The sequence below is a fragment of the Lissotriton vulgaris genome, chromosome 11 (genome assembly GCF_964263255.1).
Source record: "Lissotriton vulgaris chromosome 11, aLisVul1.2, whole genome shotgun sequence".
Taxonomy (NCBI): Eukaryota; Metazoa; Chordata; class Amphibia; order Caudata; family Salamandridae; genus Lissotriton; species Lissotriton vulgaris.
In genome coordinates, this window is record NC_141699.1 from 324359800 (window position 1) to 324503978 (window position 144179).

Here is a 144179-nt window from a genome sequence, read left to right on the forward strand (position 1 = left end):
GCAGGGGTAGCCACCCCCTTTAAATTGAACACAGTCTCACCAATGTAGACTCTCCATCCATTCACGGAAAGAAAAAATACAGGAGCTGTGGCCTCGGTATTTGGTGCAGTTTTAATCAACGTCCTACGCATTTCGGAGTGTAGCTCACTCCTTCTTCACGGGCAAGAATGTGCGTTACAAAACAACTAATAAAGTAAAGTAAAACATCACGTTATAGTTGACATAAACAAAATACATAGACAATTTTGTCTTTACTTTCATTTCAGTACGTTTGATGTCATCAATAAATTATTATTAGCATGAATCTGCTTGCATATTATTATCAACTCGGGAATATATTTCCATATTAACTGTACGGTAAGGAAGAGACACGTTCTACAACTAGTTTAAGCTCCTCACCACTGTATTTGAAAACAGCCTCTTGGATAACACAAATAATGTTTGCAATTCACGTTGTGAACTTTAAGCTATTAGTCAATCAAATTGTGACAAAACTTCCCAAAACATTATTGGACAATATTGAAACGGTTTATCTGGGGCGCGAACACTCCATCCCAAGAGAAAATTCTCTGTGGCATTACCACATTGTGCTAGGCTGGTTTATAGACGTAACGTGGTCAGTAATTCATAATACTCTTGTACTGACTGTAATTGATCACTGTGCATTACACATTTCACCAAAATGAAAAAACGAAAAAAACAACAATATTGCCCAAGTGGGCTAAGTATTAAAGTTATCATTTGTTGTATCACAGTGTTAGTTTTGGAGGGCTAGAACAGAGTCTTGTTTTTTTTGGGGTATTGCCCAAGTGGGCTTATTGTTATAAGGACTATTCCCATCTTGTTCTTAAACGGAGTCGGTTAACAATCTTCCCTGTACTCATATCTGTAGAGGATTAGAGATGAAAGACAAAATAATATATTAAAATCTCTCTCCAACCTTACGTAGAAGGATATTCATAAAGTTTGAACACACTAATTCTAAAAACAGCATTAGGATGATACGCAGATAAAATACATTTGATTCGCTACTATTTTGTCACATTATAGCTGTACAGACAGTTCCTCGTCCATATTCAACCCATGAGGTGCCTTGGTGTTGAACCTAATGATAAATTTGGACTTCAATTTTCTGAGTTCAACCACTCTGTTGCCTCCTCGTATATTTGGTGTAATGCAGTAGATGACTGCAAATGTAACCAAATTGGGATTACTTTTGTGGTACTCCTGAAAGTGCCTGGCTACCAGGTAGGTTTTATCATTTTTGTTTATAGCCCTAAGATGTTCCAAATCTCGTTTTTTGCCTTTGTGGATAGTACTCCCAATATAATATTTCAGGCATGGACATCTAAGGGTATAAATCGCATACTCTGTATTACAGTTTAAATGTTTTTGAATAATCCAGGGAGCCTCATTGTTGCTAATTTTCAAAGATTTGACATTCCCACTGAATTTACAGGCTTTACATTGATTACAGGTAAAAAAAAAACTTTTATATCTGTAATCTTTTTAGGATTTTGGATCATATTACTGCACAAATGATCACACAAAGATTTTGGTTTGCGAAAGGTAAGTGAGGGATGTTCACCAATATATTCCTTCAGTTCATCATCCGTCTTCAAAACCTCCCAGAATTTTTTAAGGCTTCTTTTCACTTCCCAAGCCTGTGTATTGTATGTGGTTATGAATCTTATCGATTCTTTGGGCTTAATCTGGTGTTGTTCATCTTTGGGAAAGATAAGGTTATGTCATTAAAGAGTATCAACTTTTGTGATAGCCTCCTTGATACTCTTGGAGCTGTAGCCCCGTGTCAGGAATCTTTCTGTCATGATTTCTTTTTCTCTCTCAAATTTCTCATCCGTGCTGCAATTTCTGCGAATGCGCAATAGTTCCCCAAACGGTATGCTATGTATCAATCTGCGCAGATGGCAACTGCCTGCATAGAGCAAGCTATTGCCAGCCGTGCTTTTTCTGTACAGGGAACTCTCAGTTCTATTGTTTTTCACCTCTAATTTGAGATCCAGGAATTCTATTGTGTCTTTATTGATCTGATGTGTGAATTGGAGGTTCATGTCATTTTTATTAAGAGTGTCCACAAATTTGTTTGCATGGCACTAGGTCGAAGGCCGTCTTAAGATCTATAAACGCCAGGTAAAGGCTGCCTTTCCCGATGGTCACGATCTTCCAATATACAGCAAAAAATCGGAATACCTGGTCTATCGTGCCCACCTTCTGTCTGAAACCCGCTTGAAAATGGGAAATGATGCTCTCCTCTTCTATCCATGTCCCTACCCTAGAGATGATGACCCTGCCAACCACCTTCTGGACCACGTCAATCAGACTGATCGGTCTGTAGTTGGCAGGGTCATCTCTCACACCTTTTTTATACACTGTTACCACCTCAGCTCCCTCCCACGAGTCTGGGACCGGGTAGCCCCTTGAAATCAGATTCATTATTAGGGAGATGAGGTTGGCTCCGGTTGCAGGGTCGTTTAGGAGGAGATCCCCAAGGAGCCCATCGGGGCCTTCCGCCTTTCCCGGGGACAAATTCTTAATAGCCGTTTGTACCTCAGTGATGGAAAAGGGTTCTTCAGGAACCAGTGGTTCTATACCATCACTGCCAGGAACAGAAGGTGGGGGACAGGGCTCGTCCACTCCACAATATAAATCGTGAAAATGTGAGTACCATTGTTGTACCGTTATATGATTAGTGATTGGTTCAGCTCTCCTTCTCTTAGGTTTGTTAATTAAATCCCAAAATAGGGTAGAGTCAGTCCTCTGTGATGCAAATTTAAGGTCCTGCCAGTGTTGTTCCTCCCATTCGCGTTTTGCTAGCACTGTTGACCTAGCATAATCCTTTCTAGTCGCTCTTACTAATGATGGATCCATTTTAAGCAGAGCTGCGGTGAGCGCCTTCCTTTTGTCCCTACAATGAACCGTATACCAAGGGTTGCTTGATTTTGTCCACAACTGGTTCTGAGTGCTGTTACCCTGAATAATAAAATATTGACCCACTTTCTCTATTGTATTTTTATATACTTTGGTCAAGGAGTGGCCCTGGGGATTTTCTGTAGCACCAACAAGTTGCTCAACCTCAGCAATCATCTGGGCTAAATACTCACTAATCTTATTTAGATTCCCTTCCTGTGGTTTAACCCTTTTCCATTTCAGCCACCGGTTGCAATTTGAAGGGACAACCTCCTTGGTTTGCATTAACGGGGCCTAAATTCTGCTTCCATTATTTATTCCCCACCTTAATTTCATGCACAAAGGATTATGATCACTGTCCTGGGACGGTATTACCTCCATATCAATTAAATCACTCCACAGGCTAATATCCAATAAGATATAATCTATCCGTGACGGGCCATTAAGCCTATTAAAGGTATTGGCCCCATCTGGATCAGAACTTGTCCTACCATTTAGTGCTCTCAAGTTGTGCTCCAGAGTTAGGGCATTGATCTGAAGTGCCCTGGGGGACCACTTCCTAATAGGTGCCAACAACAAGGAAGGTATAGGCCATTTAATGTCTTCCTCTGCAATTCCCAGGAAATCTTCCCTTCTTAAAAGTTCGAAGTTGCAGTTAAGATCTCCCACTACGATGGTTTTGGAAAGCGGGGGACTATGAGCTATTTCTAGCTCTAGGGCTGCTATTGTAGTGGACAGTTGGGCCCCAGCAGACCCTCTTGCATAAACATTATGAAGGTCTATCTTGCTGCCCTTTTCATGCCCCTTGATAGTAAGGTGTGAGATGTCCTCTGTCAACGGGTTATGGGTGGTGATATCCCTATTTAGTGCAATCTTGATCCAGATATGGAGGCCCCCTGCTGGCCGACCCTTCCCAGAACTTGTCGCTGGTGTGTAAAATGTGGAGTACACAGATTTGTATACAGGGAGCGTACTCCAGGTCTCTTGGAACAAGCAGACATCAAACTTATCGATAAAATTATTCCATTCTGGTATGGCTAGGTTTTTTTTTAGTCCTGCTATGTTCCATGAGAGCAATTGTAGCACCCTCTGGTTTGATACAGGGGCAGCTACCTTATCATCCTTGCTCCCACTCTTACCATCCCCCCTACAGAGGTTTGGCTCTACTCTGTGTACACTTACTGAGCTCTCTCCTTCCCCGCCCAACTATGTATCTAGCAAATGGGGCCAATAAGGGGTCTCATCCAGTCAATCCACAATATTCAGGTTGGATTAGTTCAGCTCTCTGTCTGTAGACCAGAGGGGCAGATGCCTGATTTGGATATCTGAATGTTTGAGGGGTGAGGTGCGATACTCCAAGGCCACTAAATTCTCCGCCAGTTCTGCGTTAGTTAGCTGTAGCTCAATACAATCTGTCAGGGAACTGTATAAGAAAACCCTTTTTACCCTTACCATATCCTCCCTTATGATTGACCTGCAGCCCCTAACATTCCGTAGCCAATGCATCGCTTTGTTGTGGATGGCCTCAGCACTTTCATACCCAGAGTTACTACCTAATTTTGAAACTTTAGTCATATAGACTTTTGTATCCGGGATTCTTACAGGGGAGCTAGTTGAGCTCAATCCTGGTTGTCTATATATCCCACTGGATGCATTTTGGTGATCTGGCTAGGTAGAGGATGGATCCAGCTGCTTAATTCCAACGCCCTGACTTCTTCTCAAGGGGCCTACACTTGATCTATTTGGATCTATTGAAGGCAACAATGGACAAGGCCCCTTCAGCATATTGTCATCCAACCTTGTTCCCCCTGCCCCTTTCACTAGGGTTGGTACAGTCTGAACCATGGGTGCTTTACATGTTTTCACAGCAGGTAAGGGTATGGGGCTAGTAATACTCCTCGTCAAACCCGTTTTACTAATTAGTTCTGCCATCATCTCTTATCATGCCTATCTCCTTCCCAAGCATATTCATTCTTTGTAGTAACAACGCATTATTGTTATTGCAGCTGGGACATAGTTGAGGGGCACCATTTGGGGAATCTGTGGCCCTGTTTACACATGATCGATCTTCTACTAGATTCCCAGATAGCCTTTCTAATTCTGCAAATCTGTTTGAACAAAAAATACTATCCCCAATATTATCACCAAATAGTGCCACATCCTTAGGACCCACTACTTCTTTATTGGGGTATTCATCAAGGGGTTTACCTCACATAGCCCTTCTACTGGGCTATGGACCTCACAAATAGGGAGGCTAGTGGTTACTTTTTTGCTAAACATAGCAGGGATCGCCCTTTTCCTACCCTGTATCAAGCACTCAACAGTTTGATCATCACTAGACACTATATTGCTATCTGTTCTCCCGGCTAATGCTTCAGCACATTCATCCACAAAGGCTGCAATGCTGTTTTTTTGGCCTTTTTCCCTTTTTTCGTGGAAATGGTTGCCACCACTCCCTCCATGGTTTTCCTTTTCCCCATTATACACTCCCTTTGCCCTTCTAGCCACCTGATCCACCACACTACCTCATGTTCTTCTGTATCACTTGCAAAGTATTAAGGGGGTATCCCTGTTCTGTCTCTTCCTGTCGCGCTGGCGAAGGGCGTCTGATTGATTTATGTGCCTCCGGGCACTCTGATGACGCCGATGGAATGTCCCCCCGCAGCCTGGGAGTTGTGGACCCCAGGGGCGGCCGGCGCAGAAGGCAGGAAGCATGGGTTCAGGGCTTTCGCCGCACTCCGCGCCGTTAATGACAAATAGCAGACCCCCCGACAACAACCCCGGTCCAGGCAAGTGCTCAGGTCAGTTTTAACAGTGTCAAGGGTCTCCAACATTTGGAACTCTAAGTTGGTGACAAATTTGATTCTGTTCAGGAATTTTTTCCATCAAGTCCTAATTGTGTGGCATTCAGAAAATATTCAGAGGTATCCAGATTCTTCTTATCTCTACCTCTAACATACCAAAATGTTCTTTGAGGTGACTCAAATAGACTTTCAGGAGTTACCTCAGGGAACTGGACAGCTAAGAGGTCCAGCCCAGCGCAAAAGAATGGCGACTGCGTCTCCTGGCCCGGTAATCAGGCAAGGCAATGTGGGCTCTGAAGTCCTGTGAAGCGGTTCCCCAAGTCAGTGCCGGCTGATGTCCAGCCGTGGCGAGGATTGATGACAGGGGGTTTTTGTTGCTTGGTCTGCAGACTGTGTTCCACAGTGAGGGATGCAGGGAGATCTCGTAGGTCGCAGGCAGCCCCCGCCTCAAACTAGACCCAGAGAAGCACTGCGGGAACTTTCTCTGCCTTTCACAGTTTTTGCCACACTGTAAGCAGGGGGGGAGCGCCAGGGCACAAAGTGCGGGGGTGACACGTTGCGAGGCTGGCAGCGGGATTGACAGGGTTGGCAGGTGAGGGCAGAAGCCACGGGAGACCTCAGAAAGCCTCCCAGCATCTGCCACACCACACGTTCACCGCTCACCCCTCACAACTGCTCGATGCTGCCGATGGCCAGGCAGTGGAAAGCAGGCGCCTTGATCACCTGGCAGCTTGGCCGCCCTTCACAGTTCACAACTTCAGGCTCAGCTTCAGGCAGGAAAGAAGCAAAAACACAGACCTCCTACAGCGCCCCCCGCAGCTCCCACGTTTCCCACGGATCCAGCAGACTCGGGGCTGTAGTCCCCTGGCGTCCAAAGGGGATAGCGGCGCTCTCTAATATAAATACTATTATCTAATAACATTCCATTAGTAGAGTTTTAGTCCTTTGAAAAGTTATATAAATATAATTACTTATAAGGATATCCTGTTCTTAGCTTTTTTGCTTTTCTTAAATTTTGAAACAAGTCACTCCTTATGACTATAGGAAAAGACTCTGGCTGTTATAGTAAAATACACGACTAAAAAATGTAGATATGTCTATTCACCTTACCCATTCCAAAATACTAAATATGTTCTACTAAAATTCAAAAGATACTATTCATTGTCCAGAATAACACTGTATCTGTGTATATTTAGACATCATTATCACACTACTTTGTGAATACTTCAAGTGTTTACTCTATCTCTATTCCTCATCTATAACTTAGTCTAACCCTACTAATTACCTACCCCTTCGACTTTCAAACTAGCCTCACCTCTAATATTTATCTGCAACCTTGAAGCTTGCGGTTCTCTATTTTTCTCACTGCTTATAACCTATAATTACCTAAGATTCATTAACCTAGCCCTCTCAGTTTCTTGTCTAATTTGTATACTATTAATTTCCTTGTGTTCTTCTACTAACCTTTCTTTATGCAGTTGCTTGTTATCTATTCTATCAATCCTTGAATATCTTGTGTTTTTCACTAATGTCTGTCTAGTATTCCTTACTCAATGTGCTCTTTTCTCTTAATACCTTGCTTAACATGAATGGTATTGTTTCTTGTTTTAAGTTATAGAAAATACATTGACTGAATACATTCAATATAGTCTATAATGTCAGGTAAGTTTACTTACTCACAACGTTCTTTAACTCTGTCAGAAATATTTGCACTTTCTCTTCAGGAATGTCTAAGGAGCAATTAAAAACAAGGCTGAACTCCGGAACGTCTTCGAAGAAGTGCGCACTCGTAAGTGAGCGCGCGACTCACCAAGGATTCCCCACAAGTCTATGGTAAATGACTAGATTGCTACAGCGTCTTTCAGCCACGGCCCGTGGAGGGAGTTGCAGTGGGGCAGGCAGGCAGGGCGGGGGAGGGGCACGGTGGGGGTTGATAAACAATGGAATCTGGATGATTGCAGGTAAGTAAACAATTCAATTAATAAAACACATTTCGTTCCGTGCACTTCATCAAAGGCTCAACAAAGACAATCAAAGATTTTGACCTTGGGGATCATTGTAAATCCCCCTAAGCAGTCCTACGGGATCAGGAAGTCCTATAGTAAATAGCATACTTTTACGATCAATCTACACACTCAATCTACACACATATACAAATAAATAAAAAATCACAATTATTCCCACATTAAATTAGAATAGAAACACAGTCAGAATATCTTTATTCGGCTTATTTAAAAGCCATACAAAGAGGAGAAAAAGATAAAAACATTTCATACAAGGTTTTTCCTTTTTACACAAAAAACATTAGATGTGAACGACGAGTTTAAAAAATGTTACAAACAGTTAAAAAGTATTACGTTCAAACATAGACATAAGTGATAAAACATTTGCTCTAAGGCGGATCCTGACAGACAGCTTTCACCCTTGAAGCGGCTACCAGAAAATTAGCTATGCAAAAAGTAATGTGGGGATTGGGCAGTAATTGTAGAAAGAGCAGAGCCGGTCTCACTTGAGTGAAGCCGGCCTCTTTAAGAATAGGCAACAGATATTTTTTTCTTGGCTCTGAGTACAACCCGCAAAACATGACAAAATCATTGTGTCTTGTACAGAAAACTGGTCGCAGCTACAGGGCAGGGCTAGTTCTGGCTTCTGCCAGTTATTAAAAGAGCCTAAATAAAAATGTAACAAATTAAATCTGAATTTGGTTAAAAGGAACCTATGGAAGGGGATTGTGACAAAACCAAGATAAGGTGCTAGTGATAACGAGTTAACAAGTAAACAATGATCCCTCACTGCCGGTTTTGCCAGTTCGCGTTCTTCACGGCATGCTTCCTTCCTTCCCATAAAGGACTTTTTCACAAAGTCAATGTCTTGAATCCTAATATTCTCAGGGGAGGTAAAAAGCTCCGGGCGTCCTAGGTCAGAAAATGCCTTGGCCAAATAAGCCAGCCAAGGAATCTTATTGAATTTATCCAGGGACAGAACGTCAGACATGATCTTGTGATTTAATGGGAGTTCTTCATTCATCCACATTTTTAGCCAAAAAATCAAGGGGGCCATACTCAGCATGTCAGACAAAAAATGTAGGCCCACTTCTTTATGAATGGAATAGGTTGGGGTCGACTGGGGTACAGAAAGCAGGGTTCTGATGAATCTATTCTCTGCTCTCTGAATTGGTTCCACATTTACATAACCCCACAATGCGGAACCACATAGTGCGATAGCCATGGATTTACTCTTATAGATTTTTAACAGGGCTTCCATAGGCCTAGCCCCTAGCCTACCAGCAAAGCCCAAGAGTGCTGATGATGATCTAATAACAGCCAGCCTTTTGGCTCTTACACACTTTTATATTGCTTGGACTTTTGCGCCCTTTTCAACTGACAAAACATTCAACTCTTCCCCCATTCCACAATCTGCCAGTTACCATAGAAACACTTCAGGTGAAAAGTTCATCATACATTGTTGCAAGTTAAAACAGCAAGTATGCTTGACTTGAGAATATACCAGCTTATCTTATGTAACATTCTGTTCTATCAGTTTTTCTTAACCAATTAAAATAAGGCTTTTAAAAAACAGAAACATGCACCCTAGTTTTCTGTAAAATGTTGTCAAGCAACCAATCATTTCTTTTCTTTTTTCAAAACAGCATGTTGTCCACCATTTTAGAAAAAAATTACTTTTCAAACTGCTATTTCACTTACAGAGACCATCAGAGTGCATCCAGACCTCTCTTCAAAATGCTTACAGTGTGGATTGTGGGACACAGCTATATTTTCTGGAGTCAAAGGTACGCACAACAGAAAATAATTCACAAAGACCTACTTTTACCAAATGTAGACATTAAATGGATTGGACAGAGAGGATTAAAGTGGCATCAATTGATGCCATTGGTGAAATCCTTTTTACATCTCCAATACCCTGACCTCATAATTGTACACTGTGGTGGCAATGACCTAGGCACTTTGACTGGGGTAGGTCTGGAAATGCTTATGAAGGACACCTTTAGAGAATTGATGGCACTTTTCCCCCAAACTGCCTTTGTCTATTCTAATATATGCCAAGGGCAGAAATGGAACTGGTCCAACCACTATTGTCAGATTGAAAAAGCTAGGAAGCATGTGAATACATCTGTTTCTGCCTTTCTCTGAGACTATCAAATGGGGTCCATCTACCACAACAATCTGCGTTTCAATATGCAGGAACAGAGTCTTCCTCATAAACTTAAGACTCTGCATCGGTACTTACTTGTAGGTACTAAATTCTCCCAATAAACACAAGGGCTCTTTTTAGAGCCACACAACACATAAAGAAATTCACTTCATAAATATCTAAAATCATTTTTATTTTTCTTGCTTACGTACGCTTACTGAACGACTACCAATATTCCAGCTGCACGTCGTCCATACGTGCTTGGTACGTGTACGATAAATCTACCATATAAAAAAATAGCCTTTATCACTAATTTTCTATAATTCCCGAGGACCCCATCCCCCGGGGCTCAAATCTAATGTTGCGGACTGTGGAAACAGCCCCAAGGCCTCCACAATCCCAGCCAGCTCCCCACTTCCTGCGGAAGCCGGCATTACTATTTCTCACAGAGAGCATCTTACATGCTTCTATTCTAATTTCAAACATGATTTCAACAGTTTCTTATTTATAAAATAATATAGTACTGCATGCTAAAGCAAAAAAAATGCACAATGATGATAGAATACAAAATAGAAAAAAATATATTTATACACTATATACACTCAACAAAGTGTGATTATTAATATAATACAAAAGTACAGCAACGAATGACACGCATGACCCAGGAAAAGAAAGCGGCAAATTTAGTACCTGAAATAAGGAAAGGTTTGCTTGTTGAATTTGAAGAAAAAGAAAAAAATGTGGGCTTCGAAACGAGGCTGTGCATGCGTAGAGAGTACAACTGCTGCACAAAAAACACTATCATAGAAATATACCTCTTTTTTTGACCAGTAAACTTTGGTGCATATTATCAAGGATCGGTGTTAAAATTATCGCCATTTTATCGGCAGGAAACTGCAGATAAAACGGCGATAATGAGCTTGATAAAACAGCCTTGGTATTTCCCATAGAAGCCCATGTTAACACCAGAACACAAGCTTCTATGGGAATTAACAAGGACGTATTATCAAGCCCATTATCGCTGTTTTATCGGCAGTTTCATGCCGATAAAACGGCAGTAATTTTATCAGCGGTCCTTGATAATATGCCCCCTAGTTCTCAAAAAAAACATGAGCATTATTATCAAGCAAAGGCGATACATTATCGCTGCTTTTATCGGCATTAAACTGCAGCTAAAGCGGCAATAATGGGCTTGTTAATACGCCCTTGTGAATTCCCATAGAAGCCCAGGTTATGGTGTTAACCTGGGTTTCTATGGGAATTCACAATGCCCCCAGGATCCCAAACGGCTCCCCACGTCCTACCAATCTCCTTTCCTACTTGAAAGAGAGAGCAGATTAACTTGCTCTCTCTTTCAAATAAAAAAAGGTTTACTGTGTTAAAGTGGGAGCAGCGACGGTACCGCCCTACCATACCAACAGCAGTGTCCCGGGAGTACGCACCCCGACACACTGCAAGAGCCGGCCCTGAGAAATGGTGCTCCCCAGGACCATCAAGGGTTCCAGTAAGGGGAACGCGCAACGCCCTCCCAACACTAATAAAAAAACCCAGACAGTGCAGGTACCCGGAGCTGGAAGGTAATTTTACATATTACTGTGTACGGGGAGAGAGGGAGGGAGAGCTCAAAACATATATTTTTTTAAAAATCCCCGAGGGGTGCCGCTCCCCGAGACTGTGGAGAATAGGACCGTAACCCCCTGCATACTTCTAAATAAAACCTGACGAGTGGCGTTCCCCAATGCTTGGGGCACCTTACAAGCCCCCCATTATGGAAAGAAAATGCCCACGTAATTTTCCCCCCCGGGACTTAATGAATAAAACAGATTTCTAGTTTTATTTCACCTTTTCCACAGTGTACGAGTACTGCACGAGTACCCCATCATTTTTTATTTAAAAAAAATTAAATAATTGAGCCTAAAGATCCATTTGCCACCCCCTTAGCAAGCCTATAGGGTCAGAATGTTTCTACCCTGCCCCCTTTCCTAATTTCTCAACTTTGTTTTACTGTTTTCTTGTGACTCGGTTCTCGCGACAAACAAGATGGCTGCCAACACTTCTTGGTTTGGAGTGTTTACAGCCAATCAGCTTGTGCTTGTAATTGTACGGATTTCTGTACGCGTACGCCGCGATTTTTCTTTAAAAAAATAAATTATAAATAGAGCCTAAACATCCATGTACGACCCCCTGAGCAAGCCTAGAGGGTAAGAAGGTTTCTAGCCTGCCCCCTTCCCTTATTTCTCAACTTTGTTTTACTGTTTTCTTGCGCCTCGGTTCTACCGAGGCACAAGATGGCCACCAACACTTCCTGGTTTCGAGTGTTGACAGACACTGGACAGCCAATCAGCATGCAGCTCGCGCTCGTAATTGAACGGATCTCAGTCCACGTGCAGAACTCTGTCTCTAGATATCGCTATGATTTTACTTGTAATTTTCTTAGAAACTACTGAACCGATTTACACCATTTAACAAAAAGCACAATCTGCGAACCAAACTCTACCTCTCTGCTAAATTTGGTGTAATTCCGTTCAGCTGTTCTAGCTGTAGCCCTGGCTAAAGGTCCCTATGGAAAATTGCATGGGGAAAACAAGTTTTGGGATCCCCTTTTTTCTCGGCCCTCACTTCACAAATCACTGCCAAACTTTCAGGGAAGGAGCGGAGCAGAGCAGGCCATTTTCTTGGAGAATTTCTCGAAGATTCGTCGACCGGCGCTAAAGTTATTCCAAATAGAATGTTGCGGATTCCCTATGGAAACTAGGTCCTAACTATAACTACCTACTGGCGACCGCCAGTAGGTAATATATATATATATATATATATATATATATATATATATATATATGCATATAGCAAGTCATGAACCACTAAGGGGCTCATCAACTGGTCATAATCCGCGTTGCGAGACACCGTACTGCAGAGACACAGATCCTGGGCCCAGTCGAAATCGCAGCTCAGGCAATGGAACACAGTTTGAACGCATGTGAAAAAGGTGAATCGAAACGATAATCCATAAGCTGCACTCAACGTTGCAAGAGGCAGCGCTCCATAGTAACTAAGCATTCGGTTGTGGAGCACCAACAGGCGAGACATATTATCGTCTGCTGCAGGATGTGCATCCATATTTATGTAAACAAACTAATAAAAGCACACCGGCAACTAATGCGAGTATTAAGCGCAATCCACCAAAGATGCTGAAAAAAATCGAATGAAAAAATCCAAAAAAACACCAAATATATTTTTTACAGAAGTCACAAGGCCACTGCTTCTAACTTTAAAAAAGTAAGGTAACCACGTAGTCAAGGACACATTAAAGATACTCTAAATTAACTCCCCAAAATTCAAGAGCACGTCTGTATTTAATAAATCATGCACTTCTGTGCCGGTGTTTGCTACATAAAGGACAAATGTTTCTGTACCAGATATAAGAGTAACCTCTTTTTGAGACAATAGCGCTCTTATACGACTCATTTGGTTGACTCTGCTTTCAAGGTCGAAATCGACCGCCAGATGGAAACATCCAGCTTCCCATGCAGAGGAGTAAACACAACTTTTTTTTACTCAAACCACACACTCAGTTACCGTAATCATGTAAGTGATGCCTGCTAACATTGAACAACAATATCCATCATTTCAAAGTAAATAACTCCAGTTTCCAGTAAACTGAACATTGTTATGATAGCAGGTGTCGGACTACCTTTCAAATCTCAGTCCAAATCAGGCGCATCTTCTATACAAGAGCCATGCAATTGAATGTGTCTACAAATTAAGTGATGTGGTACTATTGTGCAATCCTCGCCATTCACATAGACTTCTTTTCCCTCCCTCAGATACCTATATGTAAATGATAATAACCAAGCTTCATGGACTGCCAAAACATCCATATCTGCCTATAGCATAGTATTTCATGTAAACCTCAAACTTAACGAGGTTAAAAAATAACGTTATTATACTGTGGATAAGCCACACATCCGAATTGGATCTCCAATGAGTGACTACTTCTAACCATTCTCACAGCGCGCCCTGTGCTCTGATTCGACAGTGAGAGAGTGATCGCACCATAGTTTATACTGCTAATCATTTTCAGCATATGCTACGAATATGCTTCGAGGTTACGCTTCGAGGTTACGCGTCACATCAAAGCCTCCGTGTGACGTCATGTACGGCGCCCCGTACAAAAAAGACGCAAATGTTTTTAATTGTTTAAAAACATATATTCATGTATTTATTTAACATACTAACAGAAGACTTAATCTAGGATAATTATGTAATAATTATTTTTTTACTTTTAAAAATCCTATATTACTTCTATATTGTATGAGTGCAGCTGGTTCTCCTCCTCTTGGTACACTAAACTCCACCACGCCCAGACCCGGTTCATAAACACGCGTGATCGCTACCACAAAACCATTAGCACGCAAATCGCTTTTCCACACATGCTTTTACAACTAGTATGCATTTACCACACATGATAAATGCATAATCTTAACGATGTTTTTTTGTTGATCAACACGTGTTGTAATGCCTGTGCCTTACGTCCTTCAAATTAGTTTCTAGGTATACATGTGACCAACTCTCATAAGATCAGAGGCCAAGGACAAACACCGTGGTATCTGTGGCACCAAATCTCATCGATCACAGAGAAAATATACGCAGGGTAAAATGAACGTTACAGGTATAATAAAAATAATGAAGGAAAACTACTAAAATTGCGGTTGGACGGAGTATGTAATCAACGTTTGGCGCCTCAACACTACATTTCAAATAAATATATATACGGTATGTTTATTAATATATTACAAAAGTATAGCACCAGATAACACACATGATCCAGGAAAACAAAGCGGCAAATTTAATATCTAAAATCAGGAAAGGTTTGCTTGGTGAACTTGAAGAAAAAGAAAAAAAAGTGCAATTGCAAACAAGGCTGCACATGCGTAGACAGTACAACTGATGCAGCAAAAAAAATTACGGAAAGTTTTACCTACTGTCATAGAAAAATTGCTCTAAAAATTGCCCCGTAATTCCCCCCCCCCCCCCCCCCCCCGGGACCTAATAAACAAAACAGACTTCTAGTTTCTTTTCCACCTTTTCCACCGCGTACAAGTACTACACAAGTACTCCCCATTTTATTTATTTTTTAAATAAAAATTGAGCCTAAAGATCCATGTACCACCCCCCTGACCAAGACTATAGGGTCAGAATGTTTCTACCCTGCCTCCTTTCCTTATATCTCAACCTTATTTTACTGTTTTCTTGTGATTCGGCTCTCGTGACAAACAAGATGGCTGCCAACATTTCCTATTTTGGAGTATTGACAACCAATTAGCATGCAGCTCTTGCTCATAATTGTACGTCTTTCCAAACGCGTACGCCTCGATTTTCCTTTAAAAAAGTTAACATTAAAAATTAGAGACTAAACATCCATGTACGACCCCCTGAGCAAGCCTAGAGCGTCAAAATGTTTCTAGTCTACCCCCTTCCCTTATTGAACGGATTTACACCATTTAACAAAAAGCATAATCTGCAAACAGAACTCTACCTCTCTCCCAAATTTCGTGTAGTTCCGTTCAGCCGTTCGGGCTGTAGCCCTGGCTAAAAGTCCCTATGGAAAATTGCATGGGGATAACACGTTTTGGGTCCCCCCTTTTTTCTCGGCCCCCGCTTGACGAATCATCCCCAAACTTTTCAGCTAAGGAGCGGAAACAAGCAGGCCATTTTCTTGGAGAGATTCGTCCACCGGTGCCAAAGTTATTCCAAATAGAATGTTGTGGATTTCCTATTGAAAGTAGGTCCTAACTATAACTACCTACTGGCGAACTTCAGTAGGTAATATATATCTAATATATATATATATATATATATATATATATATATATATATATATATATATATATATATATATATAAATATATATATATATATATATATATATATATATATATATATATATATATATATATATATATATACATATATATATATATATATATATACATATACATATATATATATAAATACACACTAATATTATCCCTTTGTAAACAGCACTGCTGGTTTTTTATAGTGCCCTCCAGTGTGCCCCGTAAAATTTACTTTTAAAGGCGCTGTCAATATGTGCTATTTTATAAAATAGATCAATGCATGATTCATCTTCAGCTTTCTAATGCGTATTGTCTCAGATCCACTTGTTTAGAATATGAAAGGATTAATTGTGCAAAATGAAACAATAATTTTTCATTCTAAACAGGCTGTAAACACTCCTTTGTGCTCTAAAAGCATAGATAGTTCACAATCTCACTTTCATATCATGGAATGCATGTTCAACAGGTAAAAGTGCTCATTAGCTGGCTCTTAACAGATGCTTACTCTGCCAATGTTTTCAGTTGAATTGTCTCAATGGTTTAGAAGTCTAGCTTTAGGGATGCACTTGTGTGCCTTCAGAAAGAAGTGATACCTCAGCTTCAGGCTCCGCCCACAGCCCCAGAGAAGACAGCCATCTGCTGCAGGGACTGAATAGATTTGACGCTGCATTATTACCATGTCTTTGAAGATACTCCCATAGAATACATTGCATCTTATTGTTAACATAGTGGTATTGCTGAAGAAAAGATGCAGATTAAATTGTAATGATGGTCACATTTCTAGTCAACATCATGGTTGCACGGTAAGTAAAGACTTCGTGAACATCTTGTGGATGTGCCTTAAGTAGAACTCAAAGTTTAAGTGCAATAAAATAGTCTATGTGCACTGAATTAATAACCTACATCCATTTGATCATTGCAGTATATAGCTCCCCTTGTAACCTTTTTAGGCACTTATTTATAGGAAAGTCGCAAGACAAATGAAGCAAAACAGCACATGAAAACAATTAAATAGAAGAAAAAGAACAGGATGATGGGGAAAGAAAGAGTAATGATATAACAAGGTTTAGTCAGGGGTTGAAGTATTAGGGCATAGGAAGGGACATTTTCTGTGGCACATGTAGAGGTAAAATTAATAGGGCGGAGGCAAAGTTAGAGATACCAGGGTAGGAGTATAAGTTTTAAGGTATAGACAGGGGTAGAGATACTAGGAATAAAAAAACTGGTGAGTGCGATGCAGCCGCAGATGAGGTTCTGGAGTATAAGTAAAAGGGTTGAGGCATGGTAGATTTACAAGCATATAGTTAAGGTTGGAGGTATTGTGATGTAAGTCACTGTAGTGTTACCTGGAAATAGGCAAGATCCAAGGCAGTATGATATAGGAAGGCTGAAAGGTATTAAGATAAAGGTAGAGATAGATTTGCATGGGTAAAAATAGAGGAACTATCATATAGGCAGGAGTACAGTACTATGGTAATAAATTACATAGTTGACAGTAGCGAGTAGGAAGATATAGAGAGAAGTATAAAGAAGGGAGAGGGATGTGGAGACTAATCTCCACTAAAAGGAAAGAGAGCTATACAGGGAGGAGAAGGAATTGAGTAGGGTGGGTTTCTGTCCATATAATGAAAACATGATTTTCTAGGGAAAAAGGCTATAGAAAATTGTTTCAACATTAAGAACATTCAATAGGATACATTCAACATCATATGTATATAATTCATCCAGAAAGTTTGTATGGGAAGTTCCTCCAGGTTTCACGCTTCCATATGTTGGTTTTTCTCTAGAATCACATGGACATATCTCAACTCAACACTTTGGCTAAACCATCTTGTGTTCATTATTTGGCTTCCTTTGAAAGACTTACGGGGATATTCTCAAGAGCGTGTGATAATCAGCGCAAAATAAACATAACACAACATTGAACATCGCAGTCTATCATGTGAATACAACGCTGGGTTAACAGCGTATTCACAACACGGTGGTACCATGCAATAGGCTCACGATAATGCATCAAATGTTCGTGTTAAAACCAATGTGACGCCGAAAAAACACCAAAGCGAAAATAGCAGCGATTCAAGCATCAGCGACAACCAGCGACAGGCCTGCGATTCCCACACGTCATGCGGGAAAATGCTCCATAAATGCAGATTGAAAAAACATTGAGGTGACAACGTACGAGCACAACCCCACAGCCGTCACGTACAACAAATGACCATTGTCCAACATCAGATAGGCTTCTCCTCACAAACAGGCACAATGTACATTGACATGCATTCTGTATGCAACCTACGCCAAAGGGGAAACATACATCACACTGTGAAACCACATCTCCTCCTCACATTGCAGAGGGACAATCAACATCCCCTGCACACACGTGCCATATCCATAACAATAATGAAAGCATGGACTAATGTAGGGGCAGTGACTCCCCCTTACTCACATGTTGCCCATGTCGTGGCACTTGAGTCACAGGGTGCATCCCTGCCTCACGGCTGCACATATCAGAGCCAAAAAAATGCCCTGTTGTCCCTTGTAGGCCACAAATAACAGCCAACATGGAATGAATTGGGACTCATGTGAAACGCCGAAGTGTGGCATACCATACCAATTGTGACAAACGGAACTGGCAGTTCGAATATGTGACGCCCTAAACAGCATCACTGCACAGAGGTGACACATCCAACATCTTAAACAAATTCCAAAATTGCTAGCACTACATGTCACACCCACTTGTCTGTGTTGGGCGCCTGTACAGATGAGTGACATGCACACGGGGAATGAGTCTTAGAATGCATTTATTTGCACATGATGTGCCTGTGGTCATTCATCGTACTGCCCCATGATGGCTAAGTACTGTCACAGTGTGATGTCAACATGAGAAGAAATTGTCAATGATGGTGTTCCTACGGGATATTCCTGCTGTGGCTGCAGTGAGTTGAGTCCACCTGCCTCATCTTCATCATCATTGTCCGGTGCATTTGGCACTCGTATCCATGGGGCATTGCTGCGTACACATATGTTATGCAACACACAAAATGCAACGATCATCTCGCACACGATGTCTGGGATGTACAGGAGCCTTCCCCCTGTGACGTCCAGGCACCTTAAACATGACTTCAACACTCCAAATGTGCACTCCACGATGCCCCTGGTGCGTTTCTGGGCCAACTTTCATCCAAGCGCAGAGTGCATATCCTTGGTCACATGTGACAGTGGACAGAGACATGAGTCAAACCTACGTACTGCATGATGGCAGGCTTACTGGTTCATTGGTTTGTAATATGAGTGATTTAGTGTAGAGATGTCTTAGTTGGCATTATGCCATGGTTTCTGTTGCTTAGTGATATAATAGAATTCTATTACTGAAGGTTTCTGGGAGGGACAGTTGATGGAGAGCACTGTTGCTGGAAGATGCTACTCTGATGCCGGGATGCTGTAAGAACAATAAATCTTAGGAATATTGTTAAGAAACCTGTGAAGGCTGATCATTTCATGGCAATGAGGACCTGCACAAGGGGCAGGTAGCAGCATGTTTACCCTTTAATAAAGAAAATGTTCAAGGTTATATATGGGACTCTTTAAATTGTAAGTACAAGATACTGAATTTTTTTCCGACAATTGCGCCTCTTCTACAAGTCTCTTTTGGACTACATTCGTGTTTTAGTTCCATATCGCGGGTAAATAAGCATTCATTTTTTGACTAAATGAGAAATTCTACCCAAAGATTTACGTGGAAGTGTTACGACGGTTTCATTAGCAAGAGGACGCTTGAGGAATTCTGCGCGCGTCCATCTACTAGCAACGCTTTAAGCGAGAGCTGGCTCGTGTGTTGTGCATCCCGTAGTTTTTGCAAGCATTTAGGTTTAAAGTATTTTATTCGACATAACATGTTGGGACAAGACATATCAGTAAGCAGCAATACGATAAGCCGGGGACAACCCACAAAGCTCAGGTGCCCTCTCAGCCAAGGTGTCATGACGGGTTACGCCCCCACAGAATTATACATCATGTTTCGTCACAGCATGAAATTACTTTCCTTGCACAACCCTACCCCGAACCCCAACTACCAAACTCCCTTCCCCCAACCCCCCTTCCCCCCATCCCCACCCCCGTCCAGTGCACAGTCCCTAACCAGAAGAAAAAGAAAAAAAAACAGTAGCTATGCCTCATTTGGAGAAAAAGATCAGTAACAAATCACTGGGCAGGCTCCACCGGGCCTGGAAGCCGCAGAAGGCGGAGGTCCCTAGGGCAAGTGATTTCTCTAAATTCCGTAAGCAATAGGGAGTGAAATGGCTGCCAGAACTCCCTGAACTGTTCCACATCCCCTGCCACCGTGAGGGATATTCTCTCCATCCCCAATACATGCCACAGCCTATGGAGCCAACCGGTGGTGGAGGGAATCGTAGCAGTGTGCCAGTGTATTAGGATGTTTTGGACTGCAGAGCCCAGAGCTATCGCTATCTGTCTGCCCCTACGGGATCTAAGGGGGTACATCAATCCGTTAGGCAGCCCTAGAAAGGTGTAAGCAGGAAAGCGTGGTAATTCAATGTTGAAGTGTGTATCAATAGCGTCCAACACTTCCTTCCAGTAAGGCTCCAGCAACGGGCAGTCCCATAGAATGTGCGTGAGTGTCCCCCGGTGCCCGCACCCCCTCCAACATGTGTCCTCCTTGCTATGATCAAATTTGTGGACTCGTTCAGGCGTGTAATACCAGTAGGTGGAGACCTTGGTCAGAGTATCAGTGAGCCCCATGTGGTATGCCGAGTGCCTTGCCCTATAAGAGATGTGCTCCCATTACTTAGGGCTCAGTGTCCTCCCCAACTCCCTCTCCCAGCGCTCCCTCCCAGGGTGATAACTATGTGTTGCAGGCGGTTGCAGAAGCTTGTAAAGATCTGTGATCAATTTGGCATCCGAGGTGCGCGACAAGAGCCACTTTTCGTAGGGAAGAAGAAGCCTATCGGCTGACTCCCTCACCTGCGGCTGGAGGGCCCAGTGGCGAGCCTGCATGCAGCGGTGTTGGTCGCTCTCCGGCATCGAAAAGTCCTGACGGAGTTGGGAGAAGGGGACTACCCCTTCAGGGCTGTAAAAACGGCACAGGGCTCTACACCCCGCCAGCCTCCAATGCGTGAACGCCCCTTTCTCCAATCCCGGTGTGAAATCTGGATTGTCCACTAGCGGTGTGAGCAGGGACGGGAACGTGGTGAAGCCGTGTGGAAGGTTAGTAGCATCCCATACCCGTAGGGGGACCCTCGTGATAAAGGAGGCGTAGAGGTTTTTGGGCCTATGGGGACAATGCAGGAAAGGAATCTCCTGCAAAGGTCTCCCCGTCACCGCTTGGTCTTGGAAGAGCCAATGTTTATCAGACTCCCATCTACTCCATTCCACTAGATAATGGAGCTGCGCAGCCTGGAAGTATGTGCGGAAATCAGGTATCCCCAAGCCGCCCGCTTCGGGGGCCAGCAGCGAAAGGGTTCTACGCATTCCAAGCTTCTTACCCTGCCAAACAAAGCGTGAAACATCTGCTTGTAGTTGCGGTATCCACCCAACCGGCGGCTGGAGCGGCAAGGCCCGGAAAAGATAAAGTACTTATGGCAAAATCGTCATTTTGACAGCAGCTATCCTGCCCAACCAAGAGAGTGTCCCGCGATTCCAGCGCCCCAGTTCCTCCCTAAGTTTTGCTCCCAGGGCTTGATAATTGTCCGACACCAGGGCCGGCAAAGTGGCAGCGATCTGAATTCCCAGGTAAGGCACCGCACCCGAAGACCAAAGCATGGGAAACCTGTGTTGCAGATAGGCCCTGGTAGCCGGCCTGAGGGAGATGTCCAAAGCCACCGACTTTCCCATATTCATTTTAAACCCCGCTACCGTGCCAAAGGAGTCCAGTTCCTCTATGCACGCCGGAAGGGCCGTCCGGGGGTCATCAATGGACAGGATGACATCGTCTGCATAAAGGCTGATAGCGCGCGTGAAACCCCCCATCCGGATTCCGGTCACCGCAGGGTTATCGCGCACCCGTTGAGCGAACGGCTCCATATAAAGAGCATAGAGTAAGGGCGAGAGCGGGCAGCCCTGCCGGGTACCGCGTTCGATGTCAAAGGTCGCAGACGTAAACCTGTTAACCCGGACTACAGCAGATGGTTGCTTGTAACAGTTAAGAATCATGGATCGGAACTTATCCCCTATCCCCGCTTTCATTAAAACACGCTCTAGAAAGGGCCAGTGGACTCGGTCAAAAGCCTTCTCGGCGTCTACCGCCAGCATCATTCGTTCCCCCGGAATCCGGGAAGCCTTCTCTAAAAGGTGGACAATCCGTTTCGTATTGTCCACTGTCTGTCTCCCAGGGACAAAACCCACCTGGTCAGAGTCAATGAGGCCGGGTAAGTGAAGAGCTAGGCACGCGGCTAGAATCCCAGTGTACAGCTTCAAGTCAATATTTCAGAGAGAAATCGGTCGGTAGGACCTGCAATGTTTCGGATCCTTCCCAGGCTTAGGGATAACCGTTACAGAGGCCCGAAGTAGATCAGGTGTTATAGCACCAGATTCAGCAAAGGAATTAAAGAGATGCATGAGCATGGGGGCGAGAGACGTGCAGAAGGTCTTATAACAGAGGGCCGTGAAGCCATCCGGGCCGTGCGCCTTGCCGTGTTTAAGTCTGGCAATAGCAGAGATCACCTCCTCTATCCGGATGTCTCTATCCAAATACTCCGCCTGCAAAGGATCCAGGGACGGCAACGTAACCGAATCCAAATAGGCAGCCATAGCTACCTCGTCCGGGGGTTCTCCAGTGTAGAGGCCCTTGTAGAAATCGCGGAAAACGGCCGCGATCCTAGCGTCCTCTGTCTCCACGCTCCCAGCCTGATCAGAAATTTCCTTAACTAGTTGGTTCTGATGTGTCACCCGGAGCTTGTGTGCCAGCAATTTACCGCAGCGGTCTCCTCCAGTATAGAAGGTGTGACGCAGCCGGAGTGCCGCATACTCCGCCTGATCGAAATCTAAGGCTGCTAGAAGCTTCCTCGCTTCCTTAAGCTGCCTCCAAATCCAGGGAGCCCCAGTCCTACGATGAATCTGCTCAAGTTCTTTAACCCGACCCGTGAGTTCATCTCTCTTGGCCTGCCGTTCTTTATTGTCAACCGCGGAAATTGCCAAGAATTCCCAGCGAATCACCGCCTTTAGCGCCGCCCATTGCGTGGCCCGGCTAGTGTCGGCGTTGTCAATATGGGTTGATAGTCCCGGATCGCCTCTTCAATACGGGCTACCACTTCCTTCCTATGTAACAGCGTGTCACGTAGATGCCATGTTCTGGGCCGAGAAACGGCCGGTGGCAAACATAACGTAGCCTCAACTGGGGCGTGGTCCGAGAGGGAGATCACACCCATCTCCGACCCCGAGGTCAGCGCCTGCACCGGGGTGGTAACCAAGAGATGGTTCAATCTCGCGTACATCTTGTGCGCATGGGAATAATATGAGTAGTCCCTGTCTGTGGGGTGCATGTGTCGCCACAGATCAAGGAGGTCAACCTCCGCCAGCTGAGCCCTACGGTCCACGGAGAATTCCCCTACCTGCGGGGAGCGTTGCGCCGATCTATCCATTGCAGAGTTAAAGACCATGTTGAAATCACCTCCGAGTATAATATAACGGTCCTGGGAAGAAGTGATATCCTCAATTGCGGTCTGCAAGAAACGGTCCTGCCGTTCATTTAGGCTATATAGGGATCCAATCGTAAACAGGAGGCCCCCTATCTTGAACCGATATGCTAGGAGCCTACCCGTTTGTTCAGTGAACTTGTGGAGGACCTCTCCCCTAAAGTGTCTGGCTACTAGTATCGCCACCCCAGCCGTTTTATTAGTACAAGAGGAAAAGAACTGCGAGGGGAACTTATGAGAACGGAGTCCTTGCGTGTCTTGCGGTAGTAGGTGCGTCTCCTGGAGAAGACAAATGTTTGCCTGGGAATTCTCTAGAAGTGAGAGCACAGCCCGTCTCTTGACTGGATTATTCAGCCCCGGACATTCAGAGTCACTACCTTGCAAGTGTCAGGAGGCATTCAAAGGGGTGTAGTAGAAAGCAATGGGGCCCCTCATTACCAGGGTAACAAGGGCATGTATGTTGCCGAGTGATATAGGTGACACAATAGGGAATAGAGTACTAGCATGTGTGAAGCAGAAGTGATCAATCAAAACCAGAGGCCCAACCAATGTCTGGATAGCCATAGGCCACAACAAGCACTGGACAACCCACCCCGCCCCCCCCCCCTCCTCTCCAGCAAATCAAATAGAAAGTCAAAACTGTGATTGCGGCAGTCAATTCTAAGCAAACCAAGAAGCACGTGCATTGTCTGAATAACAAGGAACCCCATTGTGCACTGGACGACCCTCCCCCACCCCCGCCAACACCCGGATCCCTCCCCCACACCTGCCTCCCCCCCTTCCGGTCCCCTCAAGAACTGTGTCCCCCCCTTCCAACTCCCAAACTGACCCCAGTCCCCACCTGCAACTGGGACTGTCCCAACAACCCCGACCCCACCCTCCAGATCCCCCAACAACCCACCAGAAACCATTGTCCAAGTCCGGTCCTCAGCGGACAAGCCTGTGGAAAGTCAAAAAGTGGACGTCCAGCCACCACGCCCTACCCCTTCCCCCCGGCCCCCGAACCCCCAAACCTGCGTTACAGTCATGGCGATGTCGATCTCCCCCCGGAGTTCATTCAAGCAGTCATCGCAACTTCATTTGTTGCTGCATCGGTGGCCACAGCTCGAGGTGCATCATCCAGGTCCGCAGCTGCAGTAGGCGAGCTCGGTCTCGTTGAGGGGGCCGAGGACCGCCGGCCAGGGATCGTCCGCCAGCCATCCCTGGTGATACGGCGCTGGCTAGGTGTGAATGTTCCGTCGTCCGTAGCAGTGATGCCCAGCACCCCGCACGTATCCTGAAGGGAACACAGCTGGTGTAGAGTCCCGTTCCATCGGAAAATAAGGCGGAAAGGGTGCCCCCAGGAGTATTGAGTGCCATGTTCCCGAAGAAAATCAGTCGCAATTTTAAAGGCCTTGCGTTTCTGCAGGGTGGATGCTGCGAGATCCTGGTAGAGTGCCACACGGTGACCCCTAAAGACCAAGGACGACCTTTTCCGAGCCTCGCGGAGTATTCGCTCTTTCAGGGGATAGTCCGGTAGGAAGGCCAAGATGTCCGGAGGAGGCGCCGAGGCCCGACACTGTAGGCCCACTCTGTGCGCCCTATCGATACGAATAGGGAAATCAGCCGATTCCCCCAGCACCTCTCTGAATAGGTCCCGTAGGTATGCAGCCACATCCTCCCCCGCTTCTCGGGACGGAACTCCACGGACTCGGATGTTGTTCCTCCGGGAACGGTTTTCAAGGTCCTCGGTATGTGACTGAAGATCAAGGTTCTGGTCCCGGAGCCTTATAACCTCTTGCTGCAACTGCGTAATCTCCTCGTCCCGGGCATGGCCAGAGCCCTCCACCATTGCCACTCTCTCTCCCAGGCCATCCACCTCTCGTCGTATCTCCCGGACCTCACCCGCCACCTCCTGCTTGAGGGTCTGGAAGTCGTCCCGCAACGTGCCGAAGAGGGACTCAAGGAAGGATCTTGTGACCAGGGGCTCCCCTCCAGTCGCTCCCTGGGAGCCACCCGGAAGACTCGGAGATGGCTGCCCCCTATCCTGGCTCGCGGCATTCCTGCCCAACATGTCCGGCAGGGTGCGATCCCCCTTCTTGGACCCCTTGTTGTTCGCCATTAAGACTACTAGGGCGCCTTCCGGAACGTTCGGCGAGCCCTCGACAAAGCCGCTAGTCGAGTCTCCAGCCAGGCCGCTACCGCTGCGTGCCCCACTTCCAATAGCCACGGGGGTGTCTGTCCACACCGCCAGCAAGTCTCATCCGACAAGCAATGGGGCGGCCCATGATCCGTTCAACTCGGGGACCGGCGTCCCACCCGAGTCTCCAGGCTCGACCAGCCCGGCCCTGTTCCCTCGTCCACCACCGCCGACACCACTGGCAAAAGTCCCGACCACTCCTCAGATGGCCCCCTTCAATTCTGTCTGGCAAATTCTTCTCAGGCACCACAGCGCGGGGGGGCCGCGTTAATCTCCAACGTACCACCTCTTCGCTACCAGTCAATACCGGGCAGTACACACCAAACGCCCTCCTCTCCAGCCTCTCGAAGGCGATAAATCGGCGTCGATCCGCTGATTCCTCCACAAGTGCGCCTCCGGGGCTTCCGGACAGGTAGGCCGCAGTCTCTGCGCCACGTGCGTGCTCCTCCTAGGCCGCAGTACAAAGTCTCTCGACCCCCTTCTCGATACTTTCAGATCCGAGAAGGTAGTCTCGGACCCAGAGGGTCTCTCCGACGGGCTATTGGGCGAGCGCAGCGCCTCGCACCTCCTGGCGCCGTCGCGGTCCGGGGGTATAGGCCAAAGCCACGGCCTCACGCAACGTCCGGCCCCGCGGCACCTTCAGTCGATGCCCTGCCTCCGGACACCAAGCCACTCAGCTCCTCGGGGTCCGCCTCAGGGTAGGGTGCCGTGTTGAAAATCGAAGCCCGACGAGAAGCAGTGGCGGCACCTCAGCAGTCACCAAGGCGGGCGGTCTCCCAAAACCAGGCCCCAGCTCAGCCTCCGCCCCGTGCCAAAGGCCTTCTCCGTTCCCGGCAAGGACTCCGGGACCGTTCAACCTCCAATTCCGGCAATTTCGGCCGTCACAGCCTCCACACCAACCTCCAGCGTCTATATCTCGTGAATGCAGGGTCCCGGGGGGAAGACCAGTGCTAAATTAGTAGGTAAAGGGCTCGGGTCCGGCGGAGCTCACAGCGAGTGCGACCGCTCGGCCCGCCATCTTGGCCACGCCCCCTTTTGCAAGCATTTAAACAAGCAGCCAACTGAACCACATTGTTTCTTTTCAGAGAATGCAAACCACGAAGTCCAATAATTCCTACGTTGTTCCACGAACCACCGTTCTGCCATTACAAAGAATATGAGCAATATTTCCACAATATGCGACAAAGTCAATAATTTCTTCATTGCTCCAAGAATCACCAGTCTGCCACTACAAAGAATACAAATGTTCCTACCTTTCTGAATTGCCCGTTCCTTCCACCACCTCATCACAGCTTAGTCTTTTCATAGATCGTGAGAAAAGTGTAGAAATAATAATAGAACTATTGAACAACAAAGAACAGCTACTAGAATGGAGTAAAAACAATTAGAGGACTACTTGAGCAAGAGAAACAATCAAAAAATTTAAAGGACTACTAGAAGGAAGTGGAAACAGTAGAAAGACTACCCAAATGACAAGAACAATTGAAACACTGCTCAGACAACTAGGAGAAAATGTAAAAAATTACTTCAAGCAACAAAGAAAATAGATTTCTACAAGAATTAATAGAATAAGAACACTATATGCAAGAAATATTTTATTGTTTTGACTTGTTACTTTAATTTCATGTTTTAGATTTTTATTTAAAAATGTTATTTTCATTTCCTTTACAGGTACCATGTCTGATCACTCTGTCATTCCCACCACCTTTCTTAACATCCCCAGGAGAACCAATAATACCTTGGGTACAGTGGAAAATATTTTTCTTGACATATCTTTCAGCCATTCGGGGAGATAAGTATGGTCCAGTTAGGTGACAAGCAATTATTTTACATCATTTGGAGTTGAAGGGAGAAGAGTTTATGAAGAAATACCAGAGATTTCTCTGGGTAAGGGTGATGGACAACCCAGCAATATTTGTGATATGTCGATTCAGATGTTGGAATTTCATTTTACTCCTAAAACAAATGCTGTGCTTGAACGCCATAAACTCTTCACTAGTAACCAAAAGGATGGCGAAGATATTACTTCTTATCTTTCTACCTTGAGAGGTTTAACCTTAACATGTAAATTTGAACAGTTAAATGATTCATTAATAAGAGATCAAATAGTATGTTGTACTAGTATTAAGAAAATAAAGGAAAAGCTGTTAATGATGGAGTATACCTTAGATGAAGCAATTTAAATCTCAAAAAGAATGGAACATACTGTCATGTTGCTTAAAGAGATGGAAAGTTCTGTCACTACCACTAAACAAGAAAAGGTTGAAGTTATTAAAAAAAACGATAGAAAAACAGAGGAAAAATTAAATGTTGATTTAAAAAAACTACAAACTGAGAGAGGGAATTACCTATTCAGAGATGTCAGAGATGTTAAGTGTTTTAGATGTGGGTCCCCGGGACACATAGCTTCAAGCCTTAATTGCATGGCTAGAGGTATATTGTGTGGAAGTGGTGGAAAGAGGGGAAATTTTTCTAAAATGTGCCGTACAAAAGTAGTTGGGAAAAGTAAAGTTCAAGAAGTAGAAGATATTTGTGAATATGTTGGCGATGTTCTTTTGATGATTGATGGAGATCAAACGAATTTTGAGATTGTAAAGAATGATGAGTTGTGCACTCTCCATAATGTAAAAATGGAAAGTACAGGTAAGCTAGAAAAGCCACAATGCAATGTTTTATTTAACGAAAGAGAGATAAAAGTGTTGGCTGATTCTGGAAGTTTATATATTCTTATACCCAACAGATCTTTTGAAAATAATTGGTCTAAAGAAGATGTTCCAGTTATGCATAATCTTGATATTCGTGCAGTTGGATATGTGTTGGATGACTTTAACATTTAAAAGTGAAGCAGTTAGCGGAAGAGTATATGTTACAGATGTTGGGTCTGATCTTCGGGGATGGCGCCACCAGAAAGATTTGAACAACATTATTGACCTTAATGCTTAAGAACCTGTAATGGCTCTAGAGAAGGCGTTTGTTCAAGATGTGTGTGATAATAATTAATTATTTGGAAAATATCCTAAAGTCTTTGACTCAAGGTTGAGTTTGTTGAAAGGTTTCTTCCATAAAATAATTTTAAAGGAAAATGCTAAACCCGTTGTCCACAAAATAAGAAATGTTCCAAATTTAATGTTAGAACCTTTACAGAAAGAAATTGAGAATTTGCTAAAATAGGAGATCATTGAACCAATTGAAGTGTCTGAATGGTTGGCTCCAATTGTAATTGCTCCAAAAGATAGTGGCAAAATGTGTCTTTGTATTGACTTGCATGATCTCAATAGGAATATTTGGGTGGATAGAGAACCACTACCTAACATATCAGAGATGTTGTCAACCATGGGTGATGGACATATTTTCTGTGTTATAAATATCTCCGCTGCATATCATCAAATTAAATTGCATGAATCATCTAGACACTTGACTTCATTTGCCATTCCTCATGGTGCATTCAAGTATAAGAGGATGCCTTTTGGTTTGGCATCAGCTTCGGCTGTTTTTCAGAGAGCCATGAAAACATTTTTAGGGACATGAAAAGCGTTTGGTGTTTTAGATATGTCCGCTGCGTATCATCAAATTAAGTTGCGTGAATCATCTAGTCATTTGACTTCATTCGCCATTCCTCATGGTGTAGTGAGGTATAAGAGGATGCCTTTTGGTTTGGCATCGGCTTTGACCACGAAAAACATTTTTGGGGACATGAAAAGGGTTTGGTGTTTCCAAGATGTTATCTTGATTGCTGGGAGAGATTTTTCTGATCATGATATGTTATTTAGAGAAGTCATGGCAAGACTTGAGAAGCATAATCTAACCATAAAAAAAGAGAAGTGTCAGTTAAGGAAAGAAAAAGTGGAGTATTTGGGACATGAAGTGAGTTCAGAAGGTATAAGACCCAAGAAAATGATCATACAAGCAGTAACTATGGCTCCAGAACCATCAAATAAAGATGAACTCCGATCTTTTTTAGGATTAGCGGAGTATTGTGCTAAATATGTGGGGAGTTTTTCTGAACTTGTTGAACCTTTGAGGATGATCATGAAAAAGAATGTTGTGTTTAAATGGTCTGATGAATGTAAGAGGGCTATTGAACTCATAAAAAATATCTCTGAAGCACCTACATAAGGACGTTTTGAAGTTACTGACAAAACTTATTTAACTACAGATGCTAGTGGGGTCGGAATTTGATCTGTGTTGTCACAAGTGGTCAATGATGAAGAACAAATTATTGGTTTTGCTTCTAGGCGATTAAAGGGTGCGGAAAGATTGTACTCAGTGATAGAAAGGGAAGCATTAGCTTGCTGTTGGGGGATATGCCATTTTAAGTTTTAATTATCTGGACTTCCTTTAAAAGTCAGTACCGATCAGCAACCATTACTATTCATTTTTAAAGGTGGAAGAGGGTTAAAAGGAAATGTAACGCCTAGAATTTCCAGATAATTATCTGTCATGGAGTTCAATTTTGAAGTTGAATATGTCAAAGGAAAGAAAAATGTGATTGCTGATTTTTTATCGAAGATACCTTTGGCTGAAGATTCTTATGAGATTTGAGGTGACATTGATGGTGATGTTGCTCCTAATAAGGGAGTTATGGCTTTGTCAATAAAGGAGCAGGAATAAGGCTAACGAGTGTGAATCTGTGCTATTGAGAGTTGAATCAAAGATTGTTCAAGGATGGGAGCTTGATGATAGTAAGGATGCTGAATTGTAGGCATTTTTCAAAGTAAGAGATGAGTTGAGCTTGAGCAAAAGCTATGAGGAGGTAGCAGATTGTACCTCCTGGAGGAGTACGGAAACGTGTCCTTGAGATTATTCATGACGGTCATCCTGGTCAAGGGATGTCTAAAGGTCTAAACAAAGAGAATTATTTTGGTGGCCTGGAGTTGACAGTGATGTTGAGGCTTTAGCCAAGAATTGTCATTTTTGTTTAAACAGTGATGAGTCCAAACTTTTGCGACAACCTCCTTTGAATGCACAAGATTTTCGGCCAGACCCTGGGAGAGGTTATCCATAAATTTCATTGGTCCACTCGGTAAGTTAGGAATAATAGATATATTTGTTCTTGTATTGGTGGACTATCATTCCAAATGGTTTGTAGTAGAAACCATGGGTGAGATCAACACTGCCAATGTTATAAGATTTTTAGAAAAAAAAAATTGGGAAGAAGTAAGACCTGCTTCTTCAGTGACTGACAATGGAATACAATTTGTTTCAAAAGAGATGGCAGATTATCTTAAAAGAATGAGCATTGTTCATGAGAGAGTTGCTCTTTTTCGACCCCAGGCAAATGGTCTAGTAGAAAGGGTTAAGCGGATCATAATAGAGAACATTCAATTGTCTCTTGCTAATGGACTATCTTGGAAACAAGAGTTAGGAAAAATGATATGGACACATAGGGTTACTCCACACTCTACTACTGATGTGGCTCTCTTTGTATCTCTTAAAGGTAGAGAACCAGGGAAGGAACTGATGTAGTTCATTCGTTTTTTATACTTTAGAAACCCCCGAAGAAGGGATGAATTCCCGAAATGCATTGGGTGATTGATATTAAAAACGTAGCATGTGGAAACCAACACTGCTCCTGTGTTTTTGAACAAGCAAAACAATGAGTATAATGGATTGAACTGACTAAAGTACAAAGGAGAAAAAAATAATGGTTAAACTGAAGAAAAAATGTATATGGTGGAAAACGAATTTAATTCATTAAATTCATGAAAAATAGGCTGTGCAGCTAAATGGGGACCGCAACGTGGTTTCCTTTTGTGTTCTTACTTATTTTCAACGCAAAATGGGCGGAGCGTGGAGAGCGATCACGCCGACAATTGTTTAAAGTGGATTAAGTAAAAGGAACAGGTTAATATAAAGGAGTACAGTTAAGGTGTGCATCTCTATCTTATAGTTGTTATTCACAACATTTTCGCCCTCCAGAGATTGCACCCAGGATAAAGAGGCACATGTTGAAGATTAAAAGAAATAGTGTGAAAGCACAACGTGAATACAGGAGTTGGTGGCCCCCGGTCACATGACTAGAACAACGGAACGAGTGAATGGACTTTACGCAGCATTCAGAGACTTTGTATAAATTATTGGGACATGCAATGTTTACTTAATTGACAAGCGTGGATTCTTATTTCAGTACTAGGAATCATGAGTGGGGAGTTGCTTATGTAGCGCACGAGTGATTGTCTGCCGCCAAGGTGGGGAGCTGAAGATGTAGTTCAGGTCAAATGCAACTTTCTGGGAAATGTAGTTTTAGAGGAAGAACAGAGGCAGATTTATTGACTGAATCTTTGCTACAGCTGGTCAGTTAAAAGAAGGAGTTAATCACCACGTGACAGTAGGAGCTAATAATACGTGACAACGTAGCTGCAGGCATTACAAGTGGACTACGCACTAACGCGGTTTTCATTTAAGCATTTCCATTTAAAGAAGGGAAGAAGAATGCATCTGCACCACAATCAGTGTAATCTGGCAGCTAAAAATGATTTTTGGCTCAACGAGTAATTTTAACAAACGCAGGCCATGGTAAGTGCGTTCTGCAGTTTAGTTTGACTCAGATTAACGAAGGGTTACAAGGGTGAATATCAGCATGAAGCTATGGATTAACGCGCGTTACAGTGGGCAGTTTCATTAGTTTGGGAGTGCGGGTTTAGATTTCTAGCACAGGACACGCGCGCAATGAGGAAAGATATAATTAATCAGGTTAGGAATGTTTCCTTGGAAAGTCTCTTCAGTTTCACTGATAATGATAATACTCTGTTTGTTTCTGATGTAATTAAGTTGAAGGGACTGATGTAGTTCATTCGTTTTTTGTACTTTAGAAACCCCCGAAGAAGGGATGAATTTCCGAAATGCATTGGGTGATTGATATTAAAAACGAGGCATGTGGAAACCAACGCTGCTCCTGTGTTTTTAAACTGAAGAAAAAATGTATATGGTGGAAAACGGATTTAATTCATTAAATTCATGAAAAATAGGCTGTGCAGCTAAATGGGGACTGCAACGTGGTTTTCTTTTGTGTTCTTAGTTGGCATTATGCCATGGTTTCTGTTGCTTAGTGATATAATAGAATTCTGTTAGTGTAGGTTCCTGGGAGGGACAGTTGATGGAGAGCACTGTTGATTGAAGATGCTACTCTGATATTGGGATGCTGTAAGAACAATACATCTAAGGAATAGTGTTAAGAAACCTGTGAATTCTCATCATTTCACTTAGTGATTCCTGTATGACATGAACTACTTGTTGCAAATGAGCGCCATCAATATGTATTATGTAGCCTCACTACTGTTCCTCCCTCCCACGAGCATAGTCACTAGTGTGTGCAGCGCAGTTGCATCACTTGCAGTCATGCCTGTCTGCACATGTCCACAAGCCTGACTACGGCATAGTGATGATGTGTGCTAAAGGTGGCTGGCCACATGTGTGTAAGCCCATTGCAAGGACAGAGATGGCACAGATGTAGAGCACCTGCCTGGCTGCACTCGCCATGCGGTTGAGGGTAGACATTTGGCGTATGCTGCGCTAATAGCGACACACACAGCAGTTGGCATGTGTGATCCCTGACCCTGAGCGGACGTGCCTTCCCTCATGTACACCTTCGACAGAGCCTGCACGCCGGAGGTATGCCACATAAAAACATTGTCCATTGCAGAACAGGTGCCTTAGAAACTATAACAGAGACATGCGCATTACTCACTTCCTTGGCAAGGCCTAAACTTGACCACACCCAGATGCACAAGTGGAAGAGCCACACTCCTACGCTGTACTGTTGTACACCTGTCCACTCCGCTTACGCTCACAGGGAGGTATGACATGGCTACATGTCCCAGGTCTACCCCACTGCCTGCAGTGTCATGGTTGAGCCCGCACAATGTAATGTGGTATGGCCCGACGCACTCATGCATTCATAATAACCACACAGACACACTGAGTGAGTTTGTGGAACTGGCTCCGGGCATGTGCGCCCGGACCCTTTTCTTGCCATGGTCACATGTCCAGTGATGCCTGTGCTGGATGGGTGTTGAGTACTGTAAGCCATACATCAGGGGTTGGTTGGTTGGTGCTGGCAACAACCACAACAGTGATCAGACAATCGTCAGTACAAGGTTCAAACAGCAAGGGTCCATGACCTGAGCTGCACAGAGTTATTGGCCCTGGATGCACTGTGGCCAGCACAGGCACACAGCTACGGGACGGTGACTTGTGCTGCACTGAGGTAGGGCCCCGTGAGCTGAGCGGGTTCTCGTCGATGTCCAAGGTGAATGTCATGGAGGGTTGCGGGGGACAGTGGAAGGTGTCCTTCCAAGGCATGATGCAGAGGGCAGAAGCAAGCATAAATAGGCGGAATTGAATGCTACAGAATCATCTTTACCACCATGTCAGTATCAGCTACATTATGATGAAGACAACCCCCAGCCCATGGACTCAGACGCCAAGACACTTCAAGCAGAGAATGCCCATGACTTTCGGGGCACATACTTAGTGGCACCAGAGGCGAAAGGGGATGCAGTCTTCGATGAGGCCTGTACAAGGACATAAACTCTGCAATGAAGAGAGCAAGACTCAGTTCCAATTCTGTGACCTACTCCACCGCAGTGTGTGCTGGAGGCAGCGGTCAGCAGTTGCCCACAGCCTCGAGTTGTAGGTCTGTAATGCACAGAGTTAGTGGCACCAGTGGAGCTGTTGCTAGTGTCCCATCACCTCCGTAACGGAGAGCCTTTTCCCCTCCGGAATGAAGCGTGTCTTTCTCTTACTCCTCTCCTTGTGTACTGTGACATGAACACTGCCATAAAGTAATCAAGACAGTGTAGGCCAGAGGCAGCGGTCAGCATGGGTCAACCGCTGTCTACCAGTCTGTAGGGAATCCCTGGGTATAACTTTCACACAGAGGAGTGGATCCTCTATTACAGCTAACGATACAATACCCTCCCCATATTGCTAAATACTAATACAGGGAAAGAGGGAAAAGGAGCAATTTCCACACTAAAATAGAATGTTCACAGTCTTTTTATTCAACGAGAAAAAGTTTTTTTAACAGGAAATTAATACATACACAAATTGGTTAAAATATCAAAGCAAGAAAAAGTTTCAATTCATATATTTAAAATCAACAGTTTAGAAACAATTCAATAGAAGCAATACACAAACACAAATTAATTTATCACAGTTCATATATTACAATAAACAATTAAAAAACATATTAAAAAACAGGTATATCGGACAACAGTACTAGATAATAATGTAAACCCCCTACACTGTGGCCTCCAGATTTCTGTGCCACTACAATATCTAGATCCAATGGTCTTTTGTCTATTAGTACAGGTCCTCCTGGGCCCCAGCAGCAGCATGTCCCGCAGGCTTTTGGATCAGGTACAGAACATTTTCATGGGGTCACAGCCCCTATATGTATATCAGCATTTCCACTTGTGTCACAGCACAGGGCTTGGGTATACGAGTCAGAACTGGTTATGGGGAGATTTGGAGCACGTTGTTTTGGAAGCTCCTCTTCCCCTTTGACAGGTGGAGGCTCGCCATCACTCCCACCACAGGGGGGCAGAGTCAGCATTGTACAGCCTGGGCACAGTCCTATTCAGAGTCAGGGGATTTCTCCTCCCACTACTCTCAGCCCAAGTGTCCCATTCAGCCTAGCTGACTCACAGGGAATTTCTCCTCCCAAGACTCTCAGCCCAGGTGTCCCATTCAGCCTAGCTGACTCACCCTGCCTCTCCTGGAGCCGCCCACACCTCTCACCCATTGTCACTCGCAAGCCAGACATGCAATTCACATCAGGCAGGCAGACATATAGCACACAGAAATGCCAACTTCTATAAGTGGCATTTCTCCACCAGTCACTATAAATCTGTGCACACCATCGCGCAGCATTTATCCTCACGAGTTCATATATACTAAACTCAACCCTGCACTCCCCTCATACCAGGAATTACCATAGACACACTCATCCTAAGGTAAGCATGGGCGAATTTTGCGAATCTGGCGTTCGCGAATTTGCGTATTTGCGAACTCGCAATCCGCAAACTCCGCGAATTTGCTGATTTTTTTGTTTTTATAGTGTTCGCAAGGGTTTCTGCTAGTTCGCGAGGATTTTGTACCAGTTCGCAATTGCGAACTTACTTGTCGGCACGCAATGGTCGCGACTATGTTGTTTCTACGTCTGGTTCATCATCACAGGTTCACAGCACCCTCTGTTTCAACACTGCCACCCTCTGTTTCACCCATGCCACCCTCTGGTACATCAATGCCACCCTCTAGTTCATCATCATCACTGTAGATTATGGGGGGGGAAAGCAAGCACACCTGCCCTGCTTCAACTGACATGAATTAATTTGGGGTTGGTTTATTAATGTGCCACTGTTTTAAAATTCCCGTCTGGCACCTGCTTCCTTATCTGGCATTTGCTTTCTGTTGCAGTGCAATTTCTTTTTCCAGGACCTTTGTGGCCTACTTGTAGCTATTCTATGATCCAGCTGTGAGGGTCAGAGCAGGGTCATACAATTGTTGCAACTAGCAACTGAACTCTGGAGGGGCCCCAGTCAGGAAGCACTACAGGGAATGGTTACTAATGATGAATTTGAACTTTTGCACCTGCTGAGTGCTTTCAGTTTAGCAAAACTCGTTTTTCTGCAGAACAGCAAATGTAATGCCCCAAACAAACTTACTTGTGAAAGTTGATTTCTAATCCAAAAGTGATCTAAAGAAAGTCAAAAGGCCTCAAATTCAAAAAAGGGCAGGCAAATGTCAACCTGAGGAGTTATTCTGATAAAAATCATCATTTTCAGAAGGTCTATGCTGCTTGCTAGTGGATTTCTTGTGCAGAATTGCAAATTTTGTAATTTCGCGAGTGCGAGATTGTTGCTACCCGCTGCACCTACATGTTCGCAAATGCGAACTTACGCCACACGCCGCAAAATTGTATCGCCAAGAAAAAAAATCCGCTGCGTGCGAATTTGTGGATTTTCGGTAAATTCGCGAGCGTTCACTGATCGCGAATTTACCAAAAATCCACAAAATCCGCAAGCGGAACGGATTTTCCGCCCATGCTTAACTCATCCTCCATGCATTCCTATGGGAGGGCAGGCCAATCTTACTAAATGCACTCAGAGAGCGTACACACTTCACACTGGGCCACAGTGCTGAAGTGCCCAGAGGCCTAAAACCACTACCAACATGTCAGAGGTTAAGGCAAAAAAGTTCAGGGGTGAACCTACCAAAAAGGGCCAAGTCCCACAGTTGTGCTGTCATGTCTGGTGGGTGGACATGTTGTATGTGACATTGTGACATGTGCATTCCCAGAGTTGTGAATTGCATGATTGTGGATTTGAGGTGTGTGGTGTGTTCATTTGGTACTTACCAACGAGCAGTGCATTTCCGTAGGTGCCAAGGGCTGGTTGATGATGGACTGTCGGAAAATGTAGAAATCATGCACGCTACCTGGGTAGTTGGCGACGACATTGGTGAAGAGTCCCCAGTTGTCCACTATTGCCTGCACATTGATGGTATGCGTGTGCTTTCTGTTGCAGTAATTGTGTGCAGTGTTGGCAGGGGGCACGAGTAGGATATGTGTGAAGTCAATTGCCCCCAAGACGTGCGGGAAGCCAGCTATGGCGTAGAAGCCTTGCTAGGTCTCCAGCTGTTCCTGAGCAGTGTGGGGGAAGTATAGATACTGGGGTACCAAGCTGATGATGGCATCCAGGACAGGTTTGCAGAACTTTGATAGGGATGACTGTGAGACTCCTCTGACTATGGCGGTCGTTGGTTGGAAGATACCAGAGGCCAACAGGTGCAGCACAGCCAGCAGCTTTGTCTGTGGTGGGATGTTGGTTATCCACTGTGTTGGTACCGTCAGCCTGTGGGCAATGATGTTCAAGATGCAGATGATGGTTTTCCTTTTGAGCCTGTAGTGGGCAATTACATACTCTGCTGTTAAGTCTGTGAGGCTGGTGCATTTTCGGGAGGTCCGCTGTCTCTGTGGTGGTCCTGGCGAAAACGGGGGGTCCAGGAGGGGGGTGGCAGTGGGTGTTGTGGCCCTATTGGGGCTCCAAGCTGCATGATCAGTAGCTCCATGGCTTCTGTTTGTCTTCAGGTGTGGCTCTGGGCTGGGCTCCCTTTTCTGGTGCATGCTGTCATCCAACTTTACACCAGGTCAGAGCAGGTGTTAATTTCTTGGTGCTAACACGCCTTATTACCTGTTTTGGGATCTTATCGCCGATCTGGCTGGTCATTGAGAATGTTGCGGAGGGGTGTTGTCGTGGCTTTTGGCACGGGAACGCCTACTCTGCATCTTGTTAGCGATAGTTGCCGGGCCCATCCGTGGCGATGTTTTTTTGTGGCTGCTATTGCAGGTAAACTGGTGATATGGAATGTTATCACCAGCTTGTGAATGGGGCAATAGTTTTATCACCAGTTTGGCTGTGATGAAGTGCTGTTAACTCAGTGATACATCCTTGAGAATATGCCCCTTACTATACTATCTTTTTGGAAGTGGCATACATCAGTACTCTTTTATTACAAATAAAGAACAAAAGAGTTGGTATAATTTTTTATAATCCATCTACAATTCATATACGTTGTGTAACGTGGGGCAGAGAGTGCTAGATAGACAGAGGGATAGATAGATAGATAGGTAGATAGATAGATAGATATGCCCATATAGCATGAGAGTGCAATTAGGGAATTATGGCACAATTTGATGTCAAACATATTTTTTTTGGGTGAGTCTACTAGTCTAGTGCAATACACTTTCCCTATTCATCCATCAGAATCTAAGAAGATGTAATGTTTGCTCCAAAAAAGCCATAAACTTGTGTCATAATATGAATATAAGTGCAATTCCTTTTACTAATTAGTGAAGCAACAAAGATGCCACAGGGCCTGATCTCTGGCTTGGCATTAATATCCGTACTGAAGCCCTGCAGTGGTAAGGGATGGGCAGCTTTGACCAACCTGAAATAGCAGTGGTGATGACATCGTTTACTAACTGGAGCCATCATCTGGAATCATATGTAGTAATATGTAATATCTTTAACTGAATTCGGCATGGCTAATTTTTTTAAGCTCACCTAGAGGCACATGTTATTAGTACTATTAGTACTATTGTTGCCACAAACAAAAACTTGTTCTTCAAATAAAATGAGTTTCATTGAGTTCTGGCAATATTGGTAGTAGTTGCCCACTTGTGTCATGCAAGATAGAATTGTTTCATTTGGTTATTACATCTCCTCCACATTTACATGTAAGCGACTGCACCATTTTGATGGTATATAGCTGCCTATGATGATCATCCTGTTTTAGGCAAGACTGCGTGAACACTTCTGCGCCTTGTTGTGTCTCACGTTACTATTGTATCTGCATCACAATCTTCCAGCAGTTTATTTCAATCTCCAAAAGATTTAGCAAGTCTCCTACAATAGGTGATACATTCTTTGTCTTTGCAAGCATAGACTCATAGGGCCAACCAAATATGGATATTGTTTGAAACTAGTGCTAGTAAGATTAGTAAAACATACAAAGGACTAGTACGCCAGGCACATACATGGCAGAATCAAAGAGCTTTAGATTCCAATACGGTTAGCTGAGATATTCTGAAGAGTTGTCTCTGTCATTAAGTAGAAAGTGGCAAAAGCCACATAAGAACACACATTTGTGATTTTTCCCAACTGTTTCAAAAAATGTAAAAACGTTCAAGAGAATAAATGAGCTTACAAGAAGGCACACAGTGTGAAACTACAGTCTTGTCAAACACTGGTATCTGCCAACAGGTATCATGTCGCAGAAGGGACTTTTCAGTGATTGGTATTGACCTGGGGCAGGTTATGCGTGGATATTCATTATAGTGTGTGTCTGTAGTTCTACTGAAGGTCTCTGCTGCTTACACACTATTACAAACTAGAGGTGATATCTAACCTAAAATACAGGATCAGTCCACTTAGGCCTACAGGGTCCAGCTGGGTACCAACATAGTAACAAAGCTGTGAAGCACACTCTCTGCTGTTCATGTAGGAACCTTCATAAGAAAGTTGAATGTACAAGCAGGTACTTTCAAATTCTTCTGTTTATTTTCAGCACAATTATATGGCCGGGATACCCGTCACCCCCTCCCAACACAATCCCCAAGGATGGGAAGACGGACACAGTTCTTGAACTTTTTGGAAGGCGGGAGGGAGTTACCCTCCCGGCCGTATTTATTAAAATATGAAACAAAATTAAAACATTAAAATAACAGTTTCATATCATGTACAATTTTTCACTTATACATTCCGATGTTTATTGGCTAACCTTAACACATCCCTAATACAAAGGTTCTCCTAGCCGAGTCTAAAACATCCTGCAAATGCATATTCTCAAAATCAAAAATTGTACATCCTAACATTACGGGCCAACGGCAAGGTCGTAACCGGTGTCAGATCCCTAATACCAGAACTCCCCCCTCACTTGTGAGGGGCGGGCGCACAGAGGACTGTACCTCTGTGCCAACTTCCAATTTCCCTTGTCTTAACGGGGGCCCCATATTTACTCGACGCCATCTTAGTGGTCATCCGAGGACTCGTGTGAGGTGTCTAGAAGGTAGCGTAGACCCCCCCTCCCACCCCACACTGCTTACCACATCCGCCGTCGCGGATGTCCTGGCCCCGGGAAATTCGTAGGAGGGGCCCGTAGCCCCTCCTCCCCTGGGAGGGGCCTATGACCGCCTTCCCTTTGTGGCGGCCCCATCCTTAGAGGGTGCCGCCTCCCCGTGTGAGGGGCCAATGGCCGCCTCCCCCCGGGCGCTCCCATCCATAATGGGTGGCGCCCTACCTCTAGGGATCTTCAAATTACTGCTCACCGATCATGACCTTACCGCCCGACCAAATAAATACGACATTTTTAACCTAATGAGGAGCGGAAAAAACAGTTATACTGGACATTTTCGCAATATAAACCTTTATTTACACATGTAACACATCTTTCAAACCAGACTGTGATACCCCGCTTAAAAACATGCTAAAAAAGCAAATCATTTTATTGTCATAAAAAACAATCCAAACTTTATTAAAACAACCTGTAAAAAGAAATATTATCACCGCAAATCGACTTAATTGCAAGACTAATCGCTGCCATAAGGGGCTGGTGGGTGGGTCAAAATTGGCTCCTTGTTCCGTCTAGGGCTCACGTGCAACGCGGAGGTGCAGCTTCCAAGCACAGGAACAAGAGGATGCTTCCTTGGATTGTTGCTCCTTTTATTCTTCCTCGGGAGGGCGTGTACCCTCCTCCGATCCGCCTACGGGGCGTGGCCAGTGGTGTAAGTGTCTAGGACAACCCCTCTTGGGCGGGAAAAAGGCGCGCCCCGGCTACGCCGCTTCGGGCATACCAGCCGAGACACGCCTCCGGCCCAAAATGGTTTCCCGGGGGGGTCAGGGCACCCTACCATACGTTCGGGGGGACCGAGTGGTCGCCCCTTTCCATATGGCCGGGATACCCGTCACCCCCTCCCAACACAATCCCCAAGGATGGGAAGACGGACACAGTTCTTGAACTTTTTGGAAGGCGGGAGGGAGTTACCCTCCCGGCCGTATTTATTAAAATATTAAACAAAATTAAAACATTAAAATAACAGTTTCATATCATGTACAATTTTTCACTTATACATTCCAAAAATTGTACATCCTAACATTACGGGCCAACGGCAAGGTCGTAACAGGTGTCAGATCCCTAATACCAGAACTCCCCCCTCACTTGTGAGGGGCGGGCGCACAGAGGACTGTACCTCTGTGCCAACTTCCAATTTCCCTTGTCTTAACGGGGGCCCCATATTTACTCGACGCCATCTTAGTGGTCGTCCGAGGACTCGTGTGAGGTGTCTAGAAGGTAGCGTAGACCCCCCTCCCACCCCACACTGCTTACCACATCCGCCGTCGCGGATGTCCTGGCCCCGGGAAATTCGTAGGAGGGGCCCGTAGCCCCTCCTCCCCTGGGAGGGGCCTATGACCGCCTTCCCTTTTTGGCGGCCCCATCCTTAGAGGGTGCCGCCTCCCCGTGTGAGGGGCCAATGGCCGCCCCCCCCCGGGCACTCCCATCCATAATGGGTGGCGCCCTACCTCTAGGGATCTTCAAATTACTGCTCACCGATCATGACCTTACCGCCACAGGCCGGATAGTTGACCGGCTATCTGGACCCCCCACAAACTCCTACTAAAGGTCATGGCTACATAAACTCTTTAACCAAGCTATGAAGTCCCCTATGAGTAAGACATTCCCCTCCCGGGACAAATGGACCCCATCTTCAAGATACATGTGGTCCCCCCGAATACATCCATGTGGGATTCAATGCAACTGGCCTGCACGAAACAACCTACTAAGTTTGTTATTAACTTTCTTTACCGACTGATTCAAAGCTGACACAGAGAGGGCCCCCCGCCACACCCTCCGAGGAATCATGTGTGACCATGCAATCGTGCACCCTGGAACCCTTCTTGCCAACCAACTCACTGTGGATAAAATTAACTCGAAGTACTCGTCGAACAATGGTCACCAAATCATTGCCCCCAAGATGTACTATGATTACAGACGGCGGTGACCTCGTCCGCCCTAACAGTCCCTCAAGAAAACTTTGAAAATGGTCAATACAGATCCCGCCCCTTCCGTGGAAGGTCACCCTGTACCCGTATTCCCCAGCCACGTGAATCATGTCACCTGCTTTGAATACGTCCGCGGCACGCCTCACGTATGAGTGGCCAACGACCCACAGCACTCTTTCCTTAGCCGGTGATCTTTGACCGCTGGTCCCCGGGTGTCGGGTCAACTCCATAGTCCGCCCCGCAAAGCCTGCTCGCGAAACTGTAAACCAAACAGAAAACAAGAAGCGTGAGTGTATGACATTAGCTTCACAACATGTGCAACCGCACATACCTTTTATAACAATTCGAGGACCAACGCCCCAACTGTTTCACCTTTTCAACACTCAGACCCCTGGCTGTAGCCTCGGTAGCAGCCCCTATCCGGAAGGAATGGGTCCCAAAATCGCTCGGGTTCAAGCCCGCTGCCTCGATTGCCATTGTTAACACCCGCTGAAACTGAAACCTAGTCAGTGGGGTGGCGTTGGTGTGTCTCAGCAAGCTTCCCCCCCATGATGCCGCCCTCTGCGCTAAATATTCCTCCACGCATTTTACCGGGCACATGGGAGACCCTGGAATGCGCTGGACTACCACACTGTCCCCGATCGCTCCCTGATCGGTTTTGGACCTGGCTATTGTGACTACCATCGTGTCACCCTTAATTTGAATGTGTTCTCGACACAGACCTCCCCCCGTATCCTGCTTGTTCCTCGCTACCAGTTCGCTTACCCGCATAGCCCCATGGAATGCTAATGCAAAAGCGGCCCGGAACAGCACTGTCTCTGACTGGGATGAACATGTCGCAGGGAGTACGGACATTAACAGGGACAACCTTGCTAGCCCTATCGGGCGCCTCTCGTCCACACTACCACCCTCAAGGCGTTGCCACCCACGCAGTGCCTTCCTTACGAGAAAGGACGATGTGGGGTCCTGGATGCCATGAGCCTGCGCCATGAAGGCAATGGCGGCCCGGTGCCTATTGGCTGTTGCCACTGATCGGCCTGCCTGATGTAGTGATACCAGAAATTTCAGGACATACTCCTCCTGCCCCCAATGCTCCCCCCTAGCTGAACCCAAAAATGACCAATAGGAACGGAACGCTCCTTCATATGCCTTCCTTGTCCTGGGTGCTAGACTCTCTCCCACGAGGTTTTGTAATCCGGGGCACCGAGAGACCAGAGAGCTTCGGGAAATGGTGCCGCCACCAAGTCCGCTGAGGGCAGATAACCCCGGAAGGCCTGCATGTGGGAACGAGAGAGTGTATCAGCCGCCTGGTTCAGTACCCCAGGCACGTGTCTTGCCCTAAAGTGGACGTTTAGTCTCATACACAGCAGGACAATTTCTTTCAGCAATCTCAAAATCCATCTACAGCGTGCTGCCTGATTATTGATACATTCAACCACGGTCATATTATCAGACCAGAACACCACTGTGCGATCACGAAACCCCTCTGGCCATGTTTTCAAGGCCACTAGAATGGGGAACCGCTCAAGAAACCCAATGTTACCTGTGAGCCCACTATCGTGCCACCACGTCGGCCATGTTCGTGCCGACCATTGATTACCAAAGATGGCGCCAAAACCCACACTCCCTGCGGAGTCGGTCCACAACCCCAGCTCCTCGGAGGAAGCTGGTGGCTTGTTCCACACGATGCGACCGTTGAAATCCGCGAGAAATGCCAACCATATGCGCATATCCTGGCGAACCTCTGCTGACAGTCTTGTGCGGTGGTGCCCTTCTTTGAGGCCAACCATGGCTTGTGCAATAGAGCGGGAAAAGGGGCGAGCCATTGGTATCACTCTAAGGGCAAAGTTAAGCTGACCCACTGCTTGTTGCAACTGATGGAGAGTTACTTTTTTCTCGCCGATGCATATTTCGAGCGAGGCCTTAAATTTCATTACCTTCTCCTTGGGCAAACGGAAGCAACCCTCCACAGAGTCGAGCTCAATTCCCAGAAACTCGAGTGAAGTAGATGGCCCCACTGTCTTTCCTGGTGCCAGTGGCACGCCAAATCGTCTCATGAGATTACAAAATTCCATCAAAGCCTGTGCACATTCCGTGTCCCCGGCTGCCCCCAGAAACAGAAAATCATCAAGGTAATGCATAACCTGCGTAAAGCCCGTGGCTCTGGTGAACGCCCATTGCAAAAAACTACTGAACTTCTCAAAATACGCACAAGAGATGGAGCAACCCATTGGCATACATTTATCCATGTAGTAGCGCCCTTGAAACACAAAACCTAAGAGACGCTGATCCTGTGGGTGTACCGGGAGCAACCGGAACGCTGACTCGATATCTGATTTAGCCATCAGCGCTCCGGGCCCCAGGCGATTCAACATGGCGACTGCCTCATCAAAGGATGCATACCGCACCGAACAAACTCTTGGGTCAATCGCATCGTTCACCGAAAGACCCCTAGGAGCGGACAAATTATGGATTAACCTAAACTCACCTGGGTCCTTCTTGGGGACTACTCCCAACGGTGAACAAATAAAGTTAATAACTGGCGGGTTCCCATATGGTCCCGCAACCCGACCTCGGGCCACCTCCTTTGCAATCTTTGCCTGTACCACCGCCGTATTTTGTTGAACCGACAGTTGGTTCTTACACTGTGCTTCCCCCCGAAAATCCCCCGCCGGGATGCGGAAACCATATGAGAAACCGTCTCGCAACACCCCGGCGGAGACATGATCAGGGTATTCGTTCAGCCAAGGGATCATTGCCATGATGTCGCCGGAAGTAGGTAGCGGTGCCCCTCGGCCGATATTAGACCTGTTTGGCCCCTCCTCTACCCCCTGTATCACCATTCTTGGCTCTGCACGAACTCTTGGGGTGTGAAGTCTGTCCGCACCCTGCACACTCATGCCGGAACTTGCATGTCCCTTGTGGCCTAGTGCACTTGCCCCTGTTGAAGCTCCAACATACCCCTTTCCTACCCGAGTTCCCATTACTCCTTGTGTGTTGATCACTGCTGGCGCCCGCTCGAAAGGGCGCCGCCGAATAATGGCGGGAAGGCTCCGCCCCATTCCCGCCAAACGAAGACGACTTTGTCGTGCTCGGCATGACCTGCTTCTGCCAGGAAATGGAGTCGAAACAATCCCACGTCAGAGATGAGTCGTGCTCCTTGGCCTTACGAAACTTGTTATCATAACCCATCCATTGATTGCCTTCATACGTTTCATAAAATTCCATTATACGTGTCTGGTAACAAGCCAATTCCGGCAATACTTCGGGCCTACGTTCCCCCATGATTGCAGTGAACATTCCAAACGCCCTGGCCCAATTAGCGATCGTCTCATCTACTCTGAAACCCGCCATTTTTGCACGCCATACACTCGGATGCAACAACTCCTTCTGACTTTTAACGTGCTCTATCTCATGGTGGTCGGTCAACAGCGAAAACATGTTCACATATTTATCAGCCCAGATCATTTCTTTCGTGGCCATCGGGATATGTTGGACCACCTTATCCCTCCTTGAGGGTAACGACCCCTCCCTCGCCATTGGCAACGGCTGCTTACCCGAATCAGTAGCTGGACCTGTTGTTGCTGTTGTTCCAACGCCCGACGCCGGTTGTTCCGAGGGAACCTGAGGGGAAACAAGAGGACAAGGTGCCTTCGCAGCATCTCTCGATTGCCGCAACTGCTTCATTATTAACCTGGCCTCCTCGGCCGTGTCTCCCGGTGCCACGGCACCCTCGTTGCTCTTGCCGAACCACGCCGCCAACTGGGCGGCCAACTCGGGAGGCATATCCCCCTCGTTAACGGGTGTAACTACAACAGGGATCGGCTGTCCCGCGTTCGGGATCGGAACTGGGGCCTCCACTGGACTGACCGGGCTCGCCGGAGGTGACTCGGGAACCGGGGCCTCCCCCCCTGTCGCCCTATTCCTGGCCCTTTTACCTCTCCCGGCAATGCTGGTCCGATGACTTTCTTCGGTCTGCCCGTACCATTCATTGCCGCCATCTGCTTCTTCATGTTTGCCATGTCTTTCACCAGCATGCGAAGCATTTGTTCGGTCCCAACCTTCTTTCCGACCCTTTTGCCAGGCATCGTTCTCGGATATTCGACACGAGGTCCTGGATCCAAAGATTTGGAATCACTGAAAAGAGAAACACAAAAATTACAAGTTCCCAAAATTGGCTCCTTGTTCCGTCTAGGGCTCACGTGCAACGCGGAGGTGCAGCTTCCAAGCACAGGTACAAGAGGATGCTTCCTTGGATTGTTGCTCCTTTTATTCTTCCTCGGGAGGGCGTGTACCCTCCTCCGATCTGCCTACGGGGCGTGGCCAGCGGTGTAAGTGTCTAGGACAACCCCTCTTGGGCGGGAAAAAGGTGCGCCCCGGCTACGCCGCTTCGGGCATACCAGCCGAGACACGCCTCCCGCCCAAAATGGTTTCCCGGGGGGGTCAGGGCACCCTACCATATGTTCGGGGGGACCGAGTGGTCGCCCCTTTCCATGTACATTGCATGAATGTACAGAACCATGGCACCAAGTATAGAACTGTATTGTGAATAAACAGAAGAATTTGAAATTACCTGCTTATACATCCGACTTTCTAATCAAAGATCCTACATGAACACCAGAGTGTGTGCTTTGGTGCTAGGTTTTGCTGGACTATGACACAGTATGACAGCTCAGTCAGCTTGGGGGTTCCCAGAGGATCTCTTTTCACAAAGCACTTGAAGTTGCCATATTGGTTTGCCCCTGGATGCTGTGCAGGAGTGTTGGAAGAGTGGTGGATTAGTGATTCGGCACCCTTGGATTAGCCAGGGGTGCCTGGTTGCCAGAGCTTTCCATACCCACTTAAAAGCCCTTGCACAAGGGAGAAACAGTTGAGAAGTCACTAGACCTGGGCTCAGGAACATGGCGGTGGGCTGACGCCGGTCGTGGGAGCTCTGGGAACAGCAAGGCACACATCATCAATTCAATTCAATAGAGACTTTATTCGGTTATATTTCACACCATAAAAGTGCACATATATACAATGCGAATAAAAACATTACTCATACTATTACAATAATTCATAGTCACATACAAAAATCATATTACACGTAGCCCATTGTCAATAAAATGATCCAGATACATGGTAAAGTGCAGATAGTAAGTACAACATCATTGGTCTAGGCAATTCCTTAATTTGATGGTTAATTTTAAAAATTCTTTAACCTGTAAAACACTATCGCTGTAGAAAAGCTGTAAGTAAAAAAAGGCAGGTTGGATTTGGTTAAAATTAAGTTTCCTTAAGAGTGCAACAAGATAACGTTTGCGGGGATATTCATAAAACCTACATAAAAACATAAAATGCAGCATATCCTGAGGAGACTTCCCGTCGCAGCCACAGGGTGCTGTAACCTTATTAAAAATGTCTGACTTCGGTCGAATTAAAAGATGATGGAAGATGTCAAATCTAAACCTAGTCAACAAGAATTTCTCATGAGAGGTGAAATTACTCATTAAATATGGCTCCATGCTTTCACAGGTTTTTAACATCACATATTTCCTAATTCTTGGCTTCATAAGCTCCTCACTTTCCCTTTGAGCCAACTTGTCCTTATAGAAGGCTTGTTTGATTGCTAATATATCCCCTTTAACAATTCCGCTAGGATTTTCAAACAAATTCAGGCGGCCTAGCCTGGAAAAGCAAGTTTTCAGATATTTTAACCAGGGGACACGCATGTGTTTGTCCTGAGATACAAGATCTCTTACAATCAAATGGGTAAGGGGTATGTCCTGATTTATCCACAGTTTCACCCAACAAATCAGAGGCCTTAAGGAAAAAATATCACTTAGATACTGGATTCCCAGTTCTTCATGTACTGTCAGGTTGGGTGTACTGGTGGAGACACAAAGTAGACGTTTTAGGAAATTGTTTTCGACAACCTGCAACTGTTCTCCAGTTACATATCCCCAAAGTTCGCTACCATATGCAGCTGTAGCAACAGATTTGGCATTGCAAAGCTTAATCATTGCGTTTGTTGGCTTCTTGCCCAGTTTTGGCCCAAAGTTAAAAACAGAAGCATTAGCCCTTGTCAGTTCACCTTTCTTTTTGGCCAGGTGTGGACCCCAGTTAAGCTTGGTATCAAACAGGACACCAAGATATGAGAATGTTTCTGTGACTGGTATTGGGACATCATCCAATTTAAAAATAAAATTCTTTTTGGGTTTATGGCCAACATGCATTATGTATGATTTGGAGTTGTTGACCAATAGATTTCGGTCAGACATAAAAGTATTAAAAGCATTTAAAAGGGCCTGGAGTCCCTTCTCCGTTCTTGAGATTAAAACCGCATCATCTGCGTATAAAAGAACTGGAATACCCCGCCTGCCGTCTCTAGGGCAATCTGCCTGTACATTCTGTAGATAATCATCTAAATCATTATTGTACAAATTAAAAAGGAAGGGGGCAAGAATGCAACCCTGACGCACTCCCTTCTTTATGTCAAAATTACCAGTGGTGTCCCTGTTTACAGAATATCTGACATTAGCACTGGTATTACTGTGCATATCCACCAGAAAGTCGACTAACCCTGGATCCACACCTTTCTCCCTCATGGACCTCCACAGCCCCCCCCTGTTAACACAGTCGAAGGCTGGAGAGAGGTCCATGAAGGCATGATGGACAGTTCCCCTCTGTACAGTGGTGTATTTGCTCAATACAAGGAAGAGGTTAAGGCACTGGGTTATGGTGGAGCGCCCCCCACAGAAACCATACTGAGAAATCGACATGGTGTTATTTGCGGTCGCCCAGCATGTTATTCTCTGTAGTAGAATTCTCCCCATAATTTTGACCATGGGGTCAGGTTTTAATGTCTTTATTTCGATAATAAAATCATAAAAGACAAAATTAAGAAACATTACAAAACATGTCAACCACTATACAATATATTGAAAGGAAAAAACATTAACCATGTTATTATATTTACACTAAAGTCACAGCTAAAACTAATTATTAAACCATGAAAATTTACAAAGACATAATTAAACCTGGAGCTAAAAAAACTAAATTTACACATTATACGCAATTTACAGAATTTAATGGGAACTTACATAATATAGTTAAAGTGAGTTCCTTCTGGCCATTATTGCCCATGCCCAGCCTAAAAATGTAGCCAAGCATATCACAAAAATTTCCGAGGTATTAGTTTTTAAAACCCAAATCGCCTCAGAGGACCTTTTACAAGAGAGGCGCTTGAACAGGGGTTTTAACTATGTGATACGGGGTTCCGAGTACTGCGGGCAGGCAAACAATAGATGACCCTCTATTTCCTTTTGACCTGTGCACCAACAGCAAGAACTTTAGGATGTTTTGCCCCAAGATGATGTGAATGAATTCAACGGTAGGGCACCCACTCGAAACTGGTGATAGTTTCTTGTCCAGTGGTCTGGTAATGATGTCCCAGTAAGTCTCACGGGAAGAGTCCAGCTTGAAGCTTAAGAATCTTCCCGTGAGGCTGCCAGAACTGGAAGCGATTACCAAGGAGTGGCGAGTTGAGGCCCAGAATAGTTCTTTGAATTCTTTTTTGGATGGAAAAGTGTTGGTGCCTGGAGAATCCCACAGATGTTTTAAACCCATATCATGCAGACTCTTTTTCACCAAACGAAGCCAGGGGATTCTTTCAGAGCCCCCCATCGACCTCACTTCCGCTAACTCCTTAGCAAAGAGTGTCAGATCCGGGGAAGTCCACAAACGCCTCCAGAGAGCCACTACTCTGAATCTTGCCATATCATTAATTGGTGGGCAGCCCATATCATGGCAAAGGGGTATCGATGGAGAGGATTGAGGTAACCCTACCAAGTTCCGAAGGAATTTGCACTGGGTTCTATAGAGACTAGAGAGGTCCATAAATCCCCTTAGGTCAGCCCCGTAGAGTATGGCAGCATTTATTTTAGTATCATAAATTTTCATGGCAGGGATAACCCGTTTGGTAATTGATCTCTTCTGCTCGCGCAAAAGACAGTCGGTTAGTTGAGCAAATTTCAGCTGTTGGGCCGCGATTTGCTCTTTCCATGAAAAACGGCGGTCCAAGGTGACCCCCAGATAAGTCATGGTTTCAACTTGCTCCAAGTTGACCCCACTCAATTGTACGTTATTACGTATGATGTTATTCCTGGTTAAAACCATAAACTTGGTTTTACCACATTTACCTGGAGGTCATTTTCCACACAAAACTCCTCAAAACGGTACAAGGCCCGCTGTAGGCCTATCCGTGTCTTGGATAGGAGTAGGGTGTCGTCAGCGAAGATAAGCATGGGAAATTTGGTCCCTGCTAGTGATGGGGCATCAGTATGGGTGGCCGTGAAGAATTTTACTACTTGGTCTATGGAGAGCAGGAAGAGAGTGGGCGCAAGGACACACCCCTGGCGAACTCCACGGGTAACTGGGAAAGAGTCTGTGTATTGTCCTTGTCCTCCCCACCTTACCCTTGCGTAGTTCTCTTCATGCATTCTAATGATCAACTCTAGTAATTCTCCAGGTAAGCGCAGGTCCCTCAATACCTGCCACAATTTACCCCTAGGTACTAAATCGAAGGCTGACTTCAGGTCTATAAATGCGGCAAAAATGGTACCACCTCCTAGCGTAACCACCTTCCAGAAAATCATACAAAATCGGAACACCTGATCGATAGTGCTCGTCCCGGATCTGAAGCCTGCCTGCAGGGGAGACAATATATTTTCTGAGTCCATCCACCCTTGCACTCTTGCCAAGATCATTCGGGCAATAACCTTTTGGAGGCAGTCAATTAAACTAATCGGGCGATAATTGCCCGGATTAGACCTGTCTCCTTTTTTGTATATAGGAAGGATCTCAGCCCCCTTCCATGTTTTAGGGATGCATGCACCATTTGCTATAGCATTAGCTCTTTTGGTTATGTATGGCACCCAGACATCTGTATTTGTTTTAAACAAATCCGCTGGTATTTGGTCCAACCCTGGTGCTTTCCCCCGCTGAGTCAAACCAAGGGCCAACTCAGCCTCAATATTAGTGTAGGTCAGAGTTTCTCCACAGGTTGGCGTTACATATAGCTTGTCCAGCATGGGAGGGGGGACAATGCCCGATGAAATAAATTGGGATGAATAGTGGGTTATCCAGGCTTCTGGGGACACATGGTTGGTTGGAGTTCGGGAATCACCATCCTTCCCCCATTTTACTATGTCCCAAAATTTGGTCTGGTTGTTTGTCTTGGTGACATCTAGGAGATCTGCCCAATAACCATCCTCCCATGCTCTTTTAGCTTCCCGCTGTACTCTTTTGTACCGTTTCCTGGCCTCCTTTACAGCACACATATTCCTAGATTTATCTTTTTCAACTAGATTACTGTGGGCCTCCCTGCCATCTTTGTTGTACCACTTTGCCCTGATAGCATGCGGTCGCCCAACACCCTTTTGACAAGGTTTAGTAAGGAGTAACTTAAGCTCGGCAAAACACTGTTCATGTAGGTCCATGATTTTGTTTGGTTCTATGGTACCTCTCCCTATGTCCTCTGGCAGCATTTTGTTTGATGCAAGCATGACCACTTTCTCTATATTAGTCTGTAAGGATTCATCTACTGAAATGTTGGACCATTTCAACCTCCTACGATCATTGGAAAGCATTACAACCCCTTGCCCCGTGGGAACTGGATCTTCCAGTCTTACCAAGCTGTGCCTCCTTAATTTCAATGACAGAGGGTTGTGATCACTTTCTGGGCGGGGGACGACTTCCATATCAACCATCAGTGCCCAGAATTCCATTTTTATCCTCATAGCTGCTATTACACATTCCTCCCCAGTGCTGCGCTGTCCATTAGAACTAGTGCTGAATGGACGTTCAAGGTCGTGCGCAGCACTGGGGAGGTAGCGCTGCTGACGACCATTGGCCGTCAGCAGCACTTAAGGGGTTAAAAGGATATAGTCTATGCGGCTTTTACTCAATCCATTATCAAAAGTAAAGTTGGCACCGAGATCGGAATGAGTGCGTCCATTTGCTGCCCTTAACCCCCAGGTGAGACAAAGTGCAGTCCAGTTCAAGGCAGCCTCAGTAGATTTAACAGGTTTGCTGGATAATAGGTCCGGTATATTCCATGTTGCATCCTCTGCAGACCCCCAGCTGTCCCCTGCAACGTAGAGCGGCTCAATAGTACAGTTTAAATCGCCAGCTAAAAGGATCAGGGTTCCTTTGTTCCAACCCGCTAAAAGGCTATCCAGGGCATCCACCATCGGGGGACATCGTCCACCAGAGAGGCCACGAGAGTAGATGTTAATGATGAGCATGTCCTGGCCGCCTTCCTTGCTCAACTTAATAGCCAATAGGTCGGGGTTGTCCTCATAAAGTTCTGTGATTTTAAATCCCCATACCTGTTTGACTCACGTTGTCAATCACCCTGATGCTCGCCCTTTATTACTCTTGAGTGCAGGTTTGGAAAAATTTAAAAAGCCAACTTTATGTATAGGTTCAGTTGCCCAGGTCTCTTGTAATAGCACAACATCATATTTGTCGATAAACTCCAACCAATCCTCAGAGTCCATACGAGCCTTCACTCCCGCAACATTCCAGGACACAATATTAAATGTTGCTATTGTGGTCGCTGCAGAGTTATTACCTAGGTTGGGAGGGGGGGGGGAATTTATTGGGGTGGTGCAAGTGGACACATTTCTAACCACTGTTGCTCCTAAGTTACTTTTTTGCAGACTTTTCCCTTTAACCGTGGCCACTATATCCTCCTTTATGTCTGGTATAAGCTGATTGCCTGATGCAGGTGTTAGTAGGATTTGGTGTAGGGTTTGAGCTTCTTCCCCGCTAACATCATTGGGATTATTCATCAAACTGGGTGAACACAATCTACCAGCTCCAGGTCGGACAAGGGTCCAAAGTGATTGAAGAGTAGGGGGTACTGTGGTAAATGGGGTGTTCTTGGCCCTTTATACCTCCCATCGCTCATTCTCCACTGACTTGGGCCCATGGGAAGGTTGCTGTGTGTATGAGGGTAGAAGTAAGCAAGATCTAAAGATTGGACATCGCCCTGGCGAGCAAATCTAGCTTTTCGTCGTATAAGGTCTACCACCCAAGGGTCTTTAAATGAAATCAGAATGCAGTCCCCTTCCAGATCTTTGGTGCCATTACCCACCCAGTCTACTCTCCTTGCATAAAGAATTTCTGTTTGGGATGATGGTGGTAGGGGGCGATTTTTGTTTAGCCAGTAAATTGATTTGTTGCGCAATTCCCCTTGTGTCTCCTTGATACCATCTCTTAAGGGAGCAACACCAGTTAAGACTATAGTATATTGAGTCGCTTCTGGGGGTAGGTTAACTCGGGGTGAGGGGCGCATCTTTTGTTTACCCACAACCGGCGACCTGGAGGAATGGGGATTGATTTTCTCCCTACTAGATGTTTGGGCTGGTGCACTATTAGATTGTTTTCTCATGCCTTTTGACATAGACGGGTTTGCCTTATCTAAATAGGTTTAGGTGGGTGTTTTTTTCCTGGTACGTTGGTTGGGGAACCTCCACTAGTGGTGGAAGGTGTATCAACGGACCTTGCCCCTGCTATCAATTTGTTAATGGCTACCCCTGATGGGACGGGCTTAGTTACCTGGGTCACTGTGGGATTACTAACTATTTGTGTTTTGCCCAGTGTCGGATTACGAGTCCCCACCATAGAACTGGGCTTAGATAGTTTTTGCAGTATGCCCAAGTTAGTGTTTACTACGGTTTCCAGTGCATCAATTTTGGCGGTCATCAGCCTTGTTCTCTCCAAAACCGGAAGCAAAATGGTTTTTAGCATGGCCTCTATTTTGACTAACAGAATGTCATCACTGTTGAGGCATGTTGGGCAAGGATTGGATGACCCCAAGGGGGCGAGTGATGGGCAATACACATTTGGGAAACCAAGGGGTGGTTGTGAAGCTGGTAAATTCGCGTTACGAATATCATTCAATTTGGGCTGTTTTTGGTCTTTCTCACCCTGTGGGCTCGAGACATGTTTTCTCTTACGGGATGTCGGTTTCGGGGTCGTTTGAGTCAGCTCAATCAAATTAAGTAGTGTAGAATCAGTAGATTAAGGTGAATTAACCAGGTTGTGTTCATCTTCCCCTATTATCTGACCTTCGTCCCCATCCTTTGACTGGTTAACATTAAGTTTCTGGGCCCTGGTGTCTGGGGATGGGGGTAGAATCACCCCCTCTCCATCCACATGGACTATTGCCTCTGTCTCAAGTGAATAAATGCAGTTGGATGCTGCATGGGAGGCAGGACTTTTGGGTAATGCTAATCCACCCATTGAGGAGCGCTTTCCAGTGACTAGGTCTAGGGACAGCCTTTTTTCTACCATTTCTATTTCTTTTTCCAGAATCCCAGTGGCTCTGGTGATGAAGGCCATCACCAGATGTTGAGGTGATGGGGGCCAGAGACTACACCCTTAGATGTTTGTAGCTGAACTAGACGTTCTTTCCCTGATCTCAATGTCATGGTGGATTTTAGTTTATTTGATTAGATTATTCCTTAGTGCTTTTTATACTATATGTCGCCTTCCCTTGCAATAACAAACAGTGGTGATGTACCTTTAGGTCCCGCACTGGTAGTGTAAAGTTATATCTGGTGGCAATTTTGACAGGGGTCCGGGCCCAACCCAACCTCGTTCGGCCACAGACGGTCCCACCCTTGTCCCGGGCTTCTCCCGGCGCGCTCCTGCGCAGCGGGGTCTCGTCTACCTTTAAATAACAGTTGTGATTGGCGGGTGGGCGGGGCCGGCAGGGAGAGCAGCCCAGCTGGTCTGAATAGGGCGCGCAGGGACTTCTGGTCCTTGGAGTCCCTGCTGGTGCTCGCAGCCCTGCAGGTCAGAGGAAGACTGCCCCCTTGTAGATGGTGCTCCCGCGGTATCTACCGCGCTGCGGGACCCGCGAAGCGGGTCCGGCGAGTCGTTGCCGGGGAAAGATGCAGGCTCCAAGAGAAAATGCTGGGCTGTGTCGGCGACCAGGTAAAGATCCCCATGGAGTCAATTAATGAGATTGGCCGGTAGCAATGAGGACTGCCCTCATCTCCTTTTTTTAAAAACGGTAACAATCGTTGATAGTCCCCAGGAGGTAGGACAGCCCACTTTGGCAGCTGCGTTAAATACTGCAGCCAGGATGGGCGCCCAAAAGTGTGGGTCAGACTTATACAAGTCTGGGGGGCTTTCTGGCAGTAAGTCCTTCAATAGCCACCATAACTTCATCATTAGTGAACCTAATAGCACCTCCCCTAGCATCAAGCAATTTCTCAGTTGTAACAGGTAACCCAGAAGGGTATAGTTGTTTGAAGTGAAGTTCCCACTCTTCCTTGGTAATAAAACAGTCCAGACCATTACCCGGGTCTTCTACCAGGAATGGTTTTTTAATTATTGTCCAAAATCTGGTGCTGGATTTTAAGGTAGAGGGATCAAGTAACTCATTCCACGCTTCTACTCTTAGCGACTCCTTATGGGATTTAAGAATAGACTTATATTCTCTACGGCACAGTTTGACATTTTCCTGCACTCTCGGAATAGCTGCCAGTGCTAGCCTAAGGTTACGAGCAGCTTTGGAGCAATCATGATTGAACCATCTTGGCCCACATTTTTCCACACTCATCTTTGCTGGAACCGACATCAGTTCTGACACCTTCTCCGACAGATTTTGATAAGCAGTGAGAACCCGTCGTGGGTCAGCCCCCACCTGAGTGCAGTTCACAATATCCTCAGTACATGTGTCTATAATGTTTTTGTACAGTAAATCTGGGGTCACCATTGACCATTTAAGTCGCCGCCTCCCATCTGTAGTGCCCAGCCTCCCGGTGTTACATATCTGTCTTTCCTTAGTAAACCAAGGTCCCTTCAGGCGAATTGTTAAAGGATTATGGTCACTAAATTCGCTTGGTACAATATCAAACAAATCTAAAAAAGGCAGCAGTGTCGCTGACAACAGCATGTGATCAATAAAGGTACCCCTCCCATGCCCCTTAAAGGTGGGAGTATCAAAACATTTCAATGGATCCCTGAGTGTCATGGCCAGGGAGAGGTCCAGGTTATCAAGGAGAGCATTGCATAGTTCCCCAGCCATTGTGTGATCCAGGTGGAGTCCCTCCATGCGCTCACAACTTAAATCATTTATGCATTTGTGCAGAGGATCTCCACACAGGTGTACATTGAGATCCCCCACAATCATGAGGCTATGATTAAAATCCTTTAGAGAGGAAGTGACAAAAGCATGCAGGACAGATACGGGGTTAGATACTGAGGTGACATTGGCAGCATTATAAAAATTCACTAAACATACTCGGCAGTGTTCCCCATTTAAAACCAAACCCAACATACCAGGATCATTTGCATCAATTCTACTGATTTTACAGGTAACCAGGATAGAAACAAAAATCACCAGTCCACCCTTAGGTTTGCCTCTTAATGATGGTGTGGCCGGGACATCGAAGGCCTTGGACCCTTCTAAAAAAAGATCACAATCAACCAGCCATGTCTCTTGTAAACAGATAACTTTAAATTGCTTAATGTAGTTGACCCAATTTATGTCTGCCATTTTTGCAGCCAACCCCGCAATGTTCCACGATACAATATTGCTTCCACAATTTTTATCCTGTGAGTTCAGAATAGGTACCAGTTCATCTGAGATTGAGATGCCCTGACCCACAGGGGTCTCATGTCAGTCACACATGTCCAGTCAAGATAAAAGATCGTATCTGTTCTGTGTGTTGATGTTAGCCCCAAAATTAGGTTGGGCCACAAAATTGGGTCTATTCTGTGTGTTGGTAATGTTTCCAAATCCCCTCGGGTTAACAATATTATACTGGAAGCAGGTGTCCATGACCTGGGTCTGAGTTTCAGCCACTGGACTAAACAACCTTTGTTGGGGGGAGTTATGACAAAGATGAGCATAGAAGTACCCCAGAGGTCGGACACATATACTGCTCTCATTATATATCAGTGACCAAGCTCTTAAGAGAGCGGTGGCCACATGTTGGGGATGTTTGAAGTTCACAACAATGCAGTCTCCGCTTTCCATTTTTTTCGATGGGCCCACCCAGTTCACCCGTCTGACTGCCACTATCTGATCAGAATATGCAATTGGAAAGCCACAATTTTTATTAAGCCATGACACTGTTTTGTTTTTAAGTGAGGCATGAGACTCGTCATAGGGTGAGGCAGGGTGAGTACCGCAGGGTGGGACATTAGTTAGGACTACCACAAATGGCGTACAGTCAGGTGGTAGGTTAAGATAGCGTTTACTCCTGTGCGGCCTGCTATCTGTTCCCTGTCTTGAAACAGGGTTAGATTGAATCTGTGGATCCATTATTACTTGGGTAGATGGTGTGGTTGCTTTTGATGGTGCCCCACTCACGGTGGTAGGTACTGCCGTCATATTAATGGAATTTGACTGAGTTTTTCCCCGCACCATCCCTGCCTGTCTACCTTCCCCGGAGTTGTCCTTAATCCAGTAACTGCAGCCTGGTACGAAGATACCAGGCCACCAAGCCTGGATACCTCAGCTGTTAGAGTGTCTATCTTGGTGGTTAAAGGTCTGATAGCCTCCTCTACCTTAGATTCCAGTTTAGACTCGAGGTTTTTTACGAGGGCAACCAGTTGTGCAATGTTAGCATTTAAGTTATTCTCCTTGTTCTCCTTGTTTCCAGTAAACACAAAGGGGTTATTAAGTGGGACATTAACAATAGCAGAATCTACAGTAGTAGTTTTTTTCTTCTATTTACCACCCCCTTTTATCTGTGTTCGCCTACAGTTGCGTACCGACCTTATGGTTGGTGGAACTTCCTCCAAATCCTCACTAGAAGTATCATGGTGTTCCAGATGGACCTCAGCCCTAACCACAGTTGGTGTAACCAGGTTTTCTCTAGCGGCACCATTGACGCTGGCCTCTCCCTCAGCGACCATCGCTATCAGAGGCGGCGTCTCACCCAGTGATGTAGCAGGGGGCCCTTTCCCTAGAGATGCCCGACGGTCACTGTTGATCTGAGTGACTTTTTTTACCATGTAATTGTCAATGGTACTATGGCCCGTAGCAATTTTATCATTTTTAGCCTTAGACATCCTAAATAGAAACAATACGTGAATAAGTAGCAATGCAACTATACATAAATGTTAAAAAGGATTAAAAGATTAAAGTCTCACTTGTTACTTAAAAAAAGAGGGGTCAGTGCAAGTAAACCAGGGTCTCGGGCCCAGACCAGTCTCTTCAGGCCTTTGAGGGCCACAGAGGGCCCGCCCTTGTCCCGGGCTTCTCCCGGGCGTGCCCGCGCATGTCCCGCGGGACCAGGGAAGCCTTTAAGCGCCTCCTTGCACCTTCAGTTCGTCGTCAGTGGCGTCCTTGATGCCCTGGGGCTGCTGGGGTTTGTAGTTTAGCAACGGCCCGACGGAGCCAAGCCCGGCCAGACCCAGAGCGGAGCTAAGCCCGGCTCGCAAATCACGGAGGAGAACAGGAAGCACAGCGGAGCCAAGCCCGGCCGTCAGCAGCACTCCCAAACAGCTGCAGGTGGTTCCCCCTGGACTCGGCACCAGGGAAGCCTTTAAGCGCCTCCTTGCGCCTTCAGTTCGTCGTCTAAACCAACAATGGTGGCTGGGCCCAATGGGAGAGAGGGTAGGCAGGGCCACACTAACGTGAGTAAAAAAGATTTGCCTATGCCTCCAAGTTTATGAATTAAGCACTGAATGATTTGGATAAACAACACTTTTATTAGTTTACCCAGACAATAACTTTTTGTCGTTAAGTCAATACTTAGTTGAACAATTTTTCATTATACAAAAACAGACAATGAATCACCATCAACTTCATTTCTAGCCATATGTGATTCAAAAAACAATTTGTGCATATATACAGTGCAAGGGTTCAAGTAAAAAAACATTTAGAGAAGAAAAAACATTTAGTCATACATATACAGTTTATGCATGGACACAATAAATCAAGGACAAAGTGAGAAAACCTAATCAACAATTCACAATAGAAAATGACAAATGTAAAGAGGAGAGGGAGGAAATATTTTTCAAAGATCGACTCCCAACTCATGAACTAAATTCATTTTTCTAGTTCTCTAGTGTTCAGAAAAAAAGCCCATTTTAAACATAACTGACAAGGACCACTAATGTCAAGTCAAATGCCGACGCGTTTCGAATCCTGTTGCTTTATTTGCAGGATTCTCATCAGGGCGGTGTGATTCTAGTCCATGGGAACTGTTTGTGAAAAGAAATGAGAAATGTTTGTTTAACAAACTTAGTCCTCTAGCCAATTCTACTCATGAGCTATACACGCATCATGGTGCGGCATACCTTTTAGTTAATTGCCCCAAGTGGCTTCTGTTTGAAAATATTGTCTATAGCAGGCGGGTCTGGGCTGCAACAGAGCAAGATTGGTATCAGTAAATCATTGTGCCGGGTTAGTACTCACAGGGACTGAAGAACATGGGTTTGAAAGTTACCTTCAGTCTTCACAACCCTAAGGCTGGTGTGCCGGTAACGGAAATTACTTTTCAATGCTGGCGCATTATTTTCTTCTAGGAGAAAGATCGGAAACAAGGGGTTGGAATCGATCTCAATTAAAACGACATGCACGGAGGCAAGAACGCCTCGCAGGGGAAACTTACTTTTAAACGGTTCAACACGGGCAGGAAGGTCCTCACCGGTATTGGGAACAGCAGGGTGCCCGTTCTATGAGGCAAGGAGAAAGGCAGGTGTCACTACTGTTTACTGCGCTGCGCTTTCAGTAAAAACTGCATAATAGACGCGAGTCACAGTGTTTAGGGGTCATATTCTTACCATAAATCAACGCGGAAAGCTCCGCTGGTACATCCTGCTTCCAACCGGCACACTCTGTATTTGGTTGTCCGAGGCAGCGCCGGTGTTCACAAAAATAAAGACATGTGATCCGCTCTCGTCCAATCAGAGCCACACTGGTTGCCGGTGCCTTATGGGAATTGAAGTCCAGGATATGGGTTTACGCCCGATTAATCTCACTAAGAGTGTTAAGACCCTTATTCACACTGTCAAATCTTAGTATTAGATATGCCTCCTTGCGAAGTAACATGGTTTCAACATCTGGATAGCGTTTGGGGTCTATCCAAACTAGTGTTGTCCATTTAAAATCATTTTCAGTATGGTTGTTGTTTAAAAAATGTTCCACCATTGGTGCAGTCATAACTTTTTTCTTAATGCGAGAACGATGTTGTGTTATTCTGGCATTAATGGCTTGATTTGTTTTTCCAATGTATACTCTGTCGCATGGACAAACCACTGCATAGACGATATTTCGGGTTCTGCAATTCGTAAAGGCATCGTGTTTCCACTTGATGCCATGATTGGTGAAGGTGTCTCCTTCTATTGTTGTAGAACATGATACACAGTTACCACATTTGTGGTGCCCACTTACAGGTTTCAAGTTCCACTGAGCTATAAGGTCACTTTTAGGTGGAGGAATGTGACTGTCCGCTTTGATAAGGTGTTGTGCGATGCTCGTGTTTTTCCGCATTGCAAAGATGGGTTTGGACAGGGGATACTCAAGTGTTTCCAATAAATGCCAATTATTTCTTATGATGTTTTTAAATTGGTTTGTGTGTTGACCAAAGGTTGTCACACACACCAGTTTGTCCAATTCCTTTTTCTCTTTTACCTGCAGAAGTGTATCTCTCGGGGTAAATTTGGCCCTGTTTTTTGCATGTTTCAACAATTTTTTGGGGTATCCTCTGTCAGCCATCTCACTGCAGAATCTTGTTGCGTGTGAGTCAAAGTCGTTCAGACTTGTGCAATTGCGTCTAATTCTAAGCAGTTGACCATATGGTAAATTATCCTTAAGGCTTTGTGGGTGTGAGCTGGTATAGTGAAGGATTGTATTCCTGTCTGTTTTCTTCTTGTGCAAAGAGGCTGTCAGCCTAGAACTGCTGGTGCCTACTGTGACGTCAAGGAAAGTCATTTCTTTAGAACTGGAGTTCAACGTGAATTTAATATCAGGGTGTCTGAAATTAAGCCATGCATAGAATTGATCAAGTTCCGTCTGGCTCCCCTGCCACAGGAGCCAGACGTCATCTATATATCTCAACCATTGAATAATATGGTGTGAGTAGGGGTTGTCCTTGTAGATGAATCTTTCTTCATATTGTGCCATGTAAAGAACCGCCAACTCCGGCGCATAAGGACAGCCCATGGCTGTCCCCTTGATTTGTATGAAAAAATCACTCTCGAATTTGAAATAGTTGCTCCGAAGAGTTATTTCAGCCAATGCTACAATAAATGTAGAGGGTACCCGGTGGGGTCTTTCGCGTTGTTCTAGATAAAATTCAATGACCTCAAGAGCCTCGTCCTGCGGTATTTGCGTGTATAACGAAGCGACATCCAATGTCACCATCAACTCCGTTAATTCATTGAATGCGCGTCCCTCAATTCGAGTGATGAAGTCAGTGGTGTCCCTCGGGTGCGATTTCACTTGTTCTATACATGGTTTTAAAAAGAAATCAATGTATTTGGATATCGGTTCTAGCACCGAATCGCATCCGGACACTATGGGTCTCCCAGGTGGTACCCTGTCGTTTTTATGAATCTTGGGTAAGAAATAGAGGATTGGCGTTCTTGGTGACTTTTTATTTAGGAATTCATGCTCTTTAGGTCCTAAATAGCCTTCTTCTAAGGCTCTCTGTGTGATTTTGGCTATTTTGTCCTGAATGGCAAGGACAGGATCTTCCTTAGAAGGTCTGTACCAATCCCTATTATTCACAGGGATTAATAAAGAGCATGAATTCCTAAATAAAAAGTCACCAAGAACGCCAATCCTCTATTTCTTACCCAAGATTCATAAAAACGACAGGGTACCACCTGGGAGACCCATAGTGTCCGGATGCAATTCGGTGCTAGAACCGATATCCAATTACATTGATTTCTTTTTAAAACCATGTATAGAACAAGTGAAATCGCACCTGAGGGACACCACTGACTTCATCACTCGAATTGAGGGGCGCGCATTCAATGAATTAACGGAGTTGATGGTGACATTGGATGTCGCTTCGTTCTACACGCAAATACCGCAGGACGAGGCTCTTGAGGTCATTGAATTTTATCTAGAACAACGAGAAAGACCCCACCGGGTACCCCCTACATTTATTGTAGCATTGGCTGAAATAACTCTTCGGAGCAACTATTTCAAATTCGAGAGTGATTTTTTCATACAAATCAAGGGGACAGCCATGGGCTGTCCTTATGCGCCGGAGTTGGCGGTGCTTTACATGGCACAATATGAAGAAAGATTCATCTACAAGGACAACCCCTACTCACACCATATTATTCAATGGTTGAGATATATAGATGACGTCTGGCTCCTGTGGCAGGGGAGCCAGACGGAACTTGATCAATTCTATGCATGGCTTAATTTCAGACACCCTGATATTAAATTCACGTTGAACTGCAGTTCTAAAGAAATGACTTTCCTTGACGTCACAGTAGGCACCAGCAGTTCTAGGCTGAAAAGCCTCTTTGCACAAGAAGAAAACAGACAGGAATACAATCCTTCACTATACCAGCTCACACCCACAAAGCCTTAAGGATAATTTACCATATGGTCAACTGCTTAGACGCAATTGCACAAGTCTGAACGATTTTGACTCACACGCAACAAGATTCTGCAGTGAGATGGCTGACAGAGGATACCCCAAAAAATTGTTGAAACATGCAAAAAACAGGGCCAAATTTACCCCGAGAGATACACTTCTGCAGGTAAAAGAGAAAAAGGAATTGGACAAACTGGTGTGTGTGACAACCTTTGGTCAACACACAAACCAATTTAAAAACATCATAAGAAATAATTGGCATTTATTGGAAACACTTGAGTACCCCCTGTCCAAACCCATCTTTGCAATGCGGAAAAACACGAGCATCGGACAACACCTTATCAAAGCGGACAGTCACATTCCTCCCCCTAAAAGTGACCTTATAGCTCAGTGGAACTTGAAACCTGTAAGTGGGCACCACAAATGTGGTAACTGTGTATCATGTTCTACAACAATAGAAGGAGACACCTTCACCAATCATGGCATCAAGTGGAAACACGATGCCTTTACGAATTGCAGAACCCGAAATATCGTCTATGCAGTGGTTTGTCCATGCGACAGAGTATACATTGGAAAAACAAATCAAGCCATTAATGCCAGAATAACACAACATCGTTCTCGCATTAAGAAAAAAGTTATGACTGCACCAATGGTGGAACATTTTTTAAACAACAACCATACTGAAAATGATTTTAAATGGACAACACTAGTTTGGATAGACCCCAAACGCTATCCAGATGTTGAAACCATGTTACTTCGCAAGGAGGCATATCTAATACTAAGATTTGACAGTGTGAATAAGGGTCTTAACACTCTTAGTGAGATTAATCGGGCGTAAACCCATATCCTGGACTTCAATTCCCATAAGGCACCAGCAACCAGTGTGGCTCTGATTGGACGAGAGCGGATCACATGTCTTTATTTTTGTGAACACCGGCGCTGCCTCGGACAACCAAATACAGAGTGTGCCGGTTGGAAGCAGGATGTACCAGCGGAGCTTTCCGCGTTGATTTATGGTAAGAATATGACCCCTAAACACTGACTCGCGTCTACTATGCAGTTTTTACTGAAAGCGCAGCGCAGTAAACAGTAGTGACACCTGCCTTTCTCCTTGCCTCATAGAACGGGCACCGTGCTGTTCCCAATACCGGTGAGGACCTTCCCGCCCGTTTTGAACTGTTTAAAAGTAAGTTTCTCCTGCGAGGCGTTCTTGCCTCCGTGCATGTCGTTTTAATTGAGATCGATTCCAACCCCTTGTTTCCGATCTTTCTCCTAGAAGAAAATAATGCGCCAGCATTGAAAAGTAATTTCCGTTACCGGCACACCAGCCTTAGGGTTGTGAAGACTGAAGGTAACTTTCAAACCCATGTTCTTCAGTCCCTGTGAGTACTAACCCGGCACAATGATATACTGATACCAATCTTGCTCTGTTGCAGCGCAGACCCGCCTGCTATAGACGATATTTTCAAACAGAAGCCACTTGGGGCAATTAACTAAAAGGTATGCCGCACCATGATGCGTGTATAGCTCATGAGTAGAATTGGCTAGAGGACTAAGTTTGTTAAACAAACATTTCTCATTTCTTTTCACAAACAGTTCCCATGGACTAGAATCACACCGCCCTGATGAGAATCCTGCAAATAAAGCAACAGGATTCGAAACGCGTCGGCATTTGACTTGACATTAGTGGTCCTTGTCAGTTATGTTTAAAATGGGCTTTTTTTCTGAACACTAGAGAACTAGAAAAATGAATTTAGTTCATGAGTTGGGAGTCGATCTTTGAAAAATATTTCCTCCCTCTCCTCTTTACATTTGTGATTTTCTATTGTGAATTGTTGATTAGGTTTTCTCACTTTGTCCTTGATTTATTGTGTCCATGCATAAACTGTATATGTATGACTAAATGTTTTTTCTTCTCTAAATGTTTTTTTACTTGAACCCTTGCACTGTATATATGCACAAATTGTTTTTTGAATCACATATGGCTAGAAATGAAGTTGATGGTGATTCATTGTCTGTTTTTGTATAATGAAAAATTGTTCAACTAAGTATTGACTTAACGACAAAAAGTTATTGTCTGGGTAAACTAATAAAAGTGTTGTTTATCCAAATCATTCAGTGCTTAATTCATAAACTTGGAGGCATAGGCAAATCTTTTTTACTCACTTCAGTTCGTCGTCAGCGGCGTCCTTGCCGCGCTGGGGCTGCTGGGGGTTGTAGTTTATGAACGGCCCGGCGGAGCCAAGCCCGGCCAGACCCAGAGCGGAGCTAAGCCCGGCCTGCAAATCACGGAGGAGAACAGGAAGCACAGCGGAGCCAAGCCCGGCCATCAGCAGCACTCCCAAACAGCTGGGGTGATTTTGAAAGCTGTTTTGAAGTAGAATTCCCAGTAAGAACATGGCGCCCTGTTAGCATTTGTCTGAAATACTAAATTTTTTTATTTTGATCTTTTTCGTTTTCTTACTGGTGGACCGCCTGCTTTGGAGCTGGGGCCTGTCTCCTTGTTCTTCCGTAGTAGCTGAGGCTCGTATGGGGCTGGAGGCAGAGTCAACAGTGTACTGCGGCTACGGAGGTTACCGAACTAGGCTTTGGTTGCGGATCCAGGCTGCTGCCGCGAGAGTTAGCTTTCGAGGGTCGGAAGGTGCAGGTCATGGGACTCCATGACGGTCGGTCTACGTGGTGAGTGGTACAGCAGCACAGCATTACTCTGTCCCCTGCTGTGACTTGGTAAGATGGATGTCGGCAGAGAGTGAGTGTTGGCACATGGATTCTGACTCTGCTGTCCTTGAACTGGCACCTACCTCTGGCAGTAGGGTTAGTGGAGCAGCGGGTGTGCTGTGTTCCAAGCGTGAGATCTACTCCCTAGGAAAGCTGCATGTTGGGGGGTGGTGCCTGTACTGGGTCTCCTAGGGGGGGTAGTCCCTATTGTAAAAAATCAGTACCAGCTGCGCTCCCAGTCGGAGCCCAAGACTAAAAGGGGTCAGGATTCATCAGAGTGTACGGGAGGAGTGATTACCATGACTCCACGCAAAAGGAAGGCCACCAAATCAGGGGAAACTAAGAAGTTGAGGGTGTCTAAAGCAACCCTTCCCCCATTAAAAACTACCCCCTCACTTAAATCCTACTTTAAGATAATGGAGCAGGCAGTGATTTCCAAGGAGCCAACCCCCGCCTCCCTGCAGAGTCCCCCTCTAATTCTTCTTGAGAACCTCCTTTCTCCTCTCATGAACATTTAAGAATTAGAGAAAGGTACTGGTGCTGCTGTTAGGGCTAATCAATTAAAAACCCCTTCTGGCGATATTCCTCCAGGGCCAGATCAGTTTCATGATTCAGCTATCGATCCTGCCACCATTGCCACTATTGATACTGCTGTCACCACCACTCTTTTCTCATTAGCTATATCAGTTCCATCAGCTCCATCAGCCCCTCCATCTATTGCAGTCGGCAGCTGTGATTCAATAGCAAGAAAGGAAGCAAACAATGGCTCTATAAGTCAGGCTCCGGGGGGGGGGGTGGGGGGGGGGGGGAGATAGGATGGTAGTCATTCGCATCTGGAGTCCCTGCTTCAGTCCCTAAGGGTGATCTGCTCTCTAAGTTTGAGATATCACAGGCAAATCAGAAGGAGATCCATGACAAATGTGAAGTCATGGAGACAAAATTGGATGATATTCGTGCACAAACTGGGACTCTTGAATTTGAAGTTAAATCCCTCACAGAAACTGTGCAGGGGAATACGAAGGACATAGAGTCCTTAAAAGTACAAAATAGATCTCTACAGGCAGATATGGAGAGGCTCGAAATACAAGTGCGGAGGAACAACCTGAGAACCCTAAAAATACCAGAGGGGTCAGAGAAGGGGGACATCAAGGCATTTGTGTGTAAACCTTTAAGGTATGGAGTGTTGAAAGACAGAGAAGACATTGATCCCGAGTCAGAAATTCAGAGAGTGCACAGAGATCCTTTTAAGCTGCACCCTGACAGGAAAGCCCCCAGGAAAATATTAGTTAACTTCCAGATGTACACGGTCAAAGAGTTGATCCTGGGGAGAGCCTTGATTGAGATGGCATTGTATTTTGACTCTGGGCTTTATAAAAATTCGCTCTGTCCTTGTAAAAAGAACAACGCAAATGCAGTGGGAGCTTGGTTCCAGAATGCCAGAGTTGAAGAGTTCGAGGGCACATGTTCAAATGAAATTTCCTGCATTACTGAAAGTAATGTGGAAATATAAGATGCACAATTTTAGTTAACCAACGAAGATCGTAGCGCTAGCGCTTGACTGTGACTAGGATTACTGCAAGCATCTATTTCGTTTTACTTGACTTTTAAAAACCTATTGATTGTGATAATATGTGTTTTTAAATTTATTCCTGAGCTCTTACTTGCATTCTGGGCGCTACTCCCCGATCCACCACAGCTTCTGTGCTGATTGTCGTGGAGGGAGGCTCAAGCGACACAACTTCCTGGTTGTTCCATCCTGGCCAGCCATCTTGGGGAGGTTGACGGGCTAGTCTCCCCCTCGCCCTCACTATTTTAGGGCGGGAGTCATTCGCGCACGATCATTAACCAACGAAGATCGTAGCGCTAGCGCTTGACTGTGACTAGGATTACTGCAAGCATCTATTTCGTTTTACTTGACTTTTAAAAACCTATTGATTGTGATAATATGTGTTTTTAAATTTATTCCTGAGCTCTTACTTGCATTCTGGGCGCTACTCCCCGGTCCACCACAGCTTCTGTGCTGATTGTTGTGGCGGGAGGCTCAAGCAACACCACTTCCTGGTTTTTCCATCCTGGCCAGCCATCTTGGGGAGGTTGACGAGCTAGTCTCCCCCTCGCCCTCACTATTTTAGGGCGGGAGTCATTCGCGCACGATCATTAACCAACGAAGATCGTAGCGCTAGCGCTTGACTGTGACTAGGATTACTGCAAGCATCTATTTCGTTTTACTTGACTTTTAAAAACCTATTGATTGTGATAATATGTGTTTTTAAATTTATTCCTGAGCTCTTACTTGCATTCTGGGCGCTACTCCCCGGTCCACCACAGCTTCTGTGCTGATTGTCGTGGAGGGAGGCTCAAGCGACACCACTTCCTGGTTGTTCCATCCTGGCCAGCCATCTTGGGGAGGTTGTCGGGCTAGTCTCCACCCTCACCTAATCTATAAGACCTCTCCCTACCTAGCGCCGCGGTGACTCGCAGCGGTAGCGCCGTATACGCGCCGAAGAGGCGCCAAAGAGTAGCCAGTCTGCGCCAGTCAACGGCACGTAGGCGGACGGGGCCGGACGGCTGTCTACTTTTCCAACCTCTGGGCTAGTTGCATACTGCGACTTAGTATGCTTACGTATTCCAGCACCGAGCTGCGTTCTCTCCGTCCTCCGTGTGGTCGCTGCCATCATGTATTCCCAGGAGGACGGGCTTTGAGGAAAGGCTGTAGCGAATGTGGTTGGCGCCTTCCTGGTCGTAAATACCTTACACAGGTTAGCCCACCCATCCACCGTCAATGTTTGCTACTTAATACCAGATCCTTACCTGGCCACGCTTTAGATATTTGGAATATGTTGCAGGATTCGAAGGTATCCTGTTTGTTCCTGACGGAAACTTGGCTGTCTGACTCTTCTGCCCCCGATTTGGCAAACGCCGTACCCTCCGCTTACAATATTTTCAGAAAAGATAGGCCATCTGGCAGAGGCGGTGGAGTGGCGATCATAGTAAATAAGAACATAGCATGTCGCACTTTCCCTGTAGACAATATACAGGGCAGTGAAGCCCTTGGCTTCACTCTCCAGCTCTCGTCTTCCCAGGCTTGTACAGGTATTCTTGTATACAGACCACCAGGCTCGGTGGGGCCGTTTTTAGAAGAACTGCAGGCAGCCCTATCGACTCCATGCCTTAGATCCAATCACTGCCTTCTATTGGGTGATCTAAATATTCATATGGATAACAGTTTAGATCCGGACACTCAAAAACTGCTGGATATTACTTCCGTGCTCGGATTATTTCCTTATGTGGTAGGACCGTCTCGCAATAAAGGCCACACGTTGGATCAGATTCTTTCTACTCTTCCTATCTGCGTTGATCCTCCCATGCCAGTTTTGTGGTCAGACCATTTTCTCATTTCTTTCTCCTTTCCTGCTATGGCTTCATCACGGTCCAAACCTGCTGGGTCGTTAAAGCATCTCTCTAAATCTTTCCATCTTCTTACTAGAGAGATGCTATCGAATGCTTTAACAAATTTTCCCTGTCCCACCTCTGACAACTTAGAGGATTACATTGCTCTTTTTCATAATTGGCTCGCAGAGTGTCTAGAGAGCCTGGTTCCGGTCAAGAAACAAAATTCTGCCGATAAGAGGACATCTGCCCCATGGTTTACTCCTCAATTAAAAAAAGCACGACAAGATCTTAAGAAAGCTGAAAGAGCATGGAGGCGATCTTATGATCATTCTGAGAGGCTGAATTTTAAGGCGCTGACCCGAGCCTACCATAAATTAATTTGGGCAGGTAAAAAATCTTATTTGGAATTTAGAATAAATGAGGCGGAGCATTCTTGCAAGGAAATTTTCAGGGTGGTAAAAGATTTTACCTCTCCATCTGCTTACACTCCGATCCATGCTCATTCAGAAGCCTGGCTGAAGGAATTGGCTGTCTATTTTGTACAGAAAATTACCACTATTCAAGAATCTCTCCTGTCTACTTTTCAGCAGCATACTGTGAGTCTGGGGTGTTCCTTGCCAGACCATGGTCCTTTCTTGTGTGACTTTCCCCCATTAGATCATGAGAGTTCCCTTGACATCTTGGCAAATCTTAAATCCGGATCTCCACAGGATCCTTGCCCTGCCAAGTGTTTAGCAAATAGGGCACCTGTGCTAAATGACCTGGTTAATCCCATCCTGAATCTGTCGCTCTCATCCGGGGTAGTTCCTAAGGCTTGGAAGAGCGCCATGATCCTGCCACTCCTTAAAAAACCAGCACTCGACCCTTTAGTCCATGCCAATTACAGACCCATTTCCCTACTCCCTGCTCTGGCGAAAGTGACACAGAGGTTTGTTCACAGATCTATTTCTAATTTCATCGAGGAAAATGGTCTGTTGCATAGTACTCAATCCGGTTTCCGTGCGAATTTCAGCACGGAGACTGCGCTCCTTGAAGTCACAGATGCCATCAGGGAGGAGTTGGATGTTGGAAGAAAAGTTGTATTGGTTATGCTTGACCTGTCGACGGCTTTCTACACCGTTCCCCACGCACTTCTCCTTTCTAGACTCTGGGACTTTGGTCTGCGGGGAACGGTGTGGAGTTGGCTTAAATCCTTCTTAGCCGACCGTTGACAGACAATCTGGGCGCCTCCCTACTCCGCCGAGATGTCACCGCTAGAAGTGGGGGTTCCCCAAGGTTCCATCTTGAGCCCCCTCCTTTTTAACATCTTTATGGCTCCTCTGACGGTGATGGCGGAGTCTTTCGGCGCCCGGATTGTCACCTATGCTGACGACACCCAGCTCCTCTTTGTAAGCAATAGGGATGGTCTGTTTGATGATGCCCAGGTTAGGGGTTGTTTGAGCGCGGTTTTTGAGTGGTTTGGACGTCATGGACTGAAGTGCAACTCCGACAAGTCGGAGTTGCTCTTCTTTGGTTGCACTTCTGAGCCTGATTGGAAACCCTGGTGGCCGCAGGATATGTTCCCTCCCGCTAGCTCATCCTTGAAGGCCAAAAATTTGGGAGTTATTCTCGACAGTGATTTATCTTTCGGACCGCATATTTCCTCTCTTACTGGGAAATGTTTCGGCATCCTTCGGATGCTTCGTAAATTTCTCCCCTTAGTGTCCATCCAGCACAGGAAAATCATTGTCCAGGCACTGGTCGGCTCTAGGCTGGATTACGCAAATGTTTTGTTTCTGGGACTTCCCAAATATCTGGTTAGGCGTCTACAAATCGCCCAGAATTCTGCGGCCCGAGCCATCTTTGGTCTTCCAAGAAGAGCCAGAGCCACTGATCTTCTTTCAACCCTACACTGGCTACCTATTGCCAAAAGGATTCTTTTTAAAACTTTGACCACGACTTTTAAGGCCCTACATGGTATAGGCCCTAAATATATTTCCAAACGATTGTCCTGGTATCATCCCTCCAGATCTCTTAGATCTTCGTCCCTATCTAAAATGAATGTTCCCATTATCAAGCGCGCCAGAGCAGGAGGACGGTCCTTTCGCTACATAGCTCCTCATTCTTGGAATGACCTTCCAATTTCTTTAAGACAGGCTTCTAGCCTTCTGTCCTTCCGAAAGGCCCTCAAAACATGGCTTTTCCCTTAAATTGGTGTTGCTTTCCTGTATCTGCGTGTCCTCTCAGTGTTATGTTCTCCCTTCTTCGGTGGGTTCCTTCGATAAAGCGCCGGGATACTCCGTGGAGTGGCCGTGCGCTATAGAAGTATAATAATAACATAACATAACATAACATGTGTACTCCTTTCTGGCCCAGATGAAGGGGTAGTTATAGTTGTTAGGAATCCGATGTGCTCCCTTGCGGACATGGATTGAATGTGGCTGAAAAAAATAAAATAAATGTAATTCAAACAAATTAGAAAACAAATACACATATAGAAGGCACAGGGTCAGGGCTTACTGGGTATTAGTTGAATTCTTATTTTGAATGGGTAAGGTGCCCTTTGCTGCTCCGGGGGGGGGTCCCAAATAGGCCTTTTTTTATCGCCAAGGGATGAAAGGGGGTTCCTCATGGGAGGGCGAGGGAGGGGAGCACAGAATGTTGGGAGCAAGAGGGAAAAAATAAAAAAATGTGTCCTCATACGAGTCAAAGTAGAACATGTTAGCTCAAGTTGGGAAGTTCTGTTGTTTTAAATATGAGTAGGTCGAATAAAATGAAATTCCTCACTTGGAATGTGTAAAGGTCTGAGGAATAGTAGGAAGTTGTCCCAGGTTTGTGAGTTTTTAAAGAATAGTGAGGCTCATATCTGTTTGTTAGAGGAAACCCATCTAGAGGCCCTTGAATGCAAACAGAGGTTTAGTAAGTTAAGTTGGGCTCAGGATGTGGTATGCTTTAAACAAAGGGGCTGCACAAGGGGGGTGGCACTGATCGTAAGAGGCAATATGGGGATTAAGTTTGTAAAACTCGATACAGATCAGTGGGGGAGGTGGCTGGTGGATACCTCGACAATTTTTGGTTCCCCGCGAGTCTGCGCAGCCTATTATGGGCCGAACAAAGACAACTCAGGGGCTCTTTTGAACCTAGAGGCCAGCTTGCTAAATTCATCTGCTCCTGTCATAATTGGAGGCGATTTTAGTCTAGTATTTGATAAGCAGCTAGATCGGACTTCCAAAGCAAACTATATTATTCCACCCAGAACATTTTCCGTGCTCAAAAATGTAATTAAGGAGTTTCATTTGTTAGACATTTGGAGGGTTAAGAATGGTAACCAAAGGGAGTTTTCCTTCTATAGCAAAAAATATATACACCATTCCAGAATCGATTATTTCTTGATGTTATGTTATGTTATGTTATGTTATTAATGGGTCTTATATAGCGCAACGGCTACTCCAAAGGAGTGTCCCGGCGCTTTGTGCTCCAGACCCAGAAAAAATGCTAACGAAGAACATAACAGCAAACAAGAAGACAAAGGAGAAGAAAACAAAACTCTACCTAGCGAATAATGGTGGATCAGATTATGTTTTCGGAGCTCGAGTCTATAGCTTATATCCCCGCACTTTTATCAGATCATTCCGCTGTTGAGCTGATACTTAATTTTAAGCATAAAGAGCACCAGAGAAGGTGGACTCTGGATAGGACCTTGCTACTAAATGAGGGGGTGAGGTCTGAGCTAGAAGTGAAAGCAGAAGAATTTTCCAGGCTTAACTTAGATTCTGCTAAGGATCATATAGTGTGGGAGGCCTTTAAAGCCTATCTAAGAGGACTCTTAAGCTCTATAATGATTAATAATAGAAGATCTATGAAAGAGGCTGAAGCTGATAGGCTCAAGAGGATTAAGGAAAAGGAGGCCGAGTTACAGCGGGTCGCCCTGGCCACTCGGAATCTTATGCCGCAGCTGGAAAAAGAGTTGGCGCTTCTTCAGGCAGACTTTCAGGCCAATCTAGATAAGACCTTGAAGGACAGATGGGATGCCAGTAAATTACAACATTTTGCCTACGGCAAAAAATGTGGTTCCTTTTGGCATGGAAGTCTAGCGTAGATAGGGTTAGAAACCACATAAATAGCCTGGTTTAAAGAGGGTCAGGAGCTCTACTACATGACAATTATAAGATTAGAGGCACATTTTGCTGCTAAATTCTTATCATAAAATCTTTGCCAGGATATTGGCTTCGAGGGTGGCAAAAATTATTAAGACCATTGTGCATCCAGACCCAAGGGGGTTTATACCTGGAAGACAGCTGAACAAGCTCACCTTTCAAGTCATAGGGGCTATAGATGTTGCAATGGATAAAAAGCTGCCACTCACGATAGTTGCAATAGATGCCGCAAAGGGTGTGGATCAGGTGAATTGGTTTTATATCTGGGAGACTGCAAAAATTTGGTTTTCTGAGAAATTTTGTGCAGGCAGTTCAATCCCTTTATTTTAACCCCCAAGCAAAAGTTTTAGTTAATGGTGCCCTGGCGGAGTGGTTCAGTATTTCAAGAGCTACCAGACAGGGGTGCCTTTTGTATGTTCCCTCAGGGTAGATCCCCTCATTAGACCTTTTAAAATCACAGAACTGGAGTTAAAATGTGCTCTTTATGCCGACGACCTTCCCATGTATACTTCAAATCCGGCAGACTCGATACCCAGGCTGTTTGAGTTGGCTGAGAAATTCGGTGAAGTCTCGGGCTATAAAATCAATAAGGAGAAGACTGAAATAAGGGAATGGAACTGTGCGAATATAACACAGGGGGCCAGGTGTCAAATGAGATACCTCGGGGTACATCTAGCCCAGAGTCTCGCAGATACATCAAAGATCAGCTGGAAGAAGGTGTCTAAGGAGGTTGGTAGCCTACTGTTGCACTGAGCAAACCTCCCCTTGAATATCTATGAGAGGGTCAACCACGTCAAAATGATAATTTTGCCCAAATTAACCATTTTGTTTAACTTAATCCCATTATCTTTTAGCACTAAGGACATCGCCATACTCCAAGGCAAAATAGGGTATTTTATATTGGCCACTAAAACCCAGAGAGTCGCCTGGAAAAAGCTCAGGAGAGGGTTAAAATCAGGTGGACTTGCTTTACCCGATTTACTTTCTTATTGCCATGCATTCCATTTTAAGTATTTTAGACTCTTGGCTAATAAAATGGGCTCTTCCTCTCTTGGTCTATTGTTTTAGTTTAAAATAGAGAGGTACCCCTTAAACTAGTCAAGGGAAGTAGGGTTAAACAACCAAGTAAAAGCGAGGTTCCCTTTAACTGAACTATGAATAAAATGACATATAACAATCCCTATCTCAATAAAAAATTAGTTTATAAAGGCAGAATAGAGGGGCAAGATGGTCGCTGAGGGGTTGTGTTGAGAAGTCGCACTTTCTCCCTCTCCTGCACATGCTGGTCTATGAAGGTTAACGCTGTGGACTTTGATGACTAGATGGCCGGTGATCACTCGTGGCAGAAAAGACTGAAGGAGTACGTGCGATTAATAAAGCGTCTAACTGGGGGCGAACCAACCTGGTACTGGTTGAAAGTGAAGTGGTCGCGCTGGGTTAGCAGGAAGGATAACGGAGATCTAAAGCCGATCGCCAAGATGCCCCTGCGGAGCACCAAGCCGGACAAAAGAAAAGAAATGCCGGATCCACAGCAGTGAAGAAACCTGCTATCGTGTGTACACCAAGCACTGATTCAGGCATCGGTAAGCCCGGGAAGTCTCTAGGAGCAATATGGAAGAATTCGGCTGTCCCAGCCCCTGTGGCTAAGAAGAAGACGGAGCTACGGGACAAGGCGGGAGAGACAGCAGGGAGCATTTCTACGTGCGCCGCAGAGCTGCGAACACAGAAAGGGGGCAGAGCGGACAAATCAAACAAGGGAGCAGATCCCCAGAAGGGGAGAGACTCAGCAATGCGGCAACCTACCCTAAATGAGAGTTTCTCCGCGAGGATCCCCGGACAAACCGACAGCACACAGATACAGCAGGAGACCAGTGTGAACGCCCTCGAGGACGCTACGGAGCCGACGCTGAACGCCGGGAGCCAGGTTGCTAGGCAATGCTCGAGTCCCGAGCAGGGTGAGCAAGGCGCCGAGAATGAGCAGACACCCGGGCTGCTACTCAACGAAGGGAATGGCCAGCAGAAGGAGGCAGCATTGGAGGAGACACCTGAGGTGCCAAAGGTGTGTACAGTACTAACGTCTAAAGTGGGTGAAATGAGGGAAGATAGTGGCACCAAGTTGCGAGAGTGTATAGACAAGGGTAACACCGACATGCGGGAGGCTTTATTGTTAATGGAAGCTGAGTTGAACTCTGACAAACAAACAGAACAGGTGAATAACGCTTGGCGCGGCAGAGACAGTTTGATTGGTAAAAATGACCATGAAGGAGCTCGAGATAGAAATACAAAAGAATGGGGTGAAGGTGCTTCAGTAGAGGGAGAATGTTTCTTCTCAGTGAATGACGGTACAGAGTCAGAGTCTATAGTTTCAGAGAGCCCCGAGGAGGAGGAGGAGGAGGAGGAGGAGGAAGAGGGCTCAGATTTTGGGACAGATACCTCTGGAAAAGATTCTACACAGAGGAAAAAAATCCCTAGATCAAGCAGACTGGCTACAGGGTCTCCTTTTCAGACTGAAAGAGGTCTAGAATGGGACTACTCGGCTACCTCACAGGAATTCCAGGACATTGGTGGAGCTGGTGCAGGGGGGTCACCGGTCACAGTGATTCTTTTGAAATTCTATTCACTACTTTAAAACAAATGCAAGCCGAAGCAAGGGCAGATAGCCGTAGAGCAAGACAGGATACAAAGAAAATTCAAGGATCCCTTAGGAAAATCAACAAACAGTATAAAGATGTAGTGGATAGAGTAACTGAGGTAGAAGAACATACTGGAAAACTGGAGGATGATGTTGGGTGCTGGCATTCTTTCAAAACTGAACATGAGAAGATGGCAGAAGACCTACATTGGAAGATGGAAGACTTTGAGAACAGACAGAGACGGAACAATGTCAGAATTTTGGGTGTGGCAGAAGGGTCAGAAGGGCAGGATGTCAGACAATTTGTTGTAGACCTATTAAAGGGGGCTTTTCCAGATTCTCAGTGGCAGTGGGAAAGGGAGGTGCAGAGGGCACATCGGTTCCCCTTTGTCTTAAAGAAAGGGTAGGCTACTGAAGCCCGAGGTGTGCTACCTAGGGCAATTCTTGTCAATATAGGAAATTATTTGTTAAGACAGGAGCTTATACACAAAGCAAGGCCTGACAGTAGACGCTCATTCAAAGATATCACATTTTTTACGAGACCTGACTTCTGCCACATGACGGTAGAGCGCAGATGGAAACTGAGGCAAATGATAGCTCCCTTTCAGGCTTTAGGGGCGGAAGCATACCTTCTTTATCCCTCTAGACTCAAAGTGGTGGTAAAAGGGAAAACTTGGATGTTTGCCTCGGAGGTTAAAGCCCAGCACTTTCTAGAACAGCTGAAGGATCAGAAAGCGGATCAGGGAAAGGGATGAAGAATCCTGCCTACTAATTGGTTACTAATTGAATGAATTGTAGGCTCATGGTTATTTTCTTTTGACTTTTCTTGGGACTGCAGGGAGTAAATTTAAAATGAAGTAACACAGCATGAGAAACAGTAGGAGTAAAGCAGGAGGGGGAAGCGACATGCAGAACTCGATGCAGCCACATATAGGTCGCTCGACCTATTTGCCTGTAAGGGGGTGGGAGGGAGATAAAGGGGGGAGGGTAGGAAGGGCAGGAGGGAGGGGGGTGGGCAAAGGGGGGGAAGAAAAGAGTCACAAAGGTTTGGTGATTTAAAATTGATACAGCACACTGGGAAAGGAAAAAAGATGACATATATACAAGATATACAGGTATATGCAACATATACAACGTATTCACGATCAAACAAAGCAGTAGGGGTACTCACTGGTAATAGAACTAATTCATATGTCGTGTAGAATAACCTCAATAAATGTCTGCGGATTGAACAACATAAATAAAAGGCATAGAGATGCTGCGTTATTAAATACTTTGAAATTAGATCTGATTTGTCTGCAAGAGACACATATAGAAGGCAATAAGGCATACCTTATGGAACAGCTGGGATGTGCGGTTTTGGCAAAAACTAACCAAGGGACAAAAACTAGAGGGGTGGTAGTGATGGGTAGAAAGAAAGATACGGAGGTAAAGAGGAAAAAAGAAGATCAATGGGGAAGATGGGTAATGTTGGAATTAGTATTTAAAGGGAAGACAATTACGTTGGTTTCAGTTTATGGGTCCACCGAAGATGATCCTGATATTTTTCAGTATCTGGATGTGGAGTTGGCACAATGGGTGGAACCAATTATATGTTGTGGCGACTTTAACCTACATGACCATGTTAGTTCATTTGTACAACCAGGGATCCAATACCGAGGTAGAAAGAAAAAAACACATAGAGCTTTGTCAGAAATGGCGCTGAATAATGCCTTGATAGATCCATGGATAAAATGGCATCCGAATTTGGATGGTAGTACCTTTTTTTCAGCCCCACATCAGGTTTTAGTCAGGTTAGACTATTTTTTAATCTCAAATAGTCTGGTAACCGGTTCCGAAATAGAAAAATACCCACGTATTATATCAGTTCACAACCCGCTATTATTAACAGTTAAACTAGGGCAAGTCCAAAGAAAAGAGACACAATGGACCTTTGAAAGGGCTTTTCTGCAGGATCAGGAATATAGAACAACTATGACAAATTGGATGACGAGTTTCTGGGATATAAACAGAGACACGGCATCCCCAGGTGTAGTCTGGGATGCATTAAAGGCTGGAGTGAGGGGGGAGACAATGAGTTATGTATTTTCAAGATAAAAGATGGAAAAGTTGAAGGTAGAAGAAATGAATAGAAACATCGAGAGTTGAAGATAAGCTAGAACTGGCTATTAGACAACAATCCCCGCTAAATCAGATACTGCTTAAAGCTATAGCACTTAGGGCAGAGGCAGCAGAAGGGATTGCCAAGAGGACAGTAGAAAAATACTTGGCAAGGAAGGAGAGTGTTTATGAGCTTAGCGAGCGGGTGGGCCACATTGTAGCTGTTCGGACTAGACAGAGAGGAGTAGCAGCAGATATCAGGGAGATTATAGACGCACAAGGGAATATGGTTCAAGAACCAGATCAGATAAGGGAGCTATTTAGGCAATATTATCTAGGTCTTTATGATGCAGATGACGCAGCAGGAGTGGAGGATGTAGAAAGTTATCTGAGTAACACACCCCCTTCAAAATTATTAATAGAGGATAAGGCTTATCTCGAAGCAGCATTCCAGATAGAGGAGTTCGGGGCAGCGGTAGGAGATCTACCGGCAGGGAAGGCGGCAGGCCCGGACCAGATACCGTTGGAGTTTTATAAAACATTCCAAACAACCCTATTGGGGGATATGTTTAATATAATGCTGCTGGCGCAGAAGGGAGAGTCCATACCGGAATCATGGGGAGGAACAGACATTATTGTAATAGCAAAGAAAGGGAAACCAACGACTATCACAGGTTCATACCGGCCAATTACACTGATGAACTCAGACGTTAAGATCTATTCAAAGATGCTGGCTAAAAGATTATCAAGGGTGATAGAAAGTTTGGTCTGTCCCTCCCAACATGGTTTCATCCCGGGAAAAGGAACAACACAGCACATAATACAGGTAATAACAATGTTCGATGCAGCAAATACCTTAGGAGACCCTATTGCAGCATTATATCTGGACGCTGAAAAGGCGTTTGATAGGGTCTCCTGGGGGTTTTTATGGTCAGTCATGAGGTGGAGTGGAATAGGAGAAAGTTTTATAAAAGCTATACAAACTCTTTACACAAATACAACAGCTAAGATAAGAGTTAACAGAGGACATTCGGAATCTGTTAGAATAAGGAGGGGGACAAGGCAGGGTTGCCCTTCATCTCCCCTGTTATTTGCGTTATATCTGGATCCCTACCTGCGCAGACTGGAAAGAAGTCCAGATATACCGGCAATGAATATAAATGGCTGTAGAGTAAAAACACTGGCGTACGCGGACGACGTAGCCATATTAACACCTGATCCCAGAGATGCTATTAGGGTGACGGAGGAGGAGGCTCAACATTTTGACAGGTTTCCGGATATAGTCTGAACAGAAGTAAAACGCAGATTGTTGAGAATAGTTATGTGACTTGTAATGATGAGAGTTGTTAACTCAGCAATATACTTGGGGGTTGCAATAGCGGCAAATCTAGATCTGGTGGTGGGTAATAATATGACTCCATTAATAACACAAGTAAAAGGGGATCTGGAGAGAATGAATAATTTGCATTTGTCACTGGTGGGGTGTACCAATGTTATAAAGATGATAATTTTACCCAAGTTTCTCTACCTTTTTAGATCAATTCCTTTATTTTTTTTAGGTTAGTTGGTTTAACACACTGGAGGCAATTTGTAATAGGTTTATTTGGTCACAAGGTAAAACGCGCAGGGCCTATAGGTTTATGGCCTTACCCAGAGAGAGAGGAGGATGGGGTGCTCCGGATTTCAGATTGTATTATATGGCTGAGGCCTTGCAATATATGCAGGGATTAATAGGTGGAAACTGTTGTGATCCAAGGGTTGATAGTTTTTCTATGAAAATATATACAGCGGTAGTAGGGGTGGAGGTGGGAAATTGTTTTTTAAATTGTATAGATTATGGATACTTTAAAAGAACGAGATTTAAGACATTATTGGCCACTGCAAAAATATGGAATGCATTTCTGAAAAAATGTAAATTGGGAAGATATAATCGATATGTAAGACTATACAACAATAAGTCATTTCCCTTGGAAATATTCGGGGATCAAACTATGCTGAATTGGGTGGAAAGAGGGATTGTACAAATTGGAGAAATAGTGAAACCGGAGGGAGTGGTACAGTTTATGGACCTTAGAAATAAATATGATCTGAGCAACAGAGACTTTTTTAAGTATCTCCAGATCAGGAGCTATCTAGGTAGTAAACAAGGAAGACCAGGAGGATTTAATGAGAATGAAATTCTAGAGAAAATAAGAACAGCAGGAGATCGCTCGATACGTTCAATATATGCTAGTTTGGCAAAAGAGAAAATTGATGATCTAGAAAAATATAGTAATAAATGGGTGGAGAAAATACAGGGAGAAATAGACTGGTTTCAAGAGTCACTAGATTTAGGCTGATCGATATTGTGTGCATCCTCCCTTCAATCTCAACACTATAAATCTATATATTCTTTATATATTACTCCTGCCAGGATAGCACAATGGGGAGGCACTGAGGGAACTACCTGTTCTAGATGTAATGCCGCCAAAGCTGACAATATACATATATTTGCCACATGCCCGCAACATCATACGCTGCTTAGAGATATAGAAAGGTTTTTGGATAATACATTAGAGTTTCGAATAAAGCTCACTCCATCTTGGATTTTATTAGGGGTTGGCAGGGATAATGATGGGGTGCAGCAGGAATTTATATTTGTGGCAATGGAGGTATACAGGTTGATGATAGCTAGGGCCTGGTTGGACAAGAACCCACCGACAGTACAGTGTTGGCTGACTAACTTATTAGCATCATATAATATAGAGAAGAATATATATGCTCGTAAAGGGAAGAGAGGGAGAAGGTTGGGTTTGAGAATATGGCATCCTATAATGAGATGAGTGGGTTTTTTGCTTTCTTTTGCTCTGTTTTTACATAACTCTGTAGTAAAATGATCAAATGTAATGAATAATACATTTATGTATATCTGTATATCTTTGATTTACATGAAGTAATGGAAATCTAATTAATGAGGAATAATGTACAATGTATAAAGTGTGACTAACTTTTGAAAATAAAAAATATGTAAATAAAAAAAGAAATTAGTTTATACAAATCCACAAACTGATAAGGAAATAGAATCACAATTTATTATGTTTATTATGTGTACATACAGTATAATACAATAAAATACAATGGATACTAGACAAAACAATGCTAGTATCTAAATAAAAACATTTCATAAAAAATCGTAAGATTCAATTATGACTCGCATAATTGTACTATACTAGTCGTATATTCGGACTCCTGGTTTCTAACATCGATGTTGTGCACTTTAATATTCAATGTATCACCAACGATGACAGAGTCTTGAATTATACAGGACAAGAAAGCGTCAACTCGTTTCGGTGGTTATCCAAAATTCTGTCCACCTTTATCAAGACTTTGCACAATGTCTGTCGTGACCAGGGGGTCATTAGAATCTCCCTAAAATAAATATACAATACGTTATGGAGAGTCTCTAGATTTCTTGCACATATCACATTTGTGAACAACCATTTGCATTTAGTTTAAGAACATCCTATATGTGACTTTTCTTACATAGAGATTAAAGAACACAAAGATGACACATTCCTCAGATATCTTTAAGTTAAGAACCTTAATAATTACGGTTCGGGGAAAGCCCCATTGGGACACAATGAACTTATACATATATAGTGTCTACCCTGGCTTGGAGCAACATTCAGTTAGAGCCTACTGGTCGTAACTAGACTAGTCATGTTAACACTGATTACGGGGATACCTCCTAAAATATTTGAACCAAACCTCTAAAGATGAGGGAGAGATGTTCATGGACATACTATTTTAAATCAATCATCTAATGCTAAGAGAATATATCTTACCCTTGTGTGAACAAATATGGGAATTGAGTGGGTTCCCAAATGCGTCTTTCTATCTGCGGGTATATGGCGCAATACACAGAATCAAAGTATCTGACCTGAGATAGAGGACATAAGGGGATGACACAACATGATGTATAGCCTGTATCGCTATCCAAATATATAAGGGAACGTCGCTTTTACTTGGTCTATGATTTTACGCCATGATACATGATGTTCCACTGGGACAGGAGTTTTTCACTACAAATTTGGTGATCCCAAGTTCTACAAGAAGGTCTGACTTAAGATCCGGCGAGCAGCACTTAATAACTGGATTTACATCAGAAGGGTTGTGAGAATTCCATACTATTCAGCACAGGCCCCAATCTGGGGTTCCCCCGGGACCAACTTTGCCAACCACTTAGACTAGCTGGTATTAAACTCTGTGGAGATCTTCAGAAGGATTCACAACTGATTAGCTGGGAGTCAATATTAGCCCTGGGCGTAGTGTGCGTAGTGGGGATTCGCGGAGCTACGCGAAGTGGGCGAGAAACTACGCCCACCTCCGCACTCCGCGTAGCCCCACTACGCAAACACCACTGGCCGCCAGCCCCGCCACCCGCCTCCCTCCCGCCCTCCCTAAATACTTTCAATTAAAGGAGTCAAATAATTAAAACGCACTTACCTTGCCCGCCGCGTCCCCGGGGCTCGCTATCTTCCGTCTTCCGTCTTGTTTACTAATGCACATGCGCTGGCGGCCGCGCATGCGCATTTCTCATGAGAAAATGCACATGCGCGGCCGCCCGCACATGCGCATTAATAAACAAGACGGAAGACGGAAGATAGCGAGCCCCGGGGACGCGGCGGGCAGCGGCAGGCAAGGTAAGTGCGTTTTAATTATTTGACTCCTTTAATTGAAAGTATTTAGGGAGGGCGGGAGGGAGGCGGGTGGCGGCCAGCTACGCTCCATCTGCGGAGCGTGCGTAGTGCCGCCTGGCTACGCCCGCTTCGCAAAATGTGGAGTAGGCGGCACTACGCACACTCCGTGCACGGAGCGTAGCTGGGCGCCCACCCCTAGTCAATATCCAGTCTGACTGGTGGAACACTGACAAGATTTAAGTTCTACCAGTTACTTGCATGGTGGGCAACGCAGTGGTGGGGCAATGATGACGCAAGTCTGAAATTCGATTCAGTCTCCAGAACGGGTACATGGAAACGTGACGTTTCATTCTGGTACTGGGCCATTATGGAAGCTGGAGATTGTGCGGAATTGGAGGTTGGGAAACTCTGGGGCAGTGTTTTTGGAGGAGATGTGGAGGCATCATAGCAACTTTGGTGTGATTCTTTCATTATGTTGCAGGCAGTGGTGAAATCAGTCACACTCAGGAGGAATCACCTTTATACTGCCTACAGAGTTTACTGGACTCCAAAGAAACTGTCTAAAGTAACTGGGAGGTTTTACAACTGCCCCAGATGTAAGTATCCAGCAGTGGACGATCTGCGCATGTTTGTGGATTGCCCAAGAATCAAGCTCTTCTGGACTGAGGTATGTGGTTTTCTAGAGGACGTGCAGCTCTAGCAGATCGAAGTTAGCCCAAGGTCAATCTTTTTTGGTCTTATGCTGGATTATTGTATGAACGTTCCTCCTTCAAAACTTGTGTTCTATGTAATAATCATCACCAAAAGGGAAATTTGTAGAGCTTGGAAATCTGAAATTCAACCATCTTTTTGGACTGTTTGAAGCATAATATTTTGACTAGTCAATCCGATATGGCCTGTGATGAAACTAGCATACGTAAGATCTGGGCGACTCTAGTGGCCTGGAGGGAGAAGTGCAATCGGTCCTATGATTATGCCCGGGTACTGTTGGTCCGGTCCTCCCTAGTAAAATACGGTCTTCCAGGTGCTCTGATTGGGAGTGGGACTAGGAAACAGTTTTATCTAGAGGGAGAACTCTGCTCCCCTTCCATAGGCATTATACAAGGGTGGATATCAGAATTGCCTATTTGGAAGGCGTGGAGGAAAATGCTTCTGATCTCTAAGGCTGGCCATTAATAGCAAATGTAATCCAAATTTGTTACACATGGCCAAACGGAGCTGAAAAAACAGGCCTAAGAAGTTGGAAGAAGAACAAAACAGGAAGAAAACAATGCACTCATCTACTTCAAAGCTTTTCTCTAGAGAGGGCCAAGCAGGAGGGGCCTGGGTAAGTAAGTGTGGTAGGGCGGTGGGCCAGGGTGGGGGGGATTCGACAGACAATGATAAGGGGACATTAATTATTTATTTCATTTCCCCTCGTCATCGTCTGTCGAATCTCCCGCCACCTGACTCGCCACTCTTACCTGCACTGGCCGCTCATGGGGCCAAGCCCCCATGGGTAGCTGCAATCTTCATTGTTAAGTTTAAATGAGTGGGAGCATGTGTGAGGCCCTATCCTAGTACTTACATTATGCCCCTTGGATCCCCCATGCCCCTGGGACTGATAGGAAACACCAGGCAGAGTTTGCTTCCTGCTCTTCTGCCCATGTCTCAGACCTTTGGGCACTCCAGCTTGCCATAACCCTGCCCACATCATGGGCATTGAAAACTGTGTGGCTGCAGGAGGGTAAGGAGCTGAGAAAAAAGATAGCTCCCAGGACACCTAGCAAAACAAACATGCTGTGCTATAAAGCCCCAAAAGTGAAGGGAGATTAGGAGCTTTTAGTGTCAATGATTATTTACTGCAACAGGCCTAGTGCCACAAGAAGGGGCACAAGTGCAATGAATAGTTTTAAGGCATGTTTTGCAGGCTGCAGTGAGCACACTAGACCCACAGCACTGACCCTTTAAAAGTAACCCTGCATCTCACAGGGGATTACATTCCTGACCCCACGCAAGGTTTTTCTTCATTTCAAAGCCATTCTGATGTTGGAGATTTTGCTCTTGGGCTTTATACTGTGGAAACCCGTGTGGTTCATAACACAATAGCAGTGGCAAGCCAAAAATTGTAAAACAAAGACTCTAACACATGTTTTGTATTATAAAGCTTTATTAAATTGAATTGATATTAATACTGTAAAGCATTACACTGTAATCAAGGCTTTTGACTATTGGTAGTGTTCACATTGAGTAAAATGTGTTATCATTTTGAATCAGAACACATGGATGCTTTTATTGATTTGTTGACAACTTAACAATGCTGGTAGACCTGCCTTATGTATAATGACCCCACCCCTCCTTATACTGCAGTATTGCATCTGGTATAGGTAGGGGCATTGTGGTCCTGCAGTACAGGATTCACTAGAGGTTTAGTGTGATATGAAGAGTCAGAAAAGGTATTTCCACTTATCTGATTATATATATATATTTGTACTTTAAAGTGTAGTGTTTAGTAGTGTGTATGTAATTAAAGTAATTTTCCTTTAAAAGAAAAAGCACTGGCTGGGGCCAACGATGTATTCTTCGGAGTAGTTTACGCACTACTGGACTTGGTTTACTCACCCACACCACCTTCTCTTAGTAGCCCTTGGACTGTGGTACTTAACTGCCCTGAGCGAGTCAAGTGCTGCAATGGGATGCTTGCTTTACAGTAAAAATTAAATTGCAGATTTATTTGTGAAGGCTTTCACAACTAATAAGCCAATTTCTTACAGCATTCAAATGGCAAAAAGATTACAAACACATTTTTGCAATCTTTAGTACATAAAAGCCAGCTATCATGCATTCATCAGTGCTTGTTCTTTCTCTTCTAGTGCAAATTCTAGTGAAGGGAGGTATTGTTTTTCCGTTGTCAGTCACAGATTATAGAGTTTACAAAGTTGACCTTTTGAAGGACTGTTAGTCAAACGTTAGTGTAAGATGAGTCTCTACTGCATGCCCTCCAAAGAAAGTGCTTAAATATATTTACTGTTTTATTGTATTCTTGTGGCTATTCTTGTCTGTTTTGTTTTTCCTGTCTCTTTTAGTATATTCAAAGCATGCCTGAGATACACTACATGTATTTAAAAAGTCAAATAAAGGATTACTATAGCCAGTAAATAAAAACAATGAACACTCTGCGAATGCATTAAAATAACATTACCCATGAAACCTTATACTTGACAGAATATTGCACAAGTTTCAGTTCTCTCATTGCTAGCAACCATTCTAATGTTTTAAAATATGATATTTTAGACAATCCAATCATTTGGGTGCTTCTAACTATGATACAGATTCTGTGATCCCACAACTCCCCTTTAAATGGTGATTCATATATCCTGTCTATTTCTACTTTCTTTGTACTCAATCAATTTGATTGTCTCATGTAACAGTAAGTATGAAGGTGCATACAACTTGACAGCTCATAATATATCACGTACACTTCTAATGTATTATCATTTTACTCAGCAGGAAGATCAGCAGTTTAAAAACTAGAGTGCATTGTGCAACTGCTGATGACCTCAATGTCGAACATTATCCAGAGTTCTACTGAGTGCAGTTTATAGCATATTGTTGTTTTTAGAACCTTAAAATTGTTAGAATAATTTCTCTTCTATAATTAATTGTTGGACCTGGCTCTTTCTGCAGGGTTAGTCACAAACCTTTTGCCTTCTTCCGCATTTTTTTCTGACCTTCTTTTTGCTGGCTTTAGTACTCTGAGCACTTTGCCACAGCTAACTTGTGCTACAGTGCATGTGTTCCCTTCCCTAAAACAAGGATTGATTGGGTTACACCGGTTTGGCATATTTGATTTACTTATAAGTCCCTTGTAAAGTGGTGTGAGATCTACCCAGGTCCTGTAAATTAAATGCAGCTAGTAGGCTTGAAACACTTCTGGTGCCACCCACAGGCGCAACCTTTTCAAACCTGTCTCAGGCCTGCAACTGCAGGGCTTGTGCACGCAAATTACTGTCACTTTGGCGTGGCATATAAAACTTCTTCCCAAACCATAAACTTTCCTTTTAATATACATAGGTACCCCCCAGGTAGGTCATAGGGAGCCCTATGGTCAGGGGGCTGTGTCAGTAAAAGGCAAGACATGTGCCTTTTTGTGTGGCATGCCCTGGTAATGACAAACTATTTTGTTTTTCACTGCTATGAGGCCTACTTCTCTCATAGACTAGCATGAGGAATTCCCTTATATGATTTTAAGTGGTAAGTCCTGATCAAAAAGTATTGGTATTGCCATATTTGGTATGTGTAAGAAAATTGAAGATAAACCTTGCTTACTGATGTTGTTGGATTTTACTTTACTATTCCAGAAATTTAACTTTTCGAAAATTGGCATTACTCTATGCTTACGACTCTTTGTTATTTGCAGCCTGTCTCCAATTTGCATCTGAGCTAGGTGATAGCTACGCATGGTGCTTGCTTTCTAGACAGCCACTACACAGGAAGAACTGGGTGTGACAGGGAATATATATATGCATTCCTCTGCATACTGATAGTCTTTTTGGGCAGGCAGAGGTTTTTCTCGCTTTATATTAGTATAGGTTTTGCCCTGCCCTCACCCAAAGGTCTGATTTACCTTCTACTGATCATCTAGAGCCAGCGATGTGCTGAAAGGTAGTGTTGCACACTTGTAAGGGTTCATTTAAGTCACCCCTTCATTAAAGTCATTTTTGATTTTAAGTACAGGGGCTCAATATTTAGGGACACTGCATGCGACTTGTAACCTGACACTGCTGGCTCTACATTCTGCACATTGCCATAGGACTGCTGTGCTGCCAGGAGGAACCATTATTTAAAGTCCTTGTTTTGCTGTGCTGGCCTGCTGTGCTTCTGGGCTGCTGAAGGGACTGCCACTCTGCTTGATTGTAATGCGTTGGCCTGCCTGCTTGCTTGCTCTCTTGTGCCCCAGTGTTCTCCAAGGGCTTGTTTGCTTACCCTCTGGTCAGAGAATCCCAAGGCCATAAAAGATTTCATTGTGCTCTTATCGAGCACTACTTGCAACAAAGAATCTCCTATTGTTTTAACTACATCATGACACAAACTGTGCTTCCTACAGTCTACCACCTGCTGTGCTTGTTGCTGATTGCAACTAAACACGAGCCACGCTCCCCACAGCTCAAAATCGTCTGTTTGTAGTACACGGCAACTTTGGGAGAAAGAAGCAGCGCAGCCCCTCTCTGCTCTGCCTTCAAGATGCGTTGCCTAGTAACCCTGGGCTGACAAGGCATTTGAGGTTTGATAGCCCGGCCCCAGACCTGCAAAGCAGAGATAGGAAAAAAGGGGACCTGTCTCCAAGGGCCACTATTATTGCTGCAATTGCCTCTGGCAGGTGGAGCCTCTGTTGACGCTGGTGACCAACCTCCAGGATGGGGCCGCATCAATAAGGGAAGTTGCTGCATCTGATTTCCCTGGAAGAACCAGACGACCGTGTTTCCTGAGGACCCCAGATAGACAGGCTCTCACTGCAACACAAGGTACTGTTCTCTGGTGGTCTACCCTCAGAGGGGGCATTGTCTGTTCTGGTCTTGCAGAGGAGTAAAGTTGTACCAAATTCTTTCACAGGTGACTCTGTTTTTGGCAGAGGCAGTGTGAGTTGCCCTGGAGGACTTTGGACTTGCCAGAGTTTAGGGCTCAGCTTCTCTGTGTTGTTGACATCTGCACCGCGCACTTGCGGGCAACTGCACTTAACAACTCTGCATGTTCCAAGGTCTCCCCACTGAATCCTGCAGGTTTTGACTCCCCCTCATTTGACAGAAAATACCTTGGGGGCACTTTGTCGGTAAGCATTATGAGGAACTCTTCCAAATGTTAGGAGACAGTGATACAAGGATTATTGTACCCTGTTCAGTAGGTGCACTGGACCTCAATTGCCCTACTGTGTTTTCTAGTGCTCTGGTTTCAGCTAAACCATAGGCATTACTATACCCATAAACATGCTGATAGGAGTGCAGGGGTTCCTGGACCTATATGAACTTACTGTTACTGATGTATTCTTTTTTTTTTTATTATTTGTAAAGAGACCAGATATTAAACAATACAGAACTGCAATTAAACTACTGAATCGGCTATACAAAATTCTTAAACAAGACAGTAAAAGTAAAAAAGCATATACATACATCAACCATTGAATCGCCAAATGAGAGGGATAATACAACAAAAGTATACAACCAAAAAGGCACTTTTCAGGAGCATATGAATAGAATAAACATACAAACATATTATCCTACTATCCAGAACTATTTAACCAATCCATTCGGCGATAGGTGCCCACACTTGAGTTGCCAGTTGCCTGCGTCTCCCCCCTCTGCAGGAAAATGCTGAAAATTCTAGACTATGAATGGCAAGTAATCTTGCCCGCCACTGTACAAATGTCGGTGCATCCGGGGACAGCCACTGTGAGGTAATACATAACCGGACCTGCGACATAGCAATAAATATTAGGGCTAATTCGTTGTAAGTGTTTCCGCTTGATGAGATATTTCCCTCATCTACACCAAACATCACCAAAGCAGATGTTATTACACACTGAATCTTAAGCGTGACATTAATAAACTGCTCAATGTCATCTAGAAAGGACCGGAGCGATAAGCAAGAGTAGAACATATGAACTGAATCAGCTGCATAAAGCCCACATCGCGGGCATGTATTACCTCTTGTGGCCCCCCATTTTGCCGTCTTAGCAGGCGTATAATATAAGTCTAACATTGCCATATAACTCTGAGTTCTTGAAGAACCGGACACTATAGCCTGATTGGCAAGTTCTATCACCAAACTTAAGTCAATACCTGTTATACCCAATTTCACTTCCCACTTAGCATTTTGAGCAATTAAATCATCAGGAAATGTTGATAGAACATAATGATATAAAATACCAATTCTAGATCTCTTTCTTATAAGCTCAATTATGGGCACCTCCTCCAAAATACATGTACTTGTCCTAAGAGTTTTTTGAACAAAGCTTTGAATTTGAAGATACTTAAAAAAATCGCGTGACGATAACTGAAATGTATCCCTTTTTTTCCCTATATGATAGAACAAAGCCGTTCTCTGTAATATTGCCGAGCACAGAAATACCCTTATTTTGCCATTGGTACATAACATTATCCTGAAATATACTAGGAAATATTCGTGTGGCACTAAAAGATGTGTATACATTCACATTTGGAATGTTTAGTTTCCGCCTAATCTTCCGCCAGACGGAATATGCTGCTAACAAAACCTTAAATCGGGTCCTCTTAAAGTAACTAGGCTCCAATACTTCAAGTATGATACCTTTTGCAGCTGAGCCTAACCCTATCTCATATATAGTGGGAGAATTACATATTGGTATAGTTGCTTTGTCGCCACATAACAATAAACCCATGCCCTGCAGCATTGCAGCACAATAATAGAAAATAATATTGGGGACCGCCCAACCCCCTCGATCCCTAGGAAGGTACATCCATTTGGCTGCCCTTCGTGAACGTCGATACCCCCATAGAAATCTATAGCAATCTCTATCCACTTTTGCCAAGGAAGTTTGAGAAAACAAGAGAGGAATAGTCCTAAATAAATATAAGAACTTAGGTAGTATTAGCATTTTAATGACAATACACCACCCATATAAGGAAAGGTGTAGACTCTCTAATCTTTCCAGTTTTTTATTGACTTCATCTATAATAGGTATAATGTTTAGGTCCGATATGTTCTCTACTGCAGAAGTTCTACGCACCCCTAAATATATGGCTTCCGTGACCACTGGAGCGTCAGAAATAGCCATGCTTGGTGTCTGGATCACCTGTGTCTTTGAGACATTGAGATTGTAGCCCGACACTCCCCCAAACTGCTCCGCCAGTTGCTTAAGTTCCCTGAAAGCTGAAGACACTTCTGACGTTATAACTACTATGTCATCTGCGTATGCTAATAAACTATACGACATATTATTAACATTTATCGGTTTTATACGCAGATTGACCATAATCTTAGAAAGAAAGGGATCTATATGAAGAGCAAATAATAAGGGGGAGCATGGGCAGCCCTGTCGCGCACCTCTAGAAATAGGAAAAGAACTGGTCTGCTGACTGGAGATGCGAAGTTGGGCCCTAGGAGATCTATACATTGCATCCATTGCATGTATAAATTCTTTGGGAAAACCTTTCCATCTCAGGACGGCCCACAGAAATCCCCAGGAGACCCTGTCGAACGCCTTTTCAGCGTCCAACAGGATCAACCCAAGAGCAGATCTAGTAACCTGAGCCCAATCAAGTAATGCAATACAACGTTTGACATGATCTGCAGTATCGCGGCCAGGTATGAATCCATGCTGAAATATTGAAACCAGAGGGATAATCACCTGTACAAGTCTACTGGCCATTATTTTTTAATACATTTTTGAATCGCTATTAATTAAAGAAATAGGTCCGAATGACGATGGTAACAGCTCAGGTTTGCCTTTTTTTTAAACAAAACTATAATTGTGTTTTGCCATGATTCTGGTATCGTACCCCTCTGGGCTGCTCTTAAAACCTCCAAAAAAACCTGTCCAATTTCAGGTAAAAACAGTTTATAAAACTCAAGAGGTACAGCATCTGGTCCACAGGCCTTATCGTTAGCCAATGACTTTAACGCCATCTCAACCTCCTCCAATTGGATGGGTAGGGCCAAAGAATCTGCCTGTTCAGAGGTGATAACGACAGTCCGTAGGTCTGACAAATAGGCTTCGGCAGCTCTCTTAATATTAAGGCGGACAAGCTGACTGATGTACTTTTCTGCTGCATTTCATGCCCTTAGTATCCTCTGATGTATGTTGTTTTTGCCCTGCATTGTCCAGGATTAAAGAGTACTCTCTGAGTAATGGCACTGGATGACCGGATTTATGATTCAGGTCATTTTGGTCTGAGTTCATATATAATATACTACGTTTTTTATATAATCCTGTGTGGAGTCTCTTTTGTGGTGTATTCATTGTGTTTCTGTGTGAATTTGGTGCACAAGCACTTTACACATTGCCTCTGATGATAAGCCTGGCTGCTCTGTGCCAAGTTACCAGAAGGTGAGCACAGATTAACTTTGGTGTGTAACTAACTTGCCCTAACTAGAGGGGTGGGTTCTGTCTGGCTTAAGGGCATACCCTAGCCAACCAGAAACCCCATTTTTACAGTAATGAATTCTGTTTCTGTTGTATAGCAGAATTCCACACTCTTAGCAATCCAATCTTTAAATTATCTTTAAATGTGAGAAAATCAGATTTTTAAAAGTGTAGTGCATTCGCTCCTCAAAATAACCACAATTGACTTGCCTTTTTCCGAGAATGGCTGGGTAACACATACGAAAAACATCCAATGACAAAGCTCCATTAATTAGGTAATCCTTTTCTTTGTAGAGGTCAATTAGTAAAACATTTATGTTGCACATTAAGCAAATACCACCAAGATACCATTAGTGATGATGGGGTTGCCCTGTGCCCGTCATAACCTGGTTTATAACATTGCAAGCTACAGTGAGTTCCGGTGTGAAGAGCAATGTCTTCAATAATACTGCTTATGTCAAATAACTTGAACAAATCTTTAAGTGATTGACACAACACACATGATTCTGCAGTTATTTAGTATATTAATGCTCATAAACTGAAGTTATGCAATAATATGAAAATTAAAGTTTCAAATGAGGCTGTTCAACAAAAGTATCATACAAGCGACTCAGTGACTAAGTAACATGGCATGACCATGTGAATCTGACAACAAAATCAAAACAATTACAAACAATGTGTGGGCAGAAGATTTGACAAGATGTCTGTTTTCTATTTCACTTCAGCTCAACACACACTACGTATTGTATTATTTGTGGGTATTTTAGGCTTGTTGGCCGAGGATACGGAACCTTTAGTGTAAATATCATAGACGTATTAACCGTAACGGTACATGTTTTTAGTCAACCATCACAATGGGTCTTCCTCAGGGCTACAGACATGTAAACAGCCTGGATACTGAAATAACAGCATTTTACTTGGTGTTCAGATTAAGCAAATGTGACTCTTCCTGGTTGGCAAGGAGTACAGAAAATGGATAAAGGGCATGCACAAGCCTATCTTGGACCGCTGGATTTTGTACTACTATCTCTATGATGTAAGACATTAGCGATAAGTGCAATACTCCATAAAGCTGCCCTTGGAATTCTCTTTCATCTTAGATGCCTGATATGTGGACTCTTTCTGGATTGAGGGAGTATAGCTGTAGAATTCTTCTGACACATGAATTGGGATAGTCTAACCCTCACACCTTGGTCATAGGTGTCAGAATACGGGTTGTGGTGCACAGGTTATCCTCTTTAGCAGGATGGAGGTCGGAGTTAGCAGGGCTGTATCCCAATCACAGTGTGCAGTGGTTCTGTGATAATTCCCAGCATGGAAATGCTCCTCTCAAAGAGCCTTAGCACAGAGCTGTTTATATAATAAAACACTGTTCTTATCATCTGTGGCAGAGGCATAAAACAGCTCATTTGGTTTCTTCTAGCTAAAATGGAGTTTCTCCTAATGAGCACAGAAAGAAAGACAAACAGTGGCATTGTGTTCTTCATTTACAATCCTGGAACTTACTGTACAGACTAAAGGGCATCTTTGCCTATCACAGATACACATACAGCACATTCACTCATATTAAGAAAAGTGTGGTAAAGGGCACAATGAAAAGAGATGTCAACTTAAGCAGTGGAATCTAAAATGAAGCATACATGAAAGCCATGCCAAGGCCTGCCCTTGGTTGTGAAGGAGACTAACTCACTAAAAGTTAGCCCTTCTAAAATCATTTAAAAGGCATAGAATTATGTAATTTAAAACCTTGATAACATAAGTACAATAAAAGGCATTTGCAAATTCCAGCAAATACAAAAGTATATAAATTTAACCAATTTAAAAAAGAAAGGCTGAATTAAAAAGTTTGTTATGAGGCATCCATGCTACCGACCGGTAGAGCAGAAAGGTGCACCATGTCCAGAAAGTCAATTGGGTCCTGGAAGAAATGCACATCCACTTTAGCCTGGAGAGTAAGTCCAAAGAACCAACTTCGTCAGTACCAGCCTTGTCAGTGAAAGCAGAGGGCGGAGATGCCAGAAGTATTTACTGGAGCAGAAGCATCCATCCAATCAGGAGCAGATACCTCGTAATAGGAATTTTGCAGCAATGGAAGGAACATAGGACAGCACTGGAGATGCACCATCCTCGGATACATGAGTAGATCCATGATCATAATTTGCGCCAATTGCCAAATATATCTAGTGCACATTTGAACGAGCACCAGGGCACAGGTAGTACACTCTGAAATCACACAACTGAAAAGACAAAGACCAAGTGCAATATAATTCCAATAGCAGAGACAATCCAGAATTATGCACCATGCATTCACTGCACAGACAGACGTGTGACAGTTTAATTGCCATTTGGGCTTGTTGTGGAAAATCCATTGCAGATCAGCAATGGAACCAAAATAGCAATTAACAAGAGTAATACCAACGGAATGCCTACAAAAATGCTTGAAATGAGTGAATGAATGAAGGACAGAATCACTTGAAGTACAGTCTGAAATGCCAAAACAAATCCAGACCAACATTTAAAAAATGTGTATAACACCAGTGGTGTTTAAAGCATTAAAAATGAGGTGAACCGTTTCACTAAAATGTAGCGGAAAATTAGTGTGCAACATCAATTCTACTTTCGAGGAGCAACTTGGAGTTCAAATGTTTCTTTGGCAGATGTTACTGCCACGTCTCTTTGAAAAAAATATGGCTTTGAGTTGGCTTAACCTATTAAAGTTAACATTAAAAATATGGACATTTGAACATACAGCTAGTTCCCCAGTCATGTTAGTAGGTGGATATAACACGTTCATACAGCAAGTCATGACCTTAAATACAGTTACAATGTAAGGGGCACCTGGCTTCATTCTACAGCAACCCTGTGACCAGGCAGGCTGCTCCCTCTGCCACCGCGCAGATCCCCTGTGTGCCTCTTCTCTGCCCCGTGTTGACTGCTGACTCCCTGTAGACTGGTCAACTACGTGCTGACCGCTTCCCTGCTGACTGTTTTCTCCGTGTTTTTGCCTCCGTGTTTTGCCTCCTAATCTACTGTTACTGTGCCCCTTGTTGTTTACTGTGACCCTTGGTTCATTTTCTGTGCCTGTCTCTCCCCCCCTGCCCCTCTTGCCTTCTGTGCCGCTTGTTTCCCGCCGCTCGCATCTCACGCGGCCCGCCCCCTCGCTACCCATTGGCTGCCCCGCTCCTGCCTCCCAGCTGCTCCTCCCTCCCTCTCCCCCTCTTATGGAGGCCACACAGCGAACGCATGCAGCGGGCGTGCTGCTGGCACGCCAAAGGCGTGCCAAAGACAAGCCCGTCTGCACTCGTCTGCGCCTGGACCGCGCCCAGTGCCAGGACCCCTGGCCCTCGACGATGCCAGCCCACCCGTCTGAGTTACGACGCAGCAACTCTCCACGGACTCAACACCGCTGGACCCCTGCTTGCCACTGAGCCACCCTGAAACGCACCCACAGACCCTTCACCTGCCAAGCCTGCAAATTCACCTGCCCCCGGACCCGCACCACACCCGCCAGACCAAACACCAGCAACAACCACCTCAAGTGTATCTTGCTCAACACCCGCTCAATCCACAAGCACGCCGTCGAAATCTGGAACCTTCTCGACACAACAGTGCCAGACATCGCATTCCTTACAGAAACCTGGATGAACGCCTCCTCAGCCCCCGACATCGCCATAGCCATCCCGGATGGCTACAAGATCACCAGGAGGGACCGTGTCAACCAAACCGGAGGAGGCATCCCCATCGTCCACAGAAACACCATCCACATCACGACCAACTCCGACGACACCCTCACCTCCGCCGAGCACCTTCTCTTCCAGATACACACTGACCCCAAGACCACCCTCAGAGGTAGTCTCATCTACAGACCCCCAGGACCACGTACACAATTCAGCGACGCCATCGCCGACTTCATCAGCCCGCTTGCCCTCACATCCTCAGACTACATCCTTCTAGGGGACCTCAACTTCCACCTGGAAAAAAACAATGACAACAACACCACCACCTTGCTGGACAACCTCGCCAACCTCAGACTCAAGCAACTGGTGAACACCCCCACTCACTATGCCGGACACATGATTGACCCTATCTTCTCCTCCAGCAACCACATCTCCTTCAGCCACTCCAGCGGACTACACTGGACAGACCACAGCTGCGTCCACTTCAAATTCATGAAAACCACGACTCACCACCACCCGCAACAGGCTCCCCGAAGATGCTGGAGCAAGATCACCACCGACCAGCTCACCACTTCCCTGAGCCAAAACCCTCCCACCAACCCTACAGACTCCAACGAAGCAGCCCGCAACCTCACACAGTGGATCACCAACTGCGCTGATGCCCTCACACCACTGAAGAATCCTCCCAGCAGACCCGGCAGCAAGAAAGCCTCGTGGTTCACCAACGACCTCACAGACTCCAAGAAATCCTGCTGTACCCTCGAGAAAGCCTGGCACCACCACTAGTCACCAGAGAACATGACATCCCTCAAGAACGCCATCCGCAAACACCACCAGCTGATCCGCACCACCAAAAGGACAGCATTCAAAACACGACTAGACAACAACACCCACAACAGCAAGGAACTCTTCAGCATTGTTAAAGAGCTCTCCAACCCCAGCGCCAGCAACAACGACATCACTCCCTCGCAAGACCTCTGCGACGCACTCGCCTCGTTCTTCCACCACAAGATCGCCAAAATAAGCAACAGCTTCGGCGCCCAGACCACGCACCCAACCACCGAACCTACACCCCCCATCACCACCCTCTGCACCTGGACCCCCATCAGCATTGAAGAAACCACCCACGTGATGAACACCATCCACTCTGCCTCCCTATCTGACCCCTGTCCACACCACATCTTTAACAAAGCCGCCTCCATCATCGCACCCCAATTCTGGAACATCATTAACAACTCCTTTGCATCTGCCACCTTTCTGGAGAGCTGGAAGCATGCAGAGATCAGCGCCCTCCTGAAGAAACCCACCGCGGACCCCACGGACCTCAAGAACTTCTACCCCATCTAGCTCCTCCCTTACCCCGCTAAAGTCATTGAGAAGACCGTCAACAAACAGCTAACCGCCTTCCTCGAGACAAATGGCTCCCCCGACCTGTCGCAGTCTGGATTCCGAGCAAACCACAGCACCGAGACCGCCCTCATCGCAGCCACCGACAACATCAGGTCCCTGCTCGACTACGGAGAAACTGCTGCCCTCATCCTCTTTGACCTATCGGCCGCATTCGAGACAGTCTGTCACCGCACCTTAACAAACCGCCTCCACCGTGCCGGGATCCCAGGAAAGGCTATTGAATGGATCACCTCCTTCCTCTCCGACAGAACTCAGAGAGTCCGCCTCCCTCCCTTCCGCTCAGAGGCCACCAAGATCATCTGTGGCGTACCCCAATGCTCCTCACTCAGCCCCACCTTCTTCAACGTCTACATGAACCCCTCGCAGCCACCGCACGCCAACACAACCTAAACATCACCTCCGACGCTGACGACACCCAGCTGAACCTCTCCCTCACCAACGACCCCGCCACCGCCAGAGCCAGCCTCTAGGAAGGAAGCATAGCGGAATGGATGAAGCTCAGCCGTCTGAAACTCAACTCAGACAAGACGGAAGTCCTCATCCTCGGACCATCCCCCTCAGCCTGGGACAACTCCTATTGGCCCCCTGCACTGGGCACCATCCACAAGCCCATGGACCATGCACGCAACTTGGGTTTCATCCTGGACTCCTCCCTCACGATGACCAAGCAAGTCAACACTGTCTCGTCATCGTGTTTCCACACCCTGCGCATGCTCTGGAAGATCTTCAGGTGGATCCCCACCAAAACCAGAAAGACGGTCACCAGGCCCTCGTCACCAGCCGACTGGATTACGGGAACGCCCTCTATGCTGGTACCACAGCCAAACTACAGAAAAGACTCCAGCGCATACAGAACGCTTATGCACGACTCATCCTGGACATCCCCCAACACAGCCACATCTCTGCCCACCTGCGAGACCTGCACTGGCTCCCCGTCAGCAAAAGGATCCGGTTCAGGCTCCTCAACCACGCTCACAAGGCCCTCCATGACATGGGCCCCAAATACCTCAACAACCGCCTCACGTTCTACACACCCACCCGACAACTCCGATCCACCAGCCTCGCCCTCCCCACCGTCCCACGGATTCACAGAACCACCACCGGAGGAAGATATTTCTCCTACCTAGCGGCCAAGACGTGGAACTCCCTCCCCACCCACCTTCGGCTGACCCAGGACCATCTCTCCTTCAGGAAGCAACTCCTTCAGAAATCCCCAGGAGACCCTAACCTGAGCCCAATCAAGTAATGCAATACAACGTTTGACATGATCTGCAGTATCGCGGCCAGGTATGAATCCATGCTGAAATATTGACACCAGAGGGATAATCACCTGTACAAGTCTACTGGCCATTATTTTTTAATACATTTTTGAATCGCTATTAATTAAAGAAATAGGTCGGAATGACGATGGTAACAGCTCAGGTTTGCTTTTTTTTAAACAAAACTATAATTGTGTTTTGCCATGATTCTGGTATTGTACCCCTCTGGGCTGCTCTTATAACCTCCCAAAAAAACTGACCAATTTCAGGTAAAAACAGTTTATAAAACTCAAGAGGTACAGCATCTGGTCCACAGGCCTTACCGTTAGCCAATGACTTTAACGCCATCTCAACCTCCTCCAATTGGATGGGTAGGGCCAAAGATTCTGCCTGTTCAGAGGTGATAACGACAGTCTGTAGGTCTAACAAATAGGCTCCGGCAGCTCTCTCAATATTAATGCGGACAAGCTGACTGATGTACTTTTCTGCTTCATTTCATGCCCTTAGTATCCTCTGATGTATGTTTTTCGCCCTGCATTGTCCAGGATTAAAGAGTACTCTCTGAGTAATGGCACTGGATGACCGGATTTATGATTCAGGTCATTTTGGTCTGAGTTCATATATAATATACTAAGTTTTTTATATAATCCTGTGTGGAGTCTCTTTTGTGGTGTATTCATTGTGTTTCTGTGTGAATTTGGTGCACAAGCACTTTACACATTGCCTCTGATGATAAGCCTGGCTGCTCTGTGCCAAGTTACCAGAAGGTGAGCACAGATTAACTTTGGACTGTAACTAACTTGCCCTGACTAGAGGGGTGGGTTGTGTCTGGCTTAAGGGCATACCCTAGCCAACCAGAAACCCCATTTTTACAGTAATGAATTGTGTTTCTGTTGTATAGCAGAATTCCACACTCTTAGCAATCCAATCTTTAAATTATCTTTAAATGTGAGAAAATCAGATTTTTAAAAGTGAAGTGCATTCGCTCCTCAAAATAACCACAATTGACTTGCCTTTTTCCGAGAATGGCTGGGTAACACATACGAAAAACATCCAATGACAAAGCTCCATTAATTAGGTAATCCTTTTCTTTGTAGAGGTCAATTAGTAAAACATTTATGTTGCACATTAAGCAAATACCACCAAGATACCATTAGAGATGATGGGGTTGCCCTGTGCCCGTCATAACCTGGCTTATAACATTGCAAGCTACAGTGAGTTCCGGTGAGAAGAGCAATGTCTTCAATAATACTGCTTATGTCAAATAACTTGAACAAATCTTTAAGTGATTGACACAACACACATGATTCTGCAGTTATTTAGTATATTAATGCTCATAAACTGAAGTTATGCAATAATATGAAAATTAAAGTTTCAAATGAGGCTGTTCAACAAAAGTATCATACAAGCGACTCAGTGACTAAGTAACATGGCATGACCATGTGAATCTGACAACAAAATCAAAACAATTACAAACAATGTGTGGGCAGAAGATTTGACAAGATGTCTGTTTTCTATTTCACTTCAGCTCAACACACACTACGTATTGTATTATTTGTGGGTATTTTAGGCTTGTTGGCCGAGGATACGGAACATTTAGTGTAAATATCATAGACTTAATAACCGGAACGGTACATGTTTTTAGTCAACCATCACAATGGGTCTTCCTCAGGGCTACAAACATGTAAACAGCCTGGATACTGAAATAACAGCATTTTACTTGGTGTTCAGATTAAGCAAATGTGACTCTTCCTGGTTGGCATGGAGTACCGAAAATGGATCAAGGGCATGCACAAGCCTATCTTGGACCGCTGGATTTTGTACTACTATCTCTATGATGTAAGACATTAGCGATAAGTGCAATACTCCATAAAGCTGCCCTTGGAATTCTCTTTCATCTTAGATGCCTGATATGTGGACTCTTTCTGGATTGAGGGAGTATAGCTGTAGAATTCTTCTGACACATGAATTGGGATAGTCTAACCCTCACACCTTGGTCTTAGGTGTCAGAAAACGGGTTGTGGTGCACAGGTTATCCTCTTTAGCAGGATGGAGGTCGGAGTTAGCAGGGCTGTATCCCAATCACAGTGTGCAGTGGTTCTGTGATAATTCCCAGCATGGAAATGCTCCTCTCAAAAGCCTTAGCACAGAGCTGTTTATATAATAAAACACTGTTCTTATCATCTGTGGCAGAGGCATAAAACAGCTCATTTGGTTTTTTCTAGCTAAAATTGAGTTTCTCCTAATGAGCACAGAAAGAAAGACAAACAGTGGCATTGTGTTCTTCATTTACAATCCTGGAACTTACTGTACAGACTAAAGGGCATCTTTGCCTATCACAGATACACATACAGCACATTCACTCATATTAAGAAAAGTGTGGTAAAGGGCACAATGAAAAGAGATGTCAACTTAAGCAGTGGAATCTAAAATGAAGCATACATGAAAGCCATGCCAAGGCCTGCCCTTGGTTGTGAAGGAGACTAACTCACTAAAAGTTAGCCCTTCTAAAATCATTCAAAAGGCATAGAATTATGTAATTTAAAACCTTGATAACATAAGTACAATAAAAGGCATTTACAAATTCCAGCAAATACAAAAATATATAAATTTAACCAATTTAAAAAAGAAAAGCTGAATTAAAAAGTTTGTTATGAGGCATCCATGCTACAGACCGGTAGCACAGAAAGGTGCACCATGTCCAGAAAGTCAATTGGGTCCTGGAAGAAATGCACATCCACTTTAGCCTGGAGAGTAAGTCCAAAGAACCAACTTCGTCAGTACCAGCCTTGTCAGCGAAAGCAGAGGGCGGAGATGCCAGAAGTATAGATCCTGGAGCAGAAGCATCCATCCAATCAGGAGCAGGTACCTCATAATAGGAATTTTGCAGCAATGGAAGGAACATAGGACAGCACTGGAGATGCACCCTCCTCGGATACATGAGCAGATCCATGATCATAGTTTGCGCCAATTGCCAAATATGTCTAGTGCACATTTAAAAGAGCACCAGGGCACAGGTAGTACACTCAGAAATCACACAACTGAAAAGACAAAGACCAAGTGCAATATAATTCCAATAGCAGAGACAATCCAGAATTATGCACCGAATTATGCACCATGCATTCACTGCACAGACAGACGTGTGCCAGTTTAATTACCATTTGGGCTTGTTGTGGAAAATCCATTGCAGAGCAGCAATGGAACCAAAATAGCAATTAACCAGAGTAATACCAACGGAATGCCTACAAAAGTGCTTGAAAATAGTGAATGAATAAAGGACAGAATCCCTTGAAGTACAGTCTGAAATGCCAAAATAAATCCAGTCCAACATTTAAAAAATGTGTATAACACCCGTGGTGTTTAAAGCATTAAAAATGAGGTGCACCGTTTCACAAAAATGTAGCGGAAAATTAGTGTGCAACATCAATTCTACTTTCGAGGAGGCACTTGCAACTTGGAGTTCAAATGTTCTTGGGCAGATGTTACTGCCACGTCACTTTGAAAAAAATATGGCTTTGAGTTGGCTTAACCTATTAAAGTTAACATTAGAAATATGGACATTTGAACATACAGCAAGTTCCCCAGTCATGTTAGTAGGTGGATATAACACATTCATACAGCAAGTCTTGACCTTCAATACAGTTACAATGTAAGGGGCACCTGGCTTCATTCTACAGCAACCCTGTGACCAGGCAGGTTGCTCCCTCTGCCACCGCGTAGACCCCTTGTGTGCCTCTGCTCCTCCTTGTGTCGTCTGCTGCCTCCCTGTAGACTGGTCAACTACCTGCTGACCGCTTCCCTGGTGACTGTTTTCTCCGTGTTTTTGCCTCCGTGTTTTGCCTCCTGATCTACTGTTACTGTGCCCCTTGTTGTTTACTGTGACCCTTGGTTCATTTTCTGTGCCCGCTGTGCCCGTCTCTCCCCCCCTGCCCCGTCTTGCCTTCTGCGCCACTTGTTTTCCGCCGCTCGCATCCCTCGCGGCCCCGCCCCCTCGCTACCCATTGGCCGCCCCGCTCCCACCTCCAAGCTGCTCCTCCCTCCCTCTCCCCCTCTTATGGAGGCCACACAGCGGACGCGCGCTGCGGGCGTGCTGCTGGCGCGCCGAAGGCACGCCAAAGACAAGCCTGTCTGCACCCGTCTGCGTCTGGACCGCGCCCAGTGCCAGGACCCCTGGCCCTCGACGATGCCAGCCCAACCGTCTGAGTTCCGACGCAGCAACTCTCCACGCACTCAACACTGGCTGGACCCCCGCTTGCCACCGAGCCACCCTGAAAGGCACCCACAGACCCTTCACCTGCCAAGCCTGCAAATTCACCTGCCCCCGGACCCGCACCACACCCGCCAGACCAAACACCAGCAACAATCCCCTCAAGTGTATCTTGCTCAACACCCGCTCCATCCACAAGCACGCCGTCGAAACCTGGAACCTCCTTGACACAACAGTGCCAGACATCGCATTCCTCACAGAAACCTGGATGAACGCCTCCTCAGCCCCCGACATTGCCATTGCCATCCCGGATGGCTACAAGATCACCCGGAGGGACCTTGTCAACCAAACCGGAGGAGGCATCTCCATCGTCCACAGAAACACCATCCGCATCACGACCAACTCCGACGACACCCTCACCTCCGCCGAGCACCTTCTCTTCCAGATACACACTGACCCCAAGACCAACCTCAGCGGTACTCTCATCTAAAGACTCCAAGGAACACGCACACAATTCAGTGAAGCCATCGCCGACTTCATCAGCCCGCTTGCCCTCACATCCTCAGACTACATCCTTCTAGGGGACCTCAACTTCTTGTTGCTAAATTCTTGTCTTGGACATGCACACTGGACCCCTCCTTAACTAAATACTAACTGTCCACCCATAGTTCCTTACTTTGTCCAAATATTGTGCTCGGGAGCAATCCCGCGGAACTTCCTAGGTTACCTACAGTATTCAATTTACTGAGAGGACCATAGTAGCCCCCCTGTTGATTATCTATCAACAAGGGCACCTTTACTCTAAATTCTTCACAATCATCTTGCTCCTCTCTCCAACACATCAACCCAATATGGAGGATGTTCCAGGGTTGAGTTTCGATGAGGAAGCAATAGCCGAAGCTCTCAGAACAGCTCCCTCACTTGCAGGAAGAGGAACTGTGACAGCTTCAGATAACACTAACGAAGATTGGACAATGCTCACTACCCTAAAAAAAGAATGGCTCCGGATTACCATACACGGGGCCATTATGACCGAATATCTGCGAGCTAAAATAGCCCCTCAGGGTTTAATTGTCAACATTTTACCATGAATCTTTCTCGAAGATGGTCAATTTAAGGTTGACTGGTGCCAGGTCTCCTGGAAGTGTACCAAAGATTTACTTTTCCTCATTACACAAACAGCCAAGAGGTTGGCAGATGCCCTCATGGTCAAAATAACTGCCATGGAGGTGGCCATTAGGGGAACAATGAACAAAACCCCTTTCACAACCAAGCTAGCTGAAATTAATCAAGAACTAACAGAGAATCAAGACTTCCTTCTTAAACAGAAGATGACTAAACTTCAAAAAGACATAGCAAAATTTGACAAAGAGAAAGTCTATCCATATTTAAAGGATGGATACACCAATAGCAGAAACAGCTACTCATCAGACGAAAGTACTGACAATGGCGGCCGGAGGGGCTCCTCCAGCAGCGACTCAAGTGGTGGTTATCCTACTAGAAATAATAGGAACCAAAAACGTGGTAACTGGAATCAAAGATACAATAACGGGCCTCTATTCCACGGTCCACCACAAATGATGCATCCATGGCAATACCCCTTTTTCCAACAGGGACCGCCCCAGTTTTACCCTCTGAATCCTCCTTTTCAAGACAGAGGTTGGGGCAGAGGAAGAGGGTGAAAGCGAGGGCCACAGAAGGGCGTACAGTGGCAAGATCAATCAGCCACAACACAAATGGAAACCAGGAGCACGACGAGGGGAAGGAGAGTTTAATTGTAAATCTCTCTGATAGGACACTCACTACCACTGAGATTAACGTTCTTGAAAAGGGTCTAGGCTATATCCCCACCCCCACACCTGACAGTTTCAATGAGATGGTTGAACTTAAACAACTATTCAGGAAGGTTCGCCTCCGCGCCCTTTTTCAGGACAGACCAGACACTGAGGGAACAGATACGGGCTTACGGAACCCCTCTACCTTTACCCCGACTGATAACATGGTTCCACCAGCAGTGTTGGAGCTGTCCTTAAAGGCCTTGAGAATAAACCAGTGAAACAATGTTTTAACAACCTGAGTACACTGGAAAGACAGGCTGTACAATCCCTAGGGAACGACACCTCAATAGTGATCAAACAGGCAGACAAAGGGGGCACTACGGTTATCCAGAATAGTAAGGATTATGATGTGGAGTGCAAACGGCAATTGGCTAATCGCTCACACTACCTCCCTCTTGCTGTGGATCCAACTAAGAGACTTATGACTTCCATCTCTAGCCATATTATGGAGGGTGAAACCAACGAGTGGATCACGAAGAATGAGGCCACTTTTCTGCTTACCACTGACCCCATAGTACCTTACTTTTACACCCTCCCCAAAATTCATAAGGGTACCACACCGGTCCCAGGGAGACCTATCGTCTCCGGGATTGGTTCTCTTTTGGAACCACTTTCCAAATTCTGTGATTTCTTTTTACAGCCCCTTGTTAAGAAAATTCCATCATTTCTCCAGGATACCAGAGATGTACTCCGGCTGATAAACAATATTGAAGGGAGGGAGGGTGTTGACTTGCTGATCACATTAGATGTGGAAGCACTATACACCAATATTCCACAACAAGCCACCCTTGAAGCTGTGGAATCCACTCTCCGACAAGAAGAGTGGGTCTCCCCCACCCCGATCACCTTTATCATGGCATGCGCCAGCATAGCCCTTACCGAAAACTTTTTTCAGTATGGAAGCCAATTATACCACCAAATCCAAGGAACTTCCATGGGTTCAACATTTTCTCCTAGCCTAGCTTGTATTTACATGGCTACCTTCGAGGAGAGCATAATCAATACACCACAAAACCCATTCCTGGAAAACATCACACTTTGGCGTCGCTTTATCGACGATATTCTCATTTTTTGGAGGGGTGACCGTATGACATGCGAGGCATTCTGTACCTGGATAAATGGCCAGAACCCCTATCTAAAGTTCACAGGGACTATCTCTGACACCTCTATTCCCTTTCTAGACCTCTGAATTATTCTAGAGGCTGATGGTCTAAACACTACCCTGTACCGCAAGAACACAGACAGAAACAGCTTACTTCTGTACAATAGCCATCACCCGAAAGCACTGAGAGACAATCTCCCTTTCGGGCAATTTTTGCGAATACGCAGGAATTGTACCACCAACACTGATTTCAAGCAAGAAGCCTCCACCCTGCAACACAAATTAAGAGACAGGGGGTACCCCTCCAGACTAATAAGAAACTCTTACAAAAGGGCTTCAAATAACCCCAGGGAGGCCTTATTGGAGACTAGAGAGAAAGACTCCGATGATGTCATCACCTGTGTGACCACATTCACAAAGAATTCTGCATTCATTAAAAAGACCTTCAATGATAATTGGAATATCATTAACTCTGGGGGTTTGGACTTTCCGCGTCCAAGATTTGCTTTCAAGCGTACATCAAATCTGAAGGATGCCCTTGTCCACACTAGACCTAAGAAACTGAATACAAACACTCAAAACACTCTGTGGGACCTCCCTCCAGTTACTGGCCATTACCCATGTGGTGGCTGTACAGTATGTCCCCAAACTGGTGTCACAAAAGAGATCCAGCTGTCTGACACATTTACCTGGCAGTTACGTAGGCACACCAATTGCAATAGCGCCAAATGCGTCTATCTTCTCACGTGTCCCTGTAACTTAAAATACATTGGAATGACAATGCGACAAATAAAATTGCGAATCCAGGAACACAAAAGCAATATAAGATGCCTCAGAACCAGCACCAGACTATACCAACACTATACACAAATGGGACACACAGCGGACAGCATCCACTGGCTAGTTATAGAATGCCACCCAGGAATCACAAAAACTGGCCTTTTCAGAATTGAACAAAGGTGGGTCCATCGCCTAAAACTGGACACACTGGGTTTAAATGACGCCGTGCCCTGGTCATCCATCCACAATTAGACCAACTGGCCTTACCCTATCCACCCCTGTGATTTGCACCTATCCAAGTCTACTCTGATCTCAATATCTGTCCCTTAATATGAACATACTGTACACCACCAGACTATCCCCCTGAATCTCTCATCCTGAGTGCCCGGCCAGTCACAAGCCCTTGGCTACTCCTCCAGTTAGAGCCATCTCCATCAACTCTATACAAAATAATTCTCTTGACCATTCGCTCTACCATTCTAGAGTGTAACCCCCATCCCTATAACCAGGCTGCACACTTATGCGTGTTTATTGATTTCTTACATACAAGGACTGTAAATCCATGCAAATCGCCATAACCGAATGTGTAAACACGGAAGCCCGAGGCTTCATGAAACAGGATTATCCTCCTTTCATGTCCAACTTAATATGGCCGCCGCATCTGTCCAAAATATTTTGGCTAACTTTCAGCCAACCATTCCGTGCTACCCCGAGCGTGTGCGTGCACTCGTCAGACCAAGCCACGCCCACATTGGCACCCGGCGGAAACCGGAAGCGCAGGATACAAGTAGACTGGAATCCTGACTGACCTGCTACCAGTCGCTCCGGTTCCACCGCGGATTCCACATGGGGGTAGGTGTAGCAGGCTGAGACCGCACACCATTGGGGTAAGTGTTTCCTCGCGTCCTTCGGCTCATTCATGGGCGCTGAGCCTTAATGCATTACCCGCGGTCCGCGGAGCAACTTGTTGTTATTGTCTGGTGCCTTGGTGGGTCTAATAGGGTTGATTCCGGGCACATGAAGCCCTCGAGCATTGGATCGGGGTCTTCAACTTGCAGTGTGGGGTTTACTGAACTATTGGGGGGGCGCGTGCTTCGCTTCCGTTTCCTCGAGTTTCTGCGACTGCTCCTACTGCAGAACGCGGTGAGCTCGGGAGCGGGAGGGTTTTCCGCGCTGTCCCGGTGTCAGATTCCGCCTACCACTGGAGGGGTAGGACTATCCGACCGGTGCTACGGGCATCATGGTTGCTACGGGTGCCGCTTCAAAGCCGGGGCACTGGGCACTGACATCAGAGCTGTTTAAAGCTTGCCCGGGTATGATTATACACGCCCTGTTGTATGATGGACGATTGACACCAAGAGATACCAATTTTACCATTCATCCCTTTATGATATCCTCTAGGTCCCTGACTCCCCTGTGCAGGTCCCACAGGAGCAGACTGCGGGGCACCTTAGGGATACTCCCAGGGTAAGCCTTTCTGTCCAATCTTCAATTGTTTTTTATCCCTTTTCTTTACTGGTTTTAACTCGGCTGAGTCTTATAAATAATTCAGTGTTATGGTTTATTTATAGGGAATTGCACCTACTTTTTAGAGGAGTATTATACTGATACTGATAGTGATCCTCATGTGTTCTCCTCCCTTCTAGGTCGTAAGTATTGAAGCAGGACCAATTGGCCTGCGGTAAGAGACCAACCAAGTTAAGGTTGTATATATATTCAATATCTCACTGTGTAGTACTAGTCACCATAGGTCCTGAAGATTTGCTAGGATAGCATGAAACATGTCGACCTCACCAGAGGGTTGTAGATAGTCCTGCCCAGTACTTCTGTAGCGCCCTATCTCCCCTCCCACCATTTTAACCAAGGGAGTCAGCCACGTCAATAAAAATCCTTGTGGACTGGCTAACCTTTTTTAATCACTATCACCTCCTCACGACTACACTTTTTCTGCCCTCTCACACGCATGCACCATATGGCTGGAACAAAAGATCTCCGCTAAAGAGCCCATTCGCGGGTGCCCGTCGGACATTGCAGCGCCAGTCTGACGAGGAGCAGGACCCATATGATGAAGCATGACACCTAGCTTGCTGGGTGTGTGAGGGTTCTAGTTCCCAAGAGGGGATTCCCCTTCTTTCCTCCCCCTCTTGGTCTTCCCTATACACCTCTACACTCCACCCTATCAGCCTTTTGGGGAACTTTGTGCTTCTTGTTGCTAAAGACCTCAACTTCCACCTGGAAAAAAAACAATGACAACATCACCACCACCCTGCTGAACAACCTCGACAACCTCAGACTCAAGCAACTGGTGAACACCCCCACTCACTATGCCGGACACATGATTGACCCCATCTTCTCCTCCAGCAACCACATCTCCTTCAGCCACTCCACCGGACTACACTGGACAGGCCACAGCTGCGTCCACTTCAACTTCATGAAAACCACGACTCACCACCACCCGCAACAGGCTCCCCGAAGATGCTGGAGCAAGATCACCACCGACCAGCTTACCACTTCCCTGAGCCAAAACCCACCCACCAACCCTACAGACTCCAACGAAGCAGCCCGCAACCTCACACAGTGGATCACCAACTGCTCTGATACCCTCCCACCACTGAAGAATCCTCCCAGCAGATCCGGCAGCAAGAAAGCCTCGTGGTTCACCAACGACCTCAAAGACTCCAAGAAATCCTGCTGTACCCTCGAGAAAGCCTGGCGCCATGGCTAGTCACCAGAGAACATGACAGCCCTCAAGAACGCCATCCACAGACACCACCAGCTGATCCGCACCACCAAAAGGACAGCATTTAGAACACGACTAGACAACAACACCCACATCAGCAAGGAACTCTTCAGCATCGTTAAAGAGCTCTCCAACCCCAGCAACAATTACATCACGCCCTCGCAAGACCTCTGCGACGCACTCGCCTCGTTCTTCCACCACAAGATCGCCAACATAAGCAACAGCTTCGGCGCCCAGACCACGCACCCAACCACCGAACCTACACCCTCCACCACCACCCTCTGCGCCTGGACCCCCGTCATCACTGAAGACACCACCCACGTGATGAACACCATCCACTCTGGCTCCCCATCTGACCCCTGTCCACACCACATCTTTAACAAAGCCACCTCCATCATCGCACCCCAACTCTTTAACATCATTAACAACTCCTTTGCATCTGCCACCTTTCCAGAGAGCTGGAAGCATGCAGAGATCAGCGCTCTCCTGAAGAAACCCACCGCTGACCCCATGGACCTCAAGAACTTCTACCCTATCTAGCTCCTCCCTTTCCCCACTAAAGTCATAGAGAAGACCGCCTTCCTCGAGACAAATGGCTCTCCCAACCCGTTGCAGTCCGGATTCCGAGCAAACCACAGCACCGAGACCGCCCTCATCGCAGCCACCGACGACATCAGGTCCCTGCTCGACAATGGAGAAACTGCTGCCATCATCCTCCTTGACCTATTGGCCGCATTCGACACAGTCTGCCACCGCACCCTAACAAACCGCCTCCACCGCGCCGGGAATCCAAGGAAAGGCCCTTGATTGGATCACCTCCTTCCTCTCCGACAGAACTCGGAGAGTCCCCCTCCCTCCCTTCCGCTCAGAGGGCACCAAGATCATCTGCGGCGTACCCCAAGGCTCCTCACTCAGCCCCAACTTCTTCAATGTCTACATGAACCCCTCACAGCCACCGCACGCCAACACAACCTAAACATCACCTCCGATGCTGACGACACCCAGCTGAACCCCTCCCTCACTAACGACCCCGCCACCGCCAGAGCCAGCCTCCAGGAAGGAAGCGTAGCGGAATGAATGAAGCTCAGCCGTCTGAAACTCAACTCAGACAAGACGGAAGTCCTCATCCTCGGACCATCCCCCTCAGCCTGGGACAACTCCTGGTGGCCCCCTGCACTGTGCACCATCCCCAAGCCCATGAACCATGCACGCAACCTGGGTTTCATCCTGGACTCCTCCCTCACGATGACCAAGCAAGTCAACACCGTCTCGTCATCGTGTTGCAACACCCTGCGCATGCTCCGCAAGATCTTCAGGTGGATCCCCACCAAAACCAGAAAGACTATCACCAGGCCCTCGTCACCAGCCGACTGGACTACGGGAACGCCCTCTACGCTGGTACCACAGCCAAACTACAGAAAAGACTCCAGCGCATACAGAACGCTTCTGCACGACTCATCCTGGACATCCCCCGACACAGCCACATCTCTGCCCACCTGCGAGACCTACACTGGCTCCCCGTCAGCAAAAGGATCCCGTTCAGGCTCCTCACCCACGCTCACAAAGCCCTCCACGACATGGGCCCCAAATACCTCAACAACCGCCTCACGTTCTACACACCCACCCGACAACTCCGATCCTCCAGCCTCGCCCTCCCCACCGTCCCACGGATTCACAGAACCACCACCGGAGGAAGATCTTTCTCCTAGCTAGCGGCCAAGACGTGGAACTCCCTCCCCACCCACCTTCGACTGACCCAGGACCATCTCTCCTTCAGGAAGCAACTCAAGACCTGGCTCTTCGAGCAGTAGCGGTACACGGGTGAGTAGCGCGCTTTATAAATATGTTGATTGATTGGTCAGTCAGAATCAAGTAACTGACATTAGATCCATTGGAAAGTAATGACAAAACGTTCTTGATCAAAGGAACTGGAACTCCCTTCAAATAACAGCCACATTCGTCATGGATGCATTGCATGCATCATGCAGCGCTATTTCTTTACAAAGTAACTAACGGCTTAAGGAAACTCCAGATTCATTCTCACTGAGAAAAACTTCTCTCTCACTGCTCTTACATTTTTATTCTAAAGGAAGAAACCAAGTCTCATGCAGACAGTTACTGCCCATCTGTTCCACTCTGACTACTTGAAAGTATTTCAGACATGGTGAGAAATGAAAAGTAGAAATTCCCAAAGAAATTAAACCATGCACCAACCATATATCTGAAGGAATTGCAGCTACAGTAAAGGGCATTTTCTCTACACTTTCTATATGAATCACTGTATAAGTTGTGTCTTTTTTTGCCATGACCTGTTGCATGCATGACAAGGTAGAAGCCAAAACTAATTCGGTTTCATTCAAATATTTCCATGGCATGCAATTTGATTTTTTAACCTGCGATGTCGAATTTACTTTGATTAAAAGTGCAAACATGTCATTTTGTATAATATCAAATGCTGATGACAGAACATTAATCGATTCATATTTACAATTAGACAATGTGGTCATGCCATTATCGAATACAGCTAATGTATTTTATAAATTTTATCATGATGCAACCTTTCAGCATCTTCTTGTTGTGAAATCTTCCAAAGCTCATTTGAGTTTAAAAAACCTTGCATTACAGCCATTAGTGTCAAAAGGCCGCACTAACCACCCATCTGAACTGTAAAGTGAAGAGTTGTGTGAACCATTCCGCACCATGTCATTAAGTTGTTGTTCTGTAAAATAATATATTGTTTCCAGTTATCCAGTTATCAAAACATGCCACCTGGCAAATGCTAGGTGATTTTTAAATTCTTAGCATTATCTAATTCAAGACATGTTGTCTGTTGTACTGTCTTATTTAAAAAAATAATTTGCTGAGGGATCAAACAACCCCAAATAAGGCTTCTGTATGCTGGACCTGCTGGTGTTTTTATATCCCAAATTGATTACAAATCATTGTTGTTTTTCCAATCATCATAACCTTCAACGGTCATTTTGGAAAATAAAGAATTTAAATAAATTAATTTTGTTTGTGATAGCATGTTTTTCATCACTTGAGAACATGTAATTAAGGAAGGAACCTTTTTTAAATACTGTTGGCGACTCCCTGCAGGTGGTGTTAGGCAGTGTTCCTACTGTGTATAGCTAAAAAAGCAACGTGGTGTACTAGCTCTGTGTAAGTAGTGATGAGCATATGATGGTAGCAAAACAATTCACCATGATTTGCAGAATTCAAGTACAGAGGCTCATTTTTAAAAAGTATATAGGATTCTAAATCAGAATCAATGTTGGACACAGTCCCATTCATCAGACATTAAATCTGGGGATATGATATCATCCATAGCAATTTATTAAAAACTTGTTGTGTTTGTAAAGTTTCTGTGGGACCACAAATTTAATTTGGGACTTTATCCCAAGAAATACCATTAAGAACAGGAAATGCAGTACTGTTCACATGGGATAAGACCCTTCAAACCTTATGTGAAGAAAAATGGGGTGTAAGTACATCAGCTTCCAGTTCTGGAGTAGGAATTTTCTGGGAGATAATTCAATCCGGATGACAAAGAAAACCAATGAAAGGAAAATCCAAATGTAGTACCATGGAGGAACTAGATAAGTCTGCTTAAAGCAAGAAACAGTGCTCGTGTACCATGCAAGGTAGAGTGTGAAGAATTTGAAGAAAAATCATCAATGCCGTAAAAACCGGAGGTAGCCTGAACAAAAATAAAAACTTTGTTGGGCAAAAGAGAGCACATAGTTAACTCCAAAGGTGATTGATAATATATAATGTCATTGTTTGGTGCTGCATTACTAACAAACACAAGTGCATTTTTAGCATCAGAAGTACCCAGTCAGGGAGTACTTACATTTGGGCGGCTTAGTGCATGTGGAGGGATCTCTTACGGGGTAGGGAGAGGAGGTAAGCAACTACCCAGATATCTTTGTAGTCACTGTATAGGACTGGCCGTATGACTGAGCTTAATTAAATCAATGGAAACATGTTATTTCTGTTTACAACCAGCAAGTGGTGGCAAAATCACAGTTTGAGTACGTTAAACAGCAAGCATAGGCACTGGGGCATGGTAGAATGGTCCGAATTCCCTTTTTCTTTACTCTTCCTCCAAGATTAGAACCCCCAACTTTAGGAATTCAGCAAGAAGTCGCTGGTTGCTCCTTCACTTCATTAGTGGCAGAACGTTTGGTGTTCACATTCGATAACTCATCCCTGAAGTCTTGTTATTCCTGTGAGATAGGTGAACATTCATTGATGTCAAAGTGTGCATTAGCCCACACTGTGTCAGGGCCATCAAGATATGGAGCATACATCTGGACCCCAAACAGAACCTCATAGGGGATTGACCTCCTAAAGATCTACTAGGCATACTATTTAAAGCTCTCTGCACTCCGAACAGGTGATGATTCCAACTATGACCTAAACCTAATTCTATAGCTGTTAGGGATTCCTTTAAGTCAGGGTTTTTCCACTGACTATCACATTTCCCTAGGGGTGATTGCGAGAGGAGTAATGAACAGCAACACCCAGGGTTCACATGATATCCTGGTAAGTCTTAGAGGCAAAGGTCAGTCCGTGTCCAAATAGAATTCTACTACTGCATATGTTCCAATAAAGACTTGCACATCGTACCTGCTGCTTGCCGCCACCGCCTTGCCCTGTTTCCAGAGGTCTTCCTGGTCTAGCACAGGGGAGGCCAAGCAACCGAACTGCGAGTCCCAGTAATCCAAGCAGCACCAGAGCCACCAGCATCACCTTATGGCGCCAGGAGGTGCTTAAATCGCGGACGAACTCCCGCAGCACGGGGGCCCAATTGTACCTGCTGCTTGCCACCACAGCCTTGCCCTGTTTCCAGCTGCCTTCCTGGTCCAGAGTGGGGGGGGGGGGGGCAAGCAACCGGACTGCTAGTCCCAGCAATCGAAGCGGTGCCAGAACTGTCAACGTCACCTTAACGCGCCAGGAGGATCTTAAATCGTGGCCGGGCTCGCTCAGCGCAGGAGCCCAATCGTACCTGCTGCTTGCCGCTTGCTGTCACCACCTTGCTTATTTCCAGCGGTCTTCCCGGCCCAGCGCGGGAGAGGCCAAGCAACCAGACTAGTAGTCCCAGCAATCCAAGCGGCGCCAGAGCCGCCAATGTCAGCTGAATGCGGCAGGAGGAGCTTAAATCGAGGCCGGGCTCCTGCAGTGCTGGGCGCACACCGGCGTGCCTGGACCATGCCCGGTAGAAGCCCGGGCCAAGGGCGGGCCTGTCCACGGCCGGTCAAGGCCGGGCCGGGCCCCCCCACTTGACCTGTTGTCCTGGGATTCTTGCTCGCCTATGTCCGGGGTAACTATGATGATCTAGGCCACTGAACATATTACCTGCCATCTTCAGTGATATCGCCAATGAAAAAGGAGGTAGGATTGTCTAGTGTGGTGGACTGGGTATGTCTCATGACTGGTTATACTGACTGTTTTAATCTAATGACACCCCGAAAACATTGCTTGTGGCTGATTTCTCATCCAGAGGATTAAGAAGGTCTGCCTTATTCCCTCTTTTAGCCGTGTCTACCGGTGTCAAGTCTCACGTTTCTATTTTCTGATTATTTAGCCATGGTTAGGTGCAAGGTTTCACAAGCTACAGCCTCGGTGAAGGGAAAGACTGACTCCTCTGCTACTGTTACCAAAATGGATTCTTTCTTGCAGAGGGCTGCAGCAGTGATAGATAAGGAGATTGAGCTGGTGAATAGGCACCTCTTGAGGTCTCGGATTAGTATCTCTCATCTCCCCTCATAGGTACTCTTACGACTCAGACAGAGGGTGAAGATGAATTTTTGAGCCTGTCCAGTAGCCCTGGGATTCCTGCGGTCCCACAGTTTTCGCCGGTGGAAACTAGTTTGGTGATTGCCCACTCTAGGCAAACTCCTACACAAACGCCTATGCCTCTCTCACCTGCCACTATATTATGCAACAAGGGCGGTCATGACCCTACTTCTACACAGGGAAATGTTATTTACATGATCAGTAAGCCAATGGAACCATCTTCAGGCTGTAGAAGTCAAGATGTAACTCTGGCAGCTAATGGGAACATGTGGTTGGGCGTGGGCTCCAAAAGGAAAATTCAATCTTGGAGGGTAAGGCAAAGAAACTTAAGCTTAACATGGTCTCTAAGCCCCAGTACCTGCCACAGCGCATCCTACCACCATCCCTGCCTTGGATCTTCCTGGGGCACTGGAAGCTTCCAGGAAGTGATGACCAGCATGCTGGACTTAAAACTGGTTCAGACAAGGGGGTGGTGATGAACAGAGTGTCTGAATTAAGCAGACCACTCTTTCCCAGTCCAAAGATCAGGGCTTGATCCATCACCGTTCTTTAGCTCACTGCACCATCCCAGCTCAGAACCTAGCTATATGCAAATCAGTCTGTCCCTGGCCCAGTGCATCATGGGAACAGGGCAGACTAAACTACCAAGCCAATTCTTCACCAGAAAGGAGACAAGCTACCGGGGACCGGTTTCTGGCATTTCAGCCTTCTTCGGCCCAGCTTGCTTGAATCCTGATGGTGCAGTGAGAAAGGGACTCATGTCTGAGTATACCCTGCCACACCTATAGTGGCCAAAAACGATTCAGAAAACTGGGGCCTATTCTGTAGAGGCTGATTCAGATCGAGAAAATCTTAGGATCTCGGAAAATGATAATGAATGACATGCCGCCTCTAACAGGAGAGCTGTGTGTCGCCTTGAGCAAGAGATCTGTATGGGACTCTGATATGAGGACAAACCCAATGAACCCTATCTTGGACCTGTTACAACCACTACCACAGAAACAAAAACAGCCTGTAGCACAGGGGGGCTTGAAGAAAGAAATATAGATGCAGGCGAGAGAAGGGATATCTTTGTACATGCTAGAGCCACTGATGAAAGGCATTGTTTAAGGGCCGGGAGGTTAATCAGCAGAGAGGCTCAGCCATAGAATTTAACCGGTAGTTAACTTACCACCTCCTGAATCAACCCCTTATGTGGTAGTCCTAGGGAATGTCCCACCTCTCTCCCGGGGGGGCCGAGGGAGGGGGTAAAGAAGATTACGGGCAATTAAAAAACAAAGTACTTCACTGGCTATCAAACAACACCACCTTGGGTGCACGGGTGGCTAAAAATATCATCATAGCCCAGAGACTTAGCTGGATTGGTAGTTCTTGTAAAACGGTCACTGTCGATTTTGTCATTATTAACTTTGATAGTTTAATTCTTGCTAGTAGGATACTGTTCAGGGACACATACCCCGATTTTACTAAACCTGGATCTGTCATTAGGCCCTTACCATTAGGCTTTTTTATAAACCCGACCCCAGGGGACATTTATAGGAACATTTCCAGGGAATCTCCCCATGGTGGGTGGACACAGAGATTTTTGCCTGCATTTGCGAAACTGCCTACACCCAGGGTTCATGCTACATCCTTGACTGTCTGCAAGTATATGGCCCCTCCCTCATTGGAGTTAATTATTAGATTCTTCCCATTAGCAGAGTTGGAGGAGTTTGTTTGACTCAGGAGCCTTTCATTCTCTGCCATCGATCCTGAGTTAAATAAGCAGCACTCACCAGTGGTAGTTGAGGGGGACTCTTGCGTGTTTGCTAACTGGTCTCAGGATGCTTGTTTCCAGTCCATAGAAGACATGGCTTAGCAGTTTGGACTGGACTGTTCCCACGAGGCACAGGGTCAGACGGATTTGCATATGGCCATGTCTAAACTGGGGTGGCAGAGTGAGCTAAAGAACGATGATGGATTAAACCTAGATCAATTGACTAGGGGTGAGTGCTTGCAATGTTCAACACTCCGTCCATCATCCCCTTTGGTTTGGCTTTGTTCGCGCTTAAGTTGGCAGGGTATGCCCAGAAGTGGGTCCCTTGCTCCCTTTGCCACTGGATTCAAGATAGCCTAGCTGATAAGGGTTATGAACCCGAAACTGGTCCCAGGATGCTTGTTTCCAGGGAAGACATGGCTTGGCAGTTCGGGCTGGACTGTTCTCACGAGGCACAGGGTCAGACTGATTTGCATATAGCCATGTCTGAACTGGGGTGGCGGAGTGAGCTAAAGAACGATGATGGATTAAACCCAGATCAGTTGACTGGGGGTGAGTGTTTACATTGTTCATCATCCATCCATCATCCCCTTTGCTTTTGCTTTGTTCGCCATAAGTTGGCAGGGTATGCCCATACGTGGGTCCCTTGCTCACTTTACCACTGGATTCAAGCTAGCCTGGCTGATGACGGCTGATTAGCCAGAAATCGGTCCGAGGATACTTGTTTCTGGTCCAGGGAAGACATGGCTTGGCAGTTCGCGCTGGACTGTTCCCACGAGTCCCAAGGTCAGACTGATTTGCATATGGCGATGTCTAAACTGGAGTGGCGGAGTGAGCTAAAAAATGATGATGAATTAAACCCAGATCAGTTGACTGGGGGTGAGTGCTTGCATTGTTCAACACTTCGTCCATTATCCCCTTTGGTTTTGCTAACAATATTCTATCATGGAATATTGCAGGCCTGGCCAACAATTTTTACGATAAACCTAGTTGCAATTTGTGAACCAATTTTCTGTGATTTGTTTACAGGAAACGTGGTTGGTGGATTGTGATCTATTTTCTGAAGGATAAAAAACGTTCTTTGTGCCAGCTTCCCCTTCGGTGAGTGGAAGACCTAATGGTGGTCTAGTTACCTACATATCCCTGGCAATCGATTGCCATATTCAGGTTGTGCCGTCTCAAAACTCAGGTATATTGGCATTGTTATTGAAAAGGGGAGTTACTAGATTGTGGCTTATTGATTTCTATAATTCTTTGACATGCCCTTCAGGTGACTGTAATATTACAGCCCTGGATTCATTTATAAGGTAGTCATATGGTTCTATTCTACACAACCTACTGGTCCTCGATGATTTTAACATCCACCCTTGTGGAGATAGGGACAACCCGCATTTCTGAGTTAGGTTCCCCTCAGATGAGGGGTTACACTTTGAACACCTTGCTCAGGGAAAACAACTAAATAATTTACTAAATACATTTGATATGATTTCCCTGATGTCTTTATCCAACCCGCATAGTACATTTCCCGTCCCCACCTTTAAAGGGAGAGGTAGGGGGTCTTTTATAGATTACATTTTGATTTCAACTTCTTTACAAACTTTATTCTGTGGTTTCAAGATCGTGGAGAGTGTCTACAGTGACCATAACCCACTCTGTGTCCAAATGTGTGGTCTGCTTTTAGCGCGAATTAGCAGCGCAGCAAATAAGGGTACGCTTAGACCAACTGATGACACACGTCCTGGCTTAAATGGTCCCAGATTTCTCCAGATTACTTTTATTGTGCAGTTAGTAAGTCCTGTGCTTCAGAGTTAGCGATGTGTACCTCTGGAGGTACATCCCCGGGTGATGTTATTAGTGCCTACATTTTCATTTCCACCAAGGTTGGTGAACTTTTAAGCGCACCGGCCTGTAGAATAGCATCCTCTACCCCTAGATGGTTTGATTCTTCTTGCTCCCATGCTGCAAAAAAGTTGAGGGAAGCCCTGTCAGTGAAGCAGAGAAGTCCATCTCAGGTTAGCACGTGTCGTAAAGAATATAAAACAACATTGGCCAAACGGTTGGGCGTCCTGAAGGAGGAGGCTTGGAAAGAGTTGATTGAGTCAAGTACCCTTAGGAATAGCTCTTGGTTTTAGACCATTGTTAATAGACCGCTTTTTGAATATGAAGCTGGGGGGTTCTAGATTCGCATATTACTAAGGAAGAATGGGTGCTCCATGTTAAATCAATATTTGAAAGCTCTATGGAGCAATTTGGTCAGCCATGTCGCGATATGAACGCCTCTGTAGTGATCTTTGAACAGGGAGAGGATGAGATTGGCATTGCAGGGTTAACCAGCAACAAAGCCCCAGAACCAGATGGTATTCCCCCAGATTTGTTAAAGTCTGATCCATCTTTTTGGGCACTAGTCCTTGTGGCTGTGTTTAACGCAGCTGCCTCGAACGGTGGGCCTGAGTCCTGGGTCACCTCTACTATACTGCCTGTCTTCAAGAAGGGTAATCGGAATAGGACTTACTGCTATAGGCCTATCTCACTTCTTGCTTCAGTGGTTAAGGTTGTGGGCCGTATACGTTTTTGAAATATTATCCACCTAAGATCTTGTCCGTCGTCCAGTATGGATTTCGCCCTGGGCGATCAACCATGGCCCAATGCCTTAATTTAACCATGGAGAAGTCCGCACATGGTCTTCGGATGTCTATAACAATAAGCTAGAGGAAAACCACTAGTATGCCAGGTGCACAGCTGTAATAAAGTATAAACAGTTGTCTTGACTAAACATTAGATCCAAAATTGACAAATGATTAACGTCTGGACCGAGAGTCCAAACTTGACTTGATACAATATACACATATTAGAGGTTTCTTTCATATGACGAGAAAATATTCAAACAGTTATGCTGCATACAATGTATGTAATATACTGAACATTTAATTATGCCCTGATGCCCAATACAGTTTCTCTGCACTTTGCCCATCTAACTTGTGAGTTCTTCCACTTTTTTGACTTCATTTCTCTTCAGCAATTGCAACACAGTGGATTTTTTCATGTTAGGTTTCTGGTCTGTCTTCCAGTTCACATCACATGATTGGGTTTTCTGAGTGTGGAACAAGGTTCTATTACAAGCACATGGTGGTGGTTTCGATAATTTCAATGACTCTCACTATTGACTGAGTGAACAACTACACTAGTTACCTTTCTACTACTTGTAACTGAACCCTTGACATTGCACATGTGTGTTTTTCTAAAGCATTTCATTATGGTGTATATTATTTTCGATTTGTTTCTTTTTTTCAACAGTGCCCCGAAAGAAGGGATATTCTCCCGAAATGCATTAGGCATCAGGGCATAATTAAATGTTCAGTATATTACATACATTGTATGCAGCATAACTGTTTGAATATTGTCTCGTCATATGAAAGAAACTTTTAATATGTGTATATTGTTTGTATGAAAGTCAAATACAAACTGTGTCATTCACGTAAAGTTTCTTTGAATTATTATTCTTTTGTATCAAGTCAATTTTGGACTCTTGGTCCAGACGTTAATCATTTGTCAATTTTGGATCTAATGTTTAGTCAAGACAACTGTTTATACTTTATTACAGCTGTGCACCTGGCATACTAGTGGTTTTTCCTCTAGCTTATTGTTTCAGATTCTGGGTCGGCAACCCTCCAACCAGGGCAGCACGCAATCCTTGAGTACGATTGAGACACCAGTTTTCTATTAGTTACACCAGGGTGTGCACTAACCCTTCAAATAATACTTCGGATGTCTATTACATCATCACAACTCTTCCAAGCCACAGCAACCATCACTATCTACAGTAACGGCACTATCCTCATTCAGTCCACGGATCATAGCCTTAACCTATTTGATAACATATTTCATAATATTTAAGAGCATGTATCCAAGCCTCTCCTTTCTTCCATCCCCTATTCCTCTTGCACCACCCCTCCGCCTCCTACATCTAGCCCACCCTCCCCTATCACCTCCCCCCTCCTCTTACATTTAGTCTACCCTACTCCTGCTACATCTCCACCCTGCCACCTCCCACATCTAACCCTCCCCCCTCCTCTCACATCACCACCCCGCCTCCTCTCCTATCTAGCCCCCCTCCTCCATCGCCACCCCTCCTCCTTCCATACCTATTCCCCCACCGCCCTCACCTCTTCCCCTCCGCTCACACCTAGTCCCCCTCCTCATTTCACAACATCACTACCCCTCCCCCTCTCACACCTTGTCCCCACTCCCCCATCAACACCCCCCTCTTCTCACATCCAGTCTCCCCTCCTCCTCTCACATCTTTTCCTCCCCCCTCACACCTAGTCCCCCTTCTCTTCGCACATCACCACCTCCCCTCCGCTCACACCTAACCCTCTCCTCACTACCACCCCCACTTCCCCCACTCTACTCCCCCCTCACCCCATACCACCAATATGCCCCCTCCTATATCACTCCCATTCCCCCATCCTCCCACACCACCCCCCACCTTGTTACCCCTTCCACACACTGTCAGTGGAATCACACAAGTACCCACCATGGAAACTCCTACATCATCTCCTCTCCCTCTTTCACACGCCCATACTTCCTCTATACCCACCCTAACACATACCAAACTCTGTACCCACCTTCGCTCCATAGTCTTTCCCGGCCCCTTTCAGGTCTCACACCAAACAGAGACCAATCTCCTCAACTTTTACTATACTCTACCATCCCCACCACCACCATCCCTTACTCCACTCTGGACAAGATTATGTCCACCCTCTTCCATATTAAAGACAAGCTACAAACATTCAAAGAGCTATTTACAAATCATATTAGACACCCTTCTCTACCCGGTACCCACATGCCCCCCACCCCATCTACATGCTCATACATACACAACCTTCCTCTATGGACCTCTATCACTGCCCATAGCTCTTCCACCCGACCTTTCCGATCCATCAATACATTGACACGCTATGAAATACGTGCCCTCCTACACTCCTGTGATTCTGCCTCCATGGCCCGCACAGCCACCACACACCTTCCCATCCCTGCTATCCATTCCAACCCTCACAGGGCCCCTACTCAAAATAATAGAAGCACCATCTCTAATAATCTCACAACAGTCACCCTCACTCTGGACCCCTCTGTCTCCATCATCACCCCACGGCACAAATGCACACTACTTAACTGTAGATCTGCCCCCAGACACGCATCGGACATAGCCGACCTCATAATCGCACTTGATCTAGACCTTATCATACTCACCAAAACCTGGTAAACAGAATCCTCCTCCCCCCTCATTGACATTTCTTTCCCCCTAACTACCACATCATCAGATTAGACAGGGCCTGCAGGACAGGAGGTGGTATATCATGTATTCACAAGAGTAACCTCTCAGAAACTAGAGCCATCTCCCCTACATTGTCCTCTTGTGAACACATATGCCTCGACGTCAACAGTGAGGGCAATCATATTTGCTCTCCACATATCATTTACCACCCACCAGGAGACAACCTCACCTTCACTGAACACCTCATGGACATGATCACAACGAACTTGGGTCGGCAAATTACACAAGTATTCCTTGGTGATTTCAATCTTCACTGGAATGATTACAATGACTTGGTCGTTAACAGTCTCAAAAACTTCCTCAACACTCTAGACCTCACCCAAATCTGCAACAGCCCCACTCACAACAAAGGCTCTTTCCTGGACCTCATCATCTCCAAAGGTGATGCCACCCAACTAGACTTAATCCAACCCTGTGACTGGTCTGACCACCATATTATCACATTCTTCATTAAAGAATATGTGAAACTTTGTTCAGCCCAATCCACCAAACCTAAGACCTGGAAAAGAGACCTGAAGAAATTCAATCCCAACTCCTTACCATCACCCATCTACAACCTTCTCCCCCGCCCACCGGAAACAACGATGTTCAGGCACTCACCGATCATTCCCTCAAATCAATGACCACGATAGTCAACAAAGTTACACCCCTTCAGTTAAAGAGAGTCTCTTACAAAATCTCTAAACCATGGTATGACGGTCTGCTCAACGATGACAGACGAGCTATGAGATTAGCTGAACGTAATTGGAGATCAACCCCCTCAGTTTTTCACCTCAATGCACTAAAGAAAAAGAGAAACGCTTACTTCAGGAAAATCAAAAGATCAAAGGCCGACTTCTTTAGCCTTCAACTTGACCATGCTGAAAACCGACCGAAAAAACTCTTTGAACTAATCAAATCACAATCCAAGGACAAACCACAACGATTACTGAACACATCCAACACCCTACCTTCCTGTGAAGAATTCTCTACCTTCTTCAATCTAAAGACAACCAACATCAAGAATGATCTCCTCATTGATCTAAACCTATACTGTAGCCCCCTCAGCAAAACCCACATCAAACTAAAAAACAATGCTTCCTGGTCAACCTTTGACACCTACACAGAAGATTCCATAGGCAAGATCCTGGGCACCCTGAAGCACTCCAATCACCTCTCGGACCCTCTACCTGCTAATGCTGTAAAGGATATTATCACATGGCTTCTACCGCTCTGGACCAAAATCATTAACAGCTCTCCCCAACAAGGATGCATCCCAGACTCCCTCAAAGTGGGACAAGTATCGCCCATACTCAAGAAACCCACAGCTGACCCTACTGACCGTAATAACTATTGCCCTATCTCCAACATCCCTACCTTAGCCAAACTGGTATAAAAATGTGTTCACCTCCAACTGACAAAACACATTGATCACTTTGACCTCCTCAACCGACACCAATCCGGCTTCCGCGCAGGCCACAGCACAGAAACAGCCATGACTCACATTATTGATGATGCACCTCAAATTCTTGACCAAAATGGTACCTGCCTCCTCATCCTTCTCGAAATGTCTTCAGCTTTCGACACGGTCAAACACGAGAAATTACTCGATCTGCTGAACACCAGAATGGGTCTTTCGGGAACAGTACTCAAATGGTTCACCTCCTTCCTCCAAAATTGGACTCCGAAATTCAAAATCAACAACACTTTTTCCAGCCCTGCCCCAGTAACACTAGGTGTCCCGCAAGGATCAGCCTTATCCCATACACTCTCCAATTTAGTCATGGAGCCACTCACTGTACTGCTTCATGCCTCTAAAGTGCAATTCCACATGTATGCTGACGACACCCAACTTTACCTCAAACTTTAATTCCCTGAAGACATCAAACTTCTCAACTCAACTCTTAAGGAAACACAGACACGGTTGGCAGAGAACCATCTCAAACTTAATGCTCTAAAAACTGAGTTCTTACTAATAGCTCCCCCCGCCAAAATCCACATCGCTCAGGATTGGCTTAAACACCTCAATGCATTCAACATCCAACTCATCATTGTAGACTCAGCAAAATCTTTAGGTATGACCCTGGACTCCAATCTCAATATACAACGACATATCAGCAATGCAACGAAGGGAGCTAATTTCCAAATCAACACCTTGAGGAAGCTGAAACCCTTCCTCCCAGCCAACGACTTCCGAACTGCGGTCCAAGCACTAGTTATCCCTCGGATCGATTATGGAAGCACCATACTCTGCGGCCTCCCCCTATCTACAACCGCACCACTAAGAGCGTCTATCAATGCTGCAGCAAGACTCATCACTGGATCAAATAAACGCTCACACATCTCCCCCGATTTAAAATCTCTGAACTGGTTACCCTTTGTAGCCAGAATACACCTGAAAATTGCGTGCATTACTCATAAGGCCTTACAACGACCAGAAATTGACAAACTCAGGAGGTTCAAGAACGACAAGAAGCGCACAAACTCTCCTCCTGAAGCCACAAAAATTCCACAAGACAAAAACATACAAACGCTCCTTCTCAGGGATGGCCCCCAGGATTTGGAATGCCCTCCCTCCAGAAATAAGACTTATCTCATCCACTGCATCCTTCAAAAAGGAAGTCAAATCGATCCTCCTGGCTAAATTCCCTTGAACTTAAAACTGTGTAAATACTATTTAACTGTTTCTCTTTCCCCTGCATTACTTTGTGTTTGTCTTCTCATTATATATAAAGCGCTCTGATATCTGTAAGGATCTTGTTCGCACTATATAAAACTGAAAATAAATAAAATAAATAAATACAGTTGTACGCCCAGGTACCGTCTACCTAGCCTTCATGGACTTGCCTTCTGCATTTGATTACGTGAATAAGGTTTAACTTGGGCAGTCCATGATGGCTATGGGGGTAGAGAATAACATTGTAAATTTTTTAGAGGACCTCCACAAGTCAACCAAGGCCAATGTTAGATTTGCTCAGGACCTCCGTGTCTCAAGGGATTGTGAGATAAAGAGGGGAGTACGGCAAGGCTGTATTCTGGCCCCATTTTTGTTTAATTTTTATATTAATGAATTGGACAGATTTTTAAGAGATACTGAAGTAGATTATCCGCAAATAGGGTGGAGTGGCCTTCCCATCCTACTTTATCGAGGACTGCTAGATGCATTTTCCAACTTCATGGGGGACCAGGACCTATCAATTAACAATTCAAAATCCCGCCCGGCCCGCTAAAGTCCCCTGCACAGATGTCTTTTCATATCTAGGGTTCCTTATGGATGATCAAATAAAATGGGGTACAAAAGGGGGTGGTGATGGATGGAGCATCGGAACCAATCAAACATTCACACCCAGTCAACAGATCTGGGTTTAATCCATCACCGTTCTTTAGCCCACTCTGCCACCCCAGTTCCAGACATGGTCATATGCAAATCAGTCTGACTCTGTGCCTCATGGGAACAGTCCAGCCCGAACTGCCAAGCCATGCCTTCCCTGGACAGGAAACAAGCTTCTGAGGACCGGTTTCTGGCATTTCAGCCGTCTTGAGCCCGGCTTTCTTGAATCCAGTGGCAAAGTGAGCAAGGGACTCACGTCTCAGCATACCCTGCCAACTTATGGCAAACAAAGCGGTACAAAAGGGGGTGGTGACGGATGGAGCATCTGAACTAATCAAACACTCACACCCAGTCAACAGATCTGGGTTTAATCCATCACCGTTCTTTAGCCCACTCTGCCACCGCAGTTCAGACATGGCCATATGCAAATCAGTCTGACCCTGTGCCTCATGGGAACAGTCCAGCCCGAACTGCCAAGCCATATCTTCCCTGGACCGGAAACAAGCTTCCGGGGACCGGTTTCTGGCATTTCAGCCGTCTTCAGCCCGGCTTGCTTGAATCCAGTGGCAAAGTGAGCAAGGGACTCACGTCTGAGCATACCCTGCCAACTTATGGCGAACAAAGGGGTACAAAAGGGGGTGGTGATGGATGGAGCTTCTGAACCAATCAAACACTCACACCCAGTCAACGTGTCTGGGTTTAATCCATCACCGTTCTTTAGCCCACTCTGCCACCCCAGTTCAGACATGGCAATATGCAAATCAGTCTGACCCTGTGCCTCATGGGAACAGTCCAGCCCGAGCTGCCAAGCCATGTCTTCCCTGGACCGGAAACAAGCATCCTGGGACCGGTTTCGGATTCATAATCCTCATCAGCCAGGCTATCTTGAATCCAGTGGCCAAGTGAGCAAGGGACTCACGTCTAAGCATGCCCTGCCAACTTAGGGCGAACAAAGCGAAACAAAAGGGGATGATGGACGGAGCGTTTGAACAAATCAAACACTCACCCCCAATCAACTGATCTGGGTTTAATCCATGGTTTGGAGCCCTTTGGGCTGAAATCGGAAACGGCCCCTTAGTGTTGTGACAGCTTCTAAGGCAGGAATGGTAGAAACCACAAATATGTATTTTTCCAAAGCCAGTGGAAGCTCCGTGAGGGCAGCTCTTTGAACTGTAGTTGGAATTTGTTCAATAGATGCAAAATGCACGTCTGCATTAGACTATAAATGTGATTTATATGCAATCAACCCTGGTTCACCTTCATTAAAGGTGATATATGTGCATCCAGTAGAACCCACAATGAAGTGGGTGACTATATTAGTTTTCTTACATAGGAGTACAAGTGTTTGAATGCAAGTATGTCTGTTTACAATGATCTGAAATTGTAGAATGGTCTCAGTCCAATGTATGTCTGAAAACTCAGGAAGAATTAAGTTGTACAATGGTTTAACCCACTGTGCTTAATCTAATACATATGTTCTACCAATGTTGAGAAAGCCTAAAAGTGGTTGAAGATTTGTATTGCATTTGGTGTTTGGAAAATAGCACACTTCTTTAAGAAGTGAAGGGCAAGGCTTATGCCTTTATTTGACAATTCATATCTTAAAAAGGCAACACTAAGAAACAATCTTATATTGGTTTTAAATGTAATTTGTAGCCATGTTCAGGAAATTCCAATAATATGAGATCTACTATGGGTAAGTGTGTGTTTAAATCATCTGTGAGGTAAATGTCATCAATGTATGAAAACACTTCTGGATACATTTCTTGTCAAATCGATGTAACACAGACAGAAAACATGCCTTGACTGATCATATACAAAAATATTTGGGGCCCCTAAAGCGGTAAGTGCCAACAAATCTCTGCTTTCAGGTACTATATTTTGACGGAAAAATCCAATGGAAATGTCCAATGTAGTTTTGTTTTTTTTGTGGCCCAAAGACGCCTAGCAGGGAAGGTGCTTATATAATAAAATGCTCATCTTAACACCTGTGCAACAGTGAACAATGGTTCCTGTGTGATATTTGTAAAAGAAATGATAAATATAAAGCTCAATGGAATATACTCATGGAAACAGATTGTCAGAGGGAGAATCTAAATCATCAACACCATGGATTATATGGTTTTTTACTTAATTTTGGACTTTGTATGGTAAAGTCTAACAAACTATGTGTGCAGTGTCCCAATGACACAGAACCTAAAAAAGTGACCGTTTTGTGACATACAATAGGTTGTCAGTTTGTACAAAACGACTACAGGTATGTATAAACAAGGTATTGACAGCCTTACAACACAATTTTAGGGGCTGAACAAGTGGTTCATTTGAAATATGATGGTATCATCTGTGGCAGAGGTGCAGAGCAGCTCATTTGGTTTTGTCTAGCTAAAATGGAGCATCTAATGCGCACAGAAAGAAAGAAAAACAGTGGTATCATGTTCTTCATGCATGACCATGGAACTAAGTGTAAAGGCTACAGGGCATCAGTGCCTAATACAGATGCGCATATGCATTGTAGAAAAGTGTGGCAAAGGGCACCAAAAAAAGAGATGTCAACTTAAGAAGTTGAATCTTAAAAGGAGAATGCATGAAAGCCACGCCACACAAAATACATCAGTACTCAGCAGGATAAAAATTCTTGAAGGCTAAATACTTTGTCTCTGGTGACTCTTTCATTCAATTACCTTTTCCCCCGGGTTTACTGCTAAACAACATATTCCTTTCATGAATGATTGGCTCTAGATTTAGAAAACCTTTTAAATATTCATCGCTCCTACTGGATCTGGAATTCAAGTCAGTGGATTCTTACAAAAAATATCACTGTCCATTGAAAGAATTGGATGCCCACTGAAACTTGAGCAATAAAGTTGAGAAGAACTGCGGTGTGAAGCATCTTCAGGATGACAAAAGATGGCACATGCAGTTATGCCGGAGCAAACTAGAAGAATTCTGTACCTGCAAGGTTTGTAGTTACTACATGTTCAATTTTATGTCCTAGAGTTCACTGAATGGAAAGAAGATCAAATGGAATGAAGACCATCAGATGAACTGGTACTGGTAAGAGGGTCAAAATTGATTTGCATATAACTGGGTCTGAACTCGGGTGGTAAAGCGAGATAAAGAACGATGATGGATGCAACCCATATGTAATAATGACTGAGGGTGAGTATTAGAAAAGTTCAGCAGTCCGTCCCTTATCTCCTTGTGTTTGCTTTGTTTGCCCTATATTGGCTGGGCATGGCCAGACGTGGTCACTTGCTCACTTTCAAGCTAGTCTGGCTGATGAGGGATGTTACCCCAAAACCGATTCCAGGATGTTTGTTTCCGGTCCAGGGAAGACCTGGCTGGGGAGTTCAAGCTGGACTGTTCCCATGAGGAACAGGGTCAAGACTGATTTGCATATGGCTTGGTCTGAACTGAGGTAGTGAAGTGAGCCAAAGAATGATGATGGATTCAACCCAGATCGAATAGTGACTGTGGGTGAGTTACTGAAAAGTTTCAGCACTCCGACTATCATCTCCTTGTGTTTGCTTTGAACCAGAAATCTTCTTTTCTAAGAAGCTAATGTTTAACCATTTCCATGCACTTCAAGAGTCTAGGTCTCAGGGCTTTGACTTGGGTAACTGCTCAGTCTTTTTGCCCATCTAGGACTCAGAATGGGAAAAGAAATTTCAGAAAAGCAAAGAGAAAGCAAACTCTATCTGCTCCATCATGTAAGAGTATCAACAGGTTTAAAGCAATTAAAACCTTTTTTAATTCTATTTTATGCTGCTTCAAGTATTATATAGAATGCAGATTGAATATAGCATGACAGTCAAACATTGAACTGTGTGTGTCTTTAAATCAACATCTCTTGAAATCACATGTTCCTTTCCTTATTGCATTTGCATTGATTCACACTCCCACAATAGAGGCTTCTCCTAAAGTAAGGTTCAATGACAATGACATGACCCTGCCACCCAGACAGTCCTCCAGAAATCCCAAAATGCATGATCAGATGCTGCAGGACAGGCCATTCTACCTTTTCCAAAACTGACAGCATAGCCCACCAGTCTTTGGCTAACCAATTAGCAGGGCAACCAAATACACACATGTTAGAACTGGCTATTTCTGGTAGGCTAAGGCTGACACCAAAGCCAGGCAGAAACCACCATTCTAGTGAGGGCAAGGAAGTCACACGCCAAGATAACCCCTGCTCACCCCCTTGGTAGCTTGGCACGAGCAGTAAGGCTAAACTCGGAGGCAAAGTGTAAAGCATTTGCGCCAGCACACAACAGCAACAACATCCTAGGCACACCACAAAAGGAACTCCACACAAGGTTATTATAAAATAACTGTTGTATTGTCAAAACACATCAGATAGGATCACACAATATACATGGTGCCAACTGGCAAGGGCAATATTCACAAGGGATTATTTACAAGACAGGGCCACATGGGCCACTGTCATAATCAACACTTTTTAGTAATAGAAATACTGTCAGAAATTAGAATAAAAGGATATAAAATCACTGTAGCACAAAGTAACAGTTATAAATTACATCCAGTAACTACTGGGGAGAGGTACCAGGACCTCACTAGGACCACCTGTACTAAAAGAACAACCACCTAAGAATAAAATACATTTAGGGGTATAACCAAGAACACATTACCCATGATGCATGAAACCCATTCAGAGGAGTAGTAAAGGAAAAACACATGATGCCTAAAACATTCAGAGGTGTAAGACCAGGAAACACATGATGCATGAACCTACACATTCAGCGGTGTTCAGAACAAAGCACATGATGCAATAAAATACATTCAGGGGTGCAGCGCAAGAAGACACATGATGCCTAAAACATTCAGAGGTGCAGGAATAACACATGATGCAAGAAAACACATTCAGAGGTGCAATAACCATACAATTGCGCAAAACTTACATAAGCCACCACCTGTGGCAGTCCCTAGGCCAACTGGCCTTGTTGGGGCTCAGACGCCCTATGTCCAAATGTCAGGGCGCGCTGCCAAGCAGCGCCAGTCCAAGCACAAGCATAAATGTAGCAGGTGCCCACTGCTTGCTGGGCACCTGGGAACACTCACAAGGGCCTAAACGCTGCAGCTGGCACTAAGTGCTGCGCAGCTGTGACTGGCCGAGCAACTCTGTGCCATCTCTGTCCCTCTCAGGGGCTCGCTCTCCATCTTGTGCCTAAATGGTGCAGCTGCCCACTAATTGCTGGGCAGCTGGAGACAAATAATACAGTCTTTGTTTCAGGTGAAAGAGGGCTCTAAGGCATCTACTAGAGGGCTTCGACATTGGAAGTGCATAATTGTCAAGTATGATACAACAGGGTTAAAGACCTAAAATGTTTTCAACTCAGTAAATAAACAAAAACTTGAAGTAGGACTTGAAATAACTAGAGTTACAAGAAAAGGATCCCAACTTTTCAACGAAAACTCTGCCTTACCACGCTTGTGAGCTTCCAGCATAATTGTGTGGTTTTCCTTGATACCTTCGCCTTCATCAAGGGGTATCTGCCTTTGCCTTTCCCTGCGTGGTTTAATCACTTACAGACGGTGGTAAATTGGTGTGCCATGAAATGTTACTACCGAATCCGACCCTTCCAGAGTTTCATTGGTTACTTGTTTCTCTACTTCCACTCTGTCTCCAGCAGGGTTTCTAGCTGACTGGCCCTGCGGTCATTTACAGCTGAATGTTTTCATCTACAACTACATGACCATTGTTGCTATCACGTGCACCAGCTGTCAATCTTGAAATCAATCCTTCTCCAAACCAATCGTGTGCTTGCCTACAACACATTCCAAGTCTTTGCCATTACGGGATTTGTGAACCCTATAACTTCCATTAATGTTGTTATGTTTAGAAATGGTGTCAACTGATTGCTTTTTCTCATCCTTTTCAGCCTTGTGGTGAATATGAAACCTTACACAAACATGAGTATTCTTAATCTCGGAGAGTGTGTGTGCAAGCAAGAAGTACATATCTACAGGTTCTTGGAAAAAACATCACATCCGAGGGTATTCGGCTGTCGCGCTCCTCTCCTGCACCCCTTGATAAGCTAATTAATGCTTTGAAGTGATCCACTGGTTGACCCTCTCACCTCGATAGCAGAGCATTCCTAAATCGGACCCCAGAGCTTTTCGTGACAGTGAGTTCTGATCCTGTTTGGATGAGAAAATCCATTTTAAAAACGGTAATATAGCATGATGTTGTTATTCCTAGAGCAGTTTTTGTAATAAAGCATGCACTTTCAATTAATGATTTGCTTGTACATTCATAGGATCCATCTAAGAAAGGTGCCCATAATCGTAGATTCCGTTAAATGAATGCTAATTGTTGCTGCTAATTGTAGAAAATCACACTTACACCTGCTTCGGTACATTATACAAGAATATGACCGAGGAGAAACACTTAATTTTTGTTTTTGTCTCTGAAGAAGTTTATATGGAAGTAAAGGGGAATTTTCCTCTGGTATGCAAATGGGAAATATGCTCGCAAGGTTAGAGATATAGGACGAAAGTGGCCATACTAAATAGATATAAATTAGAGCTGAAAAGATGATTTTTCCACCTAAACCTCGGTTTATCTGCCATAGGCAGTCACACGAACTGAAATCTGTTGAGCGAACGCTGGCACATTCACAGTGTCTATTTACTTCAGCAGTCACTTCCAAGCGTTTTACTATTTTGAGGTCTCTCTCTCTCTCTCTCTCTCTCTCTCTCTGTCTCTCACACACAAGACTGCAAATCCCTTTAATATTAACGCTAGATTTGCGCGTGACAAGGACAGGAGGTAAGCGCAATGCGATTAGTGGCCACTCAGGCCCTTAGTGACAAGAAGCTGAAATATATGTGAACTCGCCTTGGCGAACGAGCACACCTTCTTGGTCACAGTTCTGTAAATGTGCAAACAATATTGTACTGTGTGCTCCGCTGGGATATGGAAATGCACCCGGCAAATGCATCAGAAATGCATAATGTAACACTTCTCAGCACCAAGGACAAAAAGTCAACATCTGAAATCCCGCAGGAGCCCATTAAGCGTTTCTTTCATGCCACTGGGTTTAATTTTTTGCCCAAAAAATAATTTGAAGCAGCTTCTATTTATAAAATCTGAAATGGCACATAATGCAAGAGTGGCGACAACCAGTTAAAAATCACTCCCCTATTCCAAACTTCCTGACTATTAAAAATTGCGTGGGAATTCCTAGCTACAGTGTGCCTGCCAGAAGCAGTTGTGATGAATTGCTGAGGCTTTGCAAATCACCGTCTACAGTCCCTGCTGCTAATACAAATAAGGCTGCCGCAGTCAAGGGCTGAGAACCATGTACTCTCTCGGTTCTTGTCACGAGGCTCTGAGTCAGCACAGAATTGAAGTGCTTTCACTTGCTTCCACTTATTGCCAGGTGATGGACTATTGTAGAGGGCTGATGCTAATTCCCCTGGTACCCTATTGCTGCTTTGGCTTCATATTCCATAAATAAGATTTTTCTGTTTCACTGTATGATAACCATATCATTCATATCCAATAAAATGACTGCTGGAAGGAATCTGGAGCTCTAGAACGCAGGTGTCTAAAATTATCTACTGCTCTTTACATTTTCACTATTATATTTGGAAGTATGTGATACACCTGAATTTTCACATGCAGAACCAAGACGTTAACAATTCCTAGCAAGCAAAATCTGACATTACCATGACAGTCCTGAAGGACTATTCCATAGGTGGTAAGTACACTTATTTGCTCAGGAGTCAGTGCAGAAATCCCTAGGTTTTTCTTTCCTAGATAAAGCAGCAGTATAATCTAGCAGCTCTTACACATAAATGGTAAAAAAGCAGTCCAGTGGAGCAGAGCAGGCTTTGAGGGCAAGTACTAATCTGGATTAGAAAGAGGGTAATACCACTATTGGGAATGAGGGAGTGAGAGAAGAGAGAGAGATAAAGAGGGAGAGAGCTAATGCATATTGATGAGAATACATGTAATAATTTCCAATATTGAGATCTAGGGACATCACAGATAAGGAGGCAGATGATGGAGTGTCACAGGTACCCTGTGTTGTGGGGTTCAACAGGGCCCAAGCACAATTCTTCATTTTAGTTACAATATAAAAATTGACATCTTTTTTAATGTTGACTTGTACCATCCTTTGCATGTACATACTAGTACATTTAGAAATTATTCTGCAGGCAGTACCTTTCTTAGTAGGCACTTTATCACATTGCCTATCACACGAGGTCCAAGGCTTGGAACATTGAGCGCAATACTCTTGCTTTTCGTAGTCTGGCTAGAGACAGCTCTGAGTCACAGGAACAAAGAAGCACATCAACACTGCACCTTTGATGGAGTCGTGAATGCGCCGTACAAGATGGCCGCCTCCCACTGAGCAGCGGCAAAATTTGCCCGTTATAGACGATTTAATGACATATTGAGGATGGCATTCCTATTTGTTTTTTATAGCTGATGACGTTATTGAGGAGAAAGTCGGTACCTTTTTGTCCATTTTCCTCGCGTGTGGCTGCAGTTGTAGGAGAGCTGCTCTACAGTGTGTAGGGTGCTCCTGTTCCTGGAATTCCTGTCAGAGGGGTGGAGAGAAGCTCAGGAAAGGGCGCAGCTGAAGTATGGACAACTCCCACTGCTGGTTATAGTTGCTGCACTCTGCTTCCTTAGGCAGCACTTTTCTTCTATCAGTTTTATTAATTAAATATTGTTCTAGACTGCTTCTTTAATATTGCTGCATTTATTTTCTGTCTGTTTTTAAAATGTCAAGTGGTAATGTTATTAAAATTGTTTCATTTAATGGTAAGGATTCACAACACCCTTTTAAGTGTTACAAATGGGGGTGGTGTCGCACACTACTCACACACCGGCGGTGTCGCCCCTAAGGACTCTGGTCAATGTAGTAAAGTGTTCGCGATGCATCATCTTTCGATCTTCTGCTATCTTCGCTGTCTTCGCCATCCCTGGACACGTGTTTCGGGGTATTACCCCTCATCAGCAGGCATAGGCCGTGTACTGGGGTTGCCGATGGCTGCCAATATCTGCCAGGTATAGTACCACGCAGGCGCGTAGGTGCGGGATCCCAGGCTCGTCAGCCCACTGCTCACGGGAGCTTTAAAGTTACAAATGGGGGTGGGGTCGCACACTACTCACACACCGGCGGTGTCGCCCCTAAGGACTCTGGTCAATGTAGTAAAGTGTTCGCGATGCATCATCTTTCGATCTTCTGCTATCTTCGCTGTCTTCGCCATCCCTGGACACGTGTTTCGGGGTATTACCCCTCATCAGCAGGGATAGGCCGTGTACTGGGGTTGCCGATGGCTGCCAATATCTGCCAGGTATAGTACCACTCAGGCGCGTAGGTGCGGGATCCCAGGCTCGTCAGCCCACTGCTCACGGGAGCTTTAAAGTTACAAATGGGGGTGGGGTCGCACACTACTCACACACCGGCGGTGTCGCCCCTAAGGACTCTGGTCAATGTAGTAAAGTGTTCGCGATGCATCATCTTTCGATCTTCTGCTATCTTCGCTGTCTTCGCCATCCCTGGACACGTGTTTCGGGGTATTACCCCTCATCAGCAGGGATAGGCCGTGTACTGGGGTTGCCGATGGCTGCCAATATCTGCCAGGTATAGTACCTCTCAGGCGCATAGGTGCGGGATCCCAGGCTCGTCAGCCCACTGCTCACGGGAGCTTTAAAGTTACAAATGGGGGTGGGGTCGCACACTACTCACACACCGGCGGTGTCGCCCCTAAGGACTCTGGTCAATGTAGTAAAGTGTTCGCGATGCATCATCTTTCGATCTTCTGCTATCTTTGCTGTCTTCGCCATCCCTGGACACGTGTTTCGGGGTATTACCCCTCATCAGCAGGGATAGGCCGTGTCCTGGGGTTGCCGATGGCTGCCAATATCTGCCAGGTATAGTACCACTCAGGCGCGTAGGTGCGGGATCCCAGGCTCATCAGCCCACTGCTCACGGGAGCTTTAAAGTTACAAATGGGGGTGGGGTCGCATACTACTCACACACCGGCGGTGTCGCCCCTAAGGACTCTGGTCAATGTAGTAAAGTGTTCGCAATGCATCATCTTTCGATCTTCTGCTATCTTCGCTGTCTTCGCCATCCCTGGACACGTGTTTCGGGGTATTACCCCTCATCAGCAGGGATAGGCCGTATACTGGGGTTGCCGATGGCTGCCAATATCTGCCAGGTATAGTACCACTCAGGCGCGTAGGTGCGGGATCCCAGGCTCGTCAGCCCACTGCTCACGGGAGCTTTAAAGTTACAAATGAGGGTGGGGTCGCACACTACTCACACACCGGCGGTGTCGCCCCTAAGGACTCTGGACAATGTAGTAAAGTGTTCACGATGGATCATCTTTTGATCTTCTGCTATCTTCGCTGTCTTCGCCATCCCTGGACACGTGTTTCGGGGTATTACCCCTCATCAGCAGGGATGGGCCGTGTACTGGGGTTGCCGATGGCTGCCAATATCTGCCAGGTATAGTACCACTCAGGCGCGTAGGTGCGGGATCCCAGGCTCGTCAGCCCACTGCTCACAGGACCTTTAAAGTTACAAATGGGGGTGGGGTCGCACACTACCCACACACCGGCGATGTCGCCCCTAAGGACTCTGGTCAATGTAGTAAAGGATACGGCAGCCTGCTCAGCAACCCCAAATATTGCCTAATCTCTGCTGATGACAGATAATAATCTAGAAACACGTGTCCAGAGATGGCCAGCACTAATCTACACCCACCTGGTGAAACACTAAAGACTTTGCAAGTGTACTCGCTTGTTGGACTGCATCTGCCATGATGCTTGGGGGCGACCCTGCTGGGAGGTGAAGCAGTGTGCTCCCACACAAATTTTCTACTTGAAGGCTCCCTCGAGCCGCTGTGGGCTGACGAGCTTGTGGAGAGGCACCTGCGCGACTGGAGAGATAATTCGTTTCAAGGATACGGCAGCCTGCTCAGCAACCCCAAATAATGCCTAATCTCTGCTGATGACAGATAATAATCTAGAAACACGTGTCCAGAGATGGCCAGCACTAATCTGCACCCACCTGGTGAAACACTAAAGACTTTGCAAGTGTACTCGCTTGTTGGACTGCATCTGCCATGATGCATGGTGAGGTTCCGTGACGATCGTAAGTGGTGTTTTCGACTCGCACGAATATGGTCGAGTCTGGTATCTACGAACCGCAAATGACGAGTTTAGTGGGTGTACGCACTTTCGCTGTGCTAACCTAAACCGTTCGTTTGTTTCGTGGGTTTCTACATCTGAGCCCACGGGTTCCATCTTAGATGCGGCATCCATTTTGTCTCTTGCCCTCAAGTAGCCAGCGAACGGACGCTGTCCGCTTCGCCACCCTGGGATTCCCAAGACTTTTGCGGAAGACACGTTTCCTTTGAAAGTGTCTTTATGATGAGGGGGATGATACTGTAAGGCAGATGGCCCCGCTCGAGGCTCATCTTGCTGTGCCGGTCTATTGTCTTAGACGTGCATCTCATTAGGCACGTCCCTTTGATGCCTGCAGCTCGTGTTTCCCGATACCACCCCCTTTTACACCCTTTCCCCTCTGCACCTGTCTCTGTTCCTTCTTCGATCTGTTTACTGCTGATTGGAATGTACTAATGGTGGGAAGATGGGTTTTTACAGTTGGGAACCACCAAATGTTTCCGTACTTATGTTCCGGGCCCTGAATACATGAAAGCAACCCCTTCTGGTGTTTACGATGAGAACCGAGTTGTAACCTTTTGTGTACCATGTTAACCTATGAGAGAAAACTGTATAAAAGGAGCGACCCACAGTAGCAATTTGAATCAGGCTCCGTGAACCTACATGTGATGTACTTCTCGTGACTTCTGTGTTCCCTGCAGTAATAAACCTCGAATCTTTGACGCCGAAGGAAGTGTCCCGTGTCTCTGTCATTTGTACGCCGGAACAGGTTACCCACGAAGGTTTCAGGTGTTGTCCCCTGGCACCGCTGGGTCTTAGAAAAACCCAGTCCTTCAGTTGGCGCCCCACGTGGGGCTGCATCAGTGGTACCGGTCCAAGCCCGACGATCGTGAGGAACTTCGTGTGAAATCTCCGAGGGAAGGTGCACCCCGCTTCATCAGTTGTCGAAACAAGTGGCCCGACGACTTTTCCCGCGAAGATTCCCGCCTCCTGACGGCTGCGACGGACTGCTGCCCTGACTGTAGACCTGTTTTGGCGCCTGGCGTAGACCTTGGTACAGCGAGACGATTGACGGGCCTTCCTGGTGACGCCATCGATCTTTGAGTTAAGTATTTGTGGGTCGCTCCCAGAGTCCTTAGTTGTGGGTGCTTAGTCGTTGCATGGTTCCATTGCATTTGTGGTTCTTAGTACTTGGTTCTTTGTTGTGATATTTGACGTCTGCAGTCGCCAAAAACCGAGGGTTTTTGCTCTTTGCAGGGACTTGGTAAATCCCATAACCCTTGAAGTTTGTGAAACTCGGCTGGTGTGCGAGATGCCTGGCCGTAGTACTTTGTTCAGTTGTTTTAGAAAATGTGGTGCGGATTCCCGACTGGAGGACTCGTGTCCGATACCTCCGGTTGGAACTCCAACTTACGAGTTATATAGCAAACACGGGTTCGGACCAATTATATTCAACGAGTGCTGGATTCGCTGTACTAAAAAGGATGGTGTCCTTAGTTGGCCACCTCATGGTAGTTTTGAGACTCCGATTCTAGACAATCTTGAAGCTAAATTGTTTAAGAGGAAAGCAAGGCCGGCCATGTTTGATTCCTTTCGGTTGTGGCGTAAAGAAGCCAAACAGAAAGAAATCAGACAGATTAAACGTAATCAGAGAGATGGAGTTGTTACCATGGTAAGAAAAGCGGAGCAGTTTCAGCGAGATAAGAAGGAAAAGGAAGTTTTCGATAGACTACAGCGTATGTCTGTAGATAAATGTTACCCGGCTTTACCGGCGGATACGGATAAGAAGGAGGAATTGGTTGAGGACCCAGTACTGTCCTATCTTTTGAAGTCGCCACCTCCGTACGCACAGGGTACCGCAGTTCCTGTGGTCCCCCCTGTACCTGCTCCTGTACCCGTTCCCCAACCTGTTCCCCAACCTGTACCCGTTCTTCCGACTGTTCCTGCTCCCTTGCCTATTTCCGTTCCTACTGCTCCTCCACTTGTACTTCCCCATACTCCCGCTCCCGCTGTTCCCGCTGCTCCTGCTGTTCTGGTTACTTCTCCTGTCTCTTCTGCTTTTGGTACTTCTCTTGTTACCCCGTTGGGTTACTCTTTGTCTCCGTCTGTTCGACGTCGTACCCCCTCTGTAGCTGCTAACTTCTTTAATTCTCTTGGACCTATTCTTGAGTCCGCTGGTTCGGACGGTCCTCAAAGACGTAGTCAGCTTCCCGGTAATCGGGAACGTGCTGCACTGTATAATATGGCGATGGCTTGGATGAAATACCCCATTAGGAATCCTCCACGTTCAGTGCTGAATACGTTTTGTCAATTCAATATACCGACACAAAGATACGTTTTTGAAGAAATGTGTAAGGTTTTACGTGATCAAATATCGTCCGATGCATCTGACGATGTATTGACTGCTTTGACTAATCTGCAGCTCCAGTTTTCGAGCGGAATGATAGTAGATTCTAATGTTCGACGCGCTGTTGAGCAGTTGTTATCTTTTCGTCCCTCTATAATGCCTCGAGCATTGTTCGTGGAAGACATTGAGGGACCACTAGAAGCGCCTGGTCAGTATCCCATGCGCGAAGTTCCACCAGTGTGGATGCCAGGTGATGCTACTCAAGCACCACCGATTTTGCCGCATTTCCAGAGAGTGTGGATTCATCTCCCGTGGAAACGATCGGAAGTTCTGCAAGTGAAGCAATCTTTGCCTGACCCTCGCAAAAATCCTGCAGGGTATTATAAAGAATTATCTCAGCTAGTGGATGCTACGATAATGAATCTCGCTGACATCGATATGCTGTTCGGTAACGTAGTTCCGCAACCGGTTTGGGCGAAAATTCGTCAAGAAAACCATGCGGCAGAATTAGGTGGTGATTGGGCTGCTCTTATTGCGGCAGATACACGACAAATTGGTGGGGCTAAACCTGAACAGCTCATTACCGATCTCCCTCAGAGAATTATTACCCTTATGAAAACGCTTATGCCAGCTATGAAGGTGAATTGGGACAAGTTGTCCGCTTGCAAACAAAAGAAGGATGAGAGCGTCTCTGATTTCTTTACGAGATTTGAGGAGGCTTTCATTGACCATAGTGGTCAAGACATGGGTACTGAAGGAGGTCAGCGATTGTATGTGGATAAGTTTGTTTCAAATTTACTGCCTGACTTAAGCAACAAATTGCGTAATTCAGAAAGTGCGTGGGCTGTTTCTACTTCTGCTCAAATATTGGCTACGGCCCAATATTATGAGAATAGGGAGAAAGAGGAGAATGATCGTGCTGACAAGAAAACGAAAGAGCTCAAAACTAAAGTGTTGTTACAACAGGCGTATCCTCCGCGTTCGAATCAGAACGACTCGCAACAGCGGAACAGATCACAATCTCAGTCAAATAGGTCGCAATCACGAAATGATTCCTCTTCGCAGAGATCTTCGTTGGGGTACAATCAGTGTGCCTATTGTAGGAATGAGGGTCATTTAAAATTCGATTGTCCAGTTCTAAATGAGCATAATAGTGGTAATTCGTCTAGAGGAGGTCGTGGTGGTTCTCAACAGACATCACGTGGTAGAGGTCGCGGTGGTCAAAACGATTGTTCCACTAATACTTCTGACTCTAATAATTGTTTTGATCAGCGCGGATCCTCGCAAGGGCGATCTGCTCAGTACAATGTGGATGATTATTACGTCGATCAGGGAACTGACGACGGTAATTACTAGGACAGCCATAGACAAGGAGAGGGAGTAGTATCAGTTCCGGTTGATCAGAGAGGGCCTTACGTCGCAGTTGCCACCTCGGGCGTCGTTGAGCCTTTTCTGTTGGACACTGGTGCAGCGAAAAGTTCCATCATGCATTCGAAACTCCCTGGCGCACCTTTGTCTGGCTTAACAAATGTTTCCGTTGGATTCTCTGGCGCCCCTTTTAGCAATCCGGTTTCGTGCCCTTTGCCTCTTACGATTGGGCCTCGTGAGCTGAAAGCTCCGTTGATTTTGACCACTGGTTGTGGTGAAAATCTCTTGGGTCTGGATTTGCTAAAACGTCTGTATGCGACTTTGTATTGTTCTCCTGCGGGAGTAAAGCTTACTTTGGGTGAGAGAGTTATCTCTCCAATGTACTTGTCTCTCGATAAGCTTCCACCGGAATTGAGTTCTCTTCCTGCATCTTTGTGGGCAACAGGTCCCAATGATGTGGGCCTGCTTGACATCTCCCCTTATGTTGTTCACTTGAAATCTAATGTGCGATTGCCACGTATTCCCCAGTATCGTATCTCCCTTGATGGCGAACGAGCATTATTAGCGATCATCTATGACCTGATCGAGAAAGATGTTATTGAAGAGACTCGGGGAAACGTTTGCAACAGTCCTGTGCTGCCCATTTTGAATTGTACTGATCCATCAAAACCCCCTGTTTATCGTTTTGTTATCGATTTACGGGAGGTAAATAAAATTGTGATTCCTCAGTTCCCTGTTGTGCCTGACATCACGGCGCTACTGACTCTGATTCCAGCCTCTGCATCTTGGTTCTCTGTGATAGATCTGAAGAATGCTTTCTTCAGCATTCCGATTGCGGAGGAAAGTAGAGACCTTTTCGGTTTCTCTCTTGGTGGCCGCAGCTTCCGGTTTAAACGTGCTCCTCAGGGCTACTGTGAGAGTCCATCGATATACAGTCAAGCCTTGAAGGGCCAACTTGATGCGTTTGTGTTGCCGGCTGGCGCAGCCTTGATCCAATATGTTGACGACTTATTGGTGGCTGCAGATACTCAGGACATTTGCAAAATTGCCACGGTATCGTTGTTGCAGCATCTCTGTGACTTACATCACAAGGTGTCGCCTTCTAAACTTCAATATTGTTGTCAAGAAGTAACCTATCTAGGTCACTTATTGTCAAAGGAGGGAAGAAGGTTGACCCCAGAGAGAAATGCAGCGATTGCTTGAATGACTGTGCCAACGACTCAGAGAGATGTGCGTGCCTTTTTAGGTATCACGTCATACTGCAGGCAATGGATTCCAAATTTTTCATTGCTAGCGAAACCATTGGTAGCTCTTACGTGCAAGGATGTTCCAACTCCTTTACCATGGACGGAAGAATGTCAGAAAAGTTTTTCTGAATTGCGTGACGCGTTGTGTTCGGCTCCTGTGTTAGGTACCCCTGACTACAGCAAGCCGTTTACATTATACGTTCACGAGAGGGAAGGTTGTGCGTTGAGTGTTTTGACGCAACCTTTTGGTGGTAAGCAGCGTCCATGTGCATATTTTTCCTCGACCTTGGACCCAGTAGCTAGAGCATTGCCGAGTTGTTTGAGAGCAACAGCGGCAGCTGCGGTGTCCATCCGACAATCTGCAGGATTGGTCATGGATAATATGCTTACGGTGATGGTTCCTCACGCAGTTGACACTCTTTTGAATCGTACAAAAACCCAACACTTGACGAGTGCGAGGTTGTCTGGGTACGAGTTGACGCTGTTGGCAAGTCATATTCAGATAAAACGTTGTAATGTCCTGAATCCGGCGACTTTATTGCCAATTAGTATGGAATCAGATGAAGTGGCACCTCATGATTGCTACTTACGGACTGAGGAGGAAACAAAAGGTCGTGTGGACCTTAAATACACTCTTTTGGAAGATCCCGATGGGACCTTGTATGTGGATGGTTCATGTTTTAAATTGCCGAATAGTGATGTGACGACTGCGTATGCTGTGGTAACTTTGAATACTGTTGTGGAAGCTGCGAGATTGAATCAGAATTCTGCCCAAGCTGCAGAGCTGATCGCTTTGACTAGAGCGTGTGTGTTGTCGAAAGGGAAGCGGGTGAATGTGTTTACCGACAGCCAATACGCTTTTGGCGTCGCGCATAGTTTTGGACGGTTGTGGAGAGAGAGAGGTTTTATGACGTCGCATGGCACTAAGATTCAGCATGGACAGCTTGTGAACGATCTTTTGGATGCACTTACGTTGCCTAAGCAGGTGGCGATTGTTAAATGTAGTGCGCATCGTAAGGTGACAGATGATGTTGGTCGTGGTAATGCGTTTGCGGATGAGACTGCTAAGGAGACTGCCCGGAACCTTAGCACCAGAATGTATGTGACGAGTTCGGTTAGGTGGCCTGCAGAAACTGGTATGTGTGAGGATACTATCGAGAGTGTGAAAGCGATACAGAATGAGGCCACTGAGACTGAAAAGACGAAGTGGAAAGAGAGTACGGGATAGTTGGATGCGAATGGGTGTTGGATTGATTTGTCGTAGCATAAGAGATGGATGTTGCCAGATGCGTATGTGCTAGCTGTTGTGACGATGGCACACGGGTTAGCACATATTAGTGCGAAAGGTATCTGCAAGTTGTTGTCCCCTGTGTGGAAGAATGATGGTATCACTAAATGTGCTGAGAGATTGGTTAAGAATTGCATGATATGTATGATGTACAATCCTGGTAAGGGAACCCCTACACCTCCTGGCCATTTTGCTCCCCCTTCATGTCCTTTTGAGGTGATTCAACTAGACTTCATCCATATGGAGCGATGCAATAACCTTAAATACGTTTTAGTTGTGGTTTGCGCATTCTCCTGATGGATTGAAGCCTACCCTCTCAAAGACAACACGGCTTTGTCCACTGCGAAAATCCTACTGAAGGAATACTTTCCTCGGTATGGAATGCCGCGGATTGTATGGTCTGATAACGGAAGTGAGTTTGTGGGGAGTGTGATGAAGAGTGTGTGTAAGGGCCTTGGAATTACTCAAAAATTCCATAGTGCCAATCATCCCCAGTCAGCAGGTTTAGTTGAAGGGTATAATGGCACCCTTAAACTAAAATTAGCGAAGATTCAGGCTACGACTGGTCTTTCGTGGCCTGACGCTTTGCCTCTAGCTCTGTTGTCAACAAGGGCGACTGTACACTCCCGAGTAGGGCTCAGTCCCTACGAGATTGTGTTCGGCCGCCCTGCGAATGTTTGGGGGGTTCCTAGACCGAGTGTGTTTTCTGATCTTGAGTACCCAATGTTGATTGATTATCTTCATGATCTGACTGCTAAACTGAGGTTAATTCACCAACAGGTCTTTGAAGCACTGCCGACGCAGACGGAGGGTCCAGGCCACCAGCTCCAGCCCGGAGACTGGGTGGTGACGAGGAATTTTGGAAGAAAACGCAATCTCGAACCTCGCTTTACTGGACCCTACCAAGTCCTCCTTGCCACGGGAACTGCTGTCCGTTTGGAAGGCCGGAAGAATTGGGTGCATGCCACCCAAACCAAGAAGGTAGCTATACCTTTATCAGCGGACTCGTGGGTGAGGAAGGGCATTGCTTCGTCTGAAACTGAAAGATTGCAGACCTTCATACCTTTTAGCGACGCTCAGCCTGTCGGAGAATCCTCAGTGCAGCAGACTGACATTGTTGAACATTTGCCACCACAAAACTCAAGATCTGAACAATTGACTGATCAACATAACTCTGTTCCCTCATCGGATCCATTGTTTGACGAACAGACACGTCCTGGGAGAAGCCGATACTTTTTGCGATCTAATACCAAGGACAAATAAAAAAGTTTGCTTTTGTCCCTCGACATCTACGTTACCCCATTGCCACGATCAGTCTCAACACTCGTACAACTATGATTTTGTAAATATTGAGTTTTTTCCATATATGTGTTTTTGCTTCCACAGCTGAGAGACTTTGTACATATTTGTGAATTAGGATACCTTGCATCCGGGTGGGCCGTAGGGCCGCGCGTGTACTTCCTTCTGGTTAGTAGGTCTTGACACTAGGTCGGAGACCGTCGGTTCCTGGGAACTCCCGGGGATTGACTACTGCTACACAGAACGAAGTGCGTCAAGAAACGTTGCGGACGGTTTTAGAGGATGGCGTTTTCAAAGCTGATGGACTTGGAAAAAGCTCAGGCGCAAAGATTCAAACTGCAACAAATTACTCGTACAAAATGCTTTATGTTTCAGGTGTTCCTTCTGTTTCTAACTGTTTCCTCGTTATTGGCGGGTGGGGTGTATTATATGATACAGTACTTCCTACCTTCTGCCATACCTACTCCTACTTCTGAACCTAAACTTACCACCACTGTGTCCCCTCATTCCTTCCATATCCTACCCCAACACGAGCAGGCTAGACGTGCGGAATTCAGAAATAATTCCTTCATTCAGCTCCTTCATCAGCATCAGTTGGTGGTTAACACTACCAATTGTTGGGTGTGTGGGTTGATGCCACATACCACGGATAAGGGAATTCCATATCTGGTCCTTCCTTATAGTTCCCAGGGTTCAGCTCGAGCATTCCAAACAATGTTTCGAAGTGCACTAGATTCCTACCCCAATCAAGAGCCACGTCCTTCCCACTTTGGTCCTGGTC